The 142294-nt window shown below is 46.6% G+C and overlaps 6 protein-coding genes across 11 annotated transcripts in view; 3 read left to right on the top strand and 3 right to left on the bottom strand.

Annotated features, from left to right (window-relative positions):
• The window catches only part of DCUN1D3 (defective in cullin neddylation 1 domain containing 3), a 37047-nt gene extending 25954 nt beyond the window's left edge, over positions 1-11093 (top strand). For all 4 annotated transcript variants that reach the window (XM_079759852.1, XM_079759853.1, XM_079759850.1 and 1 more), the window contains 2 exons: positions 4874-5409; positions 6456-11093. In XM_079759852.1, the coding sequence (XP_079615978.1) occupies positions 4979-5409; positions 6456-6939 (915 nt within the window). In that variant the 5' untranslated portion in view covers positions 4874-4978 and the 3' untranslated portion in view covers positions 6940-11093. The remainder of the gene's footprint in view (positions 1-4873; positions 5410-6455) is intronic.
• A 14440-nt stretch (positions 11094-25533) lies between these two features.
• On the bottom strand, positions 25534-35359 carry REXO5 (RNA exonuclease 5; the record flags this gene model as incomplete). Its single annotated transcript, XM_079789048.1, is given in 15 exon segments — positions 25534-25948; positions 25951-26050; positions 26953-26982; positions 26984-27004; positions 27010-27044; positions 27863-27881; positions 30957-31038; positions 31040-31074; positions 31078-31097; positions 34119-34122; positions 34124-34150; positions 34154-34213; positions 35256-35270; positions 35274-35293; positions 35296-35359. Coding segments are annotated over 15 exon segments (612 nt in total), but the record flags the coding sequence as incomplete, so codon positions are not given.
• Positions 35360-44964: 9605 nt separating this feature from the next.
• Positions 44965-54369, top strand: ERI2 (ERI1 exoribonuclease family member 2). The gene is made up of 9 exons (XM_079759782.1): positions 44965-45053; positions 45255-45322; positions 45399-45482; positions 46772-46899; positions 47395-47551; positions 48618-48718; positions 48955-49036; positions 49598-49686; positions 49891-54369. Exons 1-9 carry the CDS (start codon positions 45031-45033, stop codon positions 51214-51216), a joined length of 2058 nt encoding a protein of 685 aa, XP_079615908.1. The 5' UTR covers positions 44965-45030; the 3' UTR covers positions 51217-54369.
• ACSM3 (acyl-CoA synthetase medium chain family member 3) lies at positions 53925-104807 on the bottom strand. Of its 3 annotated transcripts, none has more exons than XM_079759790.1 (14): positions 104313-104807; positions 92587-92829; positions 90090-90300; positions 81283-81490; positions 67862-68005; positions 67611-67767; positions 66680-66759; positions 61956-62079; positions 60479-60559; positions 57876-57977; positions 56878-57119; positions 56674-56773; positions 54408-54527; positions 53925-54062 (listed from the first exon to the last, which is right to left on the bottom strand). In XM_079759790.1, the coding sequence occupies exons 1-14, from the start codon at positions 104319-104321 to the stop codon at positions 53976-53978; spliced, it is 1908 nt and encodes a 635-aa protein (XP_079615916.1). In that variant the 5' UTR covers positions 104322-104807; the 3' UTR covers positions 53925-53975. The 3 variants fall into 3 exon arrangements, with proteins under 3 accessions (XP_079615916.1, XP_079615918.1, XP_079615917.1); XM_079759792.1 differs by having other exon boundaries at positions 56878-57005; XM_079759791.1 differs by lacking the exon at positions 66680-66759 and having other exon boundaries at positions 67594-67767.
• THUMPD1 (THUMP domain 1 NAT10 acetyltransferase adaptor) lies at positions 104066-115038 on the top strand. Its single transcript, XM_079759811.1, has 5 exons — positions 104066-104397; positions 105621-105798; positions 106736-106984; positions 113124-113567; positions 114437-115038. Exons 1-4 carry the CDS (start codon positions 104170-104172, stop codon positions 113540-113542), a joined length of 1074 nt encoding a protein of 357 aa, XP_079615937.1. The 5' UTR covers positions 104066-104169; the 3' UTR covers positions 113543-113567; positions 114437-115038.
• Positions 115039-123764: 8726 nt separating this feature from the next.
• LOC307110020 (acyl-coenzyme A synthetase ACSM4, mitochondrial-like) overlaps positions 123765-142294 on the bottom strand; it is a gene marked incomplete at its 5' end in the record, with an annotated part of 24459 nt that continues 5929 nt past the window's right edge. Inside the window, 11 exons of the mRNA XM_079789035.1 lie at positions 123765-124009; positions 125755-125874; positions 127706-127805; positions 127894-128021; positions 128436-128537; positions 128672-128752; positions 129727-129850; positions 131266-131345; positions 136035-136191; positions 136890-137033; positions 141694-141901. Of these exons, the coding sequence (XP_079645161.1) occupies positions 123923-124009; positions 125755-125874; positions 127706-127805; positions 127894-128021; positions 128436-128537; positions 128672-128752; positions 129727-129850; positions 131266-131345; positions 136035-136191; positions 136890-137033; positions 141694-141901 (1331 nt within the window). The 3' untranslated portion in view covers positions 123765-123922. The remainder of the gene's footprint in view (positions 124010-125754; positions 125875-127705; positions 127806-127893; positions 128022-128435; positions 128538-128671; positions 128753-129726; positions 129851-131265; positions 131346-136034; positions 136192-136889; positions 137034-141693; positions 141902-142294) is intronic.

The following is a 142294-nucleotide window of genomic DNA, read 5'->3' as shown; positions in this document are numbered from 1 at the left end:
AGAGCCGCTTCCGACTCCTCTTTGGTCCAGAGCATCCCCAGGGACTGCAGCCTGGGCTGGACAGGCCGCTCGCTGAGCCATCCCCAGGAACAGGAGCCAGGCTGATGGGGAGGTGGGGTCGGGGGGCTAGAGGCTGATGTGCAGGGAAGGAGGGAGGGGCTGCTGGGGCTGACCTTGGTCCGGCCAAGGCTGAGCAGCTCCCGCCTTCCATCTTCCAGGTAGCCCCAAGCTACAGCTTGTTTGCAAGTCGTTTCCCAGGTGGTTTTCGCTCTTTCTGCCTTTCCCTTCTCCCGCCCCTTGTCCCTGGCTCCATTCAACTCAGTTTTGCCACTTGGTGGAGGCAGAGGACAGTCACTCAGCCAGAACCGGAGCGCGGCCCGCTCCCGCAGCGCTGGGCTGGCGCCGAGAGGGCGCTGCTCTATGGGGAGGCATGACGCGATGGCTGCCGAGTGCTTCCTGTGAGCAGGCATTGGACAGGCTTCTGACGGGGATGACCTCATTTACTCCACCACCGGTCCTCGAGGGCCCGCTGTCCAGTGTTCCTTACCTGCTCACAGCCTCACAGCTGGTGTCCCCCATGATCCACACCCAGGTTTGTCTGCCCCTAGAGCTCACCTCTTGATTCTTCGCTCCTGGTCCTCCCTTGAAAGCTCCTTGACCCTGGTGTGCCTCCATTTCTCTTCCTGTGAAATGGGGTAGTGACGCCACAGCGCTGCGCGTGTGCGTGTGTGTGCGTGCGTGTGTGTGTGTGTGTGTGTGTGTGTGTGTGTGTGTGATGTGCTGGCACGCGCAGTGGCGTCCATTAGGGATGCTGTACAGAGGCCTGTGCTGCAGTGCCCACCGACACTGCGCAGACGCAGCCGGAGACGCACTGGGAAGGCAGGGCCATTGGAGTGTAAATGAGTGGCTGGCGTCCAGAGCTGGCCTGAGGGGAAGGAGGGAATTGGAACTGGCTGGGGCTTGCCCCACTGGACGGAGTGACCAGGGGTGAGAAGGTCACAGGGCACAGCCAACACCTCGCTTGTCCTCCTCCATGGGGAACCCGGTCCCCCAGGTGTTCCGGGCAGTGGTGCCTTCAGCAGCATCAGTGCTGGGTTTGAGAGACTGTTTGTCAACAAGACCCAAGTGCACGGGTCGAGGCAGGGGGGGGTGTCCTGCTGGGCTTGGGAAGCAGAGGCTGGATGGAGCCCGTTGTCCAGGTGGGACAAGCCAGGGCTTCTGTGGGCTAACCAGATGCTCCTTGGCTGTGGGAGCTGCCGTTCCAAATGCTGCGGGAGGGCCAGTGTGGCAGGTCCCTCTCTGTCTGCATTTCCTTGCAGTGAGGCCGAGGAACGTTTTGCAGGCTGAGGAAATTCAGGGTCAAAAAGCGATGGAGAGCTGGGCTTTGGGGCTCTGAGCCATGCTGGTGGACTCACTCCATCCCCACCTCTGGGGGTGCTGAGCCCAAGGGCATCTGGCTACCTGCATCACCGGGGCAGGCCCGCCTGGGAGAGGGCCGTGGGTAGGACGGCCGTTTAGCCCACTGGGCACAGACCACTGCTCCCTTTCCAGTGGCTGGCTGGCTGCGGAGAGCGCTGCTCGGGGTTGCCGTGGTAACACTCGGCGCTTGGGGCCCATCTGCTGGGGGGCTTTCCCTAGCACTGACATGGGGCACAGCAGTGTGCCTGGCAGTAAGGGTTATAGTTTCTCAAGCCACACCTACCAGGTTCCGTGCTTGTGATCTTGGGTGATTTGCTTTGCGCCTCCGTTTCCTTGTCTTTAAGTGGGTTGTGGTGAGGATATATGAGTTTTTATGTCCATAAAGGGCTTATCAGCATGGTGCCTGGCACGATATCCAGTGGTCTGTAATTGGTAACTATTATTAGCTATTAGCCAACAGCTAGTGGGCCCAGGGGAATTTTCAGCTTTAAAACACCTGAAGGAGGTGTGGCCTGCCAGGGACGCGGGGCTGGGCACCGCCACAGCCTGGGGCAGGTGTGGGGCAGCACTGTTTCCTAAGGAAGGAAGCCGCGCTAGGAAGGAGCGCATGCGTGGTCGGGGTGAAGTGTCCTCACCGTCAGACCTGAACCCATCTTGCCTCGCCCTCCACCAGGAGGAGGTGTTTCCGAGCCGGGACCGGAATGGAAGAAGGGATGTGAGGCTGGCTTGTGCTGATGGATCATCTGGCTAAATTGATCTTCCTTTTTCCTTTTTCTCATCTGTTCGGCATGTTAAAGCCTTCAGGTTTCAGCTGGTTCTGCCGTGTCAGATCATCACAGATGTTCTTAACGTGGAGGGCTGGGTAGGTCAGTGGTTTGGACCTGTTTGGGAGGCCTCCTGTTTTGCCCCTCCTACCTGAAGGCCTGGGCGCCAGGTTTAGAGGAAGCTGTGCAGTGAGGCGTCTGGTGGTGTGGGGTGTGGACTGGAGTAAGTGGGTCAGATGGAGGCCAGGAAACCCTCTCAGCCTCTAGGTACCTGGGCTCCCTGCGCAGGCGTGAGCAGCGCCTGGTGAGTCAGTGCTCCGGGGAATTTGGAGCTGGCAGGCTGTGAGCGTGGGGGGGGGGGGGGGGGGGGAGTGTGGGCCTTTTGTTTCTGTCAGCGCTTTAGCCTTTAGGAACAATCTGGACATCAGACTCTCCTCATGGCGTAGTCCTTCTTGTTTGGAGATAATTCAGCTTGAACAGTTGCTTCTCTTGAATGCAGGTCTTCCAAGAATTAGCCCTTTCCCTTTTAAAATTTTAATAGGCTGGGCTTATGTCTTAGTAGCTATACTACTATTAAAGCGTGAAAAGACTTAAAAACACTTAGGCGGGTCTGTCATTTTCCACAGTAAGCCCTTACTGTGCTTTCTGTGTGATTTTGAAGCTGGGGAAACTGGGAGGCTCCGAAGGGCACGTGTAGACATGTCTCTGTTCCTCTGTTCTCTTGGAGGGCGGAGAATGGGACACGCCCTGACATGGAGTCCCCAGTAACTACAGGAATGACTCTGGTCTCCATTTTAAACATGCACATCCTATGCCCTTAGAATTCCTTTTGAAGATAACCGAGTTATCCCGACACTATTTGGAGGAAGCTCCAGTTCTTTCTGCACGGCTCACAGCTCCTGCCGCTGTGAAAAGCACCTCTGCCCACTGCACTCTCCTGAGAGCTTGAATGTGGATCCTGGAGGCCCATGAGAGCTCCCTAGAGCGGGGGGCAGGGCACTGGTTTGGCTGGCCCGCCTCCCCATTAGACTCTGGCTCGCGGCTATTGTAGCAGGTGGTAACATTTTCTGAGTACAGATGCTCTTGCACTTACCATGGGTTATGTCCCGATAAACTCTTGGCACGTTGAAAATACCGTGTCTAAATGCATTTAATTCACCTAACCTACCGAGCACCGTAGCTTAGCCTGACCTGCCTTGAACGTGCTCAGAACACTTCCAGTAGTCCACAGAATCATCTAACACAAGCCTGTTTTATAACTAAGTGTTATCTCATGTCATCTGTTATACATACTGCTTTGCACCCTCATAAGTCGGAGACCTGTACTAAATTGTAGATGGATCTTCTAGTGGACTAGTTGAAAGTAAGAGTCCTGAGTAGACAAGGTCTTCAGAGAAATCACCTCACTCCTGGCCCAGAAATTTCTAGCAATTCTTTATAAAAAAACACCTTTTTAATTATCAGGGGCCAAGGCAGAGGCCCCCGGCCGCAGCCGTGGTGGTGGCGGCCGTGGGCGGTGGCCAGGGCCAAGACCCTTGCACAAATTTCGTGCATCTGGCCTCTTATCTACACTAATAAAAGAGAGATATGCAAATTGACCATACCTCCACGATGTCCACCAGCCAATCAGGAGTGAGTATGCAAATTAACCCAACAAAGATGGATGGTTAATTTGCATACACAGGTGCGGGGCGAAGACTGAAGAGGCTTGGCTTCTCCACTACAGCCGGAGCGGAGAAGCCAAGCCTCGCTGTGGCCAGAGCAAAGGCCTGGGTCCCGGTGCCAGAGGAAAATTGGTGCTGGCAGCCAGGGGAAGGAAGGCCTATTCTTGCACGAATCTTCGTGCAACGGGCATCTAGTATAGGTAATAAACGACCATGGTGAGTTGGTTATATTTCCATGCAGACTTCTCTCTTTCATGTAGCAACTATCCTCCCATTTAGAGATTGGATTTGGGTAAATCTGCCCTCCTTTAAGGTGGAGACAGCCTCTTGGAGGCCCAAGCCTGCAGCCTACCAGCATTCACATTTAATGAATGTGGCTCCACTCTCCCTCCATACCACCTGGCAGAGGACCTGAGGCGGGGCCTGGGGACCTCAAGTGGACTAAGGCGGGAGAAAAGGACGTTTCACGTGCCCCGCAGGGGAGTCCCGGAAAGAACGCTGAAGAGACCAGACACACATTTTACTTTGCTGTTTGGCTAGGACTCTGCTTACAGTCTTAACTGTGAACACCCTTCACCTCGCCTTTAGGCCACTGTGAGACTGTAGGAGTGTGGGTGTGGCCACCCCTTCTCCCTACTTGAAAAGGAAATCGGAGGGTTTTGACATTAGAGACCAGAAGATGGACCTTTTATGTGCCCCTTCTGGCTTCACTTGAGTCCAGATAACTGTCTTAAATGATGGCCAATGGGCAAGACGCATTTCCTTTGGAATATTTCTGGCCAACTGTAGATTTCCTGGATGCATTCTGCACATGAAGCACCTCTTCTTGGTAAACTATGTTGCTAGACGAATGGTAGGAATTTTCTCTATTGGTTCTCCATATGTGCTCTAGCCACTGCATTTCCAAGGTGAAGGTATAGAGCTGGCTTACAAGGGAGGTGGTGATGAACTTGGAGTCTCTCTCATGTGCAGTCCAGTCCATGTCCTGTCTCTATCCAGTGGTGAGTGTCTCTCGTTTCTTCCCAGGTTGGCTGGCTCCTCTGGCTGATGGCATGTTGAGATTCAAGGGCCGGTGGCAGCGAGGGCTTCTGATCCAGAGGGGACCACTCTAGAGGCCAGGCCACCAGTACCATGGGCCAGTGTGTCACCAAGTGCAAGAATCCCTCATCAACCCTGGGCAGCAAGAATGGAGACCGTGACCCCAGCAGCAAGTCACACAACAGGCGAGGTGCAGGCCACCGCGAGGAACAGCCGCCGGCCTGTGGCAAGCCAGGTGGGGATATCCTCGTCAATGGGACCAAGAAGGCAGAGGCTGCCACCGAGGCCTGCCAGCTGCCCACGTCCTCGGGAGATGCTGGGAGGGAGCCCAAGTCCTGTGCCGAGGAGTCTTCCTTGCAGAGGTTGGAGGAACTGTTCAGGCGCTACAAGGACGAGCGGGAAGATGCAATTTTGGAGGAAGGCATGGAGCGCTTTTGCAATGACCTCTGTGTTGACCCCACGGAATTTCGCGTGCTGCTCTTGGCTTGGAAGTTCCAGGCTGCTACCATGTGCAAGTTCACCAGGTTAGTCCCCGCACTGCTCGGGGTGAGCAGGGGGGGAGCGCACCTGGGCAGTGGTCCGTTAGGGCAGCCTGGGCTGGCTTCATGGAGTTTGGGTCTTTCTCTGTCAGAGTTCTCAGTAACCGAGCACTGACCCTCCTGACTAAAGTTCAACAGGGCATAATCCATGCCGAGCCCTGTTGCCACGTCGCAGCCCAGCCTCACTGCTGCTGCAGACCCTCCCTCCCTCTTGTCATCCGCCCCCTTCCTCCCTCTCTACTGCTCTGCACCTGGCGTGCCAGGCACGGGGCGTGCCTCTTGGATGTGCCTGTCACTGCATGAGGCAAGTAGCCCCTCCTCGCCCTCCAGCAGTGCCTACCTGCCCGGGAGCAAGCTGTAGTTGGCACCTCGTGGCCATACATCTCCATGGAGGGTGTTTGGGGGGAGGGCATGGCAGGATTACCCCCAGGTGTGGTTGGCAAAGTGCTGGGGGTGGATAAGAATTTGCTTTGAGAACTCCTCCTGTAATTTCTGGCCCTGGGGTAGATGACCCAGCAGACCTCAGAGGCCTTTTCTCTTTAGTGGATGCAGCAGTCTCTGAGATGGTGATCAGCGTGGTCCATATTGTGAGCTGAAGGTGTTATACGGAATACATACACAATTTTTGTTTCTTAATAAGAGGAAATTTTGATCACTGGTGGGAGTTACCCAGGTTCATCCCGAATCTTTGGTCCCTTGGCAGTCACCAAGAATATTCCAGAAACAGCCCACAGAGAGTCAGGAGAGCAGGAGGGCCCTGCGGCGGAGAGTGGGGAGCAGGGCCTGGAGCGGGCATTGGGCTTCAGGAAGATGAATGAGTGAACGGATAGGCAGGCACTGTTGGAAGCGGTTGGCACACTAACTTGTCCTCACCCACCTGGAAGAGTGACGTGGTAGTCTCAGCGCTTCCGAGGTGGAGGAGGCGAATTCCCCCCCAGCCCCCAGCTGCATGGTGCTATCTCCACGCTATTGCCTCACAGGAAATGATTCTCGTTTACAGTGACTAACTGTGCCCCTCCTTCCTGTTGCAGGAAGGAGTTTTTTGATGGCTGCAAAGCAATAAGTGCAGACAGCATTGATGGGATCTGTGCACGGTTCCCCAGCCTCTTGACCGAAGCCAAACAAGAGGACAAATTCAAGGATCTGTACCGGTTTACATTTCAGTTTGGCCTGGACTCTGAAGAAGGGCAGCGGTCACTGCATCGGGAAATAGCCATTGCCCTGTGGAAGCTAGTCTTCACCCAGAACAACCCGCCCGTGTTGGACCAGTGGCTACACTTCCTAACAGAGAACCCTTCGGGGGTCAAGGGCATCTCCCGGGACACTTGGAATATGTTCCTTAACTTCACTCAGGTGATTGGCCCCGACCTCAGCAACTACAGCGAAGACGAAGCCTGGCCCAGTCTCTTCGACACCTTTGTGGAGTGGGAGCTGGAGCGGAGGGAGCGGGGCGGGGCCGGGGGCGGGGCGCGCAGCTCAGGGCCCCTGGGCTTGTGTCCCCAGGAGCAGACTTAGTGCTCTGTCCCGGGCGGCGCTGCCCTGGAGCCAGCCGAGGAATGGACCTTTCTGGAAATTACCGAAGATCCGGATATTTTCTACTTTACACCTTTCTCTGCCTTGTATCTGAAAGGGCTCTAAAATGCTGTATCATGTTTTAGGCACTTTCTTCACTTTTTGGTTATTTTGGTTATTTCCTTTTTTGGGGGGGTCCCCCAAAATATTTGAACCTGGCTACATGTTATGTATCCTTTTTTTAAGCCTTCAGACAGAATAAGCCTGCCACTTGTTGCACAAATAGATTGTTTGTGGGGGAGGGCGCCGGGGGGGCGGCGGTCCGCTGAGCTGACATTAGACACCAGTGCCAGGTCTGCTGTGCACCCTGTTTCAGGGCAGGTCTGTACTGTGTGTGGTGCTGTTTACATGGTTGGATTGCGGTTGTGATGACTTTTAAAGATATACACGGAGTTGACTAGCAGTGTTAACTGTTAACCACGTTGCATTAATTCCCTGTGAGTTAAAGCCTTGGAGAGCCGGGGCCGCCAAGTGTGTCCTCTGGTGACAGCCCGCCCAGCTCACTTACCCGAGCCCGCGCTCCCGCACTTGCTCACCCCTCTGGCGCATGGCACCTCATGCCGAGTCCCCCAGCCCGGGCCGGCCAGGCAGCCGGGCGGTGTTCTGGAGCAGCCCGCAGCCGGCGCGTCCCAGGCAGAGACAGCAGCGCTACCTCCGCTGGCTGGAAGCAGTCTTTGATGGGTGTTCTTTGATGACATTTTCTGTATTTTCATGTTGTGAGTGGAAATACCTTTTTTTTCTTTTTTCATTTGCCTTGGAGCCAAAGTTTCTGTTCCTGGTGGTCGGAAACTGCCTGCCAGCCGCCGGACTCGAAGGAAAGCTGTGGTATGGAGCTCTGCTTGATGCTTCCTTAAAAATGTCGAGTATCATCAGCTCACTTGTCTGGCAAGTGCAGAAGCCTGGGGCTGGCCCGACCTCTGCCAGACGTAGCGTGTATTTAATAGTAGACGTGTGCCCTTGCCTTCTGCTGCGCCGTGTCGTCGCTCACCCCGGGCGTTATTTATTATCTGTGTTGATGTCAGGCTCATTGGGGTGACGTGATGACTGTTTAGGTTTACATTGCCCTCTTCTCCTTCCCCTCCCCAAATATGTATATGTACATATATAAGATATGTATGTGTTTTACCTATCTAAAATATATATGTACACATATATGTGTCTATATTCCCGTTTGCCTGCTAAAACTGGCCCGAGAGGAGGGAGAGGAGGGCCAGGGGACATCAGGATGGAGGCTTCTGAATCTGAGTGTGGACCGTTCTCCCTAAAGAGAAGATGAATTTTCTCAGCCCTTTCCTCACAAGAGGGAGGCCCCGTTCCCCAGACTCCGCGCTCACTCCCCGGGGCCAGCTTTGGACGCGCTGCCCAGGAGCTGACTGTCCTACCTCTTCAGTGGAGGGCTTGTCCCTTCCCCCTGGCCGTGTCCCCGAGCCTGTGCCGGAAGGGTGGGCAGGAACTTGGGAACAGGTGGAAAAGGGAATCTTTTAAATAAACGTATAAAACACTTGTATTTCTGAGGTGACGAGTTTGTCCGTGGAGCGTGGGCGTTTCTCCCTGGCTGCCTCGGCTCCTCCAGGCAGTGTCTCAGCCCGGCAGCAAGTGCTGGTTCCAGGTCCTTGACTCGCCTCAGGGATTCAGACTCCCGTCTTGAGGAGTTGCTGCCGTCGGTGTTTTCCTGAAATTGGCATTGACAGGGAATGTCATTGGAGTTTGATGTTCGTTGCCTCTAGAGGGTGGATGGGGAACTTGAAAGTCAGCCACAGCCATCAGCAATACTGTGGAAAGCTGGAGAGGGTGGGGTCTCAGGCCAGGTGTCTGTCTGCCTTCGTTTAGCCTGACACAAGATCTTTATAGTTTCTAGGGACCCCAGCTGGTTCTGTGGGTTCAGTTGTAGTCAGCATGCCCAAACTGAGTTCTTAGAGAGACCACCTTCTCATCCAACTGTCTGCAACCTCCTGGTTTTCCCAGTTCTGAATTGGGTAGGGGAGGGGCAGGTGCCCCTAGCCAGTGCACAGGAGAGGGAGCCCCAGGTCCTGAGGACCCGGAGGACTGTCCCCTCCCCAGCCTACAAGAAGGCATCCCCTGCGTGAGGTGGACTAGAGTGAGCGGGTTTTGTTTTTATTTGTTCATCTTCCTGGGCCCACACAAGAACCATTTTTAAAAGTTTTCAATTATATTTTCAATGATAATTATGACAAAAATGCAAATGAGAACCAGAAAAGGGCGCAGTCAGGGAGGGACTTGGAGTTGGCGTCCCTGACCGAAGTTCGGTGGGGCTCGGCCGGCGCTGGACCCTCGTGCCCACAGGAAGCAGGCTGCTGCGGAGGGACCCACGGAGGGCGTGCAGGGCTTTGTTCTGCTTCTGGGAAAGGACACCCCTTTCTCTGAGCCTAGAAATAGGTTTGCGACTTAGCAGCAATGATGTGGAAGAGGCCAATTGCAGGCCCTCAGCCAAGCCAGGGCACCTTCCCTCCGCCAGCGGGGGCGTGGAGGGCAGGATGCGGATGCCATTTTGAAAAGAGGCCGATATCTGAGGGTGACGACAAACTCAGTTACTGTGTTGGCAAATGCGTTGGCTTTGGCGAATGGTTGTGTGAGCTTCTGTCTCACAGTTGGCGATTAGAAGGCTGTATGGGATGGTGTTGCTTCATTGAGTTGCTCTTCCCCATCCCTGCAAATTTGAATACATCGTGAACCCGCCTCCAGTAGTGGCGCTGCTAGGCTTCAGCTGGCTGCCCCAGCAGTGCCCCCTCGTCCGTGCTGCATGGACCCGCTTGTATGAGTTGGTTCCAAGACTCCATACTGAATCTTGGTAAGAAAAATCTAGAGCTGAGTGAAGATCCAAATTTCAACCAAGCTCCCAGGCCTGGGGAAATCAGTTGAAAATGTACAAGGCGTAGTTTTTAATATTAACAGGGTTAAGCCACACAGTATTAGTTGGTCTTTGAAACAGTACTGGCCGCCCAGGGGCTGGAGCCCGCAGAGTGTGTGTGGGACTCCACCGCTCAGGTGGCCTCACATATTAGCCGAGGCCACATTGTGTTAGGCAGAGGTGGGGCGTTACTGGGATAGGACTTGGGTGTAAAAGCTTAAAAGCTAAAGCAGATCTGCCTTTAGCACAGTGTGTGCTACAGGAGTGTCTTCAGTGCGGTGCGGCCCAGAGGAGACCGGCACACATTGCACGGCGAGGCTGGGGGTGCTGCCAGGCTGGCTTTGTTGGCTCCTGCGTTTCCACTTTCCTGGTCTCTGGCTGGTGAGGACTTAGCCGTCCTGGTAACGGACGCCAGCTGAGAGGACTCTTGCAAGTCATCACATACTGATCTGTCGAGTGTTCCTTGGGACGCATTTGAGGACATGGGAAATGAACCCCTTACTCCCGTCTGTCTCCCTGCATGGTACTGAGGGGTCCCACCTCCCCGCAGTTGATTCCTGTGGGAAGCTGTCGTTGTGGCATTTATTTAGAGTAGCCTGGCCTGGCCTGCATGTCAGTGCGGCTGGGGCGGTGTTTTCCTTATTGAGGGACAGAACAGATGCTTGAGCTCTGGTTCAGCAACCAAGATGGATCCGATGGCTCTGAGCGGCCATCAGGTGCTGCTTCAGATCAGGTGCCGGGCATCACCTCCTCCGCTCCTCTCGGCGGCTCAGCCTGCTCCCCCTGCCCGCTCCCCCTGCCCGCTCCCTCCCCACGGCCAGCACAGGTCTTGGAATTGCCAAAGGAAGCCGTTCAGCTGCTGGGCCCCAGCACACATTTATTCTGGGAGAAGTGTCTTCCCTCTGACCTGGCCCCAGCCCAGAGTCTGGGATTAATTGCTCATGCCCGTTGCACTAATGAATGATTCTAGGTTTCAAAGGGGGAATTTGAAGCAGTAGGCAAAGGGGGCTTGGGTGAGTTGGTCTTACAGACACCCTGCCTTACCCCGCTGAGGTGATGAGTCCACTACTCACGTGACCCTCCACCTTTGTGGATTCCTCTTGGTTTGTGATCAGTGTTTCTAAGGTTGTACAAACTTGTTGACTGAAATCAATACTTTTGTTTGTATTCTCTGCACTGTTATGCTCTCCAAATGGCCCACTGAATATTTTTATTAACTTGTTACACACATTTTTTGTCTTTGTCTAATTATTTCTTTTGATGGTCTTTTATTTGGAAGGTTACCTGCTGTTGCGTTTAATAAATTTGTTTACTTGACAATTCTGGGGGAAAAAACAATAAAAAAAACAGTGGCTTTATTCTTGGGCAAGATTTACCCCGTGGTGAATCTTCCCACATGATAGTGGCTAGCAGTTCCTATGCTTTGGAACGTCCAGATAGGATAGGACCCAGACTCTCCCACTCACCAAGCTTAATTGCCTTTGGGGTCCCAGTACTTTAGGCAAAAGCAAACGAGCCCTCACAGGGCCACTCCCTAAGTAAGTGTGACCTCAGCCAATGGCGTGGATTCCCATGAGGAACAGGAAGTAAGTGTGAGCTCTGTGCTGAATGGGGGCAGCCCTCAGGGTGGCAGTGATTAAGGCAAAGGAGACAAGCTGAGCTGTCAGGTGCCGCTGCTGGGTCGCCTTTGTCAGGTGAGTGAAATCGGTTTCCTTTTCTCATCTGTGAAATCAGAAGACTGTCATTTCCATTAGAGTGTGAGGATTACGAAGTATGTACAAAGCACCTAAGGTGTGTAAGTTTAAGGTTTCCAAAAGGATGTCCGGTGAGTCTCCAGAGACTAGGCGAGGGGTAGGCATGGCACACATGCCCTTTCCCAGGCCCCCGCCCCTCTTCTAGCTCGACTCCCCTCTCTGCCAAATTTGGGGGAGATGGAAGGCTTAGACTAACATGGTTCCTGACGGCCCCATCTGGCTCTGACATTGGAGTCTGATGAGGGTCGACTACTCATGACCTTTGGCCTCCTTTCCCGTGCTTTCTGTCTGGTTACTGTTTATGTTCAGGGAAGTGATCGGCCCTGTTGGCCTCCCCAAAGATGGCCAGCCTCATGCCGGTATCTCCGTGCAGCGGTGGGATGAGATGTGCTTTTCCTTCTCCTTTTCCTTCCTGGTGGGAAGGCCCGGGAGACATGCCGTGTCCTCTCCAGCCAAGAAGAGGGTAAAAGTTTTCTCAGTGCGCTGGAATTCTCTCCTCCAGGTTGAATTTGGAAGGAAATCTAGAGGGCGGTTTTCCCCTCACCTGAAAAGTAAACCTCCAGAACATGGACTTACTCCATTCTTGGGCTCCTGTCTTCTGCACGAGCCCCTCTTCGCCCCTCCCTCCCCCCACACACCAGGCCTTACAAAGTGAGGTGTGGGGAACAGCAAAGTGAAGAATTGGTGCTTGTACAGAGCCCAGAGCTCTTCAGAGTGTTGTTGCTGAAATACAAGTTTCAGGTCAGTGATGGCACGCAGCTTGTGCATACACTCTCAGACGAGCGTACCTGCCGGGACTGTTCCTAGCAAGAAAGGCAGGCCTAGGCCTGCTGCAGTAGCGCGAGAGGCCATCAGTCGCCTGCGCACTGGCCGCGTCCTTCTGGGTTGGCTCTGGAAGCCATTCTCTAGTTCTAGGTCCGGAAGGTTGGTCTGCCTGGGAAGGGAAAGGAGAGGCCAGGAGCCAGGCCACCCCTCCACTTCCTTTGCTTTGCTCTGACTCCTGAGGATGCCCGTCTTCTGAAAGCCATGGCCCCGCCTGGGTTTAACTTGAGAAAGGCCTAGTGGAAGATGGCAGCAGGGCCGTCAGCGGCCCGGCGCCTAAAGGTGGTGTTTTGTCATCCCCATGGTGATGGGGACTCTCCATGGGCCCTGCTTGTGTTTATTTTGGGAGGTGCTACTGAAATTGCTAGTAAATTAAAATATGAAGCTACAGAATAATGTGGAACTAGTGTACGACAAGACAAGAAAAACACGACACCGGCTCTTAATATACATGGACTTACATAATAAAGAAGGCATTGTCTTTTAATGGGTAAGTAAAGATAGGGAATTGGGTAAAATCTAAATTTGGGGGGAAAGTTACCACAGCCAAAATAAATTCCAGGAGGAATAAAGATATACCATGGTAAGTTTAACCATTAAAAATACATATACTTGCTAGTGGATATTAAATTGATCTCTATCAAGACTTTCTCAGCAAAATAAGGAAAGAAGAGATCATGAACAAACTTCTAAAACTTAAAAAAACAAATTGGAAACATTTCTGCAATTGATAAATAGACACAATCCATAATACCTTAAAAGCTCAGTATGGAAAAGCACTTCACTAAACATGGGAAAAGGGTATTGCTAACTCACTGAAGAAAACAGCCAAAAAGCTTCTGGAAAAAATGGTAGATACCTATCTGAAGGGTACAAAAAACCCAGAAAGTAAGCCTATAATGAAAACCATTTTTGGCTTATCAAATTGGCAAATATTTGAAACAAATCCATGAAAAACTTTTCTGGGATCAAAAACCCTTTAGTGTTCCTACTCTAACCCAATCATTTCACTTCTGGAATTTCTCACGATCCAGGATGGACCAAAGATGCAGGTGCGGGGATGGAAGTGGCAGCCTCGCTTGGGAACCACTTCATGGCAATAGGGAACGGTTAGCAATGGGCGCGCCTCACGCTGGAATATTGGCAGCTATTAACTCTGCTTCTGTTTTTGTTTGGTTTTTTAAATATATTTTATTTTTTACAGAGAGGAAGGGAGAGGGATAGAGAGTTAGAAACATCGATGAGAGAGAAACATCGATCAGCTGCCTCCTGCACACTCCCCACTGGGGATGTGCCCGCAACCAGGGTACATGCCCTTGACCAGAATCGAACCCGGGACCCTTCAGTCCGCAGGCCGACGCTCTATCCACTGAGCCAAACCGGTTTCGGCTTAACTCTGCTTTTGAATGATGGAAAATTATGACAGAAAATGGTAAAATAGTGACAGTCAACTCTGGTGGGACTAGATGGGATTTTAACTTGTCTGTACTTTTCAAGTCTTCGTTATTCCTTATAATAGGGAAGAGGTTATTTACAAAGGGGGGCAAAGGGAAAGGGCGCTGACCATGGCCGAGTGCCCTGAACGACCCCACTATGGTGAGGAGGCCAGAAGAGTCCTATAAAAGCCCTTGGAATTGCTCCCCCCCCCCCCCCCCCCGCAAAGGGGTGTTGCTTCTCTAGCAGCCGCCTTGGTGTGGGAGGGAAAGCGCACAGATGCTCTTAGGAATGGAATGTGTGTTTTGCAAGAGGCAGCCCTGGCTTCCAAAAGGTGGGCGTGTCCGTGAAAGAGTGTACAGGCTGGGGCCCCAGAGGGCTGTGTCTGGCCCATGAGGGACCTCCAGTCCCACCATCCCGAAGGGATTGCCTGGCCACTTCAGACTCGTCCTGGGAGCACAGGGAGCTCTCACGTGGGAGAGGCTCCTCAGTATGATGTCACTTACAAGGTGGGCTTTCCATGACTTGTGAAGTAGGTATTAACGTCCCATTTTAAAAGTGAGGAAACTGAGGTTCAGAGGGAAAATAATTCATATAGCACACTATTCTGTCAACTCCCACAAACGATCTTTACATTTTTACAATAATCCTTGAGAGTAAAGACTTCCTCATTTCACACAGTTGAGGAAATGGACTCACACCAGGTGAAGTGACTCGCTCAGGAGGCGCCACCCCAGGCCTGTCACACCCAAAGGCAGGCACGCAGTGCCAGCTCCCACCGCTTGGAGGCCCGCGGGACAGGAGCTCTCCGGCTGCGGGGAGGCTGCCGCTGAGCCTGGGAACCCGCCTCTCCACGGAGCTTCAAGTGCAGTGTCCCAACCCGAATCCAGCTCTGCCCTTCGGCTCCTGGCTCCCGGCTCTCAGGGCCCTGAGAGGTTACATGGAAAGGGTGAAACTGCCTCAAATGCCCAAACTTGACAGTAATTTTGCACAGAATTTTTTTCTAATTATAAAAGCACTATATTGATGCTACACACAGAAAAACTTTGGTAAAACCCAATATGCCAATCTCATAACCAGAGAGAAATACTGTGATAATCTTGCCATATAGTCTGCCCAGTTTTTGTTCCAAGCCTATGCATGTTCTTGTATATTTTCTTCTACATAAACAGACTCTTCTCTAACCTCCATACTTCATACAACGTATGTGAATGCATGCTCTCACCTTCACAGCAGTCCTGTGAGATCTGGATCATCACCCCAAGCACTGAGATGAAGTTAGACAACAGATTCACAGGAAAGCGGGTTTGGGTTGAGCAGCCTGGTCTGGAGGTGTGCTGCGCTTCTGGCAGGAATGCCCGCATCAAACTAAAGATTTTTACCCAGCACAGGAAACCATCCCCATGGGAGAACATAGTGCCAATGACATAGCTGACAAGGGGCTAGCAGCCAAAACTCATAAAAACCTTATAAAACTCAACACCAAAATAAACAATCCAATTAAAAAATGGGCAAAAGACAGGAATAGACTTCTCCAAAGAGAACATAGATGGTCAACAGACAAGGTACTCAACGTCATTAATCGGAGAGATGCAAATTAAGACCACGAGGAGATACCACCTCACAATGGCTTCCATCAAGTCAGCAAGCCAGTGCTGGGAGGTGCGGGAAAGGGAGCCCTCGTGCACTGCGGGCCAGAGTGCGGACGGGCGCCGCTGTGGAAAGCATATGGAGTGACAGACTCCTCAATATAATGGACTAATTTGGGCGAGGAGGTGTCTTTAAAGCGGAAAGTAGGTTTTCAGAATGCGTATGTTAAAAAATAGGCCAATTAACCTGTTTTTACTTAAGTAGACACATTTGTGTAATTAAAATTATGTATAAAACGTTTTCTATATGTATTACTGTAATTTTTTTTTAAATCCTCACCTGAGGGTATTTTTCCATTGATTTTTAGGGAGAGTGGAAGAGAGAGGAAAAGACAGAGAGAAACATTGATGTGAGAGAAACACATTGATTGGTTGCCTCCTGCATGAGCCCCGACCCACACCCAGGCTGGGGAGGAGCCTGCAACCAAGGTATATGCCCTTGACCAGAATTGAACCTGGGACCCTTTGGTCCGCAGGCCGACACTCTATCCACTGAGCCAAACTGGCCAGGGCTGTGTTACTATAATTTTAAATTTACACTGAATAGGTCTAGTAACTGCACGCATTCACCAGTCACCACAAGTGAACAAATGCACGGCTGGGGCATGGCCTAGCGCCCCTGGGAACATTGCCTGCACATGACAACGGAGCAGTCACCACGCACAGTGTGGTGTGATCACATGCTAGTCATTCGCTGGATGTCGTTTACGAGTGGTGCCTTGGTTAAATACTTAGACTGTAGTTGTAGATACGTAGTATCTATCAATCCTCAACTGTGCATGTAAACCCCTTCTCGTAATTCCACCATTTTTTCATTTCTGTGGCCTGCTTGTCTCCAGAGTTAGGATCCCAGGATTCATAAGAAATAAGAACATAATGTTTACAAGCTAAGAGGGAAAACAGAGACCCCAATTTTTCAATATGGATTAAATACGACACTATATGCTAACGTATGAGCAATTTTGTCAGGATAATATCATAATATAAAACAAACCTACGCCAAAGTAGCATTGCCTAAGAACTTTAGCTAAGTCTCCTGCCTGCTCTCTGACACAGCGGTGATGTGTCCATACCACGCGGAGGCGTCCCGGGGAGGAAAGGACCAGGAGGAGCAGCCAGAGGGTGGGGAGGAGGGCGCAAGGCTCCGGTGCAAGGCCCGTGAACAGGCACGTGCACTCGGCAAGCTGAGTCCTGCCCAGGGGCTTCCACTTCGAGACGCAGCGGGCCAGCGCTCCAGCCGTCCCTGCACACCTTGAGTTTGATCCTGTGATTCCTGAGAAGCTTTCCATAGAAAAAGGCATGGACAGGCTAGGAGATGAACAAGTTTTCTTCCCTGGAAAGTCATTTCAAAAGAATATTTTTTAAAAATTAGTATATGCTCACTTGTAGAAAGGTTAATAAGCAAGCAAGAAATTAAAAATTAACCCTAGTCCCACCATCTGGAGATCATCACTTTACATCTTAGTAAGTATCCTTTCCTATTTTTTATTATATTCACTTATAGTTCCTTTTTATAAAAAGGCAGTCATGAGCTGCGACCCCCTGAACACCGGTCCCCAATTGGCGCAAACACACAGATTCAAAGGAGCTCTTCACTCCACCACGGAAAGGTCAGATTTCGCTGTGGATAAGGTGAGGTTTCTCGTCCCAGCGGCGGGAGAGAGAAACGCAGGAGCTGGAGGACCAGGGAAGTCTGTGCCTAGAAAAATCCCTGGCTGTTGGGGCTGCCGTGATCCGTGAACGTGGAAGGGAGTCCTCAGAGCTGCTAACAGAAGGGATCTCTAAAAAGCAACCCATTTTGATTTGACGAGGAGAGTCAGACAAAGAATTTCAAAGGAGTGCAGGCTGCATAGTCTTGCATGCAGACCCACTGTCAGCACACTTGGGCTTTTTCAGATTCTGATTACTAAGCCCAACACATAGGAAAACCCAGGTGGGGATACCCTGAGAGACTGCAGGGGGAAGTGGTTTTTCTGGAACCTGGGGATCGGAACTGGGAGTGACCATTGGAGAGCCAGCTCTGAGGCGCACACCTCCACAAACGGGTATTGAGTGCCACAGGGAAAAAAGCCTAGAGAGGCCTGGATGTCAACCCAGAAACACTGCCACCCAGGGGCTGAATCACAAATTGTCTCTTGTGTAAGCAAAAGTAAATACGAGAAATTAAGACACGGCCAGTTAAAAATCAGGACTGGCTTACAACACTGAGGCGCAGTGGAATGCGCGGAACTGCAATACTGTCCGGACTGGGAAACAGGCATGCCAAACAGAACAGTAGAGGAAGTGAATGACCTTCACTACTGCACATTTTATTTTTTATTTTATTTTTATTTTTCATTTTTTTGCATATTTTACTTAAGAAACTAAATTTTTTTCTTTTTTCCTCACTTGATTTTCACCTTTTTAATGATTACATTTTTATTTTCAATCAGCATTATTATTACTACTATTTTACCTTTTTTTTTTTTAAGTGTCATTTTATTTTCTCTGTTTTACTTTGGGATTAGTGTCCTACATTCTAGGTGCATCTTTCCTTTAGCATCGGTTTACCCTATCTCAATGCTACTTTATGCCATCACTCTCTTCCTAACCTTTCCCCTTTTGGTCTCCTGTTTATCTTAACCCTTTCGGGCTTTAGATTTTCCCTATTCTTTCTGTTTACCCTCTGCTAAAATTTCACCCTACTTATAATCTAATCTCCAATCACCTGCTCCAAGTCCATACACACCTCTCTCTACACTATCTTAACTAAAAAAAAAAAAAATTGTTTTTCTCTCTGTCCCTTTGTTGTTGTTTGCTTGAATGTTGATTAGATCGAATTTTTATGCTTTTTTGTGAGATTGTTTTGCTTATTCTTTGTTTGTTTGGTTTTTGTTAGCTTTGTTTTTGTTTGTTTTTTACTTCTGTTTTCCCTTGCCGCGCTTGATATTAGTTAGTGTTGTAGTTTGTATTAATCTCCAGGTTTGTGTTGCTGGCATTTGCTGAGATTAGTGGTTGTTCTATTGGAGTTTTAATCTCCATATATATAGTTTGTTCCCCTTTTCTCTCTTAGTCTCATTCTTGTCTCTCTTGCTTTTTTTTTCCTTTTCCCAAGTTCATTTTCACACTCCTTTTTTTGTTCTTTCTTTTTACTCTTCCTCTTCCTCTCCTATCCCCTAATTTGTCTTTCTCTGGTGGTCACCTTTATTGGAGGTTATTAATATCGTGAATACAATTCTGTTCAGTGCCTTGTGTGTTGTACCTGGTTGTGTTGTATTTTGTGCCTTTAAATCAATGCAGGAAAGAGAGAACTACATAATCAGACATCCAGAGAAGAGAGACCATGAGGAGACAAAGAAATAGCCCCCATAGGAAAGAAAAGCAGGCATCACCATAAAAGGAATTAAACGAATTAGAGGCCAGCAACCTATCAGAGAAAGAATTCAGAGAAATTGTCATAAGGTGGCTGAAAAGAATGGAAGACAAATTCGACAATATGAGTAAGAACCCAGAGGAAATGAAGAACCAAGAAGAAATGAAAAATGACATCGCTGCTGTAAAGAACTCAATAGAAAACATCAAGAGTAGACTAGAAGAAGCAGAGGACTGCATCAGTGAGCTGGAAGAAAAGATGGAAAAAAATACCCAAGTAGAGCAACTTCTAGAAAAAAAATTAAGCAGTAGGAGAGTCTAAGGGAACTTTGGGACAACACGAAACAAAACAACATCCGAATAATAGGGGTCCCAGAAGGAAAGGAAACTGAGCAAGGGATAGAAAACCTGTTTGAAGAAATAATGACATAAAACTTCCCTGATACGGGGAAGAAAAAACCCACACAAATCCAAGAAGCTCACAGAGTCCCAAGCAAAAGGAACCCCAAAAGACCAACGCCAAGGCACATTATAAGTAAATTGGCAAACACCAATGACAAAGTAAGAATCTTAAAAGCGGCCAGAGAGAGACAGACAGTTACATACAAAGGAACCCCCATCAGACTAGCAACTGATTTCTCAACAGAAACTCATCAGGCCAGAAGGGAATGGAATGAAATATACAAAGTCATGCAAAGGAAGGGTCTCAATCCAATAATACTGTACCCAGCAAGGCTATCAATCAAAATTGAAGGTGGGTGAAATCAGGAGCTTCACAGAAAAAAAAGGACTAAGGGAGTTTATCACCACCAAACCAGCAATGCAAGAAATGCTAAAGGGTCTGCTGTAAAAAAAAAAAAAAAAAAGAAATAGGAAGCAAAGAAGGAACACAGAGGTAAAGAATAAAAATGGTGAGAAATAAGTACCTATCAATAATAACTTTAAATGTAAATGGATTGAATGCCCCAATCAAAAGACACAGGGTAATGGATTGGATAAGAAAACAAAACCCATATATCTGCTGTCTACAGGAAACCCACCTCAGAAAAAAAGACGCATACAGACTGAGAGTGGAGGGATTGAAAAAGGTTTTCCAGGCGAATGGAAATGAAAAAAAAAAGCTGGGGTAGCAATACTTATATCTGACAAATTAGATCTCAAAGTGAAGGACATAACAAGAGATAACGAAGGCCACTTCATAATACTAAAGGGAGCAATCCAACAAGAAGAAATAACTCTGGTAAACATATATGCACCCAACACAGGAGCACCAAAATACATTAAAAAACTCCTGGAAGATATCAAAGGAGAGATTGACAACAATACAATCATAGTAGGAGACTTTAATACCCCACTATCACCACTGGACAAATCCTCTAAACAAAAAAATTAGCAAAGAAACATCTATCCTAAATGACTCACTACACCAGATGGAATTAATCGACATCTTCAGAATATTTCACCCCAAAGCCACAGAATACACATTCTTCTTAAGTGCACATGGGTCATTTTCAAAGATAGACCATATGTTAGGACATAGGCAAAGTATCTCCAAATTCAAGAAGATAGAAAACATATCAAGTATCTTCTCAGATCACAGTGGCATAAAACTGGAAATCAACTACAATAAAAACAATCCAAAGAAATCAAACACATGGAGACTAAACAGCATGCTATTAAACAATGACTGGGTTACCAGAGAGATCAAGGAAGAAATAAAAAACATCATGGCAACAAATGACAATGAAAACAAAACAATCCAAAATATATGGGACACAACGAAAGCAGTCCTGAGAGGGAAGTTAATAGCTCTACAAGCCTACTGCAAAAAACAAGAAACAATGGTAATAAGTTACCTAACCCAACAACTCAAAGAGTTAGAGAGAGAGCAACAAGAAAAGCCCAGTGTAAGCAGAAGGAAGGAAATAATAAAGATCAGAGCGGAGATAAATGACATAGAGACCAAAGAAACAATACAAAAGATCAACAAAACCAAGAGCTGGTTCTTTGAAAGGATAAACAAGATTGATTAACCTGTAGCCAGGCTCACCAAGAAGCAAAGAGAGAGGACCCAAATAAACAAAATCAGAAATGAAAGAGGTGAAATAACAACAGACCCCCCCCCCCCCGAAATACAAAGGATCGTTACAAAATACTACGAACAACTCTATTCCAACAAACTGGACAACCTGGAGGAAATGGACACATTCCTAGAAAAATATAACCTTCCAAAACTCAATCATGAAGAATCTAAACAGCTCAACAGGCCAGTAACTATGGAAGAAATTGAAGCAGTCATCAAAAAGCTTCTGGCAAACAAAAGCCTGGGGCCAGACAGCTTCACAGGATAGTTTTACCAAACATTCAAGGAAGAACTAAAACCTATCCTCCTCATACTATTGCAAAAAAATTCAAGAGGAAGGAACACTTCCAGGCTTCTTCTCTGAAGCCAGCATCACCCTAATACCAAAACCAGATAAAGACAACACAATGAAAGAGAATTACAGACCAATATCCCTCATGAACATAGATGCCAAAATCCTCAACAAAATTCTTGCAAATCGGCTCAAGCAGTACATCAGAAAGATCATACACCATGACCGAGTAGGATTTATCCCAGGAATGCAAGGATGGTACAATATCCGCAAATCAATAAACGTGACACATCACATAAACAAACTGAGAGATAAAAATCACATAGTCATATCAATAGATGCAGAAAAAGCATTTGACAAAATCCAACACCCTTTCTTGATAAAAACTCTCAACAAGGTGGGAATAGAAGGATCATATCTCAACATAATAAAAGCTATATATGTTAAACCCACAGCAAACATCATACTCAATGGGCAAAAACTAAAACCATTTCCCCTAAGAACAGGAACAAGACAGGGATGCCCACTCTCACCACTCCTGTTTGACATAGTACTGGAAGTATTAGCTATTGCAATTAGGCAAGAAGAAGAAATAAGAGGCATCCAAATTGGAAAAGAAGAAGTAAAGCTGTCCTTATTTGCAGATGACATGATATTGTACATAAAAAAACCAATAGACTCCATCAAAAAACTAATAGACTTAATAAATGAATTAGGCAATGTAGCAGGATACAAAATTAACGCCAAGAAATCTATGGCATTTCTATACACCAATAGTGAACTTACAGAAAGAGAGACTAAAAAAGCAATCCCATTCACCATCACATCAAAAAAAACTAACATACCTAGGAATAAACTTAACTAAGGAGGTAAAAGACCTATACACAGAAAACTACAGGACACTGAAAAAGAGATAGAGGAAGACGTAAAAAGATGGAAGAACATACCATGTTCATGGATTGGTAGAATCAACATCATTAAAATGTCCATACTACCAAAAGCAATCTACAGATTCAATGCACTCCCCATCAAAATACCAACAGCATATTTCACAGACTTAGAAAGAACTCTCCAAAAATTCATCTGGAATAAAAAAAGACCCCGAATAGCCACAGCAATCCTGAGAAAGAAGAATAAAGTAGGAGGGATCTCAATACCAGACCTCAAGCTGTATTACAAAGCCACTGTTCTCAAAACAGCCTGGTACTGGCACAAGAACAGACATATAGATCAATGGAACAGAATAGAGAATCCAGATATCGACCCAAACTACTATGCTCAATTAATATTTGACAAAGGAGGCATGAACATACAATGGAGTCAAGACAGTCTTTTCAATAAATGGTGTTGGGAAAATTGGACAGATACATGCAAAAAAATGAAACTAGATCACCAACTTACACCATACACAAAAATAAACTCAAAATGGATACAGGACTTAAACATAAGACGGGAAACCATAAAAATACTAGAGGAATCCACAGGCAACAAAATCTCAGACATATGCCGAAAGAACTTCTTCACTGACATTGCCCCTAGGGCAATGGAAACTAAAGAGAAAATTAACAAATGGGACTACATCAAAATAAAAAGCTTTTTTACAGCAAAAGAAACCATCAACAAAACAACAAGAAAGCCCACTCTATGGGAGAACATATTTGCAAATGCTATTACTGATAAAGGTTTAATCTCCAACATCTACAGGCAACTTATGCAACTTAATAAAAGGAAGATAAATGATCCAATAAAAAAATGGGCAACGGACCTAAATAGAATCTTTTCAAAAGAAGACAGAAGGAAGGCCAAGAGACACATGAAAACATGCTCAACGTCACTAATTATCCGAGAGATGCAAATCAAAACAACAATGCGGTACCATCTCACACCTGTCAGAATGGCTATCATCAACAAATCAACAAACGACAAGTGTTGGCGAGGATGCGGAGAAAAAGGAACCCTCGTGCACTGCTGGTGGGAATGCAGACTGGTGCAGCCACTGTGGAGAACAGTATGGAGTTTCCTCAAAAAACTGAAAATGGAACTCCCATTTGACCCAGTAATCCCACTCCTGGGAATATATCCGAAGAAACTAGAAACACCAATCAGAAAGGATATATGCACCCCTATGTTCATACCAGCACAATTTCAATAGCTAAGATTTGGAAACAGCCTAGGTGCCCGTCAGCAGATGAGTGGATCAGAAAACTGTGGTACATCTACACAATGGAATACTATGCTGCCATAAAAAAGAAGGAATTCTCATCATTTGCAGCAACCGGGATGGAATTGGAGAACATCATGCTAAGTGAAATAAGCCAGTCAATGAAAGAAAAATACCACATGATCTCACTCATTTATGGATAATAAAGACCATTATAAACTGATGAACAAAAAGATAGATACAGAGACAGTAAAGCATCAAACAGACTGTCAAATTACAGGGGGAAAGTTAGGGAGAGGTGGGGGAGATAAGAGATCAACCGAAGGATTTGTATTCATGTATATAAGCATAACCAATGGACGCAAAACTCTGGGGGGGGGGCGGGTGAGGGCATGTATGGGAGTGGGGTGGGGGGGCAATGGTAAGATATGTACACATATAATACCTTAATAAAAATAATAATAAAAAGAAAAAGAAAAAAAGAGTGTAAAAAACAAAACAAAACACACAGTAAAACAATGGCTACCCTAAAATTGAAAATAAAACTATGTGTATGTCTTCACGTGTGCACATGTTTCCATTCTTCTGAGAAGTCCTGTAGATTTCAGCAGATCTTTAAAAATGACCATAATTGCCAAAATATGTAAGAAGAGATGTTTCAGCCCAAATAGTGATTCTAGTGAGTAAACAGTTATCACAAAAAGACAAAAAAAAATAGGAAATACATTTATTTCCATTTTGACTAGATTTCTCATTTTCATGGTTCAAAATAGAGTATTCAGAGAAGTTTCCTTCCTTCCCCTACCCACATCATCCTGATTTTCCTCCACATAGCAAATAATGTTACAGTACTTTCCCCTCACCATGAATCATACCAAACCCCACAGATATTATGATTTTTCCTTTACATACTTACACACCTATGATAAAGTTTAATGTATAAATTAGGCACAGTAAGAGATTAACAACAATAACTAATAGTAAAATAGAATAATTGAAACAATATACAGCAATAGCAGTAATGTGAATGTGGTCTTTCTTTCTTTTTTAATATATATTTTATTGATTTTTTACAGAGAGATAGGGAGAGAGAGATAGACAGTTAGAAACATCGATGAGAGAGAAACATCGATCAGCTGCCTCTTGCACACCATCCACCGGGGATGTGCCTGCAACCAAGGTACATGCCCTTGACCGGAATCGAACCTGGGACCCTTCAGTCCGCAGGCCGATGCTCTATCCACTGAGCCAAACCGGTTAGGGCTGAATGTGGTCTTTCTACCTCTGATAATTTATCTGATATGGACAGCTACTGAGTGAATAACAGGCAGCATGGATCCACTGGACAAAGGATTGATTGATGTCCCAGGGACGGATTGAGATGGTGGGAGGTTTTATCACACTACTCAGGATGGTGTGCAATTTAAAACTTACGAACTGTTTATTTCTGAAATTTTCCATCTAATATTTTTGAACTGCACTTGACTATAAATCATTAAAACCACAGATAAGGTTAGACCAGTGTACCAGTTTTTGCAACTTTCTGAATGTATTCTCTATATCTTTATGTGTATATTATATAGGCAAATGTATATCCATATACACATATGGGATGTACTAATATATATAGATAAAATATGTATTACATTAAAATAGAGAATTATGTATTCATGAATGTATATATGCTTTTAGCCAGAGAGTAGTGTACTATAGACAGTATTCTCTACTTTCTTTCACTTAATATATTCCTATTGAGGCATAAAAATATTCCTCATTATTTCTTAAGGCTCTTAATATTCCTACTCATGGATGAACCATAATTTATTTAACCAGACCCTCAATTATAATCATCTTGGTTATATAAACATATGTTAATATTATGGCAACTGAAGAAATAAGCTTGACCATGGATAAATTTGTACATGTAAACTATGTGGAAAATAAGTTCTAATAAATTAAATTGCTGGGCAAAAAAAAAAAAAAGGCAGTCATGATGCATATGCTACTTTCTTCTTTTTATAATTTTTTTTATTAAGGTATTATATGTGTACATATCTTACCATTTCCCCCCCACCCCACACCCATACATGCCCTCACCCCCCCCCCAGAGTTTTGCATCCATTGGTTATGCTTATATGCTTATATGATCTCTTATCTCCCCCACCTCTCCCTAACCTTCCCCTGTAATTTGACAGTCTGTTTGATGCTTTACTGTCTCTGTATCTATAATTCTATGACAAGCAAGGTTGCTTCTGTTGATGTGAGGTCACTGGAAGATTAGAGAGCAAGCAGGGTAATGGCGCTCGACGCTGGCACTTTAATTTCCGGGTTCCAATCTGCGGTCGTGGCGCCCAGCCTTTTCATGGACAATATGTAAGTAGGTCAGACCTAATGACAGAGGCTACGGGCTCTTCTGTGAAGTCTCATTCCACTTGAGTCTGACAGCTCTAGGGAAAGCTAAGGGGAGGGGAAAGTACCAGGGAGGTAGTCCAGAATCTTCTGGTCAGGTTTAACACGTTCATGCATAACACAGCCACTCCTTCAGCAACAAGCGAGGTGCGTGTTAGCTCTCTCCCCGGAGGGAGGCACCGGAAGACCAGGACATAGGCAGGCAGAGGCACCGCGGAGCTATGACACGGCTGTCAATCAGGCTGTCAGCTGCCATCGCCCCTCATCTACTGGGGTCCCTGTGACAACAACAGTCTCTTGCTGACCTGAGGATCCATTCTGCATGACATTAAAGGTAGGCAGGCTGCTGAGCTTTATACGTAAGGTGACCAACACAGTACAATTTCTCTGGGAAGGATGTGCTTAAGGAAGATGAATGGAAATAATAATATCAATCATAATTGTATCATTTATTGAATGTATACTACATCCCAGTATTCTACTAAGTACCACTAATACGTTATTATTTATTAGCACACTGTATTATCATCTGTGCAGTACTAAGCCATTGTGTATACACCAATTATCCTTTGCAGTAGCCTCTATTGTCATCCCCCTCCAGAGGGAAAAGCGGAGGCTGAGGTCAGGGAATTTGTCCAAGATGACACAGCTCTGACAGGCAAAGCCAGGGTGCACACCGTGATACAACCTCCAAAACCTTAGCTCTTAGCCACGCTGTGCAGAACTGGGAAACTGTCCTCTGCACACTGGGTGACGGGCAGCAATGTTGAAGGGTGACTTACTAATTAGAAAAAGTGAAACACAAGGGAGTTTAAGCAGGGAAATCCTACTTCTGGTCTTAAATGTGCAAAACTAAGCCTAACTGATTATAATTGAGGCAAAGTCTTCAAGGTCAAAAAATAGGAGTAATGTACAAAGGCTTCATTAACATAGCAACTAGAGAAAAGTTATGCAATATTTAGTCTTCATCCTAGAGCATAGATCTATGTTTTCTAAAAGGTAAGTGAAAGGGTCTGCTTTCAGTTATTGAAAATTATCCTGGAACCAAATGCACTGGTTCACTGGTGCATTCGACTCAAGATATCATAGACTAGACCCCAGTTTGCAATACTCCAGTTGAAAAAGTACTTACCATTTCACAGTCAAGTCCAAAGAGAGGACGGACTTTTGTCTGTTACAGAACCTTACATTTGGTAGGTACAAAGTTTGCACACTCAGGAAAACCTAGGAGGAAAGGGAATAAAATATTGCCTTTAGAACCAGAGATGGTAAATATCGTTAGACTCATCTTGGAAAAACTGAAATAATACATTTGCTGGACCCTTCTTTAAGTGAGACACTTGAAATACCTACATACAGTATACAAAAGGCTAATATGCTAAGTATCCGACTGTCCAACCGGTCGCTATGATGCACACTGACCACCAGGGGGCAGATGCTCAATGCAGGAGCTGCTGAGCTGCAGTGATTTGGCAGCGGTGTTTCTCGGGTGACGCACCCCGAAACCAGAGAGGAGGGAGCCCAATTCCTCGCGGGGCTGCGTGATTCCACCTTCGGCCGAGGGTTATGTTGTTGCTGGGGCACTGTCAGCCCCAAATCTGGTTTACTGCTCATTTGCGTTTGTGTTCCACACCCTGTATGACAGCAGCTTTGCAGAGTGCCTTCTCGCACTCCGGGACCCCTTGGGGGATGTCAGAGAGCCGGTTTCAGCCTGAACCCTGCAGGCCAGGCTGAGGAACCCCACCTGTCGGAGGGACCCCGCTCACTCCGCAGATGCCCTCTGAGCCATGGCACCACCCCAGGTGCAGCCGGCTGGGGAGGGACCACGGGAGGTTGGCTCCAGGGTGTGTCCAGTCCATCTTGCCCAGTCCCACCCCGCCAGCCACCTTTTAATTCATTTCCTTTCAATGTGCACGGATCTCTAGTAGATTAAATAAGAGACAATCTGTCTTCAAGTTTTTCTCTACTGCCTTTCAGATTCTGGGAGAATAATGTAGGTTGCTGATATAGGAGAGACAGGGCTTGGATTTCCTGACAGTTACCAAGTATCAATTCTTCCTCCTATTAGAAAAGAGATTAAAACTAAATTATGGCTAAATCCACAGTCACTAGACCATTTCCAAGGGAGGATGAATAAAGCATGCCCATGACTGGATGTGGCGTTTTTCTTCTCTAAACAAAGCAAGAAAAAGTGGGGATGAGATTCTATACTAGCAGAGATCTAGAAGGGTTTCATGACCAGCAAAAGGCTTATGTGCACCCTGCACCCAACTCTGCCCTGGAAATCTCTCTGAGATCTCTGTCTAGAAATATGCTTCCATTTTCTGAAATCATAGCCTGAAAACTCCCTACAGAAGTTCAGCCATGGGCCTAGGCTGAACTGTTGTGTACCCCAAATCAATAAAAGGCAGGCAGCATAGTCTCCTTCCCTGCTTGCTGGGCTGGAGGCAGGGGCACCTGCCCCACCCCACCCCCCACCTCATGGAAATCCTATGGTATATAAACCATTTTACAGAGAGCTTTTTCACTTAAATAAATTTACCTGAAAAGGAAATTTGTTTCCAGAATATATAAAGATTTCTAATAACTCAATAATAGACAGCCCAATTAAAAAATGGACACAGGCCAGGCTGTGTAGCTCAGAGGTTGAGCATCCACCCATGAACCAATTGGTCATTCTTTGATTCTCGGTCAGGGCACATGCCCGGGTTGCAGGCTTGATCCCCTATGGGGGCATGTAGGAGGCAGCCAATTGATGTTTCTCTCTCATTGATATTTCTATCTCTCTATTCCTCTCCCTAAAAATCAAAATCAAAACAAATTTTTTAAAAAATAGACACAGGATCTGAAAAGATATGCAAATGGCCAATAAGCAGAAAAAAAGATAGATGGTCAACATCATCAGCCATCAGAGAAATGCATTGTTGTTTCTATTTCTTTATACCTCTCCCTAAAAAATCAATAAAATTTTAAAAATATTTTTAGAAAATGGACACAGGCCCAGCTGCGTCTCCATGGTTGAGCATTGACCTATGAACCAGGAGGTCACGGTTCGATTCCCGGTCAGGGCACATGCCCAGGTTGCAGCCTGGATTCCCATGCAGGAGGGGGGCATGCAGGAGGCAGCCAATCAATTATTCTCTCACCACTGATGTTTCTATCTCTCTCTCCCTCTCCCTTCCTCTCTGAAATCAATAAAAATATATATTTTTAAAAATGGACACAGGCCCTAGCCGGTTTGGCTCAGTGGATAGAACGTTGGCCTGTGGACTGAAGGATCCCAGGTTCGATTCCGGCCAAGGGCACATGCCTGGATGGTGGGCTCGATCCCCAGTGGGGGTCGTGCAGGAGGCAGCCAATCAATGATTCTCTCTCATCATTGATGTTTCTATCTATCTCTCCCTCTCCCTTCCTCTCTGAAATCAATAAAGAAATTTTTTTTAAATGGACACATGATCTGAAAAGATATGCAAATTGCCAATAAGCAGTGGAAAAGATAGATAGTTGGCATCATTAGTCATCAGAGAACTGCAAATCAAAACCTCAATGATACCACTTCACACCCACTACGAAGAGTGTAATAAAAGACAGAATAACAGTGCTGGTAAGAATGTGCAGAAACGGCAGCCCTCACACTGCTGGGGGAGTGTGAAACGTGCAGCTGCTTTGGAGAACAGTCTGGTGGTTCCTCAAAAGGTTAACGACCCAGAGCGTCACTCCAGGTACATTATATACCCAAGAAAAAGGAAAACATGTCCAAACAGAAACGAGTACCTAAATGTTCACAGCAGCATTACTCACTCATAAGAGCCAAAACGTGGAAACAGGGAATGGGGGGAGGGGGGAATAAAGACACATATGTAACACCTTAATCAATAAAGAAATTAAAAAAATAAAAAAGATGTCCATACTACCAAAAAAAACAAAAAAAAACACAAACAAATAAACAAAAAAACAAAAAGTGGAAACAACCACCTAAATGTTCATCAACTGATGAGTAAATAAATCAAATGTGGTATATTCATACATCAGCTAGAATTAGAATGAAAATAAATAAAATACTGATACATGTTACAACATGGATGAACCTTGAAACTTCATGTTAAATAAAAAAAGCCAGTCACAAAAGACCATGACTCCATTAACATGAAATGTTCACAGGAGGTAAATCTAGACAGAAAGTAGATTAGTGTGACTAGGGCTAAGGGCATTGTGGGAGAAACAATAGTATGGGGTTTCTTTGGGGGTGATAAAAGTGTCCTAAAATTGAGTGTGGTAATGGCTATAAAACTCTGTAAAAACATAGTAAAAACTATTGAACTGGGTACTTTTATTTTTTTTTTTAACTGTATACTTTAAATGGGTGAGTTGTATGGTAGGTTAATTATATTTCAATAGAGCTGTTTTATTTTAAAAAACACAGAAATTTAACATCACTGTTGTGATTAAGAGGTAATAAAATGAACCCTGGCCAGTATTGCTCAATGGATAGAGTGTTGGCCTGTGCATCAAAGGGTCTTGGGTTCGATTCCTGGTCATGGAAACCTACCTGGGTTGCAGGTTCAATCCCCAGCAGGTGCAGTAGGCAACCAATCGATGTGTCTCTCTCACATCGATGTTTTTTTCTCTCTCTCGATCTCCCTTACTTTCACTCTCTCTGTCAATGGAAAAAATATCCTCAGGTGAGGATTAACAAATAAAATTTTTTAAAAAGAAATCAAATCGCTTTTATTCAATTCTTGCTACGTAACCAACCAAGGCTGAGCCCAGACCTGTTCTATTCATTGATTAAAATGGAGGGGGGGTGTGATTAGAAGTACTGGAGAAGTGTTAAAGACATACTGACTTTTTAATATACTAAGAAGAAATGAAAGAAAACTGAAAAAGGAATAACTTTCAGATTAAATATTTAAATGCTATTTAAGGTCATGTTCATGGACTACATCAGTTCAGCACTTTACCAACCAGGGCACACATCCTGCACTTTAGGAAATGTTTCAGTTCCCCATTGACAGAAGATAGAACACGTCACTTGGAAAGCAGTCCGTCAAAAAAGAACTTTCAACAGTAATGTTTTTAAATAAACTGCTAGATATTCTGACATTGTTACCAACATCAGATTGGATCGAAACCAACCTGTACTGGAAAGTGAAATCTCCTCACTTCCTCCTGGGTGGGCAGGCGTCGGGCCAAGCCCACTTCCTTGGAGCCGTACTTGAATGATGGGGTCATTCTGCAGGTTGATGCTGACTTTTTAACTGGCAGAAGGTAGAGACCCTGGAATGAGAAGGACATTTGAATGTGTTCCGTTCCACCTGTGTTTGAGGGATCTCAGAGGACATGGCTCTCATGCTGTGAGGGGTAGGTATGGAGAAATCAGAAGATGTGCGAGCCCCAAGCCAGCCTTAAGGAGCTTGCACTCTGAGACAGTTATGGACACAAGAGAAAACAAGTTCCAAACAACGTACAACGACCACAGCTACAAACCGGAACGGAGAGAGCACACTGGCGGGGGGGTCAGAGTGGCTCAAGAGAAAAGAAGATTAGTTGGGTCTTGGAGGAAGAATCCATATAATTGGCGTATCAGACCCATCCATGACAGTGCCTGTCACTCCGAACAGCCCATTCTAGCAAAAGCTACTCCATCCTTAGCCACTTACTAAAGCACCAGCCTAGCTTAGGAGGGACCCAGTATAAACTGGCCAATGACGTGCTTGCCAAGACAGGTTCAAAAGTGACAATGGCAGCTAAGCTAGTCAGATTGCTTGCTTCCAGAATTGAACCAGGAAAGACAGAAAACTGACCAGTTAGAAGAAAACAGAGAAGAGAAGCAGCCCTAAGAGGAATAGCGAGCCACTCCTCACTAGAGGCATTTCAGGCTGCTGATGGCTTCCTAGCCACAGGTTCCTTCAAGCAATGCCCCTCTCACTTAAGGTGGCCTGGATGAGTTTCTGGTCCTTGCAACCAAAAAAGCTAATCTCCTAAGTAGAAGGAGGCAGTTCAGGCAAGACAGAAATACATAGAGCACCGTTGGTAAGGCAGTACTAGACCAGTTGGGGGAAAACAAAAAGTCTGAATAGGAGAGCAGTACAGGCACCAAGCTGAGAGAGGAGAGTGAGGTAAATTGTGGACCACTGTGAATGTCTAGCTCAAGAGTTTGCACTTTAGGCCATCATTCAATACATAATGGAGAACAAAGAAAGTTCCTGAGAAGGGACGTGGCATAACCAAACCATATTTTCAGAAAGATCACTCTCAAAGGTATGCAAAAAATGAAGCAGGGAGAGAAATGAGAAAAGGCCTGGATTAGGATGGTGGAAGGGATGGAGGAAAAGGAATATATAGAAGAAACGTTACACAAGAAAAACTGGTAGAGCACAGTGACAGAACAATTCAATTCAGTGAACAAAATACTAAAAACAACTCAGTGCTTATGTGCCCTTGACCAGAATCAAACCCGGGACCCTTCAGTCCCCAGGCTGACGCTCTATCCACTGAGCCAAACCATCCAGGGCTCAATAAAAAACATTTTAAACAACAGGTGAGGATAAGGACTATGGAGAACAGTAAAGGAGGGAAAGAAGGAGACAGCGTTGTGGAGCAGGAAAAGGTTACTATTGTACTGTAATGATCAGGTTAAGTATCTCTTGTAAGCTGACATCTGAACAGAGATTCAGAGGAGCAGAGGGAAGGAGCCATGCAGACTGGGTATGGGGAGCTAAAAGAAAAGCAATCCTTAAATTCAAGACTGGTGTCTTGCCCCACCAGTGTGGGTCAGTGTTGAGCATTGACCTATGAACCAGGAGGTCACAGTTCGATTCCTGGTCAGGACACATGCCCGGTTGCAGCTTGATCCCCAGTGTAGGGCATGCATATATGCACACACACACATATATATATATATACATATATATACACACACACTGATGTCTTAAGAGAAAAGGGGATTGGAAGATGGGAGCCTTATTTAGGAATGAGGAAAATGCTTTTAGCTGTGTTATGATTGAGGAATATCCAAGTAGCAACATCCAGCAAGTTATCAAAAATGCAGGCCTGGAATCTGGGACAGCAGGCCTAGAGATAAAAATATAGGATTATCCACAGAAGAGTATATGGAATCTTGGAAAGAATAGATGGATATTCCAAAAGAAGATCAGAGAGCTATAGACGATACCTTGGGAACTTTGCTATTTAGGATGAGAAAACAAAGCAAAATCTTCAAGGGGACAGAGAAATAGCCATAAACCTCTGACTCTTCAATGCCTACATAATAAGCCCCAAAGTCCTCCCATGGCCTTTACAACCTATAGGACATGGCTTTAACCACCCCTCAAGCCTTATCTCTCACCATTCCCTCCTTATTCCATCACTACCCCTATCCAATCATCCCAAACATCTACAGTCATATCAAATTTATTTTTCCTGATATCTTGTTTTACAACTCGCCATTTTTACATAAGCTTTGCATCTCATAATGACTACTTTGTGATTTACTCAAAAATGTTTATAATACAGTTCAAGTTTAAGCAAACACAGCTCCAAGTAGACATGGGCATCCACTAGACTGGAAGGTAATGGGCGGGCAGGACACTAGGGCCTGGGAGACAGGGTCAGAGGAAGCACGTCCTGGAGGGGATGGGAAGCGACCGCTGGCTATTCCTCTCCGCTTCTCCACACCCCTCGAGTGCAACTATTCAACTACTTTGGAAACAGAAGAAGCATCACTGAACATACGTACCTTACTCTGTGTAACGAGGGCTGGTACGTTCTATTCCGTTCTATTCCACCACTCACCTCCTTCCCTCCCCAAACAGGTCAGCTATAATTTACTCCTGAGACACCGCCCACAGCTGGAAAAGCATTGCTATCATGGACATTTTGTCTTTTAGCCAGCCAGCATCTAAACCTCCTGCTTATTCTCCACTGTGAGGAGCAGTGTCCCTTAGTCAGAAGGTGGCCTTTACGTCAGTCAAAGCAAGATCTTCCTTCCCATCTGTACTCTTGGAGGTACAAAGACCCAGTGACAGTTTAAAAAGTATTCACAGTAATTCGTAAGAGTCCAATGTCAGTGATAACCAGAGAAAGCCTTAACTCTAAGTAACCAGATGGTTCTGAGGCATCTAGCTGTGATTTCTGTTGTCTAATCTCCCTGGATATTGCCCATATTTCCCTTTAAAAAATTGCTTCCTGCTTAAATTAGTTAGAATTTAGTTTTGGTGCTTACAAGAATAAAAATGACTGATAAAGCTACTCAATATCTCTTAGAATGAACAAATCAACCCAGAGTCAGCGCCATACCTGTGACTTGTCTTGGACAGATCCCCAGAGGGTCATTTCTTCTGCAGCCCAATGTCAGCTAGAAAATCAGATGATGGAAAAGACAAGCGGAATTCCTGCAAATAACGTAACAGGTTTTTACAAAAATACTTGAAACAGTCAAAATACCATCAAAAACCTGGTCTTTCATTTCATTGTCAGCTCAGTGCTAGAGAAAGTCTGGAACTTAATTGCTTGCACTGTGAAAGGAGGACTGTTTCCTGAATGCATAAGAGTAACTAGGGAGCTGAGGTTACATTTGCCCCACCCCAGAAATATTCTTTGCTTCTATGCGTTGCAAATAAGACAAACACTACAGTAATGTATAACTTTAAAAAATCCCTTATGTTTTTACAGCACTCCCAAATCTGTTACTTCAGTGGACAGCATGCCAGGTAGGTTAGGACAGATGACAGCAAAGCAAAGCGGCGGAGAGCTCCAGGCTCAGGCCCCCTGGGCGGAGAGTCCAGCCCCGCCACTTGCTGTAGTTTGGATGAGTCATTCAGTTGCCCTCTGTATGAAATGGGAATAAAATTCCTCTCTCTTACAGGGCTACTGTGAGAACGAAAGACATGCACGCAGCATGATTAACGCAGGGCTGAGCGCACAGGTAGTGTTCAAGAAATGAAGCACAAAAGAAAACGGAGACCCAAGGAGATTAGATTAGGGCTCACCAACGGCCGTGCCCTCAGGGGTCAACAGCTGAGACAGTCCAATAGAAACAGGTGGCGGCTGTGGGAGAATGGAGAGCACAGGTCTCCTGTAAAGATGACAGCTGCTGTTCAGCTCCAGATCCTGTTCTAAGGGGGCCCAATCTTGTGATATTGTCAAGAGATAGAGATTTTACGTAAATTTTACAATTTTTGAAAACACCACAGCCCAAATAAAATAAGACAAAATCAACCTAGGAATTACAGACCGCAATCTGGGAATGAAAGTTCTGCCTAGATTATCATAGACACACCCAACCTCCAAATGAGATTTCCGCATCTTAGTCTTCTTCATTTCCCACAACCCTTTCACGTTTCCAATCAGGTCACCCAGGAGCACGGGTTTGGGACATGTGCACTAGTGCCGGGGTGGGAAGCCCTTATTCAGTATAAAGTTTTGTTAACTTACATGTCTGAATGCCTTTCAGAGAAATCCAAACTCCAGTGGAACCGGGAAAAGTGTAGCTGACCCAGTCCCTGCAGTACAAAAACCACAACATTGTTCAGGTGGTTTTAGTGAAAAAGCGGGCACCAACTGTTGAAAAATCAAGCCAACACAGCTAAGCGTGATACCATCAAGTTGGTTACAGGCATACAGAAGGGAAGTGTGGAATAAGCAGTGAGCAGCAGCTAATGGAGTTTATCATCGCTCACTGACTGCCTGGAAATGAAAAACTGCTGTTACTGCCCAGGATTCAAATACAGACCTCTTGAGTTAATTATTTATTACATTCAAATTAAATACAATAGCATGTGAAAAGCAATGTACAGTAGGCCCTCGGGTTACGTCAGAGATCCGTTCCTATGGCGTGACGTAACACAATTTTCGCCGTAAGTGGGAACCCACCTACATAAGCACCTACGTCACTCACATGGAGCACATACACAGCAGTAATGAAGTGAAACAGTAAAAAAAAAAAAAAGTAAAAGAAAGATAACAATTCCTGATCTTCACTTGTGGTAAATAAATAATAAAAAACATAAAGTGAAAGGATATATGCACCCCTATGTTCATAGCAGCACAATTTACAATAGCTAAGATTTGGAAACAGCCTAGGTGCCCGTCAGCAGATGACTGGATCAGAAAACTGTGGTACATCTACACAATGGAATATTATGCTGCCATAAAAAAGAAGGAATTCCTACCATTTGCAGCAACCTGGATGGAATTGGAGAACATCATGCTAATAAGCCAGTAAATGAAAGAAAAATACCACATGATCTCACTCATCTATGGATAATAAAGAAAATTATAAGCTGTTGAACAAAAAGATAGATACAGAGACAGTAAAGCATCAAACAGAAGGTCAAATTACAGCGGGAAGGTTAGGGAGAGGTGGGGGAGATAAGAGATCAACCGAAGGACTTGTATGCAAGAATATAAGCATAACCAATGGACACAAAACTCTGGGGGGTGAGGGCATGTATGGGAGTGGGGTGGGGGCGGGGGCAATGGTAAGATATGTACACATAGAATACCTTAATAAAAAATGAAAAAAAAAAACATAAAGCACATATGTACATACATCGAAATGATGCAACTTATCTATATATATAAAAGCCTAAGCGACCGTTCGACTGGTAGCTATGACGTGCACTGACCACCAGGGGGCAGACGCTCAACACACAGGCATGGAAACATGGAACCGACTGATGAATCTCAGAAGGAAGGGGGCAAAGGGGAGGGCAGGAAGAGATTAACCAATGATCTTATATGCATACTAGAGGCCTGGTGCACAGATTCATGCATTGGTGGGGTCCCTCAGCCTGGCCTGCGGGGATCGGGCCAAATCCGTGCACCAAGCCCCAACATCCCCTGAGGGGCCCAGTATTGGGAGAGGGCTCAGGCAAGGCTGAGGGACCCCACCAGTGCACAGATTCATGCACTGTGCCTCTAGTTTTTTTTATAAATAAACTAGAGGCCTGGTGCATGACATTCGTGCACTGGGGGGGCGGGGTGTCCCTCAGCCTGGCCGGGCCTAAGTCTAAATCAGCAGGTGGACATCCCCCGAGGGTCCTTAGAACTGCAGCAGAGGCAAGGGAGGCTCCCGCCACTGCAGCTGCGCTCACCAGCCCTGAGCCCGGCTTCTGGCTGAGCGGCACACCCCCTGTGGGAGCACACTGACCACCAGGGGGCACTCTGGCCCTGCTGCCACTGGTGGCCTCCCTCTGCGGGAGGCAACCGGCAGACTGATGGGGGACAGCACTGGCTGGTGAACAGCCTCCCCTCCCCCGCCCCCATCGCCCCTCCACCGCCACCGGTTGCTGCCGCCCCTGATCGCCATCCCCTCCCTCTGTCCGCTGGCACCCACCTTGGCTGGCCTGGTGCCGCCTTCTCACCAGCCCTGCCCCCCGCTGAACAGTCGTTCCACTGTTTGGTCGATTTGCATATTAGGCTTTTATTATAAAGGATTATTAACTACATTCTGTAGGCTGTACTTTACATCCCTATGACTATTTTGTAACTTCCAATTTGTACCTCTTAATCCTTCACATTTTTCACCCATCCCTAAACCCCCCTCCCCTCTGGCAACTATCAGTTTGTTCTCTGTATCTGTAAGTCTGTTTCTTTTGTTTGTTCATTTATTTGGTTCTTTAGATTCCACATATAAGTAAGATCATACAGTATTTGTCATTCTGACTTATTTACTTAGCATAATGCCTTCTAGGTCCATCCATGTTGTTGTAAATGGCACGATATCCTCCCCTTTTTTGGCAGCATAATGTTCTATTGTATACATCTGCGTCATACATTCTTAAATCATTGTCCACTGATGGACACCTGGGCTGCTTCCCTATCTTGGCTCTTGTAAATAATGCTGAGATGCAAATATCTTTTCAAATTATTGTTTCATTTCCTTCAGATAAATACCCAGAAGTGGGATTGCTGGGTTATATGGTAGTTCCATTTTTAACTGTTTTGAGGAACCTCCATAGTCTTTTCCACAGAGGCTGCACCAATTTGTAATCCATCAACAGTGCAAGAAGAGGGATCCCTTTTCTCCACATTCTTGCCAACACTTGTTTATGATCATGTTATTTCACCTGTGTCTCCACAGGGGGTTACAAGCCAAAATACCTATAGCCGCAAGAAAGGTACTGTCCACCAGGGAAGCTGGCCAGGTGGGACACTGAAGTTTGCACATGCCCCATCCAAAGGGGGAGGCCACTATTCAGCTGTGACAAACTGCTGCTGTGTGGAAATACAGGGACAGTTGCAAATTTCTGAGTTGTTGATGAAGTCAAAATTCTGAATTTTTATAAAGGAACTAGAGGCCAGGTGCACGAATTCGTGCATAGGTGGGGTCCAGCTGGCCCGCCCCGATGGTGGTCATTGGTGCCAGGCCAGCAGGGGGAGGGGGCACAGGAGGTTGGCCAGCTGGCCCTGCCCCCGATTGGGGTGGGGGAGCTGATCGGGGCTGGGCCAGCCAGGGTGGGGGGGCCAGTCGGAGGCAGGGCCGACCGGGGGAGGGGCCATGCGAAGTTGGGGGGGGGCGATCAGGGCCCCGACTGGGTTGGTTGGCTGCCGCAGTGCATGTCATAGTGACCAGACATTCTGTCATTCTAGTTGCTTGTCTTTTATATGTATAGATTCCTACATAAAACTAGACAACTATCATAAAATTTTTTTAGGAAATTCTGTATGGCAATGTCAATCAAGGCAGATATGACCTCTAGACACTGGTTTAAAACCTCAGTTCTATCCCCACCATTTAAGTTCATCTCAGACCTCAGTTTGGGAACACTGGATTTGCCCAGAACTGTGTACTTCAGCAATTCACATGGCTGGTCATGGGTTACTTGATAGATAAGCATGCTTTCTGTAAAGATTAAATCAGGGCATATCAAAATTATTATTATCAAGAACAGCAGCAAAGGCAAATTATTAAAATATTATAGATTCTGGTGATTTTAACATATATCCAAACATGAGGGTTATAATTAATTGGAAAGGAAGGTCTAAAACCATAACCTGTGATATGACATTATTAATGGAATATTTAATAAACACTAATATAGAGCCTTAATTACAGATATTTGGTTACATGCTAGCAGGTAGTAGAATGAACAAAACATAATTCATGTTCTCAAGGAGTCCATTGTACTAGGGAAAATGCAGAAATAGGTTAATTCCAATACAATGTGGGTAAATGCTATTATCTATATACTAGAGGCCCAGTGCAGGAAATTCGTGCATGAGTAGGGTCCCTAGTGGCTGCCGGCCAGGGCCTCCCTTCCCCTAGCTGCCTGCTGCTGCCATAGGCTGGGGCAGAGCCAGCCAGGGGGAGGGGCTGTGGGCGGTTGGTTGGCTGGCCTCACCCCCTGGTCAAACTCCCAGTCAAACTCCCGGTCAAAATCCCAGTCAAGGGGACCATTTGAATATTAGGCTTTTATTATATAGGCTATAAGAGACTAATATGCTAAGTGTCCAACCATCCGACCGGCCACTATGATGCGCACTGACCACCAGGGGGCAGACGCTCAATGCAGGAGATGCTGTGATGCACACAGAGAAATGGCACTGTGGACCTGGCACCCACAAAGCAACACTCGGCTTCCCCCAAGTAGGACACAGGCCCTGCCACCACCCCAAAGCAACAGCCCACCAAATCGCAGCCGACGCCACAGAGACCCCATAGTGCAAAATGCAGCCCACAGTCCAGCCCTGCCCAGCAATAGTGGCTGTGGGCGCCGGGTAATGAGGTCACATAGCAATGCCCAGCTTCCTCTCCCTAGTGACTAGCCTCCTTACAATTTATTCAGCCCAGGAACATGACTTGCTTTATAGCCAGGTGCAAACATTTCATTCTTTAACCAAATGTCTGTGAAGCGTTTTCCTGTGCCTCATCTCATTTGATCCTCACAGAAGTCCTGAAGTAGGTAGATAGGAAACGTGGTGGAATCCTATTTTCTTTTCATTAGCCAGAAAACGGAGATTTAGAAAGCTTAGAAACTTGACCCTACTGAAAAGAAGTAGGAAATGGAGGACCTTGAAAATGGCTTCAGGTTTTCTCACTGCGCAGAATATAGTCAAACACTGCTGCAGTTAAATATTTTACCCTTTGTTCTCCCTGATCTACAATAATAATCTGCTTCCTGTTGATATTTACTGCTGTGTTGCTGATAATTACCTGAAAGAGAAGTTGGGTGCTTCACTGGACTGGAAAAGTTTAGCTACATCAGAAAGCAGGTCTAATTAAGCAAGTTTATTCTATATCTATAAAAGGCTAAGTTGACTTGTGCATGTGCGAAACATATAAAGCTCTCACTGGCGCCAATCACACACGTGTGTTTCTATCTGTCATTGTTGATCGTGAATTTGGTTGACACTTCTATTATAGAAAAAGGCTGAATAGCGATATTAAAATATTTGTAATTAACTAGAAATTCGTGCACGGCGGGGGGTTGTCCCTCAGCCTAGCCTGTACCCTCTCCAATCTGGGACTCCTGGAGGGATGTCCGACTGCCCGTTTAGGCCCGATCCTGGTGGGATCGGGCCTAAACGGGCAGTCGGACATCCCTCTCACAATCCAGGACTGCTGGCTCCCAACTGCTTGCCTGCCTGCCTTCCTGATTGCCCCTAACCGCTTCTGCCTGCCAGTCTGATCACCCCCTAACCACTCTGCTGCCAGCCTGGTTGATGCTTAACTGCTCCCCTGCCAGCCTGTTTGCCCCCAACTTCCCTCCTCTGCCAGCCTGGTCACCCCTAACTGCCCTCTCCTGCAGGGTTGATCACCTCCAACTGCCCTCCCTTGCAGGCTGGGTGCCTCCCAACTGCCCTCTCCTGCTGGCCATCTTGTAGTGGCCATCTTGTGTCCACATGGGGGCAGGATCTTTGACCACATGGGGCAGCTATATTGTGTGTTGCAGTGATGATCAATCTGTATATTACTCTTTTATTAGATAGGATAGAGGCCTGGTGCACGGGTGGGGGCCAGCTGGTTTGCCCTGAAGGGTGTCACAGATAAGGGTGGGGTTTCCCTTGGGGTGTGGGGCAGCCTGAGCGAGGGGTGGTTTGCAGGCCGGTCACGCCCCCTGGCAACGCAAGGGGAGGCCCTGGTATCTGGAATTTATTTTCCTTCTACAATTGAAACTTTGTAGCCTGGGGCAGCAGCCATTTCTGGAGCGGCAGCCATTTATGTGGCAGTTAATTCACCTTCTACAATTGAAACTTTGTAGCCTTAAGCGGGTGGGCCCGGCCAGGGTGTCTGGAAAGCTTTGCTTCCCCTATTGCCGCCGGCAACCCTGGCCTGCTCTCTCAAGCTCCATTCTGGGGCCATTTGTTTGAATTTGTTTACCTTCTATAATTGAAACTTTGTAGCTTGAGTGGAGGCTTATGCCTGCAACGGCTATGGAAAGCTTGGCTTCCTCTGTTACCTGGGAAACCTTGCTCTCTGTGGCTGTAGCCATCTTGGATTGGGGTTAATTTGCATACTCGCCCTGATTGGCTGGTGGGCGTGGCTTGGCTGGTGGGTGTGGCTTATGTAGCAGAGTGATGGTTAATTTGCATATTACCATTTTATTAGAGAGGATTGCCTTTCAATGTGCACGAATCCATGCACCGGGCCACTAGTAAAGGTTTAGGAGCCAAGAGGCGAATATGGGTTTATACGGTCACCTTGAGGGTTAAGAGTGTTTGGGGGACAATGTCAGTGAGATAAAAATAATGGGGTTGAGCCTTGAAAATAAAGTCAGCCAGGTAGAAGGAAACATTGTGTCTAAACATATAGTTTGGTTTGGCCAGAGCCAAGATTGCATGCTACAGAGCAGTAGAGATATGAGAGGAGAAAAGCAGGAGTCAGACCACAGAAGATCACATGGTCTAAGCTAAGGAGTTAGACTTTATCCTAGGGCAACAGGGAGTTCACTGATGCTCCACCCCTCCTTAAAAGAGCTCTGCACTTACATCTGGTTATTAAAGCACTACTGGCCTGGTGCACGAAATTCGTGCATGGGTAGGGTCCTTAGGCCTGGCTGGCGATCAGGGCTGATCAGGGCCTTCCAGCTGCCGGCTGGGCAGCCTTCCTTCCCTGGCTGCCAGCTGCTGGCCAGGGCCTTCCTTTGTTCAGCGCTGCCCCCTGGTGGTCAGCGCACATCATAGCAAGTGATCAAACTCCTGGACTCCCGATCGAACTCCTCAGGGGACACTTTACATATTAGCCTTTTATATATATAGGTATTTTGCTTATTAAAGAGTCAGATGATAGAGAAAGGTAAAATAGATGAAAGACAATCAATGAAAATAAAAGTCACCTGTCCTGTACTTGTACAACTCAAGAGATAATTACCACTTTCATTGTAATGAAGGAGGCAGCAGAGTATACTGGTGAGGAGTTCACACCCTGGATTCACACAACCAGAGTTCAAATACCACTTTTACTATCTGGACAAGTGCCTTAACCTCCCTAAGATGCAGTTTCTTCAACTATATAGAGTTATATTATAATTTTACCTCATGAGATTGGAAAAATCAGTGAGGTAGTGCAAGTACAATAGACTGAAGCTAGTGCCTAATAAACATCAGATATTATTATTGCTATTTCCCCCATGACTCTTTAATTTTAATAGCCCATTCTCTAAATTTACCTAAAAACTTGTAATTTATCTGAAAAAAAAATTCCCTATTGATGACACTGTTATTTTTTTAAATAATTATAAACAGTATTATCAGTATCTTGCATAGATATCCTTGCACATCTATTTTCTTAGGATACATTCCTGGTCAAAATAAATATATATATATATATGACATTCTGACAAATATTACTAACTCCTAAAGGAATGTACCAATCCTAATATATAAAAAGCCAGGGGCCATCACAACCTAAACAACCAGATGGATGACCAAACAGCAGGCTGCGTGGGGTGACCAGGCCGGCAGGGGGGTTAGTGAGGGACAACCAAATGACTGAACAGCAGGCTACATAGGGCAACCAGGCGGGCAGGGGAGGCAGTTGGGGGCAACCAGGCAGGCAGGGGGGGCAGTTAGGGGCGATCAGGCAGGCAGGCAGGTGAGCAGTTAGGAGCCAGAGGTCCCGGATTGTGAGAGGGATGTCTGACTGCCAGTTTAGGCCCAATCCAGGATCAGGCTTAAACCAGCAGTCGGACATCCCCTGAGGGGTCCCGGATTAGAGAGGGTGCAGGCTGGGCTGAGGGGATCTCTGTCGTGCACGAATTTCGTGCACCAAGCCTCTAGTCCTATATAATAAAAGGCTAATATGCAAATAGACTGAATGGCGGAACAACTGAACAACTGGTCGCTCTGACATGCGCTGACTACCAGGGGACGCGTTGGAACATGGTGGGCTTGGGCAGCAGAGCGCGAAGCATGGCAGGCATCGGCTGTGGCGGGATGGTGGAGCAGGTGAGCAGGGGCACCAGGTCAAAGCGGGATGCTAGTTGCTGATATCAGGATGAGCCTCTGGTGGTTACTGAAAATCTTTGCTCCCAAGCGCCATAGTCCTGCCCAGCGCTCACACCTGCTGCTGGCGCCAGAGTCGCCACTAGTACCCGCTGCCAGCGCCGGAGCCGCCATTCGCACCCTCTGCCGGTGCCAGTCCCGCTCACACCCGCTGCCAGTGCCCAGCACCGGTCCTGATCGCTTGGTGCCATCAGCAGGTGCAAGAGGCAGCTGCCAGCCAATTGCCCCTGAGGACTTCTCCACCTCCCCCTGCTCCTGAGGGGCGATCAGGGCAGCAGCTATTGCTGGCACCCGCTGCTGGCGCCAGCCCCAATTGCTCCTCGCCACAGTGGGAGGGGCCAGGTGGGGCGCAGAGGTGGTCCAAAACCCTCCCCTGTGCCCACCACAGCCTCGCGGCCCACAGTTCCTTTCAAGGTGCACGAATTTTGGGGCCCTAGTTTATATATATCAACCAAAAATGTGTGAGATTGATAGGTGGAACTGAGTGAGGTATGGGTTTATACGGTTGCCAAGCATAGGCTGTCAGACCCCGCAGCAAGGTGTGCTGTGCTCAGGGTCCTGTCCCCTTCAGTCCATTGGGGGCGGGGAGCCGGTTGTCCGCGCCGGCTCCAGGGCAAAAGCCTCTGCCGTGCTCCCCTTCGTCAGCGCCTCAAGCCCCAGCAGCAGCGGCAGCGGCTGGGGATGAGCTGGTGATCCCAACAGCCCGGCAGCTCAGTGGCGGCGGCGGCGGCATTGGGCCTGGGGACCGGCGAACAGGCAGAAGGTGGCCCTGACGGCAGGAGGCTAGGCCTAGGGACCCTAGTACCCACTGAGCCGCCGGCCCGGGCTCCCTACCCTTCTCCCCACGTAAGCCTGTACCATCGTGGGCCAGGCTGCAGCCCGTGCGGCTCAGTGGATGGAGCCGGCCTGCGGGGTCCCGGGTTCGAGTCCGGTCAGGGCACATGCGGGCTCGGTCCCGGGGGGGGGGGGGGGGGGGGGGGCATCCAGGGGGCAGCCGGTCGGTGATGTCTCTCCTCACTGATGTTTCTCTCTCCCGCTCCCTGCCTCTCTGAAGTCAATAAAAATAAAATAAAAATGAGACTGTTGGCCGGTCTGACAGGCAAAAGAACGGCACCCACCTAATCAAGGGCGGTCCCACCCGATTCCCCTCCATCGGGAGTGACGGCCACCCTCCCGGCCTCCCGCGGGGACGCGCCCCTCCGCCCGCGGCCGGCCTCGCCCTGGGCAGCGGCTCCCCCGCCAGGCGGGAGCCTGGGAGGCGGCGCTGCGGCGCTCACCCCGCCCCGGGCCGCCCCCTCCCCACCCCCGGGCCGCCCTCTCCTCACCCCGCGGCCGCCCGCCCCGGCCCGGGCCGCCCCCTCACCCCCCGGCCGCCCTCCGCACCGCGAGGAGCCGCCGCCGGGACAGCCAGGCCCCGCCAGGCCCCGCCCGCCCGGCCCGGGCCGCCCCCTCCCCACCCCCGGCCGCTCACCCCGGCCCGGCCCGGCCCGCCCTCTCCTCACACCCCGGCCGCCCGCTCACCCCGGCCCGGGCCGCCCCCTCCCCACCCCCGGGCCGCCCTCTCCTCACCCCGCGGCCGCCCGCCCCGGCCCGGGCCGCCCCCACCCCCTCCGGCCGCCCTCCGCACCGCGAGGAGCCGCCGCCGGGACAGCCAGGCCCCGCCAGGCCCCGCCCGCCCAGCTGCGCGGGCCGCCGGAACGGAGCGGAAGTGGACGCCGGGAGACTTCCGGCAGCTGGGCGGCGGGAGGAAGGCGTGCGGGGAATGGCGACCAAGAGGTTGGCGCGGTAAGCGAAGGGCTGCGGGCGGGCGGCGCGGGGCGCGGGGCGCGGGCGGCGTCAGTTTGCTCTCCGCACAGCACCCGAGGGGAGCGGCGCCGTCCGTCCGTCAGTCCGTCAGTCCGTCAGTCCGTCTGTCCGTCAGTCCGTCCGTCCGTCAGTCGTCGGCCCCCGCACCGGCGGGCGGTACTGACGGGCTCTTCCCTGCAGGCAGCTTGGACTCGTCAGGAGCAAGGCCCTGGGCGCAGCGCGCGGGAGCCCGGCGGGCAGCAGAGGCCGTAAGTGGAGGCAGCCTGTGCCTGTGCGGCTGCACCCCACGCTGGGGACTCACACAGGACACCCCCTCTTTTGCAGGGCAGCTGTTTGACTACTTAATTGTGATTGATTTCGAGTCGACGTGCTGGAATGATGGGAAACGCCACCAGACCCAGGAGATAAGTAAGTGAGAACTGCCGAAGGCCAGGCGAGCACAGATGAGTCATTTTAAAGTGTGTAGATGTAACAGGTCAGCAGTTAGAGAAAACAAGATGGCCGATGAATTAGTAGTTTACTGTAAAACCTGACTTACCAAAAAAACGGGGGGGAGCAAAAACCTAATGCCTAAATGTGTCATCATCCTACATAATAAAATGGTAATATGTAAATTACCATCACTCCCCTACGCCCACGATTGGGCCAGCAGGAGGCGCAGGGGGCGGGACTCAGGGTGGCCGGGGTAGCTGATTGGGCCAGCAGGACGCTGAGCTCGCGGCGCCACAGCGTCTGTGCCATGGCTGCGCCGGAGGCTTTCGAAAGGCCTGGTGCACCAGCGGATAGACAGCCAGGTCCCCCGCGATCAAAAGCCAAAGCGGGGGAGCTGGCTGGCTGTCTGCTCCGGCACAAGGCCTTTCGAAAGCCTCCGCCGCGCCGGAGGCTTTCGGAAGGCCTGGTGCACCAGTGGACAGCCAGCCAGCTGGTGCACCAGGTGCATGATTAAATCATGCACTGGGCCTCTAGTATGAAATATTTTTAGTGGGGGAAGGTAGAAGAGGGCATGGGGGTAAGTGTGAAGGACAGACTTGATTTGGGGTGGTGAACATGATCTTACCTAATAATAGACAAACATGTAAATTGACCATACCTCCGCCACACCCACAGCCAATCAGGAGTGAGTATGCAAATTAACCTGACAAAGATGGCGGGTTAGCTTGCATATGCAGGTGCAGAGTGGCTGGGAGGGGCGGGACACCTGCTATGAAGAGGGGGGTGGCGGAGGGAGCTACAGGAGTGGTGCTCCGGCAGGGAGTGAGGACTTGCGGGCTCTCAGGAGGCCGGGAGCAAAGCCAGGGGAAGGAAGGCCTATTCTTGCATGAATATCATGCAACAGGCCTCTAGTATATAGATAATGTCCGATAGAATTGTATATCTGAAACCTGTATAATGCTATTGGCCGATAACATTTTAAAAATTAGAAAAAATAATTGTTTTAGGATTGCATTCAAAATCTAAATTGCATAGAAACTGGGGAAAAAAACCTTTGCAAAAAGGAGTAAGTACATTTTTGCTTCCATATGGCTTTTAATGGTGAAAATATATTTGAATTTTAAGTACATACTCAACTTTAATATTTTGACATTCTTTGGCATAACTTTAATTATAACCATTACATCACATTGCTTTGGTCATTTTAGTATGTTTTTACTGAGACAGTGATTTATTAAGTGTCAATTGGTGATTCTTTCACGTAGTTGAATTTCCAGCAGTATTGCTGAGCACATCAACCGGAGAGATTGAATCTGAGTTCCATGCTTATGTTCAGCCTCAGGAACATCCAGTTCTTTCTGAATTTTGCATGGAGCTGACAGGCATAAAGCAGGTATGCCCTTCCTTACTTCTCTTCTCACTGCCCCCAGCCCCCAAACAATAAACAAACAGGTTTGATGCAAATATTAAAATTCAGAAGTCAATCTCAAAAAGAAAATAAAACCTATATACCACTTGGAGCTAGGTTTATTCAGTATTAGAAGAAATAACGTCCCCTCCAGAAGGGCATTAGAATCATTAAAAATTAGAATAGTGTGGAAAAAATGAATATCAAATCTATTTTATGGAAATGAAATACATCAAATTTCTGGTGGTCTGGATTATTATTTTTCTGTGCAATTTTAGAATGGTAACCTAATTTTTCTTACTTTATAGAGTTCTAATCATTAAATTATCTCTTTCCCATGTGTTGCAACATTTTTTCACTAGGTAAATTCTTTGTCAGTAGGACCTCTTCTTTGTTATATACCCCGCAGTGCCTAATTACTAGTATGTGGTCAATAATTATGAAGTTTCATTGTTGAACTCAGATTTTGTGACTATTCAGGCTCAAGTGGATGAAGGGGTCCCTCTGAAGATTTGCTTATCTCAGTTCTGTAAATGGATTCAGAAGATTCAGCAACAGAAGAAAATTACTTTTGCTACTGGGGTTTCAGATCTATCTACTGCAGAAGTAAAATTGTGTGCATTTGTTACTTGGTCAGGTAAAAAAAGTTCGTAGCATCACTCTTACGTAATATGTAAATATTTATCTCCAGTAAGAATTACACTTGTTAGCCTTCTGGCCAGGAAAAGAAATCCAAGTGCCCAACAGAAAAGTAAATTTATTCCTATTTTTTAAATTGCCATTCTGGGATGCCTGAAGACTTTAAGCCTTAACTTTAAGAATCTTGATTGTTCCTCTGAATCCAGGTAAAGATTATTTAGTGAAAACTCTTATCATGCTATTTTATACAATCTTGAATAAAAAGAGTTCTTGTTCAACTCATATCCTTTGCTTTTTTTTTTTTAACATATATATTTTTTTATTTTAGAGAGGAAGGGAGAGGGAGAGAGAGAAACATCAATGATGAGAGAGAATTATTGATCAGCTGCCTCCTGCACGCCCCCTACTGGGGATCGAGCCCACAACCCAGGCATATGCCCTTGGCTGGAATCGAACCCGGACCCTTCAGTCCACAGGCCGACGCTCTATCCACTGAGCCAAACCGGCTAGTGCATATATCCTATGCTTTTATTTCACACTTACTAATGTTGACATCAAGGAAAAAATGGGCCATTTAAAGTAGATCTTTTATATGCTTGTGATACAGCATTGCCATTAATAGAATGATAGCGCTGTGTCATTGCTGCTTAGCATTAATAGGTGTACTTGGTTTCTGGTTGCGATGTTTAGTTTCTCAATTATATGAATATTCTCTTAGAATGTTAAAAGCAGATAACCTTCATATAGGCCTTATAATTTCACATCTTACTCTTTCTGAAATATTCAGTATGTCTTATTGGATCTTTAATAAATCATTTTGAAGCTTAGTTACCAATCTTCATTTCTTAACAGTCAGTTATATAAAGTGAATAATTGTTAGATATTAACAAGTCAATTAAATCTCATTATTATATACTAACTACATTATTATATATAGTATTACATGTTATATGATTCTAAATCTTACTATTTTATATCATTTTTCATCAGTTTATTTATAAATGATAATAGCATAAAAACTGCTGGCATCATTGCTTTGTTCTATTTTAATATACTTAATGCAGACTGGGACTTGGGTGTTTGCCTGGAGTATGAGTGTAAAAGAAAACAGCTGTTTAAACCTGTGTTCTTAAATTCTTGGATTGATCTCAGAGTAACTTACAAGGTAAGGGTCAAAGGTGGGGGCATGTTCATTTTCCTTCTTTTGAAAAATGATTAAATTTTATTCCACACATAGGTATGGATTTCTACAAATAAAATATTTTCTTTTGAAACATTCACATAAAGACAATGTAACAAAAATAAGCAATTCAAATCTAGAACTAAAAATGATGAAGAATGGTTCATACAGTCTTCCAAATAGTAATCATTTTCTTAAACATGTCTTTATTTATTTATTAGGTTTTCTATAGGAGAAAACCAAAAGGACTGAGTGGCGCCTTGCAGGAGGTGGGAATCGAATTCTTGGGACGGGAACATTCTGGTTAGTATAAACTGAAAATCATTTTATTATGTAAGTAATTTTATTTTTTATAAAGTCTTTTATGTGAATCTCATTTTTTGTGATGTCATTAATAATACTTCAGCCTAGAAAAAGTTCCTTCTAATTATACAATTTAAATTATTTCTAAGTCAAATGACCATTTGCGTGTAAGATAAAGATTGCCATCTAGTGGTTGTCCAGTTGCTAAAAAAGAATGAAAAGAATTAGCCAACAAATGGAATTAAACAAATGCCCAAATAATACAATGGACTAGTGGAAAACTAAGCAAAACTCACAAAACATGGCCCCTCAGAATCTTGGTCACATTTTTGTGAACTGTCTAACAAATTTTCACCTCTTTCTCTGTAAATGTGGGAGACCTTGTCTTTCATTGGTAAGGCTACCGCAGCTTTCCACAGACCAACTTATCATGATCAAAACTAGTAGATGGTCATAAAACTAACAGTTCCAATTTCCATTTAAGTGGTGGGTCTTTTTGTTGTTATTGCTGTATTTCTTTTTAGTGGTACTAAAGATAGTGTTTGATATTTATTTCCTCAGGATTGGATGATTCTCGGAATACTGCACTTCTTGCTTGGAAAATGATCAGGGATGGTTGCTTAATGAAAATTACAAGGTCCTTGAACAAGGTCAGTGGCATCAAACTCCTTTATTCTGTCATCTCAAATTTCAGAAGTAATTGTAGGGTCGTTGAAATGTAGACGTCATGAGTGTAATAATTTATGTCAGTCAATGATGGCATTTTTCTTTTTTTGTCATATCATATCATGTGTACTAAAGAAATTCTGAATGCACAGTTGCTAAAGCTATTGGATTTGTTTGTGGAATCATAGGTTCCCACTAAGAAGAATCCCAACATTTTGGGCAGAAATTTGAATACCAATCAAGTTGAAGAAACATCAGCCTGCAGCAGAAGCAGTCAGGGTCCCAGCACAAGTGATAGGGAGCCTAAAAATACAATACATTGTCATGAAAACGTTCAAATGAGGTCTGTTGGTATGAATTCCATGAAAGCAAACCAAGATGAGTTACAACCAAAGAGCAATTTAAAAGTGGGTCTTCGCAGCGTCAGAAACTGTTTCTCTCTCTTCACTCCTCAGTCCTCTACTCCTCTGGGGCAGCTGCAGTGCCCCAGCATCGGTGCACCTGTGCAGAAGCAAATAAAAGACGAACATCATGCATTTAATTCCAAATCTAAGGCTTCAACAATGGGTTCCAGTTTGGTGCTTGTTTCAACTACCATTTCGTCTGTCAATCATGTTTCTGATGTGGAGATGAGTTCTGCTCTTGACTGTTTGCCTATGTTGACTGATTGGGAGGATGTAGCTTTACTGCCAGCATCTCAGCCTGAGCAAAATATAGATTATATGCCTCTCATTAGTGACTCGAACTTAGCTACTTCATTAAAGTCTGGAGAAAGGTTAGTGGTTCTAAAAGAATCTGAATTGCTAAGTTATGAGAACTTTGAAAGCACAGAAGAAACTCCTCAAAAATCGGAGACCTCTAAGTCGGTTGTGTATAAGAGTCCACATACTACTATTTATAATGTAAAAGAAGCCAAAGATCCAAGGTCAGATGTTTCTAACTTTAAATTACCTGAGTGCAAATCAAGCAGTTTGAACAGTGTTAAGGCCAGTATGTCTTACCCTTCAGTTCTGGGGAAATGTCTTCTTTTAGGTGGTACTAAAAGGAATCCACCCAGCCCTCCAGTTTTCCCCCCAGCTAAAAAGCAGCCCTTCACTATTCATGAAGAAAAGCCTACATCATGTGATGGCTCCCCAGTGAGCTCTCGGAAGCTCCTCTCCTCTGTCTTCACTCCTACTGTTAACCTACAAGGGCCTTGGAAGAGTGGGAAAGTGACACCTCCATTATGCAAGTGTGGCCGAAGGTCCAAGAGACTTGTTGTTTCTAATAATGGACCAAACCATGGGAAAGTCTTCTACTGTTGCCCTATTGGGAAACACCAAGAAAACAGAAAATGTTGTGGTTATTTCAAATGGGAACAAACACTTAAAAAGGAGAGGGCCAACAGCACAATTTGGTCTCATTCCTCAGGGGCACTCAACTCTAGTTCTCCAGAAACAAGCCATGTTTGTGACCAAAAGGTAAATGTTTCTACTAAAAATTCTTTGAGACTCAGACCTTCAATGAGGAATTGATGAACTTTATATCTAAACTATGTTTTTACGTTAGTGTGACTTTAATGTAAAGAGGAAAGCATATAGGGCTACAAGTTATGAGAACAGCATTATCTGAGCTCTGTAGACTGGACTTGGACTTTTACACACACACACACACACACACACACACACACACTGAAAAGAGAGAGACAAATTTCACAGGCTTCTAATTTCAGTCACCAGCTATCTAACTTCTGTCTTTTGTTCATGTATGAAGACTGATTGTTCCTTGAATTCCCAAACATGAGTAATCTTAAAATGCCTTACGCTATTTTATTTATATTTCATATATTGGCATTTGCCAAATTTATCATACTTTGAAGAACCACAAGTGAAATATTTTGTAAACTGTATTTATTAAATACTAGAGGCCAGGTGCATGAAATTTGTGCACAGGTAGGGTCCCTAGGCCTGGCTGGTGATCAGGGCCCATCAGATTCCTGGCTTCCCTGCTTCCTCCTTCCCTCGCTCCCTTCCTACCCCTCTGCTGCCACTGGTTGCCTGCCATGTTCCACGCCGCTCCCTGCTGGTCAGCCCTTGTCATAGTGAGCGATTAAACTCCCGAGGGGACAATTTGCATATTAGCCTTTTATTATCTATACTAATAAAAGCCTAGGTGGTCCTCGCGCCCTTGCGCGATGCCCTCATGTCATCACAAGATGGCCACCACAAGATGGCTGGCAGGGGATGGCAGTTGTGGGCAATCAGGCCAGCAGGGGAGGGCAGTTGGGGGTGAACAGGTCTGCAGGGGAGGGCAGTTACGGACGACCAGGCCAGCAGGAGAGGGCAGTTGGGGCAACCAGGCCGGCAGGGGAGAGCAGTTGGGGGCAACTGGGCCTGCAGGGGAGGGCAGTTGGGGGGGACCAGGACGGCAGGGAAGGGCAGTTGGGGGCCATCGGGCCGGCAGGGGAGCGGTTAGGGGGGTGATCAGGCTAGCAGGCAGAAGGGGTTAGGAGCTCATCAGGCAGGCAAGTGGTTAGGAGCCAGCAGTCCTGGATTGTGAGAGAGAAGTCCGACTGCTGGTTTAGGCCTGATTCCATCGGGCCTAAACCGGCAGTTGGACATCCCCTGAGGGGTCCCAGATTGAAGAGGGTGCAGGCCGGACTGAGGGATACACCCTCCCCCATGCACAAATATCATGCACTGGGCCTCTAGTCTACACTAATAAAAGAAATATGCAAATTGACCATACCTTTGTGATGCCCACCAGCCAATCAGGAGTGCATATGCAAATTAACCCAATAAAGATGGCAGGTTAATTTGCAGGCGCAGAGCGGCAGGATGCTTGCGTCATCGCCATGGCGACACAGGCTTTCCACACCACCCTAGCCGCTCCTGGCCTCTGGGCAGCGTGAGAAGGCAGAAAGGTGGCTCCGGGCCGGAGCGGAAAGGCTGCTCTGGCCTGAGCGAAGGCGGTGCCGGCAGCCAGGGGAACGAAGGCCCATTCTTGCACGAATCTTCATTCGTGCATCGGGCCACTAGTCTATATATAAAAAACCCTAATATGCAAATAGACTGAACAGCGGAACAACCGAACAACTGGTTGATATGATGTGCACTGACCACCAGGGTGGGCACATGGAACATGGCAGCATCAGCTGCGGTGGGATGGTGGAGCAGGTGAGTGGGGGTGCCAGACCAAAGCGGGGGCACCAGTCGTTGTCATCGGGGAGAGACTCAGGTGGTTACTGAAAATTCTTTGCTCCCACACGGCGTGGTCCCACTGGGTGCTTGCACCTGCTGCCGGCGCCAGCCCCCCTTGCACTGCTGCCAGCGTCGGAGCCACCACTCACATCTGCTGCCAGCGCTGTCAGTGGGTGTGAGCAGCAGCTGCCAGCCCCGATCTCCCCTCAGGGCTTCTCCACCTCCCCCTGCTCCTGAGGGGCGATCGGGTCTGGCAGCCGCCTCTCACACCCGCTGCCAGCGACAGTCCCACTCGCACCCGCTGCTGCACCGGAGCTGCCACTCGCACCCGCAGCCGGTGCCTGGCGCCAGTCCTGATTACTCCGCGCTGACAGCAGGTAAGAGCAGGGCTGCTGGTAGACGGGACCAGGAGACCGCGGTGGGAGGGGCCAGGTGAGGGCACCGAGAATGGGCCGGGACACACCCCTGTGCCTACCGCAGCCTCACGGCCCACAGTTCATGTCAAGGTGCAGGAATTCATGCACTGGGCCCCTAGTATAGGATAATAAACAATAGTATATGATATTTTTCTTTTATAGTTAAGTCTTGAAACTAATTTTGAACTATTTTAAATTACTTGAATAAAAATATGATTAATAAAAATCCCTAAACTATTTTTCAGGTCACTATTTCTACTTTGAGAATTATGGTAATTTGACTTTTTTGTGCTTCTAAAAACTTACAAGTTATTCAGTTTTGTTTCAATGCTTGAAGATTGGTTCTGATTTGTATATTAGCATATTAGAAGAATTATTCAACTAAGATTTGAAAACCAGCAGGTCAGAGATTTGGTCCATAAACTGCTTCTATATTTTACGTTTTAAAATTTCTCATCAATAGATGGTATTCTTTTTGTATTATCAAGTTATAAGAACACTGACACCAATGCAGAGGAATTTACTATTTTATTTCAAAATTCAGCCTCTTGTTATAACCACAAGGTATTTAAAATCAGTAGTTTATAAGCATACTATCACATTTTTATCACCTCTTCATAATCTTGTGGTTTTTACAGTCTTTGTTTTATGGATGCTGTGATAATTAATGGAATGGTTTTAAATAGTTTCCCATTCTTTCTTCCTCAGTTCATTTCTTTTTATCTTCCCACTGATAGTCTTCGGCAGCTCTTGAACAAATTCTACCTGTTGGTATCAAGGGAAGAAAATTAGCCTGGTAGTTTTCATTTTTAGACAAAGTCAATTATATGAACTCTAGGTGGAGAATAGGACACATTGGGATGAGGTTTTGGTAACACCGAAAAGGGAGAAAGGAGGACTTGAGATTTTCCTTGGTATTTAATATTTTACTCCCAGTCTGATGATGAGCCAGATGACCCAACAAAATTTAAGAGTTTAATTTAATCTCAAAGGTTCTGATTCTTATCCATGTCATTTGCTGTAGTATGTTTGAGGAGAATGTTCATTAAAATTAAAAAAAAAAACAAATTTTTCAGAACACTAAGCAAATATCATAATTAGAATACCTACCTTTCTAGGATATTTGTAAGGCGCTGTAGTGTTTTTTACATATTCCTGAATCTCTTTTTTTAGTTGTTCTTGGTCGTGTGACTTGTAATTGGGGTTCAGAACAATAAAAGCCTTTACTACCTAAAATAAATATTTGAAACACCAATAAGATCAGTTGTGTATTTTTATGCTTTAGTGTGTCCTGTTTACTTTCTCTGACTGGGAATCTAAGTGCTTGGTGGAAGGCCTGGAGGTTTAACAGGGTTTGATCCTGACTCTGGGCTCTTCAGTCCGCCAGTCGGCTCTCATACCCCCTGTTCTGTATCTAATACAAGAGAGTTTCCGGGACCCCTGCTTTGTGATCTACACTTGAACCTTCTCATCTAATTACATCTTGAACTCCACTTCGTTACCTCTCTCTGTTCTTGTCAAAAAGTTTCCTATTGCCCTGGCCAGTTTGGCTCAATGGATAGAGCATTGTCCTGTGGACCAAAGGGTCCAGGGTTCGATTCCAGGCAAGGGCATGTACCTTGGTTGCAGGCTCCTCCCCAGCCCAGGCCCTGGTCATGGCTCGTGCAGGAAGCAACCAATCGATGTGTTTCTCTCACATCGATGTTTCTCTCTGTCTTTCCCTCTCTCTTCCACTCTCCCTAAAACTCAATGGAAAAATACCCTCAGGTGAGAATGAACCAAAAGAGCCAAGTGTCCTGTTGGAAACGCAGTACACTAAGCACTGTCCAGGCTGTGGAACCGAGCGGCTGGGTCCCCACCTGATGACAGTCCCTGGGCCTGCCTGATGCCTGGAGGCCACGCCCTCTGTCCCGGACACTTCGGTGGCTCACGGTGGGAAGATTCCACAGCCAGTGTGCTCTTGCTCTGACCCACTTGCCTGACGCTGAGGAACAAGAGTAGGTGTGGGGTGGCCTTGCTCTCTCATTGGCAGAACACAGGGAAGCTGTCATCACTCTGCTCAGAAATCTAGCTCAAAGTCCACCCTTCCCTGAACGGTTTGTAAAGCCCTGCCCAGAGTGTTTGGACCTTTGGTGGAGAAGGCAGAAGGCCGCCCTCCTGTGTAGCCACTTCAAGAGTATATTGAGATTCTAAGTGTTACCCAGCATTCCATCACTGCCTTCCGAGGGGCAACTCTAGGTGAGTCAAATAGCAATGCGCCACCAAATCCAGCCCACCAGCCGGCACTCCGTGGCGGGCACTTCCTCGGGGCACAGCTCCAGGAGGCGTCTGCAGCTTTTAAGATGAAATACCCTGCACTGAGCAGGCTGAGGCCAAACTCCCAGTAGGAAGCGGAGTTTGAGATTGAACGAGTTCGGCTTGAAGGTAAGCTGCCACCTATCCACCACAGTCTGAGAGCAAATATTGATTGAAAATGAACTGTTTGAAACAGTAAGCCACTTTGGGCAACCAGTTAGTGAGAAACGATCATTGCAATACCAGTGAGCAATGTTATAACATTTTATGAGAAATTATTCAATTTTGTCTTTACCAAAACCCCTTGAACATTTCTAATTTACATGTGCCATGGGGCAGTTGTGCAACTAACTGTGTGTATGTATATGCATGTATATAAATTTATCCCATCCATAGGACAGTGGTAACAAAGCCACCCACCCCTTTGTCCCTGTTGGAAGTGGTGTCTTTTAAAGAAGCCTTGTGGAAAATACACATTTTTGAAAATTGTGAAAATGTAGCTAAATAGGCAAATTAAGTCATTGGCTGAAAATAAAACTTTAAAAGCCAAGTACCTGGCTGGTGTGGTGAAGTGGTTAGAGCACAGGCCTGTACACCAAAGGGCTGCGGGTTTGATTCCCGATCTAGAGGATGTACCTGGGTTGCAGGTTCAATCCTCAGCCCTAGTCAGGATGTGTGCAGGAGGCAACTAATTGCCTCTCTCACATCGATGTTTCTCTCTCTCTCTCTCTCTTTCTCCTCTCCCCCTCTTTCCCTCCCTTCCTTCCACTCTCTAAAAATCAATGAAAAAAACATCCTTGAGTGAGGAGTAAAAATAAATAAATAAATAAAAGCAAAGTAACCACATCAAATAACTAAAAATTATTAAAATGTGAAAATCAATTGAGAGGGCACTGGCCCTCCATGGAGAGGAGTAAAATTCCTTGTAGTATGTTTTGCAGTTTTATTCTGTAGCAATTCTTCCGGACCAGCGCATCTCTATCTGACTTGCACAGTAAGTGGATTCTGTTTCAATGAACTATTATTTAAGTATGTGTCAGCTGCTAACACATTATACAGTGGAGACGAATTCGTTCTTTACTTCTCCTCTGATGGGGTCTGGGCTGCTGACAGCAGCCGACTCCGCCACCGCGGGATGCTCAGCCAGGGCACTCTCCACCTCAAACGGTCCGATTCGGTAGCTGGAGGTGAGACATACAACAGGCATTTATAACGTGAGCAGCAGGTTCACTCCGGAGCACCGATGACCGGTTCACACAGACATACGCACAGCTGCAGAAATTACCCGGAGGATAATATGACATCATCTGATCTCCCAACAAACCAGAAATACCCGTCTTCGTCCATATAGCCTCTGTCCCCGGTGATGTAGACGCTGCCTCGGAGAGTTGACGCTGTTTTTGTAGGGTTATCCTGTGAAACAAATAGCATTTTGTTTCGTGAATGTGACTTTTCTGTTCCGCGGAACCCGTAGTGTGCAGAGGAAGAAGCCTGCCCTGGAGAAGCCTTAGAAGAAGAGGAGCCAGCCTGTGAAATAAGGAAGGGGAGCCAGTTACAAAGACTAGGCACGCTTCCACCCAGAGAATTCTGTAGGTGGACCACAGGGCAAACGCTGCAGAAGCTCAAGCTCAGAGGGGCAGGCTGCCTTTGGCTAAGTGGCTAATATCAAACACTGGCAGGAATGAGAGAAGGAACACTCAGAGTTCAAGGAAAGAACCAACACTAATAATTCAAAGGACAGTCAGTTGTTTCTATGGTGTTTTGTCTGGTTTTACACGGAAATAGAATTGGTTCTGAACTTTGGCAGGAAGAAAGATGATGTGTTGCTAACTTATTTAAAACTCACCAGCAAGTAGAGCATAGGCCTTGGATGAATTGATGTAAACCTGGCACTTACTGTACACTGTGATTAGGGATGGAAATACATTTGTAAGGAGCTTGGAAGGCCTTCGGTGGAAGAAGTGCACTTGCGCTCCTGCCCCATTCTCTATCCCTCGCACCCCTCCCAAGAAGGGAGACCACGCACTGGATCCCAGGACAGTGATGGCGGTGTTGGGTGGGCCGCCCTCCGCCCGCGGCATGGCTGGAGGCGTGGTCCAGCCCGGGAGCCCGAGCCTCCTCCGGCCAGCATGGGCGCTTTCCCAGTTCTCTGTCTTAGGACAGGGGTCTCTCAAGAAAAGGCCAAGTACCTCTCTTAGGCATGTTTTGTGGCGAGTAGAGATAATTACCAAGGACTTTTGAGAAACAAATAGAAAAGAAGAAGTTATTTAATGAGCCTCTTACTACATAATGAGTGAAAAGGCCAACTGGTCGCGTAGGTACAACTTGAAAGCCAATGTCTCCTTCTTGTCCAGGAGGTAGAACATTGCCATTTGCATCTAAAATCTAGGATAAAACAGAACAATGAAGGGAATTTTTACTTAATGCCACCTCTTAATCTTTGCTTTGCTTATTTTGTTTTAATTTATTGCCATTTAAATAATTCAAACAAATTTTAAGAATACTTTAAATTCTTAAGAGAAATGTACTTAGTTAAATTCTTATTGCAAAATATATAAAATGCAGGTTAGCCACATGTGAAAAAAGAATAAAAGTTTTAATTGTAGCATCCCATAATAATCACATTTTGGAAATATTTTTGGAGACGATATAGACATAGGAAAAAATAGGATCATTTTATAATGTATTGTTTTTGCAAACTGCTTTTATCATTTAGCAATTGTCTTTTCCTCTGAAATAGACCTTCACTACTGGTTTTCAAACTTTGTGGAACAAGCAGCACCTGGCTTCACACCGACGTACGGAACCAGCGGAAACAGTGAGGGTGAGCCCTTTCAGCCTGTCCTCTGACCCTTCCCAGACCCCTCAGGAAGGGAGCGTTCACTGAGCACTTATTCGAAGTACTAAATCCGAGTGCTTTATGAACTGCAGATGTCTTATTTTCTTTAGTCCTTACAATAGTCCTGCTTGGTTAGAACTATAGTTAAGCTCATTTTACACATGAGGAAACTGAGGTGCAGAAGTTTAAGTAACAGTGCGTGACTGAGCGGAATCAGAGCTCAGCATTCAGGTCAGACCCTGCCCTTGCATCTACACTCTGGGATCTCTCCAGTGTTTTTTTGGACTCTCACCCAAGGATGTTTTAGAGGGGGGGAGGGAAGGAGAGAGAGATAGAACAAGAGAGAGAAACATTGATGTGAGAGAGAAACATTGATTGATTGACTCCCATATAAGCCCCAACCTGGGATCAAACCACAACTTTCTGGTAAAGGGGATGAAGCCCCAACCAAGTGAGCCACCCAGACAGGGCCAGTTCAGATTTTAAAAATCCAAATTAGCATTTCCCAGATTGATTGCTTATCTTATGTACCAGATTTTGCTCTAAATGACTTCAGCTGTTTCCAAATATGAACACTCGACGGCCTTTATATTCATCCACCGAGAACCGTGAAGCCTGAGATGTGGCTTGGCTTGTGTGGAAAAGGAGGACATAATTCTTAGCTGGCACTTTCCAGAGGGAAGAGGGCTTATGTCCTCAGTGAGAAACTTGAAAGGCAAAGGAATTCTAAATGTAAAATCTTACCATTAAGTTCTTGTAAATAAAAACATACGAATTCCCACCCAGTCATCTAAAGAAATATTTGATTCCAGGAATCAGGAATTACTGATGGGGAGGAGACATTTTAGGAGCTGCAAAGGCTCTTTAATGACGGGAAAAGATAAAATGCTCTGTCTCTGGAGAGTCACATTCCTCATAGTTCAAGGGTCCCAAGATGTTAAACAAGATTAGGAGCTTCGGGCTTTGAAGTTGCAGGGACTTGATGTCCAGCTGGTTGGACACATACCCACATACCAGAGTGTGGGTGCGGCTGTCTAGCTAGGGACCAGCTCACCAGACTCCCACAGGAACAGCAGCCAGACCTGAGCCGCTGGGCAGTCCCATCTCAGACAAGGTTCCCACAGCCCAGTTAGAGGGGAGGAGAGGGCCCAGCACCGGGTTTACAGAAACAGTGATGGCAGCAATCAATGTCATCTGCCCTTTCTCAAACTTCCCTGATCGCGAGAACTACCTGGGTGCTGGTTTCAAACACAATTTTCAGGCTCCCACCCTAAATCCACTGACTCTCCAGGGAAGGGGCTGGAAAATGAGTATTTTCAGCGAGTGCCATGTGATTCTTCTGATCAAATAAGCTTGGGAAGCATTGGTGGAATCTACAGCCCTCGTTAGGTTTGGCCTGAGCTCTGTCAGTTCACCCGCGTTGCGTTCTTGCTGCTCCGGTTTTCTTTTACGTAGCAGTGCAAGTTCCTTCGCTGTCCCTAGCTTCGGCTGGGTTGATTTAGGAACAGTTCTAACCTGTACAAGGGCGCTGGTGGGATACAGGATGCCACTCAGGGGTAAGAGGTGGAGATGGCAGAGGTTAGAGGGAGCATGCTGCAGCCGCTCCTGCCCACGTGCCTCTCCGGGCACCTCACCCTCCCGCCAGGAGCTGTGCCGAGCACAGACGGGACTAGGTGGCTTGGGGCTGAGTCCCAGCACCAGCAGCTACTGTCTGACCTCGGGAACATTCTGTACCATCTCAGGGCCTCATCTGTAAGTGGTTCTAATAGTGCTCTGTCTCTCATGGGCTTCTGGAAATTAAATGGGCTAATATTTAGAAAACGCTTAGAATTGCTTTTTAAAAAACTGGGGTGCTTCAGCAGCACATGTACTAAAATTGGAACAGAAAGAAAATGGAGACCAACAAAGTGACATTTCTCGTCCATTCCCATCTTTCCATGGAAGTTAAGATAGCATGAAATCACCACCCAAACTGGGAGTGTAGGGGAGGGAAAAGTGGGGGAAACGGCGGGCTGTTCAGTCTCCTCCTGAAGCTGTCTGCACAGACCTTAACGTCAAAAGCAGGCGAAGGCTTTCCCATTGAGCCGGGCTTAATCTTCATTCCCTTAAAATGTCCACAGATCAGCACCTAGTCAGGAAGAAGGGATAAAGTAACGTTACCAGTAACATCAAACTTACTCATTTATCCACCATATTTTTGAGAACTTAGTAGGAATCAGGTTCAAAATAAAACAGATTATCTGCTCTCATGTCTATCTCATGAAGTACAGAGATGGACACTAAGTAAAGTATGTATAATAAAGTTATAACACTGGATAAATTTATAATTACTAAAATATCCATATTTATGAAAACATTTTACTCATATTAGCATGATGCTTATGCTGTTCCTATTTAATAAATTTGCCAACTTTATTTTTGGTATTTTCATTGTTGACCAGATACTACATTCTTATGGTTTATAAGTTGATGCATTGTAAAAAGATACAATTTGAAAACATTCTTTCAGCTTTTCTCTTATCTGTTCCATCTTACTCCCTTCCCTACATAATTACCACTTCTGTTATTATTTTTTCATTTTCTTGAGAATTTCTTATTACTATTTCTACAAGCTCTTTAGATGACCCTTTTAGAGTATGCTTGTCATGATGTTGTCCAGCAAACTCGTAATGTTTTCAGTAATAAGCAACTCAACATCTTCAATTTTGAGGCAATCTTGACTAAGTAAGTTCCCTGTTATATATGGGGAAATCATTTTATAACTCTAGTAATTTTTTTCATTTAAAAATATTTTAATGCGTTTACCTTGATCAGTTGTATAGCAGTTTTTCTTAATGAATGGCTATTTCTATTACACAGCTCCAGGTTGTAATGTTAGGCTATTTAACCAACTGTGTCTGTGAGGGAGCACAGGAGACTTGGTTGGAAAGTTTGTAAGGAGGAAATTCCAAAAAGGGGAGTTGGCGGAAGGCGGCCACCCCTGTTTCTCGGAATTCTGACCTAGGGGAGTTGGCTGAAGGCAACTGCCCCTATTATTCCTTGGCCTTTCCAAACACGTCTGCGCATGTGCAGACCCTCAGGTGTTTACCGGAATCTTTTTGCTTAATCATAGGTGTCCTTGCTTAAAGGACACTGCAGACACATGTGTCCTCCCAAGATTACTTACCCTACTAATTATATCCGAAAGTTAAACCTTATCTCAAACTGCTGTTACAATAAAAGCCTGAAGAAGCAGGTGAATGGGGCTGTCTGGTCCCTCTAGCCAGGCAGCCCCTTAGCTCTCTCTTTCACAGAAACATGTGTCAGAGTAATCATTCATCCGTCACTCAGGGTCTGCTGGTCAGCCCCGGCATGTCTGTTACAGGGCTTTTTTAATAACTAGCTTTCCTCAAGCTTTTTAAAAACTGCTCTGACCACTGCATTCCCCCCTAGCCCTCACACAACCCTAGGTAGATAATGAACCTTTGGTTTCTATGCATCGGACTACATGGGATCCAGCCCTGTCTGCCCAGGGAGGGCTGTACCGTCTCAGTCTGCCCATATCCTTCGTAGATCTCCAGCCCCGTCCTGCTTCTCCACTGCTCAATCACTTCAGGGCTCATGGGTTCCCCAGCACTCACACAGTGTTTTAAGCTTTTGAACTTAAAGCTTCTCAGAAGACAGGTCACGGATTAAATTTAGGAGGAAAAATGGGAAGAAATAGAAATTAAGATTATTTATAATGAAAAGTCAACATTAATTGTGTTTTATTTATTTATTGTCTAAAGTTTTACATATGTCTCCTTTTCCCCCCAATTGACCACCCCCCACCCCCCGCCCCAGCCATTCTCCAGTGTCTGTGTCCATTGGTTTTGCTAATATGCATGCATACAAGTCCTTTGGATGCTCTCTAACCACCCCCCATCCCCTGCCATTTGTCTCTGGATTGATTCTTATTCATCAGATTATGTTGATCATTATATCCCACATATGAGTGAGATCACACCATTGTTTTTAGTTCTTAACTCCCCTCTCCAATACAAAATAAACCATTCTAACATCATAAAGTGACTCCCCACACACCAGTTTTTCTTTTTTTCTCCCTTTTATTTGGGGGATGGGAAGCATGATTTATTTCAAAAAAATTCTTAGGGAAGATATCACACATGGTAATATTTAACTAATATGTTAAATCAGGATTAAAAGTTTTCTAGTTGTCTGAAATTGAATATGAAATATTTATACAATGAATAGTATACAGCTGTAAAAAAAGAACAAGGACATTCCTGGATGGTGCTGTCCAATAGAGCTTTCTGTTCCATGGAAATTTCTCTCATCTTTGCTATCCACTTAGTGTCCTCTAGCTCAGTGTAGCTACTGAGCACTTGAACCATGATTAGTACAACTGAGGAACTGAATTTTATTTTTAAGTATAATTGGCATATAACATTAAATTAGTTTCAGGTGTACAACATAATGATTCGATATTTGTATACTAGAGGCCCAGTGCATGATTGAATCATGCACGTGTAGGGTCCCCTACACGCTTTCGCTTTTCGCGATGGAGCTAGGTGCCTGTCCGCTGGTGCCAGAGCAGACAGGCACCCAGCTCCCCCACTTTTGATGGTCTGCAGCCGCTGAGGGGGGCTACCCTGCTGTTGAGAGGCACAGGGGGCGGGACTCCCGCCCCCTGCGCCTCTCAACGGCCCCTGAGGGGGGCTGCTGCGGACACCTGGCTACCCTGCCGTTGAGAGGCGCAACTGGGTGTCCACGGCAGGCCCCCTCAGCGGCTGTGGATCTGGCCATTGAGAGGCAAAGGGGGCGGGAGTCCTGCCCCCTGCACCTCTCAACAGCAGGGTAGCCCCCCTCAGTGGCAGTGGATCCGTGCCTCTCAATGGCCGGATAGGCCACCCCGAGTCCCGCCCCCCAGCCTCCCGCCGCCCAATCGTGGGCGTAGCGGAGTGATGGTAATTTACTTGTTACTCTATTATTAGATAGGATATTGTGAAATGAGCACCACAATAGATTAATTAATATCGGTCATCCTACATAGTTACAAGATTATTTTTGTTTGTGATAAGAACTTTTAAGATTTACTCTCTTAGTCTTAAAACATGCACTACAATATAATTTTAGTCTGGAACTGAATTTTTAATTTAAAATCAAATTTTAAAGACTTACATGTGGCTAGCTGTCACTACTTTGGACAGCACAGTTTTAGGATGTATTGTTAGGGGGAAAGGTGCAGCACTGTGTGCATATTATATTTCCATTTATATTTATAAAGAGGGGAAGAACATATGCCTGCTGGTTTGTGTACGCATGGATTTCAGGGAGAAGGAGAAATGAGACTGAGGACAAGGTTTGGAGAAAGAATTTCAATATAGATTCTTATATACCTACTAGAGGCCTGGAGCACGAAATTTGTGCCCAGGCAGGGTCCCTAGGCCTTGCCAGCAACCAAGGACGATTGGGGCCTTCTGGCTACCAGCCAGGGCCTTCCTTCATTCCACGCTGCCCCCTGGTGGTCAGCGCATGTCATAGTGATTGAACTCCCAGTCTCCCGGTTGAACTCCGAGAGGAGCCTTTGCATATTAGCCATATATATATATTTTATTTAAATGTGACTAGAAAAGTTCACATAACAAAATTCAGTATATATGTATATATATATATATACATATATACTGAATTTTATGTTATGTGAACTTTTCTAGTCACATTTAAATAAAATCAATTAAAAATAGTTACCAGCCTGGAGAAACCAAGATGGCGTCATAGGTAAGCACCTAAACTGCTGCCTCGCACAACAATTTCAAAACTACAACTAAAAGACAGAACGGACATCATCCAGAACCACAGGAAAGCTGGCTGAGTGGAAATTCTACAACTAGAAGGAAAGAGGAAAGCACGCGGAGAATCAGAGGAGCTGCAAAGGGCTGAGGTACAGAGACACGCGTGCAGAGAAGAAGGGCAGCTGAGTGCCTGGCTGGCTTTCTCTGGCGGGAGGGAGAAGGAAGCTCCCGATTGCACTGAACCCCAGTTCTGGGCGAAACCCCGTGGACCCAGGCTCATACGGGGGGAGTCTGGATTGTCAGGTAGAGAGAAAGGCACACTGAGACTCGAAGACTCGGGGGAGCTGCGGTGGGCAGGGGTCTGGAGGCACACGCATGCGCAAATGCGTGCAGAGAAGACTGACTGCAGAGGTTGCCGCTGGCTTTCCCTACCAGAAGGGAGTCGGAAGCTCCTGACTGCACTGAACCCCAGTTCCGGGCGAGCCCCTGGGGACCCATGCTCTTACAGGGGGAATCTGGACTGTCAGGCGGAAACTCAGGGGAGCCGCAAAAGGCAGAGGTCTGGAGGCACGCACGCAAGGGTAAGGCTGACGGGAAGCCAAGACTGTCTGCTCAGCCCTGAGACTCTGCCCCATCCAAGCTGAGCACAGAGGCTTTTGCAATTTTGCAAGTCTTGTTTCATATGGCTGTCTCCATCACAGAAGTTCTCCTGGCATAGACACAGCTGATCCTCACAGCAAATTGGCCTGGAGGTCAATTCCTCCCAGTGATACCAACAACAATCAAGACTTAACTACAACAAGGCTGTACACACAGTCCACAAAGGGGTGCACCAAGAGTGTCCACCTCAGGTAACTGGGGAGGCTGACACACTGGGCCATATAGGACACCTAGCACACAAAGCTACCCTACCAACTCAGGGAAGCAGTGAAAATGTGGAGACAAAGAAACAGATCACAAACAAAAGAAATGGAGGAAAACAAAACGACTGGATATAGAATTCAAAACCACGGTTATAAGGTTTTTCAAGAATTTCCTAGAAAAGGCTGATAAATTTAGCGAGACCCTCAAGGATATGAAAAAGGACCAACTAGAAATTAAACATACACTGACTGAAATAAAAAATATTATACAGACACCCAACAGCAGACTAGAGGAACGCAAGAATCAAGTCAAAGATTTGAAATACAAAGAAGCAAAAAACACTCAACCGGAAAAGCAAAAAGAAAAAAGAATTCAAAAAGTTGAAGATAGTGTAAGAAACCTCTGGGACAACTTCAAGCGTACCAACATCAGAATTATGGGGGTGCCAGAAGAAGAGAGAGAGCAAGATACTGAAAACCTATTTGAAGAAATAATGACAGAAAACTTCCCCCACCTGGTGAAAGAAATAGACTTACAAGTCCAGGAAGCGCACAGAACCCCAAACAAAAGGAATCCAAAGAGGACCACACCAAGACACATCATAATTAAAATGCCAAGAGCAAAAGACAAAGAGAGAATCTTGAAAGCAGCAAGAGAAAAACAGGTAATACCGACAAGGGAACACCTATACGATTGTCAGCTGATTTCTCAACAGAAACTATGCAGGCCAGACGGGAGTGGCAAGAAATATTCAAAGTGATGAATATCAAGAACCTGCAACCAAGATTACTCTACCCAGCAAAGTTATCATTCAGAATTGAAGGTCAGATAAAGAGCTTCACAGATAAGAAAAAGCTAAAGGAGTTCATCACTGCCAAACCAGAAGTATATGAAATGCTGAAAGGTATTCTTTAAGAGGAAGAAGAAAAAAGTAAAGATAAAAATTATGAACAACAAATACATATCTATCAACAAGTGAATGTAAAAATCAAGTAAATTAAAAATCTGAGGAACAGAATAAACTGGTGAATATAATAGAATCAGGGGCAAAGAAAGGGAGTGGATTGATAATTATCAGGGGGAAAGGGGTATGAGGGGTGCAGGAAGAGACTGGACAAAAATCGTACACCTATGGATGAGGACAGTGGGGGGGAGATAAGGGCAGAGGGTGGGGTGGGAACTGGGTGGAGGGGAGCTATGGGGGGAAAAAGGAGAAACAATTGTAATAATCTGAACAATAAAGATTTATTAAATTTAAAAAAACAGTTACCAATTCATCTTGTCAAATGGAATCAGGACCAGAGTAAAATACATCCATGCTGTTCCCTGTTTGCTGGAACAGGGTTCCAAGTCGGGGTGCTTCTTTACTGTCCCCGGTCGGAGGACAATCCTTGTCCCCTGGGCTCTCAGGGCCATGTACATGGCTGACCCTGCCCGGGACGTGGTAATTATTATCACAGAGGAGTAAGAGGATGGAGAGGAGAAGAGATTGCTAAATCCCATACCTACGAGTCTGGCATTATGTGTTTAGGCAGAAAGATCTTTTATTTTAGACCTTCCTCTTTCTCTCCTCTTTCCCCATGATGTGCCTCTTTACCAACCTTTCTTACCTGGTCATAGCATTTTGCACAAGCATTCGGTATACAGTTGGCACTGAACAGAAGACTGTGATGGGAAACTTGGAGAGCGTCTGCAATGTGTAAGAAGTAAACTCTTGGTCTTACTACAACTTTAATAAGTGCCTAAGTGTCTATGGGAGGCACAGTGATTATCTATACTAATAAAAGGGTAATATGCTAATTAGGGTGGATGTCTTCCGGACGTCCATCAGGAAAAGCCACAGTGGCTGCAAGGGCCTAGGGCCGGCACCACGTGGGAGAGGTGGGCAGGTCCGGCGCTCGAGTGGGAGGGGCGGGCCAATCCAGTGCTGCCAGTCTAGCGTCATGGCCCCTTTTGCAGAGGCGGCGAGAAGGCAGCGCCGCAGCACGGTCCCAGTGCTGCCCTTCCACAGAGGCAGCCACAGAGGCAGCAGTGTGGGCCGGTCCAGGCGCCATGCCTCCGCAGAGGCTGGACGGGGTGCAACCTGCTGTGCCTCAACCTCCCCAGCCCCTCCCCCAGCCGGCCTGGCCCCAGATTGCCCCCCACCCACCAGTGTGCAGGGGTCGGGGCCAGCGCTAAGAAGCAAGGGCCAAGCTGGCAGTGACAGCAGCAGCAGGGTGATGGTGGCAGCGCCTTCCTCTGAACTTCCTGGTCATCTCCCACAGAAGAGGACATCCCCTGAGGGCTCCTGGACTGTGAGAGGGGGCAGGCCGGGTTGAGGGACCCCCTCCCATCCTGTGCACCAATTTCGTGCACCAGGCCTCTAGTTCTAACATAAATGCACTCACACCTTTCCTCAGCTTATCTGTTCAGGTTTTTTACTTTCTAGATGTGAAATTCCTTAAATCACATTGTGCTCTGATTTCTGCAAGCGCGTGTGCGCAGTCCTGTCGGCAGCACTGCTAACGCATTTCTAAACACTGACCTCTTGGGTCTGCTTACTTGCAAGATGGAAGTTGGCTCAAACTGTGGCAAACGATGTGCAAATACACACGCTCCCTGGATCCATGGCGAAAACACGCTGCTCCATGCAGACTTGGCCCAGCCTGTGTCGGAGGTGTTCCACATCACATCCGAAGGTGTCAAATCCAGCCAGAACCTGACCCATGTGGGAAAACAAATCCAAAAGACCAGTAAGTGAGCCGTCACCTTTGCAGTTGTGGACACCTCCAGCTGCAGTTCTGTGAGGCTACCTTCCATTTACAGATAATCCTAAACCGTAACTGCTGTGGGTGTGTGCAGTCATTTTAGGAGATCCACTTGTTCCGCTGGTGAAGTAAATGGCCATGGTCTCATCGTGTCTTGTCTCCACACACGTGTGGTTGTCAGTGGCACATCTAGGAAAGAAGAGCAATGGTGAATGTGCATGTTAAACATGTGTGGTTGTTCCTGGCATGTGGGGGCAGAAGAACTGCAGTGATTCTGCACATTAAACACCGCCGGACACTGTCGGCACAGAAAAGGATCTGAGAAACCATCCACTCGGACCGCCGGTGTTCCCCTTTGGTCAGGCCCTAGTGATTTGGATTGAATTCAAGGTGAATGCCATCTCCCTCTCCATCTCCTCAGGTGCTTTCTAGAATCAGATTAACTCCCATCGATAGCCCATTTATAAAGGCCAGTTTCATAGCCTTTTATTGTATTATGGTGCCCGAAATTCATGCACGGGGGGTGTGTATGTCCCTCAGCCCGGCCTGCACCCTCTCCAATCTGGGACCCCTTGAAGGATGTCCTACTGCTGGTTTACAGGGATCAGGCCTAAACCAGCAGTAGGACATCCCTCTCTCAATCCGGGACTGCTGGCTCCTAACCACTCACCTGCCTGCCTACCTGACTGCCCCTAACCACTCTGCCTGCCGGCTTGCTCGCCCTCAACTGCTCCCCTCCACCAGCCTGATCACCTACAACTGCCCCCTGTGACAGCGTGCTCGCCCCAACTGCCCCCCCCCCCCCCGCTGTCCTGATGGTCTTAGGCGACCCACAGGTTGAGAACTGCTAGCAGGGTCGCCTAAGACCATCGGAAAACACAGATATTTACATTACAATTCATAACAGTAGCAAAATTACAGTGATGAAGTAGCAACGAAAATAATTTTATGGTTGGGGGTCACCACAACATGAGGAACTGTATTAAAGGGTCGCGGCCTTAGAAAGGTTGAGAACCACTGAGTTAGAGGGATCAGGCCAGCTGGTAAGTGAGTGGTTAGGAGCCAGCGGTCCCGGATTGTGAGAGATGTCTGACTGCAGGTTTAGGCCTGATCCTGCACCAGCAGTCAGACATCCCCAGAGGGGTCCCGGATTGGAGAGGGTGCAGGCTGGGCTGAGGTACCCCTCCCCCATGCATGAATTTTGTGCACCGGGCCTCTAGTCTATAATATTAAAAATGTAATATACTAATTAGACCGGATGACCTTCCAGACGAAGCTGGGGCTGCGAGGGAAGCCCAGGTCCTGGTTGCCTGCCAGCAGCCAGAAGGAAGCCCGGGTCCCAGGTGCCAGAGGGAAGCTGGGGCCGATAGCTGGGGGAAGGAAGGCCTACTCTTGCACGAATTTTGTGCATCAGGCCTTTGGTAGTATATAAAGCTGGGGTCGCTAAACTACAGTCCATAGATCAAATCAGGCCCACCTCCTGTTTGTTTGTTTGTTTGTTTGTTTATTTTATTAAAGTATTATATGTGTACATATCTTACCATTGCCCCCTCCCACCCCACTGCCATACATGCCCTCACCCCCCAATGTTTTGCATCCATTGGTTATTCTTATATGCAGGCATGTAAGTCCTTTGGTTAATCTCTTATCTCCCCCACCTCTCCCTAACCTTCCCCCTGTAATTTGACAGTCTGTTTGATGCTTTACTGCGTCTATATCTTTTTGTTTATCAGTTTATAATGTTTTTTATTATCCACAAATGAGTGAGATCATGTGGTATTTTTCCTTCATTGACTGGCTTATTTCACTTAGCATAATGTTCTCCAATTCCATCCAGGTTGCTGCAAATGGTAAGAATTCCTTCTCTTTTATGGCAGCATAGTATTCCATTGTGTAGATGTTCCACAGTTTTCTGATCCAGTCATCTGCTGACGGGCACCTAGGCTGTTTCCAAATCATTGCTATTGTAAATTGTGCTGGTATGAACATAGGGGTGCATATATCCTTTCTGATTGGTGTTTCTAGTTTCTTAGGATATATTCCTAGGAGTGGGATTACTGGGTCAAATGGGAGTTCCATTTTCAGTTTTTTGAGGAAACTCCATACTGTTCTCCACAGTGGCTGCAGCAGTCTGCATTCCCACCAGCAGTGCACGAGGGTTCCTTTTTCTCTGCATCCTCGCCAACACTTGTTTGTTGATTTGTTGATGATAGCCATTCTGACAGGTGTGAGATGGTACTGCATTGTTGTTTTGATTTGCATCTCTCGGATAATTAGTGACCTTGAACATGTTTTCATGTGTCTTTTGGCCTTCCTTCTGTCTTCTTTCTAAAAGATTCTATTTAGGTCCATTGCCCATTTTTTTATTGGATCATTTATCTTCCTTTTATTAAGTTGTATAAGATGCTTGTAGATGTTGGAGATTAAACCTTTATCAGTGATAACATTTGCAAATATGTTCTCCCATAGAGTGGGATTTCTTGTTGTTTTGTTGATGGTTTCTTTTTCTGTGAAACAGCTTTTTATTTTGATGTAGTCCCATTTGTTTATTTTCTCTTTAGCTTCCATTGCCCTAGGAGCAGTATCAGTGAAGAAGTTCTTTCGGCATATGTCTGAGATTTTGCTGCCTGTGGATTCCTCTAGTATTTTTATGGTTTCCTGTCTTATGTTTAAGTCCTGTATCCATTTTGAGTTTATTTTTGTGTATGGTATAAGTTGGTGATCAAGTTTCATTTTTTTTTACATGTATCTGTCCTACTTTCCCAATACCATTTATTGAAGAGACTGTCTTGACTCCATTGTATGTTAATGCCTCATTTGTCAAATATTAATTGAGCATAGTGGTTTGGGTCGATATCTGAATTCTCTATTCTGTTCCATTGATCTATATGTCTGTTCTTGTGCCAGTACCAGGCTGTTTTGAGAACAGTGGCTTTGTAATACAGCTTGAAATCTGGTATTGAGATCCCTCCTACTTTATTCTTCTTTCTCAGGATTGCTGTGGCTATTCAGGGTCTTTTTTTATTTCAGATGAATTTTTGGAGAGTTCTTTCTAGGTCTGTTAAATATTATGCCATTGGTATTTTAATGGGGAGTGCATTGAATCTATAGATTGCTTTGGGTAGTATGGACATTTTAATGATGTTAATTCTACCAATCAATGAACATGGTATGTTCTTCCATCTGTTTACATCTTCCTCTATCTCTTTTTTCAGTGTCCTGTAGTTTTCTGCATATAGGTCTTTTACCTCCTTAGTTAAGTTTATTCCTAGGTATCTTAACCCTTTGCACTCGCTTGCTTTTTTCTTGATTCCTTTATTCTAATGCTAACCGTGTCGAGTCACACTCGACATCCGAGTGCAAAAGGTTAATTTTTTTGGTGTGATGGTAAATGGGATTACTTTTTCAGTCTCTCTTTCTGTAAGTTCACTATTGGTGTATAGAAATGCCATAGATTTCTTGGCATTAATTTTGTATCCGGCTACATTGCCGAATTCATTTATTAAGTCTATTATTTTTTTGATGGAGTCTTTCGGGTTTTTTATGTACAATATCATGTCATCTGCAAATAAGGACAGCTTTACTTCTTCTTTTCCAATTTGGATGCCTTTTATTTCTTCTTCTTGTCTAATTGCAATGGCTAATACTTCCAGTACTATGTCAAACAGGAGTGGTGAGAGTGGGCATCCCTGTCTTATTCCTGTTTTTTAGGGGAAATGCTTTTAGTTTTTGCCCATTGAGTATGATGTTAGCTGTGGGTTACCTTCCCACACTGATCTTCCAGTACTGAGACTTTTATTAAACTGTCACCCTCAAGTACACTGTGAAGTCTGTAACGCAAGTCAGGATGCTGTAGATAGCCAAACTACAACAACTAATATAGCTTTTATTATGTTGAGGTATGATCCTTCTATTCCCACCTTGTTGAGGGTTTTTATCAAGAAAAGGTGTTGGATTTTGTCAAATGCTTTTTCTGCATCAACTGATATGACTATGCGATTTTTATTTCTCAATTTGTTTATGTGATGTATCACGTTTATTGATTTGTGGATATTGTACCATCCTTGCATTCCTGGGATAAATCCTACTTGGTCATGTTGTATGATCTTTCTGATGTACTGCTGTATCCTATTTGCTAGAATTTTGTTGAGGATTTTGGTATCTATGTTCATGAGGTAATATTGGCCTGTAATACTCTTTCATTGTGTTGTCTTTATCTGGTTTTGGTATTAGGGTGATGCTGGCTTCATAGAAGGAGCTTGGAAGTGTTCCTTCCTCTTGAATTTTTTGGAATAGTCTGAGGAGGATAGGTTTTAGTTCTTCCTTGAATGTTTGGTAAAACTCCCCTGTGAAGCCGTCTGGCCCTGGGCTTTTGTTTGCTAGATTTTTGATGACTGCTTCAATTTCTTCCATAGTTACTGGCCTGTTGAGCTGTTTAGATTCTTCCTGATTGAGTTTTGGAAGGTTATATTTTTCTAGGAATATGTCCATTTTCTCCAGATTGTACAGTTTGTTGGAACAGAGATGTCTATAGTATTTTTTAACAATCCTTTGTATTTTGGTGGGGTCTGTTGTTATTTCATCTCTTTCATTTCTGATTTTGTTTATTTGGGTCCTCTCTCTTTGCTTCTTGGCGAGCCTGGCAGGAGGTTCATCAATCTTGTTTATCCTTTCAAAGAACCAGCTCTTGGTTTTGTTGATATTTTGTATTGTTTCTTTGGTCTATATGTCATTTATCTCTGCTCTGATCTTTATTATGTCCTTCCTTCTGCTTACACTGGGCTTTTCTTGTTGCTCTCTTTCTAACTCTTTGAGTTGTAGGGTTAGGAAATTTATTACCATTGTTTCTTGTTTTTTGCAGTTGGCTTGTAGAGCAATTAACTTCCCTCTCAAGACTGCTTTCACTGTGTCCCATAGATTTTGGATTGTTGTGTTTTCATTGTCATTTGTTGCCATGATGTTTTTTATTTCTTCCTTGATCTCTCTGGTAACCCAGTCATTGTTTAATAGCATGCTGTTTAGTCTCCATGTGTTTGATTTCCTTGGATTGCTTTTATTGTAGTTGATTTCCAGTTTTATGCCACTGTGGTCTGAGAAGATGCTTGATATGATTTCTATCTTCTTGAATTTGTAGAGACTTTGCCTGTGACCCAATATATGGTCTATCTTTGAAAATGACCCATGTGCACTTAAGAAGAATGTATATTCTGTGGCTTTGGGGTGAAATGTTCTGAAGATGTCAATTAATTCCATCTGGTCTAGTGAGTCATTTAGGACTGATGTTTCTTTGCTGATTTTTTGTTTAGAGGATTTGTCCAATGGTGATAGTGGGGTATTAAAGTCTCCTACTATGATTGTATTGCTGTCAATCTCTCCCTTGATATCCTCCAGGAGTTTTTTTTTTTTAATGTATTTGGGTGCTCCTGTATTGGGTGCGTATATGTTTACAGAGTTATTTCTTCTTGTTGGATTGCTCTCTTTAGTATTATGAAGTGGCTTTCCTTATCTCTTTTCTTAAAAATATATTTTATTGATTTTTCACAGAGAGGAAGGGAGAGGGATAGAGAGCTAGAAACATCGATGAGAGAGAGACATCGACTAGCTGTCTCCTGCACACCCCCCACCGGGGGATGTGCCCGCAACCAATGTACATGCCTTCGACCGGAATCGAACCTGGGACCTTCCAGTCCGCAGACCGACGCCCTATCCACTGAGCCAAACTGGTTTCGGCTCCTTATCTCTTGTTATGTCCTTCACTTTGAGATCTAATTTGTCAGATATAAGTATTGCTACCCCAGCTTTTTTTTCATTTCCATTCGCCTGGAAGACCATTTTCCATCCCTTCACCCTCAGTCTGTGTGCATCTTTTTTCTGACGTGGGTTTCTTGTAGACAGCAGATATATGGGTCTTGTTTTCTTATCCAATCCGTTACCCTATGTCTTTTGATTGGGGCATTTAACCTATTTACTTTTAAAGTTATTATTGATAGGTACTTATTTGTTGCCATTTTTATTCTTTACTCCTATGTTCCTTCTTCGCTTCCTATTTCTTTCTTTCTTTCTTTTTTTTTTTACAGCTGACCCTTTAGCATTTCTTGCATTGCTGGTTTGATGGTAATAAATTCCCTTAGTCCTTTTTTGTCTGTGAAGCTCCTGATTTCACTTTCAATTTTGATTGATAGCCTTGCTGGGTGCAGTATTATTGGATTGAGACCCTTCCTTTGCATGACTTTGTATATTTCATTCCATTCCCTTCTGGCCTGATGAGTTTCTGTTGAGAAATCAGTTGCTAGTCTGATGGGGGTTCCTTTGTATGTAACTTTCTGTCTTTCTCTCTGGCCGCTTTTAAGATTCTTACTTTGTTGTTGGTGTTTGCCCATCCTATCTAATAAAAGAGTAATATGCAAATTAACCATCACTCCGCTACAATCACCAGCCAATCATGAGCGAGTATGCAAATTAAACCAACCAAGAAGGCTATGGCCATGAAGTGAGCAGGAGGCTTGGGTTTCCCTGGCAATGGAGGAAGTCAAGTTTTCCGCACACCCTGGCAAGCCCAGGCCTCCACTCAAGGCTACAAAGTTTCAATTATAGAAGATAAATAAATCCCAGATACCAGGGCCTCTGCTTGGGTCGCCGGGTGGCATGGCTGGCCTGCAAACCACCACACGCCTCTAGCCCAGGCCACCACACGCCCCAAGGGAACCCCCACCCTGATCCGGGACACCCTTCAGGGCAAACCAGCTGGCCCCCACCCACGCACCACACCTCTATCATAATTAATAAAAGAATAATATGCAAATTGACTGTCACTATAACACACAAGATGGCTGCCCCCATATGGTCAAAGATGGCTGCCCCCAATGTGGACACAAGATGGCCACCACAAGATGGCCAGCAGAGGAGGGCAATTGGGAGGGACCAGGACTGCAAGGGAGGGTAGTTGGGGGCGATCAAGTCAGTAGGGAAGGGCAGTTAGGGGTGACCAGGCTGGCAGAGGAGGGAAGTTGGAGATGACTGGTCCTGTAGGGAAGGGCAGATGCGGGGGGACCCAGGCCTGCAGGGGAGAGCAGTTGGGGGGGACCAGGCCTGCAGAGGAGGGCAGTTAGAGGTGGCCAGGCCTGCAGGGGAGGGCAGTTAGGGGCAAACAGGCTGGCAGGGGAGCAGTTAGGCATTAATCAGGCTGGCAGGGGAGTGGTTAGTGGGTGATCAGGCTGGCAAGCAGAAGTGGTTAGGGGCAATCGGGAAGGCAGGCAGGCAAGCAGTTGGGAGCCAGCAGTCCTGGATTGTGAGAGGGATGTCTGACTGCCCGTTTAGGCCCGATCCTGGATCGGGCCTCTACAGGCAGTCAGACATCCCTCAAGGGGTCCCAGATTGGAGAGGGTTCAGGATGGGCTGAGGGACACACACCCCTGTGCACAAATTTTGTGCACCGGGCCTCTAGTTTATTTATAATGTGCCTTGATATCAGTCTTTTGGGGTTCATTTTGCTTGGGACTCTGTGAGCTTCTTGGATTTGTGTGGGTTTTTCTTCTCTATATCAGGCAAGTTTTCTGTCATTATTTCTTCAAACAGGTTTTCTATTCCTTGCTCAGTTTCCTTTCCTTCTGGAACCCCTATTATGTGGATGTTGTTTTGTTTCGTGTTGTTCCAATGTTCCCGTAGGCTCTCCTACTGCTTAATTTTTTTTCTAGAAGCTGCTCTAATTGGGTATTTTTTTCCATCTTTTCTACCAGCTCACTGATGTGGTCCTCTGCTTCTTCTAGTCTACTCTTGATGCTTTCTATTGAGTTCTTTATAGCAGCGATGTCATTTTTCATTTCTTCTTGGTTCTTCATTTCCTCTGGGTTCTTACTCATATTGTCGAATTTGTCTTCCATTATTTTCAGCCACCTTATGACCATTTCTCTGAATTCTTTCTCTGATAGGTTGCTGGCCTCTAATTCATTTAATTCCTTTTCTAGTGATGCCTGCTTTTCTTTCATATGCGGGTTGTTTCTTTTTCTCCCCATGGTCTCTCTTTTCCAGATGTCTGGTTATGTAGTTCTCTCTCTCCTGTGTTGATTTAAAGGCACAAAATACAACACAACCAGGTATAACACACAAGGCACTGAACAGAAATGTATTCACAATATTGATAACCTCCAATAAAGGTGACCACCAGAGAATGGCAAATTAGGGGATAGGAGAGAAAGAAGAAGAGGAAAAAGAAAGAGAGAAAAAAAGCAGTGCCAAAATGAAATTGGGAAAAGAAAAAAAGTAAGAGATACAAGAAAGAGACTAAGAAAGAAAAGGAGAACAAACTATATATATGGGGAGAAAACTCCAATAGAACAACCACTAATCCCAGCAAATGCCAGCAAAAAGTACCTGTAGATTAATACAAACTACAGCAGCAACTAATATCAAGTGAGGCAAGGAAAAACAGAAGCTAAAAACAAACAAAAACAAAGCAAACAATAAAACCAAGCAAAAAAAAAGAATAAGTAAAACAATCTCAGAAAAAAAGCTTAAAAATTCGATATAATCAACATTCAAGCAAACAACAACACAAGGACAGAGAGAAAAACAATTTTTTGGATAGTTAAGACAGCGAAGAGAGAAGTGTGTATGGACTTGGAGCAGGGGATTGGAAATTATATATATAAGTAGGGTGAAATTTTTAACAAGGGGTAAACGGAAAGAATAGGGAAAATCTAAAGCAGGAAAGGGGTAAGATTAACAGGACACCAAAAGGGGAAAGGTTAGGAAGAGAGTGATGGCATAAAGGTAGAGTTGGTATAGAGTAAAACGATGCTAAAGGAAAGATGAAAATAGAATGTAGAACACTAATCCCAAAGTAAAATAAAGAGAAAATAAAATGACACTTTTAAAAAAAAGTAAAATAGTAGTAGTAATAATACTGATTGAAAATAAAAATGTAATAATTAAAAAGGTAAAATCAAGTGAGGAAAAAAGAAAATTCGTTTCTTAAGTAAAAGATGCAAAAAATGAAAATAAAAAAATATAAAATAAAATAAAATGTGCAGTAGTGAAGGTCATTCACTTCCTCTATTGTTCTGTTTGGCAGGCCTGTTTCCCAGTCTGGAAAGTATTGCAGTTCCCTGCGTTCCACTGCTCCTCAGTGTTGTAAGCCAGTCCTGATTTTTAAGCAGGCGGTGTCGTAATTTCTCATATTCCTTTATTTTTGACTAGAGGCCCGGTGCACGAAATTCGTGCATGGAGGGGGGGGGTTGTCCCTCAGCCCAGCCTGTACCCTCTCCAATCTGGTACTCCTGGAGGGATGTCTGACTGCCGTAAACGGGCAGTCGGATATCCCTCTCACAATCCAGGACTGCTGGCTCCCAACTGCTTGCCTGCCTGCCTTCCTGATTGCCCCTAACCGCTTCTGCCTGCCAGCCCGATCACCCCCTAACCACTCTGCTGCCAGCCTGTTTGCCCTCAACTTCCCTCCTCTGCTGGCCTGGTTACCCCTAACTGCCCTCTCCTGCAGGGTTGATCACCTCCAACTGCCCTCCCTTGCAGGCCTGGTCCTTCTCAACTGCCCTCCCTTGCAGGCTGGGTGCCTCCCAACTGCCCTCTCCTGCTGGCCATCTTGTAGTGGCCATCTTGTGTCCACATGGGGGCAGGATCTTTGACCACATGGGGGCAGCTATATTGTGTGTTGCAGTGATGATCAATCTGCATAGTACTCTTTTATTAGATAGGATAGAGGCCTGGTACAGGGGTGGGGGCCAGCTGGTTTGCCCTGAAGGGCGTCCCAGATCAGGTGGGGGTTCCCTTGGGGTGTGGGGTGGCCTGAGCGAGGGGTGGTTTGCAGGCGGGCCACGCCCCCTGGCAATGCAAGCGGAGGCCCTGGTATCTGGAATTTATTTTCCTTCTACAATTGAAACTTTGTAGCCTGGAGTGGAGCCAAGCCTGGGGCTCCCTCCGAGGCTGGTAGCCATTTGTGTTGGGGTTATAATTGAAACTTTGTTGCCTTAAGCGGGTGGGCCCGGCCAGGGTGTGCAGAAACCTTTGCTTCCCGTTGCCAGCGGCAACCCTGGCCTGCTCTCTCAAGCTCCATTCTGTCATTTGTTTGAATTTGTTTACCTTCTATAATTGAAACTTTGTAGCTTGAGTGGAGGCTTAGGCCTGGCCAGGGCAGGCGGAAAGCTTGGCTTCCTCTGTTACCTAGGAAACCTTGCTCTCTGTGGCTGTAGCCATCTTGGTTTGGGTTAATTTGCATGCTTGCTCTGATTGGATGGTGGGTGTGGCTTGTGGGCGTGGCTTTGGGTGTGGCGAAGGTATGGTCAATTTGCATACTTGTCTATTATTAGATAGGATTACAGAAGAGTCAATTTCTGATTCCGCCCCTGGGTGGCAGTGTTTCTGGATTGACTTCTGGGTCTATATGGCTTCTCTAGCCTTCTTTCCCTGTGGCACTCAATACCGGTTTGTGGAAGTGGGCTGCCCCAGCGCTGGCTCTCCAATGGTCACTCCCTGCTCTGATCCCAGGTTCCAGAAAAACAACTTTCCCCTGCAGTCTCCCAGGGTGTCCCCAACTGGGTGATCCTATGTATTGGGCTTAGTAATCAGAAGCAAGGATTTGAAGAGGAAAAAGCCCAAGTGTGCGAACAATGGGTCTGCGCGCAAGTCAAAGCAGCCGGCACACCTTTGAAATTCTTAGGCTGTCCCTCCGCGTCAGATCAAAATGGGCTGCTTTTTAGAGATCCCTTCTGTTAGCAGCGCTGAGCACCCCCTTCCACATTCACGGATCACGCCAGCCCCAACAGCCCCGGATTTTTCTAGGCACAGACTTCCCAGGTCCTCTAGCTCCCGCAAAGCGTGTGTCTCTCTCTCCCGCCAGGACCAGAGAGCTCACCATATCCCAGGCGAAATCTGACCTTTCCGTGGTGAAGAGCTCCTTTGAATCCGCGTGTTTGTGCCAATTGGGGACCGGTGTTCTGGGGCTCGCAGCTGTTCAGTGGACGCTGCAGTTGTGGATTTTCAGGCTTTCGATAAGATCCACTTTCCCTTTCAAGATGGTGCGGTCTCCGTGTCTGAGCCTGTAGCTCCGGGAGGGGACCCAGCAGCAGTGGGGGCTGCCAGGTCAGGGGAACCCCGTCCAGCAGTCCCCCACCTTCTCCTGGAGTATAGCTGTCCATCAACTCACCAACAAATACTCCCCGTGCGACCCTCAGCTGTTCCTTCTTTCTGCTTCGGGACAAGGCTCGGAACACGTCTGTCTATTCCGCCGCCATTTTCTGCCCCCCCACCTCCTGTTTTTTTAAATAAATTTTTATTGGAACAAACAGCCATGCCCATTCATTTACATGTTGCCTATGGCTGTTCTCATTCTACAATAGCAGAGGTGAGCAGCTGTGACAGAGATGGACTGCATGGCCTGCAAAGCCTAAAATATTTACTTTCCACTCCTTTTGTAGGAATTGTTTGCTGACTTCTGAAAGGATTGTTTTTCTGTTTCCCACATGAGCATCTACATGGTTCTGAATACAGTAAACAGTAACACTTAAGGGGATCTAAGCACCCATCCAGGGAAGGAAGGACCCCAGTTAAAGAGAAAGAAAGCATTTAGTTCTGAAGGATAATTGGGCTATTATGTAAGTCAGATATTAGGGCAGCTGAGAGTAAGCAAGCTCTGCACACCCAGCGTCTACGAAGCATAGAGAGTTTACCAGGCCAAGGCTGAATGAATCAGAGCAGCCAGGCCATGAGAAATGTAGGAAAGTTGTTTTGTTTTTAAATATATTTTTATTGGTTTCAGAGAGAGGATAGGAGAAGGAGAGATAGAAACACCAATGATAAGAGAGAATCATTGATCGGCTTCCTCCTGCACGCCCCCTACTGGGGATTGAGCCCGCAACCCGAGCATGTGCCCTTGACTGGAATCGAACCCAGGACCCTTCAGTCTGTAGGCCAATGCTCTATCCACTGAGCCACACCAGCCAGGGCAGGAAAGCTGTTTTCAAAGCCTAGCAGAGCTAGACCAAGTGTGATTGGTCTCTGATTCCATAATTACTAGTATCTTTCTTAAAAATAGGTAGTACCTAGAGCCTGTGCCTGTCACTCCTATCACAGATATGGTTTCTTTTGAAGCCTGAGGCAGAGTTGCCATATCAATCTCTCACTGCTAGAGCCCTTGAACATCACAGACAGGAGTGTGGGCTCAGCAGCCACACTGCCTAGGTTTGAACCAGCACCACCAGATGCTAGCATCTGGCCTTATTCATCTGTATAATCACAGTGTCTACCCCTGAGGTGGTGAGATTAATGACTTAATATATCTCAAGTGCTTGGAACAGTTTTGGCACGCACCATAGCCACAGACATGGCAGCTATACTGTAACTATAACATTATTTTTATTAGAACAGTCCTTGGCCATTGGTAAGAACTCAATACATGTTAGCTGTTCTAGAGAAGGTTGGAGCATGCTCCCAAACCCTTGAGTAAAGCATGCTCATTCTAGACAAGGAATTTGCAGTCTGCCTGAGGCTGAGAGATAACCAACACCTGGCATGAGCCCCTGGAAGCCCCCCAACCCCCACCCCGCAGGGCGTGGGCATCAGAATAATTCCGTTTCATAACTGCATTCATGAACATTGAGTGTTCTATATCCATGAGTGTCCTATACGCCCGGCAGCAGTGTTGCTGTACTCCGTTTCTGGGAGCCGCTCCCAGCTCTGTGGTTGACGCTGTGGCACCTGCTAAATCCCGCTGCCGGGTTTGGAAGACTTCATCAGAGCCCTCTGACAGCTGCCTTGCCCAAGGCCAGCCTCCTTCTGAGACAGCCCCCATCTCATGACTGGCCATGGGCAAGGCAAGGCCGGCCTCTTACTTTAGCTGGGGACTGCTCGGAGGGGCTATCCAAACTCTAGAGGCCTCAGTGGGTCGGCTGGAGGCTTTTTGGGAATTCACGGCAGATAAGTTTCTTCCTTTGCCCAATCCCACATCCTCTGCCTTTCTTCACAGGTATTGACCCCAAGAGAACTTCTTAGTAAACTTCTTAATACGACTAATCTCTGTCTCGGGTCTGCTTCCTGGAAATCCCAACTATGAAGACAGGCCAAGCTCCTGCCTCCTCAGAGCGCTGCACGCCAGCGCAGTGCTAATCACCAGCTGCTCCCTTTGCCTATGGTGTGTTTTTCATATATGCTTACTGATTTCAGAGAGGAAGGGAGAGGGAAAGAGAGATGGAAACATCAATGATGAGAGAGAATCACTGATTGGCTGCCTCCTGCATGCCCCACACTGGGGATAGAGCCCACAACCCGGGCATGTGCCCTAAATGGGAATTGAACCGTGACCTCCTGGTTCATAGGTCGATGCTCAACCACTGAGCCACGCTGGCCGGGCTGCCTATAGTTTTTGTCATTTTTCTGATCACATGACTCGTGGGCTGAGCATCTTGTCAATGTTGTCTTTCTTTGGGGGAAGCTATTCTACAACAATGATGGTTACTCACTTCATCATCTCCTTGAGATCCCCCCACCCCTCTCGGGGGTTCTGAGACACAATGAGCTTGGAGCGCAGGTTTTCACACTGAGATGCCACCGCATCTACTGCTGGGGCGACAGCGTCATGGGTGACAATGCACTTGGCTTTTGAAGACTGCAGTCTGTAGAGGATGTCTTTCTGGGTCAGCTGAGTGGTCCCTGGAATTAAAACTGCACCTAAAGGAGTAGAAGAGAAACGATGTTTAGAGGGAAGGCTCCCCCATCCTGTCAGTCAGGGTGTGTAGAAAGCTCCATGCATTCTTTATTCCTCAGAATGGCTTCACCATTCCCCAGGCAGGTGTCTATTTGTCTTCCTTTCATTACTCTGCTGTTGCCTTTCATGGGATCTCAAAGCTTTGGCTTAACGTGAAAGGATGTTAAATGCTGGATAATCATCTATCTGAAGACCATAACATTCACCTTGAAGAGGGTTTTGATTGAAAAGTGTATTACCCATCACTTTTTGAGTGCTTGAGTGCCAGGTGCTATTTATTCTAAGTGTTTTTGCATATTTTAACTCATTTATAATCCTCACCCCAAAACTCCAAACACTAAAGCACTTGAATAACTTGCCCAACATCACCAAAGCAGAAGGTAGCCATGCAGGACTGGTCCCTGCAGCCTCCCGAGCTAGCTGTGCACGAGGCCACTTCATCCGGTGCCTCTTAGAATGCATGGACCGTCCTGCTCCTTCCCAGAGCGCAGGCCTGAGGCGCCACCCTGCTCTGTGCTGCCTGCTGTGACTGCTCTGCAGGTGAAGGGCAAGGCCGAGTGCCTGAGCCGGACACTGACAGGCTGGCCTTGGACAAGCCACTTCATCTCCACGAGTCCCAAGTTCTGCAGCTGTAAAATGGGGATAATAATAGGTGCTACCTTCTTTATAGGATTGCTGAGGATTCAATTAATTAAAATGTGTAACAAGTTTAAATAGTGCTGAGCAAATTTTAGCTATTGTTTTCTCAAAAGATGAATGGACTTTCAAGACTATACCTTTATATATCTGATCTGCCTACAGCCACCCCCAGGCTTCACCACTCGGATTCCAGACCTTCCCAGAGGGAGGAAGGCACTCCGCATGCCTTACTCCTCCCGGCGACCCAGGCTCCATGCTGCCTCCTGTCCACTTCAGAAAGGCTAAGCCCTTCCGGTGGAGTTCTGAAGGGACAGGCAACTGCAACCAGAGCCTTGTGATGGGGTCCTGGTTGTGAAATACCTTCTCTTTGTAACAAGGTGATGCTTATGGGGTGTAACTCCAAGGCTACTCCTTTGCGATGTTTCACCTGGGGATAGGTAGCTACCTGACACTTTCCAAGGTGTGAAGGCACTAACGATGAGCCAGCACATCATGAAGAAGCACAGTATTTATTTTTACTTCTTTTTTTATTACATACTAGAAGCTAAGTGCACGAAATTCGTGCATGGGGGGGGGGTACCCTCAGCCCAGCCTGCACCCTCACCAATCCGGGACCCCTTGGAGGTTGTCTGACTGCCGGTTTAAGCCCCAGGGGATTTAACCCGGGGATTGGGCCTAAACCAGCAGTCGGACATCCCTCACAATCCTGGACCACTGGCTCCTAATCACTCACCTGCCTGCCTGCCTGGTCACCCCAACTGCCTTTGCGTTCCAGGCTGATCGCCCCGAACTGCCCCCCTGCCAGCCTGGTTGCTCTTAACTGCCCCTGCTGCCAGCCAGGTTGCCACCGACTGCCCTCCCCAACGACCTGGTCACCCCTTATTGCCTCCCCTGCCAGCCTGGTTACCCCCAAGTGCCCCCCCACACCAGCCTAGTTGCCCCTCACTGTCCCCCTGTCAGCCTGGTCACCCCCAACTGCACCCCCCTGCCAGCCTGGTCTCCCCTATCTTCCCACCTGCTGGCCTGGTCACCCCAACTGCCCCCTTCTGCTGGCCTGGTCACCCCTAACTGCCCTTCCCCCCCCCCCCCCCCGCCAGCCTGGTCACCCCACGCAGCCTGCTTGTTCAGTCATTTGGCCATCCCTCACTAACCCCCCTGCTGGCCTGGTCACCCCTAACTGCCCTCCCCCCCTCCCCCCCGCCAGCCTGGTCACCCCACACAGCCTGCTGTTCAGTCATGTGGTCATCCCTCACTAACCCCCCTGCCGGCCTGGTCACCCCACACAGCCTGCTGTTCAGTCATGTGGTCATCCCTCACTAACCCCCCTGCCGGCCTGGTCGCACCACGCAGCCTGCTTGTTCAGTCGTTTGGTCGTCCCTCACTAACCCCCCTGCTGGCCTGGTCGCCCCACGCAGCCTGCTTGTTCAGTCGTTTGGTCACTAATTCCCCTGCCAGCCTGGTCGTAGGCAGCCATCTTGTGAGGTGTGAGGGTCAATTTGCATATTACCTCTTTATTATATAGGATGTTCCCCATTGACCACCTCTAAGCCACCCCTCCCCCACCACCTCACTGTCTGTGTCCATGGGCCATGCATATATGCATCCAAGGTCCTTGGTGGATTACTTCCCCCCTTGACCCCCCTTCCCTCTGAGATTCTGCACTAAGAAGCACAGTATTTAAATACATCACCTTTAGATAATTAACGTCAGCCAACACATAATCCATATATCTTTAAAAGAATATATTGCTCTAGCCAGTTTGGCTCAGTGGATAGAGCATTGACCTGCAGACTGGAGGGTCCTGGGTTTGATTTCAGTCAAGGGCATGTACTTTGGTCGCAGGTTCCCTGTCCCTGGTCAGGGTTCGTGCAGGAGGCAACCAATGGATGTGTTTTTCTCACGTAGATATTTCTCCCTGTCTCTCCCTCTCCCTTTCACTTTCTCTAAAAATCAATGGAAAAATATCCTCGGGTGACGATTAACAGAAAAAATAATTATTATGAAATCTCAGCTGCAACCAGGCTTATTGGGTCAGAATCCACATTAAAACATATTTTTTTATTAAATTTCTTGGGGTGGCATTGGTTAATACAATTATATAGGTTTCAAGTGTACAATTCTATACTACATCATCTGTATATTGTATTGTGTTCACCACCCAAGTGAAATCTTGTTCCACCGCCATTTATTTGACCCCTTTTACCCTTTACTACCCTTTCTACCCTCTTCCCTCTGATAACCATATTGTTGTCTGTGTAATAAGATTCCCTAGTGATTCATGTGCACATCAAAGTTTGAGAAAAATGAACTAGGTGGTTTTTAAGAACTATTCCTATTTAAAATTTTATGAAGCTTGTAGCAAATGTTGGCAACTGCAAGTCTAATTCTGACTTGATGAGTGACTTTGGCAAATGACTTAATGTGCGTTTTTAAATTTACCTTTATTATTGAGAGTATCACAGATGTCCCACCCGTTTTGCCCCCTCTGCCCCTTCCATCTGGTTCCCACCCCTCCCAGGCCTTCACCACCCTATTGTCTGTGTCCACAGGTTATGCATATATGCATATAAGTTCTTTGGTTAATCTCATCCCATCCCCATCCACATCCCACCCCCCTTCCCTCTGAGATCTATCAGTCTGTTCCATGTTTCCATGCCTCTGGTTCTAATTTATTCATCAGTTTATTTTGTTCATTAGATTCCACATATGAATGAAATCATGTGATACCTGTCTTTCTCTGACTGACTTATTTCACTTAGCATGATACTCTCCAGGTCCCTCCATGCTGTTGCAAAGGATAAGAGATCCTTCTTTTTCACTGCTGCATAGTATTCCATGGTGTAAATGTACCACAGCTTTTTTATCCACTCATCTGCTAACGGGCTGTTTCTAAATCTTAGCTATTGTAAATTGTGCTGCTATGAACACAGGGGTGCATACATTCTTTCTGATTGGTGTTTTGGGTTTCTTAGGATATATTCCTAGAAGTGAGATTACTGAGTCAAATGGGAGTTCTATTTTTAATTTTTTTTAGAAAACTCCATACTGTTTTCCCTAATGGCTTACACCAGTCTGCATTCCCACCAGCAGTGCACGAGGGTTCCTTTTTCTCCGCATCCTCACCAGCACTTGTCATTTGTTGATTTGTTGAGGTTAGCCATTCTGATACCTCATTGTCATTTTAACCTGCATCTGTCTAATGATTAATAACGTTGAGTATTTTCTCATATGTCTCTTGGGCATCTGTATGTCCTCTTTGGAGAAGTGTCTATTTTAGGTCCTTTGCCCATTTTTTAATTGGGTTGTTTGTCTTCCTTTTGTTGAGTTGTATGAGTACTTTATTTTTTTTCAGTTTCAAGAAAAACGATTTTAAATATAATAATGTTACATGCAATAAATCTTAATATCTCAAGAAAAACCATTTTAAATATGTTACAGGCCACAAACACCAGTTATTCAAGAAAAATTATCTTACATATATTACATGCAATAAACATTAATATTTCAAGAATAAAATGATTTTAAGAATAATATTACCAAAACTGTACTAACAAAAGTTGTAGGAAATATTAAAAATCTGCTAATAACAGGATTACTTCTATTATATTCTAGTATTCTTTTTCCCCTCTGGTTTTTGTTCATCAGTTTATGTTGTTCATTACATTCCACAAATGAGTGAGATCATATGATATTTATCTTTCTCCAACTGGCTTATTTCATTTAGCATGATGCTTTTAAACTCTATTTTGTTGGATGTGAGTATTGCTACTCCAGCTTTTTTTTTTTCTTTTCCATTTGCATGAGAAATTTTTTTTCCATCCCTTCACTTTCATCCTGTGTGTGTCTTTTATTTTGAGATGGGTCTCCTGTAGACAGTATATACTTGGGTCATGTTTTTATATCCATTCTGCTACCCTACACCTTTTGATTGGAGCACTTAATCCACTTACATTTAGGTTTATTATTGAGAGGTACTTACTTAATAGCCATTTTAATTCTGCATGGCTAGGTTTCTCTCTCTGTTTCCTCTTCTCAGCAGTCCTTTACAGCAATCCCTTTAGCATTTCTTGTCATGCTGGCTTGGTGGCGATGAACTCCTTTAGTCTTTTTTTGTCTGGTAAGCTTTAGTTGACCGTTTATTTTGAATGATAGCCTTGCTGGATATGGCAATCTTGGTTTCAGATTCTTGCTTTCCATTACCTTGAGTACTTCATGCCATTCCCTTCTGGCCTGTAGAGTTTCTGATGAGGTATCAGGCATCAGCTGTAGTATGCCTGATTCTACAGGCATACTACATGACCCACGTTTGGGCTCCAGTTGCGAGTGTCCCCCCCATGACCCGCATGGTTCAGGGTTCAGGTTCAGGGTTCGGGTTCTGGAGGAGGCCGCACACAAATGAAAGAGACTAGGAAATATTAATTTGGCGATATTGGGGGCCAGGCAGAAGCCCAACTCTAGGGGGAGGACTCATCTTTGCTCTGGCTTTGCGATCCCTTTTATTAAGGTTTGGGATCCACCCATAGCCAGTAATAGCCAATCAGCAAGGATTTGCATAAGACTAAATGTGGGAGTTGCTTTAGCTACCATTGTCTCAACTAGACAGTGAGTGAGTGGTTGGCTGACCTTTCAGAGCTTCAAGGTTGACCAGCCTTCCGGTTCCTTGTCCACACCTCTCTGCTAGTGAGGACAATGGGCGGTTTCCAACAATCAGCCTTATGGGAACTCCTTTGTAGGTAACAGTTTTATTTTCTCTTGCTGCCTTTAAGATTCTTTGTCTTTAATTTTTGGCATTTTAATTATGATGTGTCTGGGCGTGGGTCTGTTTGGGGTTCTCTGTGTCTCCTGAACTACCATTATTTCTTCAAACACCTTCTTTGTTCCTTTCTCCCTTTCTGCCTCTTCTAGCACACCTACCATTCTAATATTGTTACGTTTCACATTGTCCCACAGCTCCTTTAAGCTTTCCTCCTGTTTTTTAATTTCTTTTTCTTTTTGGTTCTCTAATTGAGTGATATTTTCAACTCTGTCTTCTAATTTACTGATTCGATCCTCAGCTTCCCCTAATCTGCTGTGTATTTCTTCCAATGTGTTCTTTATTTGTGATATGTCATTCTTTATCTCAGACTGTTCTTTTTTCATAGTTACTATATCTTTTTTCATACTGTTGAGCATTTTTAATATCATTACTCTGAACTCTGTTTCAGATAAATTTCTCATCTCTGCTTCATTTATCTCTTCTTCTGGAGAATTCGCTAGTTCTTTCATTTGAGGTTGTTTCTTTGTTTCCTCATTTTGGTTGTCTGTTTGGGTTTGTGTCTATGTATTAGGTAGATCCTCTACACCTCTCAATCTCTAGTGCAGGACAGTGTTAAAGGCTGTTCCTGACTAATTGGACCAGGCAAAGACTCAAAGCCTCCAGAGACCACCTCTGCCTACAGACTGATAGGATTCCGACTGGAATTGCCCCCAGGCAATCGTCCTCAGGTGTGGTGAGGAATTTTTTCAACAGGTGGGGGAGTTGCTTCTACCTGGAGGCTAATTGTTACTTTTAATCTCTTAAGTGGCCTCAGGGCAAGGTGTTTTCCAATAGGGTGTGTCGACTGTCTTCCCTCCAGGCAAGGCAGATGACTATGTGGGAAAAACTCAGTCCAGGAAACTTGGGGTGTCTGCCTTCTGAGCTCTATCCCCGAGTCCCCAGTCCTGGTTTCTGCCCTCACAGCTCCAGTCCACTTCACACACCCTCTGCTGGAGCACAAGGTGAGTGACTCCACAGGAAACTTTTGTGTGTTGGCCCTTTAAGAGGGTGCCCGAACTTTCAGTTGCCACTCCCTGGCAGATAGCACCCCACTGCTTTTCACAGCCAGATGTTATGTGGGTATTCTCCTCAGTCTGGTGTTCTCTGCTGGGGAGCCCAGCTTCAGAATTAGATCCCCGAGTTCTCAGTGGCATCCCCCCACCCACTACCAAGATATCTCTCCGGGACTTCAGTTGCCTTCTGTGCATGCATGGCCAGCCCTTTTGTGCCTCCACCCCTCCTACCTTCGGTCCTTGGATATCAGGGTTCTCTCCTGTGAGTTTTCCATTGATTATTCAGGAAGACTTCTCGTATTTCAGTTGTAATTCCAGTTTGTTCCTGGGAGCATGTCCATGCAGCATCCTCCTACTCTGCCACCATTTTTAATCTTCCATATGAGTACTTTATATATTTTGGAAATTAATCCCTTATCAGACTTATCATTGGCAAATACATTCTCCCATACAGTGGACTCCCTCTTCATTTTGATGCTGGTTTCTTTTACTGTGCAGAAGCTTTTTATTTTGATGTAGTCCCCATTTGTTTATATTTTCCTTTGTTTCTCAGGAGAAGTTTTGGTGAAAATACTGCTATGTGAGATGTCTGATGTTTTGCTGCCTACGTTTTCTTCTAGGATTTTTATGGTTTTGTGACTTAATGTTTTTTTCTCCCAATCTATGAAAGCTTTGGCCTTCCTATTTATAAAATACTAGTGGCCTGGTGCACGAAATTCGTGCACAGAGGGGGGGGTGTCCCTCAGACCGGCCTGCACCCTCTCCAATCTGGGACCTCCTCAAAGGATGTCTGACTGTCAGTTTAGGCCCAATCCCACAGGGCCTAAACCAGCAGTCAGACATCCCTTTTGCAATCTGGGACCACTGGCTCCTAACTGCTCACCTGCCTGCCTGCCTAATCACCCCTAACCACTCAGCCTGCTGGCCTGATCGCCCCCAACTGCACCGCCCTTCTGGCCTGATCACCCCTATTGATTGGCTGCCTCCTGCATGCCTCGACTAGGGATCGAGTCTGCAAACAGGGCATGTACCCTTGACCGGATTCGAACCTAGGACCCTTGAGTCCTCAGGCCAATGCTCTATCCACTGAGCCAAACTGGCTCGGGCAGTCATTGCCTTTTGAGAGCTACATAGTCCTATGAGAATGACGGAGGTAGGAGCAAATACACCAGACAATAGAGCACAGGTTAACAGACATGCATGTTTTGGGGGTGAGTCTAAAAATGAAAGCACCTTAGAGTGGAGCAGCAGGCCGGGTTGCTTGAGGAGCTGACATGAAAGCCAGGCCTTGAGGGTCTAACAACAGTTGTCTAGGTGGTGAGTGCGGGGAAGGCTTTCCAAGTGAAGGAAGCAGTGTGCCTAAGCGCCTCGAGACAGGAAAGGTCGCGAACCTCATAGGAAACGGTTTGACATGGAGTAAGAGGGGAGGAAATGAGAATAAAGAGAAGCTAGCTAGAGCCTTCCATGACACCTGAAGGTCAGATTTTATCTGGGAGGCAACGGGGAGTTATGAAATAAAGTCAAGCAGCCAACTGCTAGGATAAAAATGAGTGTTCTAGAAGGAACACTGACGATGGAGGATGAACTGGATTGGGGAGGACAATACAGAATTAGGGAAACTTTGGGGAAATCCACTCAGCAGATGGCAAACATGTGCAGTGAGATGAGGCAATGAAATGGGAAAACAGGGGCTCTGGAGGGCATTCAGAGGTCAGCTTTCCAAGGTGCAGGAACCGGCTGGAAGGCGGAGTTGCAGTCACCGAGTGATGGCAGCAATCAGGGGAGCAAAGGCATGCCCAGGGGCTGGGGGTCTCTGAGTCTGTGGTTGCATTGGGTTTCAGATGACCATGCTGGTCCTCAGGAGAAAGCAGTGGGTATGGGCGTATTTAATTTTGAGGTAACTCACTTCATGAAAATATTACATTCTGAAAAACCCAACTCCTAGTTTAGGTCAAAAGATATGACCTATTCCAACATATTTCTAGGGTTCCTGAGAATAATTCCATCTTGTGTACAGTTCCTCAAACCATTTGCCCAAATAAATGTCTCATGATTACTAAGATGTTTTGGAGAATCTCCCCCTTTAAATGTGATCAGTTTTCAAACATTACTAACCTGTTCGCAGGCAGGCTACATTTGCAAGCCACCACTCTGGGATCCTGGGCAGAATGACAATGACTCCATCTCCCCTTTGCAGGGCACAGGCTTCTGTAAGTATATTGGCAAATTTCTTGGACAAAGATCCCAGTTCCTCAAAACTCCATCTCACTTCTTCTCCATTTCCGTTTATCCACCAGAAGGCTGGATTGGAGGGTCTCTTTCCAGCCTGAGGAAAGATAATCTAGCCATAGACTTAAAGTTGCTTACCAAGCTAAATCCCATTTTAACTGATGAATGGAACGTTTTCCTGAAGAAGTCACAGGCCGCTCATTAGGACACATATGGAGTATTTGGGAAGAACTCTGGATTCTTATTTCCAGACTAGAGGCCCGGTGCACAAAATTCGTGCACGGTGGGGGGCGATGTCCCTCAGCCCAGCCTGTGCCCTCTTGCAGTCTGGGAGCCCTCGGGGGATGTCCAACTGATGACTCAGGCCTAAGCCGTCAGTTGGAAATCTTTAGCACTGCACCAGAGGCGGGAGAGGCTCCCTCCATCACCGCTGCACTCACCAGCCGTGAGCCTGGCTTCTGGTGGTCAGTGCGCATCACAGCAACCAGTTGTTCCACAGTTCAGTCAATTTGCATATTAGCCTTTTATTATATAGGATTAGAGGCCAAGTGCACAAAATTCATGCATGGGGAGGGGGTGTTCCTCAGCCCAGCCTGCACCCTCTCCAATCTGGAACCCCTTGAGGGATGTCCAACTGCCATTTAGGCCTGATCCTGGTGGGGAGTCGGACATCCCTAAATGGGCAGTCGGAAATCCTTCTCACAATCCAGGACTTTTGCCTCCCAACCACTCGCCTGCCTGCCTGCCTGCCTGATTTCCCCTAACCACTTCTGCCTGCCCCCTGATCACCCCTAACCATTCCCCTGCCAGCCTGATCGATGCCTAACTGCTCCCCTGCCGGCCCAATTGCCCCAAACTGCCCTCCCCTGCCGGCCTGGTCACCCTAAACTGCTCTCCTCTGCTGGCCTGGCCACCCCTAACTGTCCTCCCCTGTAGGCCTGGTTACCCCCAACTGCCCTCCCCTGCTAGCCTGGCCACCCCTAACTGTCCTCCCCTGCAGGCCTGGTCACCCCCAACTGCCCTAACCTGCCAGCCCGGTCACCCCTAACTGTCCTCCCTTGCCAGCCTGGTCGTCCCAAACTGCCCTACACTGCTGGCCCGGTCACCCCCTACTGCCTTCCCCCAGCAAGCTTGGTTGCCCCTAACTGTCCTCCCCTGCAGGCCTGGTCTCCCTCAACTGCCCTCCCCTGCTGGCCCGGTCACCCCTAACTGCCCTCCCTTGCCAGCGTGGTTGCCCCTAACTTCCCTCCTCTGCCAGGCTGGTAGCCCCCACTGCCCTCCCCTGCCGACCTGGTCCCATCCCAAACTGTCCTCCCCTGCAGGCCTGGCCACCCCTAACTGTCCTCCCCTGCAGGTCTTGTAGCCCCCAACTGCCCTACCCTGCCAGCCCGGTAACCCCTAACTGCCCTCCCCTGCTGGCCTGGTTACCCCCAACTGCCCTCCCTCAGCAAGCCTGGTTGCCCCTAACTGTCCTCCCCTGCAGGCCTGGGCTCCCCCAACTGCCCTCCCCTGCTGGCCTGGTCAACCCTAACTGCCCTCCCCTGCTGGCCGTTTACCCCTAACTGCCCTCCCTTGCTGGCCTGGTCGCCCCTAACTGCCCTCCCTTGCCAGCCTGGTCACCCCCAACTGCCCTCCCCTGCTGGCCCGGTCACCCCAACTGTTCTCCCCTGCCAGCCTGGTCACCCCTAACTGCCCTCCCCTGCAGGCCTGGTCCCCCACAACTGTCCTCCTTTGCAGGCCTGGGTCCTCCCCAATTGCCCTCCCCTGCAGGCCTGGGTCCCCCCCAAATCTCACCTGCAGGCCTGGTCGCCCCCATATGCCTTCCTCTGCTGGCTCAGTCACCCCTAACTGCCCTCCCCTGCTGGCCTGATCGCCCACAACTGCCCTCCCCTGCCGGCCATCTTGTGGCTGCCATCTTGTATTCACATGGGGGCGGCCATCTTGTGTGTTGGAGTGATGGTCAATTTGCATATTACTTCTTTATTATATAGTATGTTGGGAGCCATGTCATTCTCCCAGCACGGGTCACTTCTAATTTAGCCTGAGGGTTAGAATCCCTTTATATTTCTCCCAATGCTGTATCTATGTCCTTGGAGTCACTTTTCACTCTACTCCTTTTTGTATTTTTAAAAAACTAACCTATAATAACACATTTCTGAGACCCAGGCTTTCTCAACTACAGAACCATTATCAGGTTGAGCCAGATAAACCCTTTGCAGTGGCAGGGGACTGGTCAGTGCATTCTGGATATTCAGCAATACCCCTACCAACTAGCCACACCCTCCCCCAAGTCATGGCAACAAAATGGTATCCAGACATTGCCAAATGTTCCCTTGGGGCAAAATCACTCCGATGGGAAGTGTAGACTGGCCCTGCTACGTACCTTTTCCACATTTGTCCACTGGTCCAAGACATCTTTAGCAAAGTTGAAATACTCTGGAATTTCCAGTTTGAAGTCCTTTTTCATGGACTCATAGTTGGAAAAATTCTGAGGAGTCACTGTTCTATAATCTTTATGCAACACTCTAATAGAACCAGGCCGCTGAAAACACTTGGAACGAAGCAATATCTCCTTTGTGACAAGAGACAGCATCGGTTCGGTTGTTCCTTTTAGCACCCGAGCTTCCTTATGGGACCAATCCACATAAAAGACAAGCACAAGGACATGTGTTTGTTTCTGTCCTGAAGGTAGCCATACCCCAAAGTAGCAAAGTTTCATTATTTATTATTCATCATCATCATCCCATTTTCTGAGCACTCACTAAGTTCCAAACACCATGCTCAGTGTTTTACTTACACACAATTTTTCATTAATTCAAAGTAAACCTGTGAGGTAGACACTATTATCATCTCTATTTACAGATGAAGAGAATGACTAGTTAGAGGCTGTTTAGTCAGCCCTGGAGGCCATAATAAAACACCATTTATTTCTCACCGTTCTGGAGGTGGGAACATCAAAGATCATGTGCCGACCCACTTGGTTCTGTTTCTGGCTTGCTGATGGCTGCCTTCCCTGTGTCCTCACATGGTAGGGAAGAGTTCTGGTCTCTTCCTCTTCTTATAAAGACACTAATCCCATGATGGGGTCTCACCCTCTGACCTCATCTAACCCTAATCACAGCCAAAGAGCCCACCTCCAAATACTCTCACATTGGGGAGACACAAACATTCAATTTGTAACAGAGGCATTGGTTGGATTTGAACCAGGAACCGTCTGGTTCCAGCCCCTTCTCCTGACTACTATGTGTGTATTTCTAAAGAAGGAAAGATCTGGGTCACCCAGGTACTCTCAGTGAAAGCAAAGGGCTAAGCCCTCTCACTAATCTCTTTCACCTGCATATTTCAAAGTAGAGCAGAATTGTCATGGAGAACTTTCACAGTGGAGAATTCGCAGAAGAAACCAAGTGGGCCAGTACCAATGAGGCACAAAAGCGCCGTCAGAACCCTTGAGTTCAGAGGCCATGGTTCCCACACTCCCATTAGTCCACGTTGCCTTCAGTCCTGGCTTGCAGCTCTAAGTACCAGACATTGTAATAATAGGGCTTCGACCACTGGACTTTGTGGGCTGGGCCCTCCAGGACACCCAGCCTCCCTGCTTCTGTGGGAAATAATTTGATCATGATATCACTTACTTGGCTATGAGCTCATAAAAAGACCAGGTCTAGGTACATTAGGGTTCACTTCTTATATTTTCCACAATCTTCTAAATTCCTTACAATGAAACACTACTCTCACAATTATTAAATCACTAGAGGCCCGGGGCATGAAATTCGTGCACAGGGGAGGATGTGTGTCCCTCAGCCCAGCCTGTACCCTCTCTGAGACGCCTCGAGGGATGTCCAACTGCCCGTTTAGGTCCAATCCTGGTGGGATTGGGCCTAAACGGGCAGTTGGACATCCCTCTCACAATCCAGGACTGCTGGCTTCCAACCGCTCGCCTGCTTACCTGCCTGATTGCCCCAAACCGCTTCTGCCTGCCAGCCTGATCACCCCCTGACCACTCCCCTGCCAGCCAGATCGACGCATCACTGCTCCCTGCCAGCCTGATTACCCCTAACTGCCCTCCCCTGCAGGCCTGGTCACCCCTAACTGTCCTCCCCTGCAGGCCTGGTTACCCCTAACTGTCCTCCCCTACAGACCTGGTCTCCCCCAACTTCCCTCCCCTGCAGGACTGATCCCACCCAACTGCCCTCCTCTGCAGGACTGGTCCCCCTCAACTGCCCTCCCCTGTAAGCCTGTTTGCCCTCAACTTCCCTCCCCTGCAGGCCTGGTTCCTCCAACTGCCCTCCCCAGCAGGCCTGGTCCCCCACAACTGCCCTCCCTGCAGGCCCGGTAATCCCTAACTGCCCTCCCCTGACAGCCTGGGTCCCCACCAATGGTTCTCCCTGTAGGTCTGGTAGCCCCCAACTGCCCTCCCTTGCAGGCCTGGTCCCCCACAACTGTCCTGCCCTGCAGGCCTGGTCACCCCCAACTTCCCTCCTATGCCGGCCCAGTCACCCCTAACTGCATGCTCTTTCAGGCCTGATCACTCACAACTGCCCTCCCTTGCAGGCTTTGTCCCTCCCAACTGCCCTCCCCTGCTGGCCATCTTGTGGTGGCCATCTTGTGTCCACATGGGGCAGCCATCTTGTGTGTTGGAATGACAATCAATTTGCATATTACTCTTTTATTAGATAGGATAGAGGCCTGGTGCATGGGTGGGGGCCAGCTGGTTTGCCCTGAAGGGTGTCCAGGATAAGGGTGGGGGTTCCCTTGGGGCATGGGGTGGCCTGGGTGAGGGGCCTGTGGTGGTTTGCAGGCTGGCCATGCCCCCCGGCGACCCAAGTGGAGGCTCTGATATCTGGGATTTATTTATCTTCTACAATTGAAACTTTGTAGCCTTGAGCAGAGCCATCAAAGCAAGGAGAAGCATGTACCATAAGTTTGGTACCTCTATTTTCTTCTATGTGACTTGTTGTTCCGGGTCTTATATTTAGATCTTTGGCGCATTTTGAATTAATTTTTGTACAGTTTGTTCATTTGCTTGCACGTGGCTTTCCGGTTTCCCCAGCATCATTTATAAAGAGACTATCTTTATTCCAATGTCTGATTCTGGCCCCTTTGTTGAAAATTATCTGCCCATATACATGTGCTGTTATAGCTGAGCTCTCTATTCCATTCCATTGATCTGTGTGACTGTCTCTCAGCCAATACCATGCTGTTTTGATTATGTAGCTCTGTAGTATAATTTGAAGTCAGGTAGCTGATACCTTCAGCTTCGTTCTTTTTTCTCAGGATTTCTTTGGCTACTTGGGATCTTTTGTGGTTTAATACAAATCTGATGATTTCTTGTTCTATTTCTTTAAAAAATGACATTGGGATTTTGATTGGGATTGAATTACATTTGTTTATTGCTTTGGGTAATATAGTCATTTTAACTATGTTGATTTTTCCAATTCATGAACATGGATATTTTTCCATTTTGTTGTGTCTTTTTCAACCTCTTTTAATAATGCTTTGTAATTTTCAGTATATAGGTCTTTCACGTTCTTTAAGTTTATTCCTAGGTATTTTATCCTTTTGGTTGCAACTGCAAAAGGAATTGGGGTTTTTTCCCTTCATTTCTTTTTCTGAAGTTTTGTTGTTAGTATACAGGAAGGCAATCAATTTTGCACATTGATTTTTAAAAAAATATATATTTTATTGATTTTTTACAGAGAGGAAGAGAGAGGGATAGAGAGTTAGAAACATCGATGAGAGAGAAACATCGATCAGCTGCCTCTTGCACACCCCCTACTGGGGATGTGCCCGCAACCAAGGTACATGCCCTTGACCGGAATCGAACCTGGGACCCTTGAGTCCGCAGACCGACGCTCTATCCACTGAGCCAAACCGGTTTCGGCTGCACATTGATTTGATATCCTGCAACTTGATTGTATTTTTTTATTGTTTCTAACAGTTTTTTGATGGAGTCTTTAGGGTTTTCTGTTTTAGAATCATGTCATCTATATGTAACTCAGCTGGTTGGGCATCCTCCATGCACTGAAAAGTTGCCCATTCAATTCCCCGCCAAGGCACATGTTCGGGTTTCGGGCTCCATATCCGGTAGCGGATGTGCAGGAGGCAGCCAATCAATGTTTCACATTCACCTGGGTGTTTCTCTCTCACATGGATGTTTTTCTCTCCCTCTTCCTCCCCCCCCCCCTCTCTCTCTCTCTCAAAAAATATTTCCAACACTGCCAAGGGATGGAGGGGCATTGTAATTCTAACATCTAGACTGGGGGTAGAAGATATGCATATTTTTCTGACCTAATAGGGGTACTCCTAGCATAGTCAGCACATATGAAATACAATAAATTGAGTTTGGTTTTTCAAGTTTGCCTCCTGATTTGAAATTCCAGCATGGAGGACACAAATATGCTTGGAACTAAAGTGAGTAGAAGGAAGGAAATAATAAATATCAGAATAGAGCCTGGCTAGTGTGGCTCAGTGGTTGAGCACTGACCTACAAACCAGGAGTTCACAGTGGGATTCCTGCTCATGGATGGAACCCAGGTTGTGGGTTTGATCACTAGTGCAGGGTATCAAGGAGGCAGCTGATCAATGATTCTCTCTCATCATTAATGTTTTGTTGTGTTAATTTTTTTTATTGATTTCAGAGAGGAAGGGAGAGGGAGAGAGAGATAGAAACATCAATGATGAGAGAGAATCATTGATTGGCTGCCTCCTGCATGCCCCCTGGGGATTGAGCCTGCAACTCCTGGCATGTGCCCCTTACCAGAATCGAACCCGGGACTCTTTGGTCCAAACCCAGGACTCTTTGATCCGCAGGCTGACGCTCTATCCACTGAGCCAAAACAACTAGGGCATCATTAATGTTTTTATCTTTATCTCCCTTTCCCTTTCTCTCTGAAATCAATAAAAATGTATTTTAAATAAATAAACAAATGAATAAATAAATAAATATTAGAGTAGAAACAAATGAAATGGAGACAAAAAAATAGACAAACTATCAATGAAACCAATAGCTGGTTCTTTGAAAAGATAAACAAGGTTGATAAATCTTTAAGCATCATGAGGGGGGAGGGCCAAGTAAATAAACTAGAAATGAAAGAATAGTAATAACTGTCACAACAGAAATACAAAGAATCATAAGAAAATATTATGAGCAATATGCCAACAGATTGGACAATCTAGAATAAATGAATAAATTCCTACACACATACAATCTCCCAAGACTGAATCAAGGAGAGAGAGAAAAAATCTGAACATGCCTATTACAAGCAACAAAATTGAAAGAACTTCCAAAAAAACAAGTCCATGTGGCTTCACAGGTGAATTTTATCAAGCATTCAAAGACTAACACCTATTCTTCTCAAACTATTTAAAAAAATTCAAAAGGAGAGAAGACTCTCAAGCTCATTTAACAAGACCAGCATTGTCCTAATTCCAAAACCAGAAAAGACACTATCATGAAAGAAAATTATAGGCCAATATATTTTTTGAACATAGATGCAAAAATCCTAAACAAAATATTAGCAAACTGAATTCGGCAAAACATTTAAAAAATCATATACCATGATCAAGTGGGATTCATTCCTGTGATGCAAGAATAGTTCAATATCCACGAATCATTTATTGTGAAACACCACATAAAGTGAAAGAGAAAAATTATATGGTCATATCAATAGATGTAGAAAAGCATTTGACAAAATCCAGCACCCATTTATGATAACTCTCAGCAAAATGGGATTAGAGGGAACATATCTCAACATAATAAAGGCCATATATGACAAACCTACAGCCAAAATCATATTCAAAATTATAAGACACTGAAGAAGATACAGATAAATGGAAGCACATACAGTGTTCATGGATAGGAAGAATTAATCTTGTTAAAATCACTCTTATTCAACATAGTGCTGGAAGTGCTAGCCACAGAAATCAGATAAGAAGAAAAGGTAAAAGGCATCCAAATTGGAAATGAATAAATAAAACTGTCATTATCTGCAGAGGACATGATACTATATATAGTGAACCCTAAAGATCCCATCAAAAAACTACTAGAACTGATAAACAAATTCAGTAAAGTAGTAGGATATAAAATAAATATTCAGAGATTGGTTACATTTTAAAAAATATATTTTATTGAGTTTTAGACAAAGAGAAAGGGAGAGGGGGCAGAGAGAAAGAGAGAGAGTGAAAGTGAGAGTGAGTGAGAGAGAGAGAGAGAGAGAGAGAGAGAGAGAAATATAGAGAGAAACATGGATGTGAGAGCGAAACACCGATTAATTGCCTCCTGTACGCACCCACAACTGGGATAGAACCCGCAACCTGGGTATGTGCCCTGACTGGGAATTGAACCAGTGACCTTTCGGTGCCCAATATGACACTCAACCAACTGAGCCACACTGACCAGGCCTTGGTTGCATTTCTATAAACCAATAATGAATAATTAGAAAGGGAAACTAAGAAAACAATTCCATTTACAATTGTATCAAAAAGACAGACAAACAAACAAACAAAACACACTTAGAAATGAATTTAACTAAGGATATAAAAGACCTATACTTGGAAATTATAAGACACTGAAGAAGATACAAAAAATGGAAGCACATACCATGCTCATGGATAGGAAGAATTAATCTTGTTAAAATGTTCATACTATCCAAAGCAATTTATAGATTCAATATAATGATTATCAAAATACCAATGGCAGTTTTCACAGAACTAGAACAAATAATTTAAACATTTATATGGAACCACGAAAGACTACAAATAGCCACAGTAATCTTGAGGAAAAAGAACAAAGTTGGAGGTATCTTGCCACCTGATACCAAACTGTACTACAAGGATTCCTAGTAATCAAACAGCATAGTACTGGCATAAAAATAGACACACAGACCAATGGAACCAAACAGAAAAAACACACAGAAATAAACCCACACTTATATGGTCAATTAATAAATGACAAAGGAGATAAGAACATACTGTGTGATAAAGGCCATGTATTCAATAAATGGTGTTAAAAATATTGGACAGGTACATGCAAAAAAATGAAACCTTCTTATACCATATACAAGAATAAACTCAAAATGGATTAGACTTCAATTTAAGACTCAAAACCATAAAACTAGAAGAAAACATAGGTAATAAAAATCTCAGAAGAGGCATCCAAATTGGAAATGAAGAAGTAAAACTGTCATTATTTGCAGATGACATGATATTGTATATAGAGAACCCTAAAGATTCCCAAAAAACTAGTAGAAATGTCATTTGGAAATGTCATTTGAATGACATTTTTCTTAGCGATATTTTTTTCTTTCATCTTCAGAAGGGCAAGGGAAACAAAAGAAAAAATAAACAAATGGGACTACAGTAAACTAAAAAATTTTTGCACAGCAAGAGAAACCATCAACAAAACGAAGAGACAACCTACAGAATGGGAGAATATATTCACCAATGATACATCTGGTAAAGGATTAATATCCAAAATTTATAAAGCACTCATACAGCTCAACACCAAAACAAACAAACAACCCACTTAAAAAAATGGGCATAGGACCTGAATAGACACTTCACCAAAGAGGACATACAGATGGCCAACAGATATATGAAAAAAATAAATGCTCAATGTTACTAATCATTAGAAAAATGCAAATCACAACCAAAATAAGGTATCATCTCACACCTATCAGATGGCTATCCTATCTAATAAAGAGGGAATATGCAAATTGACTGTCACACCACCACAAAGATGGCAGCGCCCAAAGTGGAGGCGGGGTTTTCATAAGGCAAGATGGCTGCACCCACAGTGGAGGCTGAGTTCCCTTAATGAGCCGTAAGGAGCAATCAGCAGGGACCTGAGGCTGCGTGGTGCTGGGCCAGGGCAGGGGACCTGAGCCTGCGCCCCCCCCCCCCCAAGGTGGGGCTTGACAGGGGACCTCAGCGGGGCTTGATGGGGGATCTCAGGCCGCACTGCCTGCCCTGCAGGGCTTGACAGGGGCCCTGAAGCTGCATCCTCCACCTGGCGCCGGATCAGGGGACCTGAGGCTGCATCCCCGCCCAGCGGGGCTTGACAGGGATGGGGCCGGCTGGGTCTGGATTTCACCCAATGGGGGTGGGGCTGACTGGGTATGGGTCTTGCGCAATTTTGAGGTGCCTCAGGAGGGCGGGGACTTGACTCTGGGTCCTACAGCATGCCCCAGACTCTGACAGGAGGAAGATTTTTATATACATTTTACTAATTTTCTTTCACCTCTGACACTTCCATTATAGAGAAAGGGCAAATAGCAATCCTATCTAATAAAAGAGTAATATGCAACTTGACCGTCACTCCAATGCACAATATGGCCGCCCCCATGTGGTCAAAGATGGCTGCCACAAGATGGCTGGCAGGGGAGGGCAGTTGTGGGCAATCAGGCCAGCAGGGGAGGGCAGTTGGGAGGGACCAGGCCTGCAAGGGAGGGCAGTTGGGGGTGATCAGGTCTGCAGGGGAGGGCCGTTTAGGGGTGACTGGTCTGGCAGAGGAGGGCAGTTGGGGGTCACCAATCCTGCAGGGGAGGACAGTTGCGGGGGACCCAGGCCTGCAGGGGAGGGCAGTTGGGGGGGACCAGGCCTGCAGGGGAGGGCAGCTGGGGGGGACCCAGGCCTGCAGGGAATGGCAGTTGGGGGCACCAGGCCTGCAGGGGAGGACAGTTGGGGGCACCAGGCCTGTAGGAAAGGGCAGTTAGGGGTGGTGACCAGGCCTGCAGGGGAGGGCAGGTGGGGGCAACCAGGCTGGCAGGGGAGAGCAGTTAGGAGCAATTGGGCCTGCAGGGGAGCAGTTAGGCATCAATCAGGCTGGCAGGGGAGTGTTTAGGGGTGATCAGGCTGGCAGGCAGAAGCAGTTAGGGGCTATCAGACAGGCAGGCAGGCGAGCAGTTGGGAGCCAGTGGTCCTGGATTGTGAGAGGGATGTCAGTGGGATTGGGCCTAAATGGGCAGTCAGACATCCTTTGAGGGGTCCCAGATTGGAGAGGGTACAGGTTGGGTTGAGGGACACCCCCACACACACGGATTTCGTGCACCGGGCCTCTAGTATTAAAATATTTCCTCTAATTAATCCCCCTATAATGTGCACGAAGTTCATGCACCGGGCCACTAGTCATTAATAAATCAACAAAGAACAAGTGTTGCTGAGGATGTGGAGAAAAAGGAACCCTAGTGCACTGCTGGTGGGAATGCAGACTGGTGCAACCACTCTAGAAAACAGTATGGAGGGTCCTCAAAAAATAAAAAATGAAATAGCCTTAAACCTAGCAATTTCTCTTCTGGGTATTTATCTGAAGAAAAGGAAAACACTTTTATTACAGTGTTATTTACAATAGCCAAGATATGGAAGCAACCCAAGTGCCCATCATTAGATGAGTAGATAAAAAAGTTTTGTGTGTGTGTGTGTGTGTATATATATATATATATATATATATATATATATATGATTGAATATTACTTGGCCATAAAAAAGAATGAAATCTTAACTTTTGGGACAGCATGGGTGAATCTAGAAGGTATTATGCTAAGTAAAATAAGTCAAACAGAACAACAAACACCCTAAGATTTCACTTACATGTGGAATATAGAAATAAAATGAAACAACAAAAACCAACTCATAGGCACAGAAAACAGATTGGTAGTTGCCAGAGAGGATGAGGGTTGAAGGGCTGGGTGAAAAGGGTGAAGGGATTAAGAAATACAAATTGGGCCCTAACCCGTTTGGCTCAGTGGATAGAGCGTCAGCCTGCAGACTGAAGGGTCACAGGTTCGATTCCGGTCAAGGGCATGTACCTTGGTTGCGGGCACATCCCCAGTATGAGGTGTGCAGGAGGCAGCTGATCAATGTTTCTCTCTTATTGATGTTTCTAACTCTATCCCTCTCCCTTCCTCTTTGTAAATAATCAATAAAAATATATTTTAAAAAAAAGAAGTACAAATTGATAGTTACAAAATAGTCATGGGATGTGAAGTACAGCATAGGGAATCCTATCTAATAATAGACAAATATGCAAATTGACCGCACCTTCGCTACGCCAAGCCACGCCCACCAGCCAAGCCACACCCACCAACCAATCAGGACGAGTATGCAAATTACCCCAACAAAGATGGAGGCTAATTTGCATATCAAGACAGCCTAGAAAGAAGCCAAGAGCTGCAGAAGGGAGCAAAGCTCCGGAGAAGCGAGCAAGCTGGGGGGAGGAGAAGGGAGGAGCGGAGGCGGGGCCGGGGGAGAAGGGAGGAGCGGAGGCGGGGCCGGGGGAGAAGGGAGGAGCGGAGGCGGGGCTGGGGGCGAAGGAAGGAGAGTGGGCTGGCGGAGAAGGGAGAAAAGCAGGGGGGCTGGAGGAGAAGGCGGGGCGGGGGACAAGGGAGGAGAGCAGGCAGGGCGGAGTAGAGTGCAGCAGGAAACCCTATTGCAGGATTTTTTTCTGCAACGGGAATGCTAGTATAGTTAATAATACTGTATTGTGTCAGGGGCACTAGACTTTTTAGGGGCATTACTTCGTAAGTTATATAAATGTGTAACCACTATGCTGTATACCTGAAACTGATTACAAAATCAGATTGAATGTAAATCATAATTGAAAAATAAAATATATACTTGGGGCTCAAACTATATAGTGTTTTTACTTTTATCTGTTTGCTAACTTCTGAGATCCTGGTGCCAGAGGGCAGTAGCTGGGCAACTGAAATGTAGCCAGAAGAAAGAGACTCTTTGAGACCGATGCCCTTTCTAGCTTGGTTCAGTGAGGTCAGGACTTGGGTGTATTTTCCTTCTTAACCTTTCCTTGATTATCTTTTTTTTTCGTGTTAGTTCAATTTGACAACAGTTTTTGATTATTTAATATGGACAGGGCACTATGCTAGGCACTTAGAATGAAAGGATAAATAAAACAAGTTTCAGCCAGCTCTTTAATCTCTGCTTCCTGACACCACAGCAATGCCGGCCTAACGAGACTATTCTTCACAACCAATGAGGACCTCTAGAAACCTGTGCTATGCAATCTCCACCAATGGCGTTCTGAAAAGTAAAGGCTGCTCTCAAACTAGAGGTAGAAGCAAAAAATCAGTGTTGACATGCTTTTCGGAAAGACTGGTAGATTTGGGGTTAGAACCAAAAGTGAGGAATGTGGTTTCCTGCCCAAATCAAGTGCAACTGGAACAGTAATTCACCAAAAGGTTACTGTCCCTCGTTGTAAGATCAGTGTCAAATAAACGTGTGTGAAGAATTTGATAGACAGTATTTTTGGTATTAATATAAATATATTTCACAAATTAAAATGTCCCCATGGAGACAATTTAATGTTAAGAAGTTTGGCTAAGTTTCCTTGTATTTTTTATTTCTCATTGTGATAATCAGGTTTCTGACTTCAGGAGATCCTTGTACTTTGTGTCCTGTTTCTCTTTGTACCTCTGGCTGGGGTCCTGCAGCAGGAGTATTAAGGGAAAGTCTATTGAAAATGCACATTTTAATAGGAGCAAACAATAGGTAGGATGTTTTGGAAGGCCCCATTGACTTCTAAGAAACGTTGGCTTATAAGAGCAATGTAAGAAGTGTGTCTTGCTTTTTAATAGCCTCAACCTCAGTATAGGGCAATTACTGGCACATAGGTGCTTAATAAATATTGAATCAATGAATATTAATACGTAAATGAAACGATGCTTTGCAAGCCCCATCCATATATATGCCCTTAGAGACCAGCTTCTAAGGTCACAGGCCACTGCTCCAGGAAACCCCTCCTTCCGGGGCGAGGGTGGGCGGAGGCGCGGGCGGGGACCGGGCGCCACCCCGCCCACCGGGCCGCGCGCGGGCTTTAGGACCAGCGCAACCGGAAGCAGCTTGGAGGCGGGGCTACGGGGGACCTTCGCGCGTCCCGGCGAGGCACCGGCGCCAGCGGGAGGGTTGGCACCACCGCGGCGGAGCAGCGCGCTTCTCGCCGGCGCCCTGCGCGCACATGGCGAGCCCGGCGCAGCCAGCCCCGCGCGGCGGCGGAAAGCGCAAGGGGAAGGCGCAGTATGTGCCGGCCAAGCGCGCCCGGCGCGGCGACGGCGCGGGCCCGCGGCAGCTGGAGCCCGGGCTGCAGGGCGTCCTCATTACCTGCAACATGAACGAGCGCAAGTGCGTGGAGGAAGCCTACAGCCTGCTCAACGAGTATGGCGACGACCTGTACGGGCCGGAGAAGGTAGGGCCTGCGCCGGGGCTACCGTCAGGCTTTTGAACCAGGCAGGCCGCCCGCCTTCAGACGCATGCGCGAGCCCTGCGCCTGCGCGGGAGGGGCGTGGCCTCTCACGTCCCGCCCCCTCGCGCTGTCCGGTAGCGGAGCCGTGCGGAGCCCTGGGCGGGAAATGCGGCCTTCGTGCACTGGCTTCCGGTTATTGACCGCGGCGGCCCCCTCCTGCGGCCCCCTCCTGCGGCCCAGGCTGGTCCCGGCCGCCTGGCGAGGTGTGTTCAGCCGGACCCGAGGCTAAGGAGGTGCAGGGGAGGGCCCGCGGTCACAAGGAGCAAACTTGATGGCCCGCACGGATTCCGCCCCTGGTACCGCCGCCTGAGCACCTTGCTGTGGGAATGGCTGTCCTAATTGGTATCTCCGAAACGGGGGGTTAGTATTAGTTCTAGTGATTTCCCAAATGCATGTGTAAACACATTTTCAAAGTAAAACCTTTTGTGCCAGTAGCACTTCAAATTTAATGCCCCGTCGCAGTTTGCAGATCATTATATTCTTGGCTTAGGATCTGGACTAACAAATGCATGGACACCCCAGAGTTAAATGAAGGAGGGCTGGTACCGAGGGGCTCGGGCGTGGGCACAGCATGCCATTTTATTCTGCTGACTTAGGTAACAAAGAGAATAATGGTGGTACTTCTGAAGGTTGACTAAAAAGTTGCTTATGCACATAAACTACCTCCTGATATATACGGTAAAGGCCCCAGAAACGTGCGCACTTACTAGTGCCTGATTGGCAACTCCATTGAGGAGGCAGAGAACTGGGCAAGTAGTGCCTGTCCTTTCTGCTCTGCCACCTAGAGCAAGTTCCTGAATTGTTTGTTTCCTGTTCTTCATTAGAATACAAATAACCGTTCTTAATTCCACAACAACATGGCCTAATCTCACCCAAGGGAGAGTGTCATTAGGCACAAAGGTATCTAGGGATGGGATGAAGGTCCACCCTGGAGTGATTTATCTGATGATCATATTTCTCTCCGTCCCTGACTGTTAGGGTGTTTTTGGAAGCATTTTCAAATGATAAGCACCACAATCCTCCTTTTGGAAGAAGTGATGTCTCAGTATCTTAATGAAAAGTTTTGTCAATATTGAGCTGTCTGCCACTGGGGGGTTCACATAAGTTTATTACAGCTTTTCACATGAGCTGTTAGGCTTCTCTGCTCATTAGTTTTATGCAAACAGTTTACAGACAAGGATCAGCAGCCCTCTGGAAGCGAGGGAGAGGACGACGACGATGTGGAGGCCGCCTTGAAGAAAGAACTTGGTGACATTAAAGCATCTACGGAGATGAGGCTGAGAAGATTCCAGTCGGTGGAGAGTGGAGCGAATAATGTCATCTTCATCAGGACACTTGGGATAGGTGAGTCTGGCCAATACGCCTTGAGATCACTGACCCTCTAACATCTGGACATCGCCCTGTCACAGAGCTCTGGCTCCCTCTACAGTCTCAGCACGAGGCATACCGAAAGGCAGAATGGGGTGGTGGACACAGCATTGGCTCAGGAGTAGAAACTTGGGTTTGCCATTTTCTTTGTATATAACAAGTACATGTGCTGTCTAAAAGGGGCAGCCGCTACCCAGCTCCAGCCCATTTGGAATGGCTTCCGACTCTAGGGAATGTGGTCCTGGTAGGGCCACATCTTCCGATTTTTCAAAAGAAGTTGGAATTCTGGAGAAGTTTCTAGAGTTTTAAATGCACTTAACTAATTTAAACGTATTGAAAGCACTGAGCAGCCCCAATCAGATTTGTGTATTATTAGGATGTGACCTAAGGACTACCGCCTGACCTTGTGCAGGTCATGGTCTGGGGCTCCTCTAAGGTCTGAGATCTGGATTTATGTACAAACTTAGCTTCTGGATTAATGAAATCTTTTTAAGTGATTTGCAGATTCTTGCTTGTTTTTGTAAAATGTGTACTATTTAATGTGTGTTACTTAGATAGTTGCCATTTTTTATAGGAAAACAGTATGGTTTTATCATTGAATAAGTCAGATATCATAAAAATGTAGCTCCGTTATCTTCCTGAACAGTTGTTTTTGGTAAAAGCAGTAATGCTGAAAGTTAAAATACTAGATATGGTATTAATACATAGTAGGCATTGAAGACATACTAGTTGGAAAACATGGTTGGTTAGACTTATTTAAAATTCATTATGATCAATTCTTATACTCTATTGTCAACTTACGTCACTGACGATGAAAATTCATTTTAGAGAGTTTGAAGAGGCTTTAAAATGTCTGAAAACTTAGATTCTCAACTTGTCTGTTTCGTGCTGTTTTTTCCCCCTTTTCTTGTAGAACCTGAGAAACTAGTACATCATATTCTCCAGGATATGTACAAAACCAAGAAGAAGAAGACCCGGGTTATTCTACGAATGTTGCCCATCTCAGGCACATGCAAGGCTTTCTTAGAAGATATGAAAAAATATGCAGAAACTTTTTTGGAACCCTGGTTTAAAGCTCCAAATAAAGGGACATTTCAGATTGTATATAAAGCTCGAAATAACAGTCATGTGAATAGAGAAGAAGTTATCAAAGAATTGGCAGGTAAATTTCTCTTAGTGATTTTACATTGGTGTGCAAGGTAATTCTTGTTCTTGTTTGTACGAATTTTTTTAAGGAAACTCCACACTGTTTTCCAAAGTGATTGCACCAATCTACGTTCCCACCAACAGTGCTCCCTTTTCTCCACATTTTCAACAGCTCTTGTTGTTTATTGATTTATTGATGATATTGATGATAGCCATTCTGACAGGTGTGAGGTGATATCTAATTGTGGTGTGGTTTGCATCTCTGATGATTAGTGACGTTGAGCATCTTCTCATGTGTCTATTGGCCATCTGTGTGTTGTCTTTGGAGAAGTGTCTACTCAGGTCTTCTGCCCACTCTTTTATATATGTATATGTGTATGTATATATATATATATATATATATACATATATATATATATATATTGATTTCAGAGAGGAAGGAAGAGAGAGATAGAGAGATAGAAACAATAATGAGAGAGAATCATTGATTGGCTGCCTCCTGCACGTCCCATGCTGCGGATGAGTCCGAAACCCAGTCATGGGCAGTGACCGGGAATCAAACTGTGACCCCCTGGTTCCTAGGTTGACCCTCAACCACTGAGCCATGCTGGCTGGCCCCACTTTTAAATTGGGTTGTTTGTTTTTCTGGTTTTCAATTGTCTGAGTTCTTTATAAATTTTGATGTTAATCCCTTATTGGACATGTGATTATGCTCTCCCATTCTGTAAATTGTCTCTTCATTTTGCTGTACAAAAATTTTTTAGTTTACTGTAGTCCCATTTGTTTATTTTTTTCTTTGTTTTCTTTGCCCGAGAAGAGGTGTCGGAAGAATATTGCTACGAGAAACATCCGAGATGTTACTCCTATGTGTTCTTCTAAGGGTTTTATAGTTTCGAGACTAAATTTATGTTTTTAATCAATTTTGAGTTTATTCTTTTTTTTAAAAAAAAAAATATATATATATTATTGATTTTTTTACAGAGAGGAAGGGAGAGGGATAGAGAGTTAGAAACACCCGTGAGAGAGAAGCATCGATCAGCTGCCTCATGCACCCCCCTACTGGGATGTGCCTGCAACCAAGGTACATGCCCTTGACCGGAATCGAACCTGGAACCCTTCAGCCCGCAGGCCAATGCTCTATCCACTGAGCCAAATCTGTTAGGGCTTGAGTTTATTCTTATGTATGAAGTAAGAAAGTGGTCTATTTTTCTCTTCTTTTCTTTTCTCTTATTTCCTTTTCTTTTCCTTTCTTTTCTTTTTTTGCATGTATTCATCCAATTTTTCCAGCACCATTTATTGAATAGACTGTTTTTGTCCCATTGTACATTTTTGCTTCCTTTATCAAAGATTAATTGACTGGATAGGGGTGGGTTTATCTCTGGACTCTCTCTGGTTCCATGATCTGTGTCTGTTTTTATGCCTGTGCCATGCTGTATTGATTTCAATGGCTTTGTAGTATAGTTTGATATTAGGTAGTGTGATACTTCCCACTTTGTCTTCTTTTTTCAAGATATCTGTCGCTGTCCTGGTCCATGTGGCTTAGTTGGTTGGAGTGTGGTCCCATGCACCAAAGGGTTGTGGGTTCGGTTCCTGGTCAGGGCACATATCCAAGTTGTGAGTTTGATCCCCAGTCAGGGTGCATATGGGAGGCAGCCGATCGATGTTTCTCTGTTACATCTATCTTTCTCTCTCTCCCTCTCCCTTCCTCTCTCACTAAAATCAGTTAAAAAAAATAAAAAATTTCTGTCGCTATTTGGGTCTTTTGTGTTTCCATACAAATTTTTGGATTATTTGTTCTAGTTCTGTGAAATATACCATTGGAATTTTGATAGGAATTGTGTTGAATCTATAGATTGCACGGTATATATTTCTACTTATTAGTATCTTCTTTCTTCAATGTTTTATCATTTTCTGTGATCTCCTTGGTTAAATTCATCCCTAGGGCCCTGGCTGATGTGACTCATTTGGTTGGATAGTCAACCCATGGAGTTGATTCCCAGTCAGGTTGTGGGTTCAACCCCCAGTTGGGGCAAGAATGGGAGGCAACTGATTGATACATGTCTCTCACAGCCATAGTTCTCTCTCTTTCTCTCCGCCTTCCTCCCTTCCTCCCTTCCTCCCTTCCTCCCTTCCTCCCTCCCATCTCTCTACCCCTCCCTTCCTCCTCCTCTGGAATCAATAAAATAAAATAAATTTATTCCTAGGTATCTTTTATGCAGTTGTAAGTGGATGTGTTTTTAATTTTCCTTTCTGATAGTTCATTATCTATATATATAAAAGCCTAAGTGACCGTTATGACCAGTTGACCAGTCGCTATGATGCGCACTGACCACCACGGGGCAGACGCTCAACGCAGGAGTTGTCCCCTGGTGTCAGTGCGTTCCCACAGTCACCCTCCCACGGCCGGGCAACCTACCCCAGCCGAGCGGCCGGCCAGCCTCCTGTGGCCTTCCCCCCCGGCTGGCAGGCCCCAATTGGGACTGGGCGAGAAGGCCCTGATCGCCGGCCAGGCCTAGGGACCCTACCCATGCACAAATTCGTGCACTGGGCCTCTAGTTGTCATATTAAATGCAACTGATATTTGGGTATTTATTGTGTATCCTGCTACTTTACTGAATTCATGTATCAGTTTTAGTAGATTTTTGTGTGTGGAATATACAGGGCTCTCTATATACAGTATTGTGTCATCTGCAAATAATAACAGTTTTACTTATTCCTGTCCAATTTGGATGCCTTTTATTTCTTGTCGGATCACTGTGGCTAGGACTTCTAGTGCTATGTTGAATAAGAGTGGTGAAAGTGGACATCCCTGTCTTTTTTCTGACTTTAAGGGAAACACTTAGTTTTTCCTTATTGAGTATGTTGTTGGCTGTGGGTTTGTTATATGTGGCCTTTATTATATAGAGACTAGTGGCCCAGTGCACAAAATTCATGCACATTAAAATGGGATTAAATAGAGGAAATATTTTAATATTGCTATTTGCCCTTTCTCTATAATAGAAGTGTCAGAGGTGAAAGAAAATTAGTAAAATGCATATGAAAATCTTCTTCCTGTCAAAGTCTGGGGTGCACCACCAGTCAAGTCCCTTCCCACCCATGTGCACCTCAAAATTGCGCGAGACCCAGATCTGGCCGTCCCCCATTCCCCCTACCCCCATTGGGCTAGATCCAGACCCGGCCAGTCCCACACTTGTCAAGCCCCGCCGGGCAAGGGGTGCAGCCTCAGGTCCCACAGCCCGGGCCAGGGTGGGGGGCCCGCCTTGAGGTCCCCCATCAAGCCACGTCGGGTGGGGGACACGGCCTAAGATCTCCTGTCAAGCCCCGCTGGGCGGCAGGCTCAGCCTCAGGTCCCCTGTCAAGCCCCACAAGGATGGGGGGCACAGCCTCAGGTCCCCCGTCAAGCCCCACCCGGCTGGGGGCGCAGCCTCAGGTCCCCTGGCCTGGTGCCAGGATAGGGGACGCAGCCTGAGGTCCCTCGGCCCAGCACCGAGGTGGGAGGCACACCTTGAGGTCCCCCGTCAAGCCCCACCCGGCGGGGGGTGCGGCCTCAGGTCCCCCAGCCCGGCGCCAAGGCGGGAGGCACAGCCTGAGGTTCCCCAGCCTGGTGCCAGGGCGGGGGACATGGCCTGAGGTCCCCTGTCAGCCCCACAGGGCAGGGCGGGGGTGGGCAGCCTCAGGTCCCTGGTGATTGCTCGTTAAGGGAACTTGGTCTCTGCTGTGGGCCCAGCCATCTTGTGTTACGGAAACCCCCTGCCTCCGCTGTGGGTGCCGCCATCTTTGTGGCAGAGGTATGGTCAATTTGCATATTCCCTCTTTATTATATAGGATATGTTTCCTCTGTTTCCACTTTGCTGAGAGTTTTTATCATAAATGGGTGCTGGATTTTGTCAAATGCTTTTTTGCATCTATTGTTATAAAGAATTGCCCTATGACCCAGTGATTCCACTTCTGAAAATATGTCCAAAGGAGCCCAAAACACTAATTCGAAAGAATATATGCATTACCATGTTCATTGCAGCATTATTTACCATAGCCAAGATATCAAAGCAATCCAAGTGCTTATCAATAAACAAGTGTATAAAAAACCTATGATACATCTACATAACACACAATGGAGTACTACTTGGGTCGTTCTTTTTGCAACAGCTTGGATGGATCTAGAGCAGTGGTTCTCAACCTTCCTAATGTCGTGACACACAGGTTGAGAACCGCTAGGAGCGTCGCCTAAGACCATCAGAAAACACAGATATTTACATTACGATTCATAACAGTAGCAAAATTACAGTTATGAAGTAGCAAAGAAAATAGTTTTATGGTTGGGGGTCACCACAACATGAGGAACTGTATTAAAGGGTTGCGGCATTAGGAAGGTTGAGAACCACTGATCTAGAGGATATTATGCTAAGTGAAAAAAGTCAGACAGAGAAAGACAAATACCATATAATTTCACTTATATGTGGAATCTGAAGAACAGAATAAATCTAAAGAGACTCATAGGTACAGCGAACAGAGCGACGGTTGATAGAGGGGAGGGGTTGGAGGACTGGGTGAAAAGGTGAAGAGATTAACCCTTTGCACTCGCTTGCTTTTTTCTCGATTCCTTTATTCTAATGCTAACCGTGTCGAGTCACACTCGACATCCGAGTGCAAAAGGTTAAGTACAAATTGGTAATTAAGAATAGTCACAGGAATGTAAAGCACCACGTAAGGAATATAGTCAACAATATAATTATGATAAAAGGGTAATATGCTAACTACCGGGAGACCTTCCAGATGTGTTTCCGGACAAAGCCATGATGGTGGGGCCGAGGCAGAGGTGGTTAGGGGCAATCAGGCCAGGAGAGGAAGGCAGTCGGGGGTGATCAGGTCGGTGGGTGGGTGGGGCCAGTTGGGGGTGATCAGGCCGGCAGGGGGGGCCAGTTGGGGCGAGCAGGCCGGCGGGAGGGGGGGCAGTAGGGGACGAGCAGGCCAGTGGGGGGGGCAGTTGGGGGCAAGCAGGCTGGCGGGGGGACAGTTGGGGGCGAGCATGTCAGCAGGGGGGCAGTTGGGGGCAAGCAGGCCGGTGGGGGGGGGGCAGTTGGGGGCAAGCAGGCCGGTGGGTGGGGCCAGTTGGGGGCGAGCAGGCCGGCGGGAGGGGGGGCAGTAGGGGACGAGCAGGCCGGTGGGGGGGGGCAGTTGGGGGCAAGCAGGCCGGTGGGGGGGGGGCAGTTGGGGGCAAGCAGGCTGCCGGGGGGACAGTTGGGGGCGAGCATGTCAGCAGGGGGGCAGTTGGGGGCAAGCAGGCTGGCAGGGGGGCAGTTGGGGGTGAGCAGGCTGGCATGGGGGGGCGGTTAGGGGCGATCAGGCAGGGAGGCAGGTGAGCAGTTAGGAGCCAGTGGTCCTGGATTGTGAGAGGGATGTCCGACTGCCGGTTTAGGCCCGATCCCACCGGGCCTAAACCAGCAGTTGGACATCCCCTGAGGGGTCCCAGATTGGAGAGGGTGCAGGCTGGGCTGAGGGACACACACACACACACACCCTCGTGCACGAATTTCGTGCACTGGGCCACTAGTATGATTATGAATGAGGTCAGGTGGGTAATATCGGTGGGGGTTGGGGGGACCATTTCATAAATTATGTGTTTGTCAAACCACTATACTGTTTTTCTGAAACTAATACAGAATAATATCAAATGTAAACTATAATTGAAAAAAATAATTTTTTAAAAATAAGTTTTTAAAGGTTTTTAACCTTTTACACTCGGATGTCAAGTGTGACTCGACACGGTTAGCATCGGTAGTAGCTCGAGAAAAAAGCAAGCGAGTGCAAAGGGTTAAGGCTTACATTTTTTAGTGTAGAGCAAATGTATTAAAATGTCTTTAAAATAATATCAAACCTAACTGATTTCAGTATATTGGATATGAGGTTTTCTGATAGTTAGATATTCAGTCTTTTCCAAACCAAGATTGAATTTTTCTTTGGAAAATAAGTACTCTTATTAAATGTCACAGGGTTTCATTTGCATTTATTTTTTGAAAGAGTTCAGGGTATGTGACAGGCCTGTGTGGAAGAGTGGCCTTGTATGTGTTTTGGTTTAACAAGTCCCAGGCAGAGAGATGAAAGAATGTTTTTGTATCCATGAAGCTTCACAGTATCCTCTCTTCTTTCTGTTACAGGAATAGTAGGATGCCTCAACTCAGAAAACAAAGTGGATCTTACCAACCCACAGTACACAGTGGTAGTAGAAATCATTAAAGCTGTCTGCTGCCTGAGTGTTGTGAAAGATTACGTGTTGTTCAGGAAGTATAATCTCCAGGAGGTGGCCAAGAGCGCTCAGGACCCGCGGCCGCTTGACCCCAAGCAGGCAGCCCAAGCAGGAAATGGAGAAGAAGCTAAATTGGAAGCTGGTGACAGATCAAATCAAAATGACCCAGCAGAAGGAAAAAATAGCCACCAGGTACCAGAGAATAGTGAGGAGCAGGGGCAGGCAAAACCTGTATCTGAGACACAGGTGGCAAATGAGGGAGAAGCTAAACCTGAACTTGCAAGTCAAGTCACAGAAGGATCTGAGTCAAATGAAAAGGACCTCTTATAGGAAAAGAAGTCATTTGATGTTGGAGGTGAGTTTCTCTACTGGGATTCTGTGAGCTGTTGCTGGGGTTCCATATAAAATTGCTACTGAAAATTTTGTTTTTGAACTTCTCGTGCTTACATAACGCCGTGCTCACAAGGAGCCGCCCTGCTGACAGTTTCCTTAGAGCAGTGGTTCTCAACCTTCCTAACGCCGCGACCCTTTAATACAGTTCCTCACGTTGTGTTGACCCCAACCATAAAATTATTTTCATTGCTACTTCGTAACTGTAATTTTGCTACTGTTATGAATCATAATGTAAATATCTGTGATTTCTTTTTTTTTCCTTTTTTTTTTCCTATATTTTGTTGATTTTTTACAGAGAGGAAGGGAGAGGGATAGAAAGCTAGAAACATCGATAAGAGAGAAACATCGACCAGCTGCCTCCTGCACACCCCGCACCGGGGATGTGCCCGCAACCAATATACATGCCCTTGACCGGAATCGAACCTGGGACCTTTCAGTCCACAGGCCGACGCTCTATCCACTGAGCCAAACCGGTTTCGGCAATATCTGTGATTTCTGATGGTCTTTGGTGACCCCTGTGAAAGGGTCGTTCGACCCCCAAAGGGGTCACGATCCACAGGCTGAGAACCGCTGGTTTAGGGACTAGTGAGCATGTGTTGGCAAACCACACTAGAAGATTTGGATGGGCGAGGGGAATAGACGGCTGCTAATGCAGGTGAGGCTGGGACTTCTCTACATGTCCTTACGTACTTAGAATGTCAGCTCCTAATAGGTTGAAGTCAACTTGAAAGGATGATAAGAGCATTCAAAGTATCATTTTGGGGAACAGGATAGGATTCTGGTGCCTTCATCAGACTTGCTCCAAGTCAAACATTATTTTTATTTCAACAGTGCAAGACTCTGGGACTTGGAATTAAAGTGGCCGTACCTGCACCTGCAGAGCTGGGTTCCTTTAATTTCGTGAAAGCTGCTACTACAGGAAGATCCAGGTGTAGTCGTTTGTTTCACTCCCCACTGTGTGTGTTTATGTTCAGGAGACCTGAGTGTGACCAGAGCGACCTCCCAGCTGGAAGGGCTGTGTTCTGTTGGAATCTGAGTTCATCCAGTGAGACTCGTTTTCAACGTTACCAACCTCATGTTCGCTGACATTTGAGCATGTTATTCTATAAGTGATGAGGTTCCAGGTTAGAATTGAATGCTTTCTTTAAATTTTCCTTTTAAAAAAATTATGACTGTTTTAAAAAGTACCCCGTGGTGTTGTGGTCCAGTAAACTTGTTTTGCTCTATGGAGAAACGAGCGTTAAACTTGATACTTTCAAACATGTTTCTCTAACATTAAACACGATTTCTGAATGTTATTCTTACTTGCATTGCTTTTGGTTTTACTTGTACTGATTTTGGTACAGCCAAATATCGAGCTTGTTTTTTTATAGTTCCTGATATTTTTAGAAAAAATCAAAATAAAATTGTTCCATAAAGATTGGTGTTCTGTACTTTTTTTCTCTTTCTGCCTCTTAATAAATCTCTTGCTTTATAAAAGACATAGCACAAAAGATGTTTATATGTCAAATTGTCTTTTATATCTATAAAAGGCTAATATGCAAAGTGTCCCCTCCAGAGTTCAACCGGGAGGCCGAAAGTTCGATTGCTTGCTATGACATGTGCAGACCATCAGGAGGTGGCGCGGAACATGGTGGGTGACCTGTGGCAGCGGCAGGGCACTGAGGGAGCGAGGGAAGGAGGAGGCAGGAAGGTGGGGAACCTGATAGTCCCTGATTGCCGGCCAGGCCTAGGGACCCTACCCGGTACATGAATTTTGTGTACTGGGCCTCTAGTGTATTGATAAAAGTTATTACATTGTCCTAAAATGTAAATATACAAACATTTATTTATTTATTTATTTATTTTTAATATATTTTATTGATTTTTTTACAGAGAGGCAGGGAGAGGGATAGAGAGCTAGAAACATCGATGAGAGAGAAACATCGACCAGCTGCCTCCTGCACACCCCCCACCGGGGATGTGCCCGCAACCAATGTACATGCCCTTGACCGGAATCGAACCTGGGACCCCTCAGTCCGCAGACCGACGCTCTATCCATCGAGCCAAACTGGTTTCGGCCAAACATTTATTTTTAATAATTACTTTTAAGTGGTCCAAGTTTCAGATATTTTATAGTGAATTTACTTCAGAATGATAACTAGTAATATAGTACTTAAATTTACTTACTGGCTTTTGAATTACATGTTTAGTTCTTGTTTTAACATTAATATTTTATTCCCTCTTAAAGAATTAGTAATATAGGAGGAAAAAAAGGTGGCAGAATAGACAGATGGGTCCTGAGGCTTATCCAGGAGCAGAAAGAAAGAACAGCTGAGGGTTGAACTAGGAGTGTTTGTTCTCAAGCTAAGGGACAGCTGAACTTCAGGAGAAGTTGGGGGACTGCTGGACGGGGTTCCCCTGACTGGGCAGCCCCCACTGAGGCTGTGCCTGGGTCCCTTCCTGGAGCTACGGGCTCGGATGGGAAACCTCACCATCTTGCAAGGGAAAGTGGATCCTGTCGGAGGGCTGAAAATCAACAACTGCGGCGACCGCCAAACAGCTGTGAGCCCCAGAACATGGGTCCCAGATGTCACGAATGCTTAGACACAAAGGAGCTCTTCACTCCACCACGGAAAGGTCAGATTTCGCGGGGATAGGGTAAGGCAGGGGTCCTCAAACTTTTTAAACAGGGGGCCAGTTCACTGTCCCTCAGACCATTGGAGGGCCGGACTATGGTTTAAAAAAAACTATGAACAAATTCCTATGCACACTGCTCATATCTTATTTTGAAGTAAAAAAACAAAACGGCAAAAACACCCGCATGTGGCCCGCGGGCCGTCATTTGAGGACGCCTGGGGTAAGGTCTCTAGTCCCGGCGGGAGAGAAAAACGTGCGCGCGCACTGCGGGAGCTGGAGGACCAGGGAGGTATGTCCCTGGAGAAGTCCGTGGCTGTTGGGGCCAGTGTGATCCGTGATTGTGGAAGGGGGCCTCAGAGCTGCTAACGGGGGATCTCTAAAGAGCAACCCGTTTTGATCTGATGCGGAGGGATAGCCTGGGAGTTTCAGGGGTGTGCAGTCTGCTTGAAATTGCCCGTCAGCCTCCTCAAACCGGTCTTGAGTGCCACAGAGAAAAAAGGCTAGGGAGGCCTTAGAGTCCTGGAAGTTAACCCAGAAACACTGCCACCCAGAAGCTGAATCACAAATTGACCCTAGAGTAATAAAAAATCAAGGATTATCAGAAATTAAAAAATTGCCTGCTTAACCTTTTGCACTCGGATGTCGAGTATGACTCGACACGGTTAGCATTGGTAGCAGCTCTTTTTATACTCTTTGAATGTATCAATAATTTGAAATATAAAAAATCCAAATAAATAAGTTTGTATGAAAAGAAACTCCAGTTTTTAATTCTACTGCCGCGCTTTGTAAAATCTGGGGTATTTAAAAAATTAAATCCCGAGTAGAATAAAGGAATCGAGAAAAAAGCAAGCGAGTGCAAAGGGTTAAAAATCAGGTCTGGATTACAAGAGTGAGGAGCAGTGAAACGCTGGGAACTGCAATACTGTCCGGACTGGGAAACAGGCCTGCCAAACAGAACAATAGAGGAAGGGAATGACCGTCACTACTGCACATTTTATTTATTTATTTATTTTTCCTTTTTTTTTTTATTGAGGTATTATATGTGTACATATCTTACCATTATGTACATTTTATTTATTTATTTTAAATTTAAAATTTTTTTTTATTTTCATTTTTTGCATCATTTACTTAAACTATTTTTTTCTTTTTTCCTCACTTGATTTTACCTTTTTAATTATTACATTTTTATTTGCAATCAGCATTATTACTATTACTATTTTACCTTTTTTATTTTATTTATACATTTTTTTATTAGATTTTTTTTAAGTGTTATTTTATTTTCTCTTTATTTTACTTCGGGATTAGTGTTCTACAGTCTATTTTCATCTTTCCATCACCATCGTTTTATTCTATCTCAACTCTACCTTTATGCCACAACTCTCTTCCTAACCTTTCCCCTTTTGGTGTCCTGTTTGCCTTAACCCTTTCCTGCTCTAGATTTTCCCTATTCTTTCTGTTTACCCCCTGCTAAAATTTCACCCTACTTATATATCTAATTTCCAATCCCCTGCTCCAAGTCCATACACACTTCTCTTAACTATCCAAAAAATTGTTTTTCTCTCTGTCCTTTTGTTGTTGTTTGCTTGAATGTTGATTATATCGAATTTTTATGCTTTTTTGTGATTGTTTTCCTTATTCTTTTTCTGTTTTTTTTTTTTTGTTTGCTGTGCTTTTGTTTGTTTTTTATTTTCGTTGTCTCTTGCCTCGCTTGATATTAGTTGGTGTTGTAGGTTGTATTAATCTCCAGGTACTTGTTGCTGGCATTTGCTGTGATTAGTGGTTGTTCTATTGGAGTTTTATCTCCATATATATAGTTTGTTCCTCTTTTCTCTCTTAGACTCGTTCTAGTCTCTCTTATTTTTTTTTCTCCTTTTCCCAATTTCATTTTGACACATTTTCTTTTTCTTTCTTTTTACTCTTCTTTCTCTCCTATCTAATTTGCCTTTCTCTGGTGGTCACCTTTATTGGAGGTTATTAATATCGTGAATACATCGCTGTTCAGTGCCTTGTGTGTTGTACCTGGTTGTGTTGTATTTTGTGCCTTTAAATCAACGCAGGAGAGAGAGAACTACATAACCAGACATCCAGAGAAGAGAGACCATGGGGAGACAAAGAAACAGCCCGCATATGAAAGAAAAGCAGGCATCACCAGAAAAGGAAGTAAACGATTTAGAGGCCAGCAACCTATCAGAGAAAGGATTCAGAGAAATGGTCATAAGATGGCTGAAAAGAATGAAAGACAAATTCGACAATATGAGTAAGAACCCAGAGGAAATGAAGAACCAAGAAGAAATGAAAAATGACATTGCTGCTATAAAGAACTCAATAGAAAGCATCAAGAGTAGACTAGAAGAAGCAGAGGACTGCATCAGTGAGCTGGAAGAAAAGATGGAAAAAAATACCCAAGTAGAGCAACTTCTAGAAAAAAAATTAAGCAGTAGGATAGTCTAAGGGAACTTTGGGACAACACGAAACAAAACAACATTCACATAATAGGGGTTCCAGAAGGAAAGGAAACTGAGCAAGGAATAGAAAACCTGTTTGAAGAAATAATGACAGAAAACTTCCCTGATACGGGGAAGAAAATACCCACACAAATCCAAGACGCTCACAAAGTTCCAAGCAAAATGAACCCCAAAAGACCGACGCCAAGGCACATTATAATTAAATTGGCAAACACCAATGATAAAGTAAGAATCTTAAAAGCGGCCAGAGAGAGACAGAAAGTTACATACAAAGGAACCCCATCAGACTAGTAACTGATTTCTCAACATAAACTCATAAGGCCAGAAGGGAATGGAATGAAATATACAAAGTCATGCAAAGGAAGGGTCTCAATCCAAGAATACTGTACCCAGCAAGGCTATCAATCAAAATTGAAGGTGAAATCAGGAGATTCACAGACAAAAAAAGACTAAAGGAATTTATTACCACCAAACCAGCAATGCAATAAATGCTAAAGGGTCTGCTGTAAGTAAAAAGAAAAAATAATTAGGAAACGAAGAAGGAACACAGGGGTATAGAATAAAAATGGCAACAAATAAGTACCTATCAATAATAACTTTAAATGTAAATGGATTAAATGCCCCAATCAAAAGACATAGGGTAACAGATTGGATAAGAAAACAAGACCCGCCAAAACCGGTTTGGCTCAGTGGATAGAGCGTCGGCCTGCGGACTGAAAGGTCCCAGGTTCGATTCCGATCAAGGGCATGTACCTTGGTTGCGGGCACATCCCCAATAGGGGGTGTGCAAGAGGCAGCTGATCGATGTTTCTCTCTCATCGATGTTTCTAACTCTCTATCCCTCTCTCTTCCTCTCTGTAAAAAATCAATAAAATATATTTAAAAAAAAGAAAACAAGACCCATACATGTGCTGTCTACAATAAACCGACCTCCGAAAAAAAGATGCACACAGACTGAGGGTGAAGGGATGGAAAAGGTTTTCCAGGCGAATGGAAATGAAAAAAAAAAGCTGGGGTAGCAATACTTATATCTGACAAATTAGATCTCAAAGTGAAGGACATAACAAGAGATAAGGAAGGCCACTTCATAATACTAAAGAGAGCAATCCAACAAGAAGAAATAACTCTGGTAAACATATACGCACACAATACAGGAGCACCCAAATACATTAAAAAAAAAAACAAAACTCCTGGAGGATATCAAGGGAGAGATTGACAGCAATACAATCATAGTAGGAGACTTTAATACCCCACTATCACCATTGGACAAATCCTCTAAACAAAAAATCAGCAAAGAAACATCAGTCCTAAATGACTCACTAGACCAGATGGAATTAATTGACATCTTCAGAACATTTCACCCCAAAGCCACAGAATATACATTCTTCTCAAGAGAACATAGGTCATTTTCAAAGATAGACCATATGTTGGGACATAGGCAAAGTCTCTCCAAATTCAAGAAGATAGAAATTATATCAAGCATCTTCTCAGATCACAGTGGCATATAACTGGAAATTAACTACAATAAAAACAATCCAAAGAAATCAAACACATGGAGACTAAACAGCATGCTATTAAACAATGGGTTACCAGAGAGATCAAGGAAGAAATAAAAAACATCATGGCAACAAATGACAATGAAAACACAACAATCCAAAATCTATGGGACACAGCGAAAGCAGTCTTGAGAGGGAAGTTAATAGCTCTACAAGCCTACTGCAAAAAACAAGAAACAATGGTAATAAATTACCTAACCTTACAACTCAAAGAGTTAGAAAGAGAGCAACAAGAAAAGCCCAGTGTAAGCAGAAGGAAGGAAATAATAAAGATCAGAGTGGAGATAAACGACATTGAGACCAAAGAAACAATACAAAAGATCAACAAAACCAAGAGCTGGTTCTTTGAAAGGATAAACAAGATTGATTAACCTCTAGCCAGGCTCACCCAGAAGCAAAGAGAGAGGACCCAAATAAACAAAATCAGAAATGAAAGAGGTGAAATAACAACAGACCCCCCTGAAATACAAAGGATTGTTTCAAAATACTACAAACAACTCTATTCCAACAAACTGGACAGCCTGGAGGAAATGGACATATTCCTAGAAAAATATAACCTTTCAAAAATCAATCAGGAAGAATCTAAACAGTTCAATAGGCCAATGACTATGGAAGAAATTGAAGCAGTCATCAAAAAGCTTCCGGCAAACAAAAGCCTGGGGCCAGATGGCTTCACAGGAGTGTTTTACCAAACATTCAAGGAAGAACTAAAAACTATCCTCATACTATTCCAAAAAATTCAAGAGGAAGGAACACTTCCAAGCTCCTTCTATGAAGCCAGCATCACCCTAATACCAAAACCAGATAAAGACAACACAATGAAAGAGAATTACAGACCAATATCCCTCATGAACATAGATGCCAAAATCCTCAACAAAATCCTAGCAAATCGGCTCCAGCAATACATCAGAAAGATCATACATCATGACCAAGTAGGATTTATCCCAGGAATGCAAGGATGGTACAATATCCGCAAATCAATAAATGTGATACATCACATAAACAAATTGAGAGATAAAAATCACATAGTCATATCAATAGATGCAGAAAAAGCATTTGACAAAATCCAACACCCTTTCTTGATAAAAACTCTCAACAAGGTGGGAATAGAAGGATCATACCTCAACATAATAAAAGCTACATATGATAAACCCACAGCAAACATCATACTCAATGGGCAAAAACTAAAACCATTTCCCCTAAGAACAGGAACAAGACAGGGATGCCCACTCTCACCACTCCTGTTTGACCTAGTACTGGAAGTATTAGCCATTGCAATTAGACAAGAAGAAGAAATAAAAGGCATCCAAATTTGAAAAGAAGAAGTAAAGCTGTCCTTACTTGCAGATGACATGATATTGTACATAAATACCAGAAAGACTTCATCAAAAAAATAATAGACTTAATAAATGAATTCGGCAATGTTGCAGGATACCAAATTAACGTGAAGAAATCAATGGCATTTCTATATACCAATAGTGAACGTACAGAAAGAGAGACTAAAAAAGCAATCCCATTTACCATCGCTCAAAAAACTTAAGATACCTAGGAATAAACTTAACTAAGGAAGTAAAAGACCTATATGCGGAAAACTACAGGACACTGAAAGAGATAGAGGAAGATGTAAACAGATGGAATAGCATACCATGTTTATGGATTGGTAGAATCAACATCATTAAAATGTCCATACTACCCAAAGTAATCTATAGATTCAATGCACTCCCCATTAAAATACCAATGGCATATTTCACAGACCTTGAAAGAACTCTCCAAAAATTCATCTGGAATAAAAAAAGACCCTGAATAGCCACAGCAATCCTGAGAAAGAAGAATAAAGTAGGAGGGATCTCAATACCAGATTTCAAGCTGTATTACAAAGCCATTGTTCTCAAAACAGCATGGTACTGGCACAGGAACAGACATATAGATCAATGGAACAGAATAGAGAATCCAGATATCAACCCAAACCACTATGCTCAATTAATATTTGACAAAGGAGGCATGAACATACAATGGAGTCAAGACAGTCTTTTCAATAAATGGTGTTGGGAAAATTGGCCAGATACATGCAAAAAAATGAAACTAGATCACCAACTTACACCATACACAAAAATAAACTCAAAATGGATACAGGACTTAAACATAAGACAGGAAACCATAAAAATACTAGAGGAATCCACAGGCAGCAAAATCTCAGACATATGCCGAAAGAACTTCTTCACTGATACTGCTCCTAGGGCAATGGAAGCTAAAGTGAAAATAAACAAATGGGACTACATCAAAATAAAAAGCTCTTTCACAGAAAAGAAACCATCAACAAAACAACAAGAAAGCCCACTGTATGGGAGAACATATTTGCAAATGTTATCACTGATAAAGTTTTAATCTCCAACATCTACAAGCAGCTTATACAACTTAATAAAGGGAAGATAAATGATCCAATAAAAATATGGGCAACCGACCTAAATAGAATCTTTCAAAAGAAGTCAGAAGGAAGGCCAAAAGACACATGAAAACATGCTCTAAGTCACTAATTATCCGAGATGCAAATCAAAACGACAATGCGGTACCATCTCACACCGGCCCGAATGGCTATCATCAACAAATCAACAAACGACAAGTGTTGGCGAGGATGCGGAGAAAAAGGAACCCTCATGCACTGCTGGTGGGAATGCAGACTGGTGCAGCCACTGTGGAGAACAGTATGGAGTTTCCTCAAAAAACTGAAAATGGAACTCCCATTTGACCCAGTAATCCCACTTCTGGGAATCTATCCTAAGAAACTGGAAACACCAATCAGAAAGGGTATATGCACCCCTGTGTTCATAGCAACACAATTTACAATAGCTAAGATTTGGAAACAGCCTAGGTGCCCGTCAGCAGATGACTGGATCAGAAAACTGTGGTACATCTACACAATGGAATACTATGCTGCCGTAAAAAAGAAGGAATGCTCACCATTTGCAGCAACCTAAATGGAATTGGAGAACATTATGCTAAGTGAAATAAGCCAGTCAATGAAAGAAAAATACCACATGATCTCACTCATTTATGGATAAAAAAGAAAATTATAAACTGTTGAACATAAAGATAGATACAGAGACAGTAAAGCATCAAACAGAATGTCAAATTACAGCGGGAAGGTTAGGGAGAGGTGGGGGAGATAAGAGATCAACCGAAGGACTTGTATGCATGCATGTAAGCATAACCAATGTTCACAAAACTCTGAGGGGTGAGGGCATGTATGGGAGTGGGGTGTAGGGGGGGCAATGTAAGATATGTACACATATAATACCTTAATAAAAAAAAGAATTAGTAATATATAAAAATATTAAGCAGAATTCTGTCTTGAACATTTCTCTTAGAATACTTCTAATCTTTATTTTTGTTTAATCAGGACAAAATAAGTTCATTGTCTACTGTGTATTTCCAAGCAATCATTTGATCCCTGCAATTTTAAACAGTATTAATCATAATCATTGCCTGTTTCAGTTTAGTTATCCTAACAATTTTCTTCTCAATATTTAGATTTTTATTTATTTTTTGGCTAAGTACAAAACATAGACTCAGTTGAGTTTTCAACCAGGAAAAATCTTATGCATTTTAAGAGAGTTGTCACTGAACCATCAGGAAAGAGAAAGCCGCTCTGTCGGTACTTCACGCTTGCTTCCATCCAGCTATGTCCGCCCCCACTCCTGGTCTCTTAGGACGTTGCGCTTGATTTTCCCTGTGATGGTCTTCGGGAGCTGTTCAACAAACTCCACCTAATCACCAAAACATCATGAGACACTAATTCCATTGGACTTGTCCCAACTGTCAGTACAAGGCCTATGCTTTGAATTTCTAAGTATATTAGGCCCAAGAGCACTCTGGTAGCTGAATCGGGTACTGTCTTTAGGAACAATTTGCCCCCATTTTCCCCCCTCATATGGAATGGGACTGACTTAGTCCTATGAGGCTTCTTACTCGTTACTCAGTACTGCAGAGTCAATTAAAACTTCTGGTTTATCAAGCATTTGTAGTGTCCTAGTATAAAATATTTTAAAGCAAAACTCCTAGAGCTTAACAAATTGAAATGCATATCTTCTGTTTATAATGAGGAGAAAAAAGGGGACATATGTAATCCTTTCAACAGTAAAGATTTTTAAAAAATTAAAATTAAATAAAAAGCTAATAAGATCTACTAGGTGTACCAGTTAATAATGTGGAGTTTTTCAATAGGTGGAGTTACACATATGTTGATATATATGCAATTTGATATGTATGCTATTTTGTTGTATTGACAGCAAGCTTCAAAACTTCATGTCAAATTTGCTGAAGGTATTAACATCATAGATATTTTTACACTTAAAAATGTTGAATTTTGTGCCAAAAAAGAGCATTTGCGGGAAGTTTTAATTCATTATTTTGAAGAAAAAGTTATCGTATACTTTGGGAAGCTTATGGTGAACATGCTCCATCTCAAGATACTTGTGAACATTGGTTTAAACGCTTTAAAAATGATAATTTCAATGTGAAAGACAACATCCAGGTCAACCGAAAAAATTTGAAGACCAACAATTACAAGCATTATTGGATGAAGATGCATGTCAAACTCAAAAACAACTTGCAGAAAGATTAAACGTTGCTCAGCAAACAATTTCCGATCGTTTACAAGCAATGGGGAAAATTTTAAAGGAAGGAAAATGGGTGCCACATCCACTGAACGAAAGACAAATGGAAAACCGAAGTCATCAGTAAAATGTTGCTTCAACGGCAAGAAAGAAAGTCTATTTTGCATCGAATTGTGACTGGCGATGAAAAGTGGATTTATTTTGAGAATCCCAAATGCACAAAATCATGGGTTGATCCAGGTCAACCATCAACATCGACTGCAAGGCCAAATCGCTTCGGAAAGAAGACAATGCTCTGCATTTGGTGGGATCAGGAAGGTGTGGTGTATTATGAGCTGCTAAACCCAGGTGAAGCTGTTAATACTGATCGCTACCGACAACAAATAACCAATTTGAACCACATTTTGATCATGAAACGACCAGAATGGGCCAGAAGACACGGCGAAGTAATTTTGCTTCATGGTGACACACCATCACACACTTTAAACCAGTTAAAGACACGTTAAAAGGTCTTGCCTGGGAAGTATTAACCCACTCGCCATATTCACCAGACCTTGCCCCTTCAGATGACCACGTGCTCCGATCGATGGCACACGCACTTTCTGAGCAGCACTTCAAAACGTACGAAGAAGTGGAAAATTGGGTCTCTGAATGGTTTGCCTCAAAACAAGAAAAGTTCTATTGGGACGGTATCCACAAATTACCTAAAGATGGGGGAAATGTGTAGCTAGCGGTGGACATTACTTTGAATAAAGCACTTCTGATGTTTCTCTTGAAATTATCGTGTTTTTCTTTGATTACAAAATCCCCATTATTAACCGGTACACCTAGTATATACTTACTAGCTTAGACACTTGATTGGTCACATACACTTAACTTTGGGGCAAAACACTTGCCTTCCTTGGATATTTGTACGGTGCAGTTACTTTTTTCACGTGCTCCTGAAGCTCAAGAGTTAGCTTCTCTGGGTCGGATGATTTGAAGGGCGCAGATAAGACCACAAAAGCTTTCACGACCTGCGGGAGGAGAGTGAGAGTTGGGGACCGGTCAGGACCCAGCACTCATGGTTTGCTAGCAGCAGCTGAGTGATGAGTGCCGCGAAGCCACATTCCCCTCCGAGTCGGAACAGGCGTGGGCACAGCGAGGCTGGCGGTCTCACCCACGGGGACGGTCTGAGCGTGAGCCAGGGGTTCAGTAAAGCTGAAGGTTTCTTACTTCCAGGTCACACGTGTATTTGCACTGCAGTCTCACAGATGCCCTCTCACTCTGTCAAACCTGCACCCCTAGGAGCATGAGTGGGACAAATGGGGGCTCTGGAGAATGTGGTGTGAAAGGGGCTTGGGAGGATGAAGGGGGTGGTGTTTGCTGGGAGGTGGAATCTTGGGGAGGACTGAGCTGCCTTTAAAAGTCTTGCTTGCCTGCTATTTTTCGCTTTTCTTTGTAATACTATTTAAGACCCACCAGTTAGGTAATTATTAAGGTTAGCAAGTGTAGTTTAAATTTCATTCACACATTGACTCTAATTTGTGTTTACTTTTGAAGTTCAGCTGAAATCAGTTATGTTGAGAGGATGAGAAGATGGTGGCAGGAGGACAATATTTGGGAGACAGGAACCCACTGAGTAGAAGTGGTACAGGGTGTACGGGTCTGGGACCCAGGGGCACTGCTATGTGAGGGGTAGAGAAAGCTGTGGAAGGATACTGACAGGAAAAGGGATTTTGAAATGTTGCCCTACTGAGTGTAGGAAATGTCTGTGAGGAAAGGAATCTCCCTTCCATCCCACGTGCTGCCTCCTGGAGCTGAGCCCTGCCGTCACCCCCCAAGCTTCCTGTCATGGCCTTCTAGGTCGGCTCCTGGGGCTTGTTTGGCGACCTGCCCAGCGTCTCCTGTTGGCATTGTTTCTGTGAGGAAATGTGTTCTGAGTCCATGACCATGTGCGTACATTCAGCCCGCAGCCCTTGTGCCGTGTCTGTCGCCCCCTTTTTGGTAACAGGGCCCTGACTTTCCTGAGGAGGGTTACCCTAACCTCTGGGGGCGCTGACTCTTTTTAACTCCTGCCTCCAGTGACCCGCACATGATCCTGGCCTGGCCAGGCCGCATCACCATCCCGGACCACTTTGGTTAGAGACGTGATCTAAGACAGGCACATGGATTCTGGGAGTTGCTTGAGACTTGGCAGGGAAGCCGTCCCCTTCCCTGAGGTGGTGAAGCTGTGCCTATCTGGAACTGGCTGCTGTCGAGTAAAAAGACCCCCCCGCCCCCAAATGGAGGCACCATGAAGAACAGCAGAGCCAGTAAACCAGCGGTTCTCAACCTGTGGGTCGCGACCCCTTTGGGGGTTGAACGACCCTTTCACAGGGGTCGCCTAAGACCATCGGAAAACACAGATATTTACATTACGATTCATAACAGCAGCAAAATTACAGTTATGAAGTAGCCATGAAAATAACTTTATGGTTGGGGGTCACCACAACGTGAGGAGCTGCATTAAAGGGCCACGGCGTTAGGAGGGTTGAGAACCGCTGGTGTAAATGGAGACGCTAGGTTTTGCCACCTGCATGGGAACCCTTGGGTGTGGCTGTGCCTGGAGGCCTCACTGTGGTAAGCCAGTAAATTCCTTAAAAAAAGTCAGTGTGAGTTGCATTCTTGTCACTTGCCACCAAAAGAATCCTAAAACGTCCCTTTTGGGACACAATCCACGTGGGATGTGGATGCCAGTGTACGTTTTTGCCATGTGTGTGCCTCATACTGAGAATCACACGGCTGCTCCTGATTCACTCTTTAGTGGCCAAATGGACAGAACTTGGAAGAATGAAGTTGCTGCTTCATTGGCGGCATTCACGCTACCTCTCCCCTGATGGGGTCTGGACTGCTGACCACAGCCGACTCCACCACCGCGGGGTGCTCAATCAGCGCGCTCTCCACCTCAAAGGGCCCTATGCGGTACCTGGGGAGAGAGGCGGGACAGCCCTGCACCACCGGCCGGAGGCTCCCCTGGCGAGGGACGGCCCTCTAGCTGTGGCAGATGTACCCACCCGGAGGTTATGATGACATCATCAGCTCTGCCAACAAACCAGAAGTACCCGTCGCTGTCCATCACGCCTCTGTCTCCAGTGACGTAAAAATCCCCTCTTACCGTGGCGGCGGTTTTCCCTGGATTGTCCTGGGAATCAAAGATGACACGGGGTTAATTTGGTCGGAATAGAAGAGGCGCCCTGAAGTGACTAACACTGCACACCCTAATTCTAAAGGAAGGGAATTCTTAAAAGCAGCTTCTGGTGTGGAACACGGAAGGCCCAAGAGTATAACAGTCAGTCTCACCTCTGGGCCTTCTCCCCTCCCAGCAGCCTGTCCGGGTGCTTTCTGAGGACAGCGCGCACCGGTTTCTAACATGCAGACTGATATTTACAAAACTGCGGAGACAGAAGATACTCTCCCTTCACAGCGGAGAGACTGGATGCTGTGACTTGCCCAAGGTTCCATGCAGAACCTGGTAGTAATCCGGACCCGCGCCTGTCTGAACCCCTGCGCCAGCTTTTCTGTTAGAGCGTAAGTAGCGTGCTCTGCGTTCTCGTACCACATATTCCGAGAAGAAAGAGAAGGGCCGGGTAGGCTTCAGCGCCAGGGCAATATCTCCTTCTTTGCCAGTTGGTAGGATGTTGCCATTTTCATCTATAATCTAGAATGAAAGAATCAATTTAGGTTCTTTAAGTTTTCTTTTCACAAACTGGAAATGGGTTAGGAACCGTTTTATACTGATCAGCGGAAAACGCCATAAAACATTCTTTATTGAACCAGTCGGATCTCACCCACCTGGACATCATAGGGCAGGACTCCCTTCCCCATCGAGCCCGGTTTAATGTCCTGTCCTTTCAGATTGGCACAAATGATGCCCTGTAGGGAGCACATTTTATATAAGCAAGCAAAGATTCCTTGTCAGCAGCTGTTCATATACGACAATGCAACTAGGACTCGGTTTTTACCAATTTTCCCAGTATGCGCGCTCCTAGTCTAAAGTACTTTAGACTGGTGGTTCTCAAACTGGAGTGTTTGTCAGAATTGCCTGGCGTTTGTTAAAACACAGGTTCTGGGCCCAGCCCAGAGTTTCTAACTCAGGAGGTCTGGGGAGAGGGATTCTGAGACTTTGTATTTCTATCGAATTCCCGCATGCTGCTGACGCTGCAGGTTTGAGGCCCACACTGTGAAGACCATTCCTTTAGGCCAGTGGTCGGCAAACCTCGGCGCGCGAGCCACATGCGGCTCTTTGGCCCCTTGAGTTTTTAGCAAAGGCCAGCTTAGGAGGACCCTAATTAAGTTAATAGCAATGTACCTACCTATATAGTTTAAGTTTAAAAAATTTGGCTCTCAAAAGAAATTTCAATCGTTGTACTGTTGATATTTGGCTCTGTTGACTAGTGAGTTTGCCGACCACTGCTTTAGGCTAAGGCACCTCGCTGGGTCCTTGGAGTGTGATGGAAAGAGGAGTTGCGAGCCCTGGCGGGTAGCTCACTCGGAGAGCGGCGTCCCGATATGCCACGGTTGTGGGTTTGATCCCCAGAAAAGGCACACACAGGAATCAACCAATGAATGCACAACTAAATGGAACAAGTCCATGTTCCCCTCTCTCAGAATCAGTAAGTAACAACAACAGCAGTAATAAACAAAGATGAGCTGCACACGCCCTCACCCTCTAAAACTTCTGGGTGGGGAGGAGACAGGGAGGCTATGAGGAACCATCACAATTCCCCTCCAGCCAGCCCTGACTGGGTAACGCAGACGTTTTGATAACTATTGGCAGGGAAGGAGCGCCCTAGAAACTTCCAGCAGGCCAGGGACACTCCGGGGCTCAGCTGTGCCCCGGCACCTACCACTTCCGTCTGCCCGTAGCCCTCGTGCAGGTCCAGCCCCGTCTGCCCCTTCCACTGCTCCCGCACCTCGGCGTTGAGGGGCTCCCCGCCCGTCAAGCAGCGCCGCAGCTTCGGGAATTTGTATCTTGAGAGACAAAGAGCTGCGTGAGATCTTGGGGGGGGGGGGGGGGGGGAGGGGGCGACCTGAGTGGCTCTCTGCACAAGATGGTTAGGGTGTTCCAGCCACGAGCACCCCGCGGGAGGTACTGGAGGAGCAGGGGCCGCACCTCCGTCTGCCACACGCCATGGTACGTGTGAGCGGTGAGGACAGTCTCCGGGCGGGGCGGGCACCCTGCGGGTGAGTGAAGGGTGAGGGGGGGGGGGTGCTGACAGTGCTGGTCATCCCTGGCGGCGAGCGTTTGCCGCGAAGGGACCACGCTAGCGCGCCTGGTTGCAGGGCTTTGGGAGCCGGCTCAAACCCGGAGCCCCTTTCCCGGGGGAAACTGAGGCCGCACGGGGAGGGCGGAGCTGCTGCTCTTGGCGAGGCGCTGGCAGGCGCTCCCCGGCTGACACCGCGTCCTCACCGCAGCCCCAGGTGCTCTTACCCTCTTGGGGTGCAGTCAGGGGAGCTGGGCGAGGCCGCGGGCCCGGGCGCTGTTGGTGGGAGCCCAGCCCGCCTTGTGTGCCTGGGAGCCGGAGCTGCTGACCTCGGGACGCGGTGCGAGCGGGAGCGGCCTCTCCCACGGGCCGAGCGGCCTGACATGGGGCCGAGGGGCCGCATCCGAGGGCCGGCCACGCGGGGCGGACGCTGCCTCCGGAAGGTTCACGGGGCTCGGCCGGCCTCTCGGCCTCTCGCCTCTGGCTCCACACCTCGCGGAGCACAGGCGGCGCGCCGGCGCCACTAAAGCGTTTCTCCCTTCCTTTCTCCCCTGACAGCGCAGCTCCACTGGGTGTTCAGGTGAACAATATTTGGCCAAATTGAGTAGAACCTTCGAATCTAAGGCCTCAGGCCTCTCGTCCGGGCAGTCTAAATGTAGTTATGGCTGTTCTGGGGGTGGGAGGTGGTGGGGGTGCTGGAACTGTGGGGCTCCGGTTGTCCCTGGAACCGTTCCATGTCCCCTAGAGGCTACCCCTGTTATTCTTCAACTGGGGGCCTTGTGTCCCTCCCCCTTCCCCGAGATTTTAGCAGGAGTGGGAAACGTCCGGCCCACGGGCTGTAGAAGGCTTTCAAAATCATTTGGTCCGGCCCTGCCAAGGCTTTAGGGGTGAGTTAGTAAATGTTGGACCAAATAGAGCAGGGTAATTTTTAAGCTGATAATTTTGTGAATGACGCTCTACATATCCATATGGCCCTGGCAGAGAGGGCCACCCCTGCTTTAGGCACTATTCGGAGACCCTTTTCATGGTCACGCTGGTGGAGAAGGAGGTCTCCCGGCACCCAGTAGGTGGAGGCAAGGGATGCTGCTCAACCTCCACACACACAGGATGCCCTGCGGAGAGAGGGTTTTGCTCCCGTTATAGCTTGGCTTGTAGCTCAGATGGAGATTCCTACCCACGCACCTCTTAAGGTCTTTCTGCACGAGCATCCGGTACACAGTGGGCGCGCAGCACAAGGTGGTGATGGGGTAGGTGGTGAGTGTCTGGACGACAGAGAGAGACACAGGTGTCAGATGTGGCTGATGAAAGGCCATGACCAGAGCTGATGGCTACAGCCCCAAATTCTCTGTGTCCATCTCACAGGGGTAACAAAGCAAATACTAGTGACTGTATGTCTGTGGGGAATTTTCAATTATTGGAAGGAATCTATATATATAAAAAGGCAGCTACCGTAACGGCCATAACGACCTAACAACCGGTCGCTATGATGCCCACTGTGGCCACCCAACTGGCTGGATCAGGGGGTGGGGCTGGCAGCCAAACTCGAGACCCCTCCCTCCTGCCAGCCTGCCCTGATTGGACTCTCCCACCCTGATAAAGAGCAGGGCCTGCCGACCAAATGCTCCCTCCCTTCCTCCCCCTCCCCCAGCTAGCTGCACCTCCGATCAGCCCACCCACCATGATAGGCCCACCCCTGATTGCACCCACCCAATAGGGGGCAGGGCTGGCCAGCCAACCTTCTGCAGCCTCTCCCCCAGGCCAGCCACACCCCCGATGGGACCCCACCATCCTGGTTGGCCCGCAGCCCCTCCCCAAGCTGGTCCCACCCATGATCACCCCCCACCCTGATTAGGGCCAGGGCTGGCCGGCCAACCACCCATGGCCCCTCCCCCAGGCTGCTGGCCCCCAATTGGCACTCTCCACCCACCCCAATTGGGGTCAAGGCCCACTGGCCAATCAAGGCCCCTTCCCCCAGCCGGCCTGGCCCTAATTGGGGGCTCTGATCCAGGCGGGCTGGCTGGCCAACCTCCTGCCATCTCCTCATGCCAACAGGCCCAGCCCCGATCCACCCATGCATGAATTTGTGCACTGGGCCTCTAGTATGTATATGTTACAGTAATAAACATGCACAATCAAATTCAACAAAAAGTGAACTGTTGAATTTGAGAACCACCCCAAACTGGTTTATTCTATTTGGGGCCATAAATGACCTCTCCTGGGGGAATTTTGAAGTGCTGACCCCTGGACAGCACCGACCCGGATCTGTAAGCAAACCTACCCAACCTTCCCAGCACTGCTTCTGTAGGACTTCAGTCCTGTTGAGTGGACTGGTGAAATGCACAGCAGGGCTTTTTCAGGCGGGGCTCATGCCTCTAGCTCCTTAAAATCAAAGGCCTCTCACATCTGGAGAAATAGTCATGTTTCGAGGTCCTCTTTCTAGACAGGGCCCACTCTGTCCCATGACTGACAGTCTGTCCGCATTGAATGGAAGCGCCAGAGAGCACGCTCTCCAGATGGGTGTCTAGGCCACCTGGGTATCATGGACCAAGTATGACTCTCACCTGTAAGCAAGCATTTCTACTGTGTGTGCTTGCTTCCTGGATTCCAGCTGTTCTCAGTAAGTGGATGTCTCTGACTAAGAATAGTGTAAATCCACAAACACTTTCATAGCACTTAAAATGCACACATTGTATTTGTAAAATAAGAATGTTCTTTCTTTCTTTTTTTTTTTTTTTTTAGAGAGAGAGAGAGTGGGAGAGACAGAGAGAGAGAAACATCAATATGAGAGAGACACATCGATTGGTTGCCTTCTGCACACACCCTAAATGGGGCCAGGGATCTAGCCTGCAACCAAGGTAGGTGCTCTTGACTAGAACTGAACCCGAGACCCTTCAGTCCAAGGCTGATGCTCTAACCACTGAGTAAAACAGGGTAGGGCAAGAATGTCCTTATTTTAATATTTTAGGTAATGTTACATTAAATACGATTAATTGCATAACCTATCATTATATTAATATATCAATTAATAATATTAACAATTAATATATTATTAACAGATCTTACATAATATTATATTAAGCACTAGAGGCTCAATGCACAAAGATTTGTGCAAGAATGGGCCTTCCTTCCCCTGGCTGCTGGCACCGTCTTCGCTCTGGCCGGAGCCGCCTTTCTGCCTTCCCATGCTGCCCAGAGGCCCGGGGCAGCTGGGGCAGTGAAGAACGCCTGTGTCATCGCCATGGCAACTATGCAAGCATCCCACCCCGCCCCCAGCCGCTTGGCGCCTGCATATGCAAATTAACCCACAATCTTTGTTGGGTTAATTTGCATACTCACTCCTGATTGGCTGGTGGGTGTCGCAAAGGTACGGTCAATTTGCATCTTACTCTATTATTAGTATAGATAATATATTAAAGGTGCCTTTAAACAAAAAAATTTTAAGTATAAAATATTTAATATTTTATAAAGATATATTTATTAGCCCTGGCAAGTGTGGCTCAGTTGGTTGGAGTGTCGTCCCATGTCCCAAAGGTTCACGGATTTGATTCTGGGTCACGGCACATGTATCTCAGTGCTTTTTTAATCTATGATTTTTTTTTTTAAAGTTTTAGGTTTTGGGTTTGATCCCCTTTCGAGGTGTGTTTGGGAGGCAACCAATCGATGTTTCTGTTGTTTATCACATCAATGTTTCTCTCTCTCCTCCCTCTTCTCTCTCTAAAATCAATAAAAACATATTAGGTAAGGACTATATATATATGTGTGTGTGTGTGTGTGTGTATACAGTATATATATACAGTACATATATGTATATATACATATATATGTGTGTGTGTATATATATCCTATCTAATAAAAGAGTAATATGCAAATTGACCATACCTCTGCCACACCACAAGCCACGCCCACCAGCCAATCATGAGTGAGTATGCAAATGAACCCAACCAAGATGGCTGTGGCCACGGAGTGAGCAGGAGGCTTGGGTTTCCCTAGCAATGGAGGAAGCCAAGCTTCCCCGCACACTCTGGTGGGCCCTGGACTCTACTCAAGGCTACAAAGTTTCAATTATAGAAGATAAATAAATCCCAGATCCCAGGGCCTCTGCTTGGGTCGCCGGGGGGCGTGGCCAGCCTGCAAACCACCATAGGCCCCTCGCCCAGGCCACCCCATTGCCCAAGGGAACCCCAACCCTGATCCGGGACACCCTTCAGGGCAAACCAGCTGGCCCCCACCTATGCACCAGGCCTCTATCCTATCTAATAAAAGAGTAATATGCAAATTGACCATTACTCCAACACACAAGATGGCTGCCCCCATGTGGTCAAAGATGGCTGACCCCATGTGGATACAAGATGGCTGCCACAAGATGGCCACTTGGGAGGGAAGTTGGAAGGGATCAGGCCAGCAGGGGTGGGCAGTTATGAGTGATCAGGCCATCAGGGGAGGGAAGTTGGGAGGGACCAGGCCTGCAAGGGAGGGCAGTTGGGGGTGATCAAGCCTGCAGGGGAGGGCAGTTGAGGGTGATCAAGCCTGCAGGGGAGGGCAGTTGGGAGTGACCCAGGCCTGCAGGGGAGAACAGTTGGGTGGGGGATTAGGCCTGCAATGGAGGGCAGTTAGGGGTGACCAGGCCTGCAGGGGAGGACAGTTAGGGGCAAACAGGCTGGCAAGGGAGCAGTTAGGCATCAATCAGGCTGGCAGGGGAGTGATTAGGGGGTGATCAGGCTGGCAGGCAGAAGTGGTTAGGGGCAATCAGGAAGGCAGGCAGGCAAGCAGTTTGGAGCCAGCAGTCCTGGATTGTGAGAGGGATCGGGCCTAAACGGACAGTCGGACATCCCTCGATGCGTCCCAGATTGGAGAGGGTGCAGGCTAGGCTGAGGGACACCCCCCTCGTGCACGAATTTCGTGCACCAGGCCTCTAGTATATATATATATATATATATATATATTTTACAAATGCAGGTTTGAAGCTGCAGAGTTAACTTGTGTACCTCAGGACATTTTGTGCACCTGCTGTGAGATTCTAGTTCTTACATTCCCGACATTCCTGTTAAGAGGGCAAGCCATCTCGTCAGGCCACCTAACAAAACAGCAGGGTGAGGCGAGCCGTTCTGCCCACACAGGAGTGGTGTTCATTCAAGATATGTATTTCTTAAACTGAATTGGTGTTTCATGGCGGAAAATAATTGGCCTGAGTCCCATTTTCTAAAGGTTAAAGGTGGGGCCTCTACTCTGCAACCTGGCTGAGTGGAGGGGCTGCTGGCTCCAGGCCACGGGTCCTGAGCGTTAGCAGAGTCTCTCTGGGGAGAAGAAGTGGCTGCTCTGGCAGCAGGTAACCCTGCCTCAGCCTCCTCCGCACAGGGGTCTGGATTTGTCAGTCATGGTCTTTGTTTCGCTAATCAGAAACCACAGATTTGTTTAGACTTGAGACTTAATTTGTTATCTAGAGTCAGATTCCTCAGCAGCCATGGATGTAGTGACAATAGCAAATCCTGAACAATTTGAAGCACAAGAGTGGGTTTTATGCCCAAGAGTGTGATGGGTGTTCCCTCTCCACTCTGGTGAAGTACATTCAAAAGCCCCCTTCGGCAGCACGTACACTAAAATTGGAGCGATACAGAGAAGATTAGCATGGCCCCTGCGCAATGATGACACGCAAATTCGTGAAGTGTTCCATATTAAAAAAAAAGCTCCCAAGAGTCTGTATCTTACAAAGAAGTGACTTTGCTCGGCCAGTGTGGCGCAGTGGGTTGGAGCACCAAGAGGTGGCAAGTTCGATTTCCAGTCAGGACACTTACCCAGGCTGCAGGTTTAATTTCGATCCCTGGTCAGGGCATGTGCAGGAGGCAACTGATCCATGTTTCTCCCTGCCCTCCCCCCTTTTCTGGGGATTCATTTCTTTCTCTTTTTTTTTGCGGGAAGACAGAGGAGAGCTGCAGCTAGAAGTTACGACTTACATCTAGGAAAGTGTCGGCGTCAAACTGGGCCATCTGGTGCACAAACACACAGGCTCCCTGCAGCCAGGGGGCGAACACGCTGCCGATGGCGGCCTTGATCCAGCCGGTGTCCGACATGTTCCATATGGTGTCTGAGGACCTCAGATCCAGCCAGTACCTAACAACATGGAGAGGAACAAGACAGAGCAACACAGCCAGGGAAGCCAACAGACTGCGCCTTTGAGGACTGGCAGGAACCTCAGTGACTACAAAGAAGGGTCAAAAGAAGCCCCCAGGAAAAGGAATGCTTCTACCGCCCACTTTTGGTAGAAGACTGTTCCGAACCCCAGGTAGTCTGAGAGTGGAGAAGGAGGCTAGGCTTGGCATAATCTTCTGAGTTTGTCCATTGAGGCAACAAATATTTCCTGAGCAAACGCTATACGCTAGGCACCTTCTACGAGCATAGTGAGCAGGACTGGCCAGATGTCTGCTCTTGTTTTAGGGAGGAGACGGTGAGGAAGCACAAGATGAGTTAGTGTGTGAATCAGTGTCGTGGTTTCACACAGGGATGTGCTGTGAGGAAATGATGGGGTGGGGTGACCTGTGGGGATACCTAGGGAGGCTTTCTGGGTGCGTCAGTGTGCCTGGAGGAGAGGAGGAGCCAGATGGATTCTCCCGAGGGGACTGAGCCAGGCGGGTTCCTGAGCTCCTGCCTGATGAGGGGCCGCTCACGGAGCTAAGGCTGGGCAGGGGCCCCGAGAGCTGTTTTGTACATGTTACATGGGCGCTATCCATGCAGCAGGGGTGTCCACTAGGCAGTTAGACACGCGTGTCAGCAGCCCAGGGCAGACTAGCAGAAACGGCGTTTTCTCCTACCTTCCACAGAGAGTGTACCCAATGCCCAGGCTGCCGTGAGAGTGCTGGGCCATCTTAGGCGAGCCTGTGGTCCCGCTGGTGAAGTATATGGCCGCCGGCTCCCGGCTGCCCGTCTCCACACGGCTGTGCTCTGAGGAGGCGCATCTGTAAGGCATGGACCGGATGTGGCTGACGTCGGCAGCCCAGCTCAGCTCTGGCGCCCTTCTGCTCGCTACTAACGCCCTCTTGGTCCCGAAGACAGTCAGTAGGACAGAGCCTAAGCCACAGCCTCCGGAGAGGCTTGCTCAGACGTGGACAGGGGCTCTGCAGACCAGTGCTGAGGTTGACAGCTACCTCTCTCTAAGCTCCACCTCCCTGTAGGCCAAAGGCATGGCCAAGGTCACTTTCAATTAAAAAAAAAGAGCAAGATGCCAGCTGGCATGGCTCGGTGGTTGAGTGTCGACCTATGAACCAGGAGGTCACAGTTCAATTCCCAGGCAGGGCACATGCCCGGGTTGCGGGCTTGATCCCCAGTAGGGGCGTGCAGGAGGCAGCCGATCCATGATTCTCTCTCATCACTGATGTTTCTATCTTTCTCCCTTCCTCTCTGAAATCAATAAAAATATTTTAAAAGAGATGTGTACTTTATTTAAACATTTTTTTCTCAGTGCTTTTTTAATCTATGAATTTTTGTAAAGTTTTGAATCTATACATTGTTATTAACATTTCAGGAGTTTTTATGATTTAAAGGGAGATCTTTGGTATTTGAATCAAAGCTTTTGATACTTTTTATTTAATAGCTTCAATATTGCTGACAGACACCGTTAATTGCTTACCAAAGAGACCCCATCCTCCTTGCGTTGGTAAAACTCTGACCTTGTCAGGTGTGTGGCAGCCATGTGCTTCAGCGGGGACTGGGGTCGGGGAGGGGTGGAGCGGAGTCTTGTTAGCCTAAGCCAAACATGGTTTAGGGACGGGCACAGAGGCAGTTCCGGTCAGAGACTCACAGGCTTTATGGGGGATGTTTCCCTGTTCTAGAAAGAGCCAGAAGGAAGGGCTGCCCCCCCCCCCCGCCCCCGCCTTGTCCTCTGGCCTCTGGATGTTGCTGTGAAAGTGCAGGGTTCTGGAACTACCCAGCCATGCTGGGCCCCCAGGGGTCGGCAGACACCCAAGGCGGCCTGTGGGGAGATGAGTGAACCTGGATCCTTGTCAATCATCAAACCCTCGCTCAGCCAGCTCTCACCCGCAGCTCCACTTGGTGTGGTAAAGTGGTATTGTTTGCGGCTTCTGCTTGGTCTCCCGTGGACCCGCAGACCACGCCTGGTCCTTGCTATGGGGCGGGGCGGGCTGGCTCGGCTCCCGGGACCAGCGGCTGTGCAGGCGCCAGGCCCAGGCCTCGCTCCGGCGGCTTCACTTTCACCCTCACTGGGAGGAGCAGGCATCCTGTGCAGTTCAGAGGGTCCCGCTGAGAGCGAGGACGTGGGGGCAGTGGGGCGCCCCAGCCAGCACGCCTGGCCCCCGACGCCCAGCCCAGCGGCTGCCGGCCAGCTGCCTGCGGAGCCCAGTGTGGTGAGCAGGGGAGGGGTCGCTGTTGGACACAGTTTCGGGCGTCTGGTTGCTCAGTAGATAACGGATAAAATGCCTCCACGCCTGTGAGACTCTTGTATCATCGTTTCAGGTTTCTGGGCCGAAGGGAACAGGGTTGAGGACCCCATTTTAGCTCATCTTGACGAACGAATAGGATTGCCATTGAAACGCAAACAGTGAGACTGATGATATGGCCACCCGCTTACTGTCCGTGTGGTTTCATAAAACAAAGTGGTTTTCCTGCTCACGTGCCTCTTCCCCCCAAAGTAACAAACAAAGCACACACAGCGCCTCCGCTGCACGGCCCCTTCCCGTCTCGGCGGGAAGAACCGCTCACCGTCCACCCTGCGAACACACCTCCTGCTCTGAATGCTTCTCAGTCCGCTCAAAGTCGCTTGGATATAGGCTTTTCATTCTTTTTGTTTTACTTTTTACCCAAAGCAGAGCTATTCCAGTCTGCGAGTGACAAGGAGATGTTCAAGCAGGACTCCTGGTCTGCCTCCCTTTCTTGGAGACTTGAGTCATAGCCTTTGGGATCCATTAAATGCTGATGACTTCCAGAATTGTACCTTTATCTCCTGGAGTCCGAAACGCACATCTCCCCCTGCTGGGTGTCTGGCCATCTCAGCCTGCCCACCTGGACTCTTCCTCCCTGAGGGAGCCACCCCGCAGTTGCCAATTAACCAGCCGGTCAGCTGGGCTCCTGCCTTCATCCTCCAGGTCCAACCAACCTCCAGGTCCTGCTGGGCTTCAGCGCCTCCTCCCTCCGTCCCATTCGCCGGAGTCAGACGCCGGGGAAATCCACGCAGACCCAGAACTGACCTGGCACTTCCCTTCCAAACACTCGTCAGCGGCCTCCCTTGCTTGTGGGGTGGAGGTCAGGGCTGCGCAGGTGAGGTCCTTAGAGGAGAGGCCAGCCCTGCCTCGCTGTGGGCCAGCTTCCGCCCTGCCCCCCCCACCCCTGTCTGCTCCGCACCCCCGAGGGCGCCTCCGCTTCCACCCTCTGTGCTGCCCTCTGCCGGGAGCACGGCTCCCGTCCCGCGGGACAGAATCCAGGGGTCCGGACCCACAGGAGGAGCCCTTGCTGCCAGGATGGGGAAGGAGGAAGCCGGGCCTGGCCCATAATCTGACCTTCCCACATCCTGTTATAAATGTCCTGGGGAGCCTCTGTGGTCCTCTGTCCCGGGGAGGCAGGAGGAGGGGACCTCCTTGACAGAAGATTGGCCCCGACAGGGCGACCTCAGCCCGATCTCGCCGGGGGCGGGTTCTGAACGCCGGCCCGGGCCTGCGTGGCCAGGCCAGCGCTCCGTCCCAGGCTGCAGAGAAGCCGTCCGTGGCCCTTTTGGAGCGAGACGCGCCTCAGTCGTTCATTCCAGTGGCGCTCCCTTTGTCCTGGAAAACACCCCTGTGTGAGTTCCCCATTCTACCTCCCCTGAGGCCAAAGGCATTTTCTTTTGTCAGCTTTACAGCCCATTTGGGGGTCCCGGCCCGAGCCGCACGCTGCAGGCTGTGAAGACGGGCCCTGGCACGGGCGGTGCGGGTCTGCGGCGGAGGAAACCGGGAGAATCCGAGTGCCTGTGGTCCGGTACCTGTCCTTTCACGTTTCCCTTACACCGCGCGACGCACAGAGCACACAGTCCTGACCGGGAAACAAGCGCACACGTGTGTCAGGGAGCGTGCTGGACCCCTTCCCCACGGGATGGGCGTCAGGCCTCTGCAGCCAGCGCCGGGCCGGCGTGGAGGACCTCGGTGTGAAGACGGCCAGGAGGGCGGCGATCACCCCTGGCCCCGCCAGGCTCCGAGCCCCACTGCACGCGCCTCGCCACTCGGCCACCTCCACACCCGAGGGAGGCCCCGCCTGCTTTCTGGAGAAGACACAGGCTCGGGGAGGCCTCCTGACTAGCCAAAGCGACACAGCCTCGCTGGCCTGGCCCTGAGAGAATTTGGGGATTGGCCAGTCGGACTTGGTTTGTATCATTAGTCGGATAAAACTTCATTCCCACAAAGGAAACTGCTGTTACTCGCCAGGGTTTCATGTTTTCCCCTACACATTTCTACAGAATGATGGCTTTCAACATGAGCCACCCAACAGCTGCTTGAGGGATCAGACCACCCACCAGCATTCCAGGCCCTTTCGCAGTTTAGGAGCCACTTTCTCACACGAGCGACGTCCTCAGCGCCCCGAGACACCGTGCAGGGCAGCCATTCCCACTGCACACGTGAGGGAACGGAGAGACGTGACCCGTTCCAGTCATCCCTTCGGTGAATACTGCTCAGCGCCAACTGAAGTAGGAAACGGGACAGCGTGACCAACAACAGCCTCTGCCCTCGTGGCTCAGGTGGGGCGGGAGTCGGCGAGCTGTTTCTGCAGAGGCCGGACAGGAACGTCTCAGGCTGTGCATCTGCTCAACTGGGCTCTGGTGAGACGTGGACAATGTGCAGACCAGGCGTCCTCACACTACGGCCCGCGGGCCACATGCGGGTGTTTCTGCCGTTTTGTTTTTTTACTTCAAAATAAGATATGTGCAGTGTGCATAGGAATTTGTTCCTAGTTTTTTTTAAACTATAGTCCGGCCCTCCAACGGTCTGAGGGACAGTGAACTGGCCCGCTGTTTAAAAAGTTTGAGGACCCCTGGTGTAGACAATGCGTGTGGCTGTGTTCCAATAAAACTTTATTTACAAGAGCAGGTGCCCTGCCAGAATTGGCCCGTGGTCCCTAATTTGCCCATCTCTGTGGTACAGGAGCCAACCAGTAAACGGGGAAAGTGTCGGGACACGGTATTCAGGGAGCGTCGAGGGCTGTGAAGAGAACAGCACCCACGTTCGGGAGTGGCGTGGACTCCTGCCTAGATGGGCGGCCGGGGACGGCTCACGGAGGGGAAGACATTCGAACTGAAATCTGACAGGAAGGACTGGGAAGAGCATCCCCGGCAGGAGAGACAGCGGTGCAAAGGCCCTGAGGTAGGGCGTGGTTGAGGAATAAAAGGGAGGCCAGAGGGCATCAGGCAGCTGAATGTGGGAGGTGTGGGCCACAAGGAGGCAAGGCCACCCGTGCAGGGCACTCACCACAGGCCGAGGCGGGCGCAGGGAAAGGACACAGAGCTGCACCTCCCTTTCGCCCTTAGGACCTCCCGGCAGGTGATTCTCTTCTGGGAAGGATCCCAGATCTACGCACAGTGCTGCTGAGTCCTCGGAGCAAGGAGACCCCGAGAGGCGGGGCGGGGTCGGGGGTACTCACTGAAATAACTCCTGGAAGCTGAGCCACCCGGGCCGGCTGCGCGGAGACACCAGGAGCTTGGTCTTCAAGTCAGGACACTCGGACACGATGGACTCCACTGCGGGGGCCACCTCCTCACTGGCCACGAGGCCCTTGGCCTTGGAGGCCCGCAGCCGGTAGAGGATGTCCTTGGCGGTCAGCTGCGTGGTGCCCGGCATGAAGACGAGCCCTGGGAAGGAGAGGCCGCTGAGCGGGACTGTGGTCCCCTGGCTGAGACTGTGGCCGTGGCCGCTCGGGCTTTGTCCCCGTGGGGAGGAGCTGCGTAATCGCTGTCCGCCGCCTGCCCCCCCGGGCCCCGCAGGACCCTGGCCCGGGGGGGGGGGGGATGCGGGCGAGCCCTGTGCTCAGAGGCCGGCGGCCCTGGGCCTGGACCTGCCCTTGCGCCTTCCTGGCTCGGTGACCGTGAGCGTGTTACCGGCCTCTCGGTGCCTCCTGTCCGGCGGTAAAAGGGCGATAATAGTGAGTGTCCGGCACACGGGAGGCATCATAACCGTGGGCCACTGCTGTGCAGCATTTTCATGGGACATTTTAATCATTATCACATCATACTTAAATCACACAT

The sequence above is a fragment of the Cnephaeus nilssonii genome (assembly GCF_951640355.1).
Source record: "Cnephaeus nilssonii genome assembly, chromosome: 2".
NCBI lineage: Eukaryota > Metazoa > Chordata > Mammalia > Chiroptera > Vespertilionidae > Cnephaeus > Cnephaeus nilssonii.
Note: the sequence above shows the minus strand (reverse complement) of the source record. Positions and strands in the feature narration are given on the sequence as shown.

Bases quoted from the DNA above. Each gene is read 5' to 3' on its own strand.
- ACSM3 (XM_079759790.1), bottom strand. The intron at 68,006-81,282 runs GTGAGTAACCAT...CTTCTTTCCTAG, and splicing joins GATCTCAAGGAGATGATGAA to ATGTGCCACTGACAACCACA. The intron at 54,528-56,673 runs GTAAAGAACGAA...TATTTATTTTAG, and splicing joins CAGACCCCATCAGAGGAGAA to GTAGTAAAGGCTTTTATTGT.
- THUMPD1 (XM_079759811.1), top strand. From the start codon at position 104,170: ATGGCGAGCCCGGCGCAGCCAGCCCCGCGCGGCGGCGGAAAGCGCAAG. The intron at 105,799-106,735 runs GTGAGTCTGGCC...CTTTTCTTGTAG, and splicing joins CATCAGGACACTTGGGATAG to AACCTGAGAAACTAGTACAT. The intron at 106,985-113,123 runs GTAAATTTCTCT...TTTCTGTTACAG, and splicing joins AGTTATCAAAGAATTGGCAG to GAATAGTAGGATGCCTCAAC.
- ERI2 (XM_079759782.1), top strand. From the start codon at position 45,031: ATGGCGACCAAGAGGTTGGCGCG. The intron at 49,037-49,597 runs GTTAGTATAAAC...TTATTTCCTCAG, and splicing joins CTTGGGACGGGAACATTCTG to GATTGGATGATTCTCGGAAT. The intron at 49,687-49,890 runs GTCAGTGGCATC...GTGGAATCATAG, and splicing joins TTACAAGGTCCTTGAACAAG to GTTCCCACTAAGAAGAATCC.